At 40.6% G+C, this 121,896-nt stretch overlaps 1 protein-coding gene across 1 annotated transcript; it reads left to right on the top strand.

Moving 5' to 3' along the window:
* Positions 1–3,469: 3,469 nt before the first annotated feature.
* Positions 3,470–99,403, top strand: IGF1 (insulin like growth factor 1). The gene is made up of 4 exons (XM_044988055.1): positions 3,470–3,728; positions 7,378–7,534; positions 68,498–68,679; positions 92,772–99,403. Exons 1-4 carry the CDS (start codon positions 3,666–3,668, stop codon positions 92,829–92,831), a joined length of 462 nt encoding a protein of 153 aa, XP_044843990.1. The 5' UTR covers positions 3,470–3,665; the 3' UTR covers positions 92,832–99,403.
* The last annotated feature ends 22,493 nt before the right edge of the window (positions 99,404–121,896 follow it).

Here is a 121,896-nt window from a genome sequence, read left to right on the forward strand (position 1 = left end):
CCCTGTGGTTTATATAGTCAAGGCTATTAGAATTAGCAAGGAAAGAATTGACACTTTTCTGGTAGTTAGCCTACTTCTACATAGCAGTGAGAGTTAATAGACAGTCCTGCATGATAATAAAAAACATTCCCCAAACTGAAATCTATACAAAAATATTTTCAGGAAATTGTCTCTCACTCTTAGAAACTGCCATTTAAAGTTAGAATGTTTCAAAATGGGCATCTGATGAGGATGATTACAACTCACCAAAAAAATCAGTTTTATTTGTTTTATGTCCAATAGCTAGGATACCCATTTAAAAAATATTGTCTTCAAGATAGGGCTAGAAAGAGGTTACTGGAATGTGGCCACCAGAAAAAGGAGCTGTGACTCTGTACCTTACATGTTCAGGAACTAGCAAAACCCAAGGTAGATGTCACCTATGAAATGGTTAATTTTCTAAAGGAAGGAAGTGGGAGTCTGACAAGGGGTTCTGTAAGAGGGATAGTTTGTGGCTGATGGGAAGAGAGCTCAGGTTAGGAGTCTTACTAGCAGTAAGTGTAAATGGGCCACTGCCAGGAACTTCTTCTTAACATGGTCTGCTCTCTCTCTCTGAGGCTCCCCCGGTTGCGTCTTCAAGACCTCACTCTTAGGCCAAGAACTGGTAGAAAGAAGTGAAGTGCATGAGAAAGTTAGGCAAGGTGAGGAACGTGGAGTTGTAGTGGGTTTAGCTGTTCTCTTTCCCTCTCTGGCTAGGAGAGAGGCCACTCCACTTCACTGCGTCACTGTGGGGTTAGCCCAGTCTCAGGGGGAATTAGAGACTCAAGGGCTACGATATATGGGGCCCTGGTGCTCAAGCAGTGCAGAGCCACAAACAGTTAGGGGGCTCTGGCCCTCAAGTAGGGCAGGGCAGCAAACAGTATAGTGAGCTCTGGCCCTCAGGCAGGGAAAAGCAGCAAACAAACCGTTTGGCCTACGGTGGGGCAGCTGCCACCCCAGAAGTGGGATTGGCAGCAGGGGGTAGGGTGACCAGGGCCCACCCTACTCCACTGGGTCCCAGCCCAGGGCCTGACAGTGGCAGAGAACTGTGCCACTGGGTCAGTGGGGATCCTACCGTAACATACCGATTCCAGTACTGACAGCAAAACGGACTAAAATCTGATTTCCCTGGGACACTTCCTACCACAATCTGGGGCGGGGAGCTCCGGCGTCCATGGGTCCTCCATCTCCTTGTGGTATGAGGCTGCCAGCAATCCCAGATGCTCCTCTCTGGGCTCAGTCTCCTTTGCGGGGAGGCGGCAGCCTGGTTTGGCCACAAGGCCAGAGGCCTGCAGTAAACAAGAGGCATTTGTCTCCTTCTCTGACTCCTCTTCCACTGAGCTGTGGTCCCCGCTTCTTATACTTCCTGTCCCACCGCTCAACTTTCAGTGAGAGGGCAGAGCTCAGCCTGGCTTCACCCACCCAGGCACAGAGAGAAGCCCCTCACCCTCTGGCTCAGAGGGAAGCCACTCCACCTCACTGCAGGAGTTCAGAATGGATCCATGTACGGAGGGAGAATTAGCAGTGCTGTAAAGTGACCAGAGACCTCAAGTCTTTCCAACTACCATAGGAGCTATATTAGTGCCATCTTCCAGTATAATCGCTATCCATCTTGCTAAGAGTACAACCAAGGAAGGGCTAGTCAGGTGGGAGGGAGGAAGGAAGGACTGAGGGAGGGAGTAAAGAAGGGAGTAAGGGAGGGCTTGTGTTTGGAGTTTCTGCTGGTTAGGGGAGAGCGTGGAGGAAGGATCAAGCATACTCATTTTTGTTGCTATAAGGGTTACTCCTATAGGAGATCAGTGCTTTGATCACCTCTTTTCCAAAACAATCCTATTAAATTGATGAAGTAAGGTGATACATGCATTCTGAGTTACAGCAGGACATGTCTGATTCTCTGCATGATCATGTGATTATTCAACAGACTCTCTGAAATGTATTGACAAGGTTAAAATACACTGAAGCCACCCCGAAGAGTAAAATAATAAAATACAGTACCTGTACCACACATGAATATGAGGATCCCTTAAATGTTGGGTGTTATCTGAGCAACCAATATTTAATTTAGCTCAAAAATACAAATGATTCAGCCTTACTACCCTATGATTAGGAGAGAGAAGTCCCTACCAAGGAGTATTCAATTTGGGCAGTTGTATGCCACCTAGAACAGTATACAGAGAATTAATCAAAGGACTATTAACCAGTGAGAGAGTGTTGGAATAACCAAATGTTGTTTGATTAATCATTGTCATGTATCTTTTCTGCCTGACTGATATGATGTACTTCAAGGTGGACCTGAAAACTGGACTTGAACCATTACACATGTAATGATATGAACTAACATGTGATTTTTAATAACATCCAAGTAGGTGCTCATTATATGGAGGAGTGGAAAGAGATAAGGACAAAATGCCATGTAAATAAACAGTTTTTATAGAAATAATGCACTGTCTGTGGCATGTGTTTGGTCCCTGGCCATGCAATGTTGTTTAATAATCTTCTTGTATAGGCCACCTCTCAAGCCCAAAGGATAACAAGCACAAATTGTATCTATGAAATAGCATCACATCTTTATTCTCAATGGCAAAAATTGAAATGCAATATACATTATAAACAGAAAAACAGCTGGCTTGGATTGTGTTGCAAGCCACTAACAGTTGAGGGATTTGAATGACATCATAACCCGTGAGAGCATGTTGCTGGCCAGCTGGTGTTATTTATAATATACACATAACTGAGGAAAAATAAAAAGGCAAAAGTTATGTATTATAAAGCTAACAAAATAAAATTATCTCCTGCCTCTTGGCATTTAACTTGTTACCAAGAATAATTATGAAGAATACTAGCGAAAGGGGAAATTTCACTTTATTTTTACTGTACAAAAAAAAGCAAAGTCATGAGACAGTGCCCCATACTAGGCCAATAGCACTGCTATATTCTGACTACAGTAGGTTCTAGGAAATTATATCACTTCTCCCGTGAGGTTGTTAAAGGTATTTTGTCTTATTTAGCACAAGTAAGGGCTCACCGAGCCTCATATTTATATCAAATTGCTAACTGCTATTTCAGGGTTAACATCACTACAAGCTGGAGACTTAAATTATTACCCATTGTATAGACTACCAAATTTCCAACCCTAACAATGCAAAGGTGTATAAGCTGATAGATAGATACCCAGCTGAAAGTTAACCATAATACACTTTCTTTTCCTTAGCAGCATAAGCTTTTTCATGTGCTAACCCTTCTGTCACTAATGCACATTCTTTTAAGGGGAAAAAAATATGCTTCTGTGCTCTAGTTTTAAAATGCAAAGGTATGATGTTATTTGTCACCATGCCCAAAAAAGTCCTTACTCGGTAACTTTGCCAGAAGAGGGAGAGAGAGAGAAGGCAAATGCTCCCCCAGCTGTTTCCTGTCTACAGTGTCTGTGTAATGTAGATAAATGTGAGGATTTTCTCTAAATCCCTCTTCTGTTTGCTAAATCTCACTGTCACTGCTAAAATCAGAGCAGATAGAGTCTGCGCAATGGAATAAAGTCCTCAATATTGAAATGTGACATTGCTCTCAACATCTCACATCTCTCTGGATTTCTTTTTTCTCATTATTTCTGCTAACAAATTCATTTCCAGACTTTGCACTTTTAAGAAGCAATGGAAAACATCAACAGTCTTTCAACACAATTATTAAAGTGCTGCTTTTGTGATTTCTTGAAGGTAAATCTTTATTACTATTTGAAATCATTTTCATTTTATTTTATTGTGTATTGTCTGCTTCTGGCTAAGAGAGTGTTATGCACTTTTTAGTAACATTATTTCTGAACTGGAAATTATTTATAAATTGCTGAATATGCAGTTTTAGATGATCTGAAAAATGGCTGTATGTGATAGTTGCAATTACATACCGATAACAATTGTAAAGGTAAAACTATTGCAGGTAATTATTTAAAATTCTGCTTCTGTTAGGAAAACTTTACAATATTTCTGTTATATCAATATTAAAGCTTCCAGTTACATTATTATCTATAGTTAATTAATGTTGTTCAACATAGAATAAGAACTTCTAGATATTTTCTGCAGGTGCAGAGGTTTATATTGATATATGCATTATACATATGGTAAATGTTAAAGTACTGTACTATTATTCTATGCAATCAATATATAAAACACTCATACTTTATGGTGTTCAAACTTATAGGTGATAGTATCACTGCAGCAGTGTGTTGCCACTGTATTACATTTACTTATTTTTGTGCTTTCATATATTAAAAGTAAAAATGAAGTTCAGTTTGCCTTTTATATTAGAAACCAGTTACAACTCTTGCTGACTTTGCATATTCATATAGTTTAAACAATTGTACATAAGGAAAGTGGAAATATTCCCCATCATCTTGTCAACTTTTCCCTTTGTAGGGAGGGCTTTTCCAGGCAAAGTTTCATGTTATAATACTATCATTTCTATTCAGGAGTGTCAATTCTCTTTAGGTAAATTTGACTGCAATAGATGCACTGACCTCTGTTTCTATCAACTGGCCCCCATTCAAGTTTCCATTCTCAGCAAAATCATATCTTTCAAGAACTATGTTGGGATTTTTTTTTCCAATTTGTAAGCACCACAGTTTTAAGAAGTTGACACAACCTCCACAGCTAGAATTACCTGAGGGCCCAATTCATTAAAAAAAGTGCCTGTCACAAGCAGAATTCATCCACTTTCCTTACTATAATTCATAATAGCTTTTCTAAGTAAAATATGTGAATTGCAATTGAACAATTTTTGGTGTCCAGATAGGCACCTCATTCCAACATACCTAAAAGATGAACAAATAAAAAAATAGCTGAGCAATGCTAACAGTTAAAAGACCTAAAAATAATGGGCTAGTTCTTCAGTCGGTATAAATTGGCATAGCTTCATTGAAGTCAATGGAACGACACTGATTTACACCAGCTGAAGATCTGGTCCAAACGTATACTTTACTTACATGATAATTACTAGTGAATACTATGTTATTACATTGTAATTACATGTTTCTTCAGATACTCTGGTTTAGTAATTCGCTTCAGCAGTTTCATATGCAACCTGTACTTCAGAAGATACATATAACCCTATATTCTATTTTACACTGTAATACATGCTACTTATGTCATTACTGGTATTTATACATAGTATTTATAATGACTGCAAATGTAATTAAATGGACAACTGTCATCATGAATGTAAAGTTTATTTACATGCAATTTGTGCCAACTGATTTAAAGTTTTTGCAATGGGTGGAGTCAGAAAACATGAAAGGTGTAAAAGAGGTCTGGAGTGTTCAGCCTATGTCAGGTCATTTATGTGCCACTATTTTGCACTGCTGGAACAGGCCTGCAGTAATAGCTGGTTATGTTACTGAAGAAAGATCCATGGAATTCCAGCTGTGAAAATATGATCAATCATTTGATGCAATTAATGGAAGTGTTTACCCAGGCTCATCCTGTACCTGTATTTGGTGTCCAAATGTAATTAAATGCTTCAGTAAACCCCACCCACTAACCAGTGCATTTTTTTAAATACCTCAGTTTTCTACTCAGATTGGGTACACAATAAAGACACTAACCTGTTGTAAAAAACCTGTAACCAATTGTGTTACATTTCTGTAAGTATTTTTCTTATATTGCCCTCAGATGTAAATGGGAACTTCAATCTTATCGCTGACATCTTGAATCAACTAAGGGCACATTTAATTAAAATGATAAAGAAAATAAATATAGTTTCAGAATAAGTTTGGAGGGAACAGTACCTAACTTTAAAAAAAAAATCAGTTGAGCCCTATGACCATGGGAATCCATTTCTTTTTTCAACGTTTTAACTTGTCTGCAAGTTCTTGATTGTTTTATATTTTGGGATAAACTTCAGAAATTCTCTGTGGTTGGACTGTGCAGCTTTCTTGGCCTGCACTAAAGGAAAAACACCGGAGAATCTGTCTTGTCCTAGCTACATGCTGATATTTATCTTACCATGTAACCCAGCTGAAAACTCTTGAAAAACATAAAATTGTTAAATGCTTAGGATTTATGTTTATTGCTGTCCCAAATGTTATTCAAGAACAAACTGTTAAATACATAATGCTCTTATATATACAAAGCCTTTCAGTCTACTGAGGCTATGTGTTTAATAGCTTTCTGATTTATCTCCTCTGAAGTAAGAGCTATTTTAAATTGCAGGTGCATCACTTTTTTATTGAAATTCAAGAGTATGGAAGGGGAAAGAAGAAACTGGTGTTGTTAAAATATGGAATCCTTACAGGAAATGATGCCCTATGTTATCAGTCATGTATAATAATTATATTCCCATTTACAAGAGTCTTTAGCCAATTTTGCCATGGAAAAACCAACAAATGTTATTGCATTAAAATGACTTCAATGGTAGATGCAAGAACATTAGATTCTCATACTTTGTCTGACATATTAAGGGATTTGGATTTGTTGGTTATTTTCACAGCGGAAATGCCATCTAGAAAAAAGGAAAAGCATTCCAAATTATTGATATATTTTCTTCTTTTGAAATCTGCAACATGGTAAGCATGGGGCGTAAGTCTGCAGAATGTTTGTCTCACTCACTGCCCCTACTACTAGACATAAATGGGTTCTCCTACTATTTGACAATGGTATTTTCTAAAACTGCTATGTCATTTCTGCAGCCTAGGGGTAGTGTAGCACTACACATATTGGATTAGATCCTTGGCTGCTGTAAATCAATACAGAAATGGAGACAAATGGGGCTCTGTCAATTTACATCAGCTGAGAATTTGGACCTTTAATATTTTTTCTAGGAAAGAAAAAAGTGAGTCTATACCACAAATACAAGAGAGAGAAAGTAATTATAATCTCTTGTGTATATGGTCAAGTTCAGACATGAGCTAAATGGGTGTAACTCTAATTTCAATGAAGATATACCTGCTGGCACAGAACTGAATTTGGCCCATAAACCATGACTAATTTTCATCTTAATTTCTTGAACATTTCCTGTTTCCTGCTTTCTCTCTCCCTCCCTAGTTATTTTGGCCTCCCTGCATTCCCTTGCCTTCTTTCTACCTCTTCCACATGCAGCTGCAACAAGTCAAAGTCCATTCTTAGAAGGTTCTTTAACTCTGTGTAAACATGAACCATGACTATTCACCCGGAAGAAAAAAAACAGGTTATAAAATGCATGCAATGGAAAATGTAAAGACTTGCAGTATTATCATGAGAGCTGCTTTAATATGTGGTTACTCCTATTTAACAAATTACACTGCGTACGCATTCCCAATTCACTGGGGTGAAGTATTTCATTTTCGTTAGGACTCTACTGGGAAACTCTGACGCAGTACTTTTGCTTCTTTGGCAGGTGAAGATGCACACTGTGTCCTACATTCATCTCTTCTACCTTGGCCTGTGTTTGCTTACCTTAACCAATTCTGCCACTGCTGGCCCAGAGACACTCTGTGGTGCTGAGCTGGTTGATGCTCTCCAGTTCGTTTGTGGAGACAGAGGCTTTTATTTCAGTAAGTCAACCCCTTCTATCGTTCAGCTTCGACATTTTTCCATGTATTCCTTTGGGTTTTGCAACCACTGCAAGCATGCACTAGAATAATCAAACCCGACTGTGAAGTATGGCTACTATCCTAAATCTCGGAGTTCTCCAAATCATGAAGTTTCAATAAAGCATAGAGCACAGTCAGAGTTCAGCTTATCTGAGATTTTAATGGGTTTTCTTTTTCAACTATCAGAGGGGTAGCCGTGTTAGTCTGGTTCTGTAGAAGCAGCAAAGAATCCTGTGGCACCTTATAGACTAACAGACGTTTTGCAGCATGAGCTTTCGTGGGTGAATACCCACTTCTTCGGATGCAAGCAGAGTGCTTGCATCCGAAGAAGTGGGTATTCACCCACGAAAGCTCATGCTGCAAAACGTCTGTTAGTCTATAAGGTGCCACAGGATTCTTTGCTGCTTTTTCAACTATGTTATTCCTTTTAACCACTTCCCAGCTGCTTCTATTCCACCTGCTGTGCTGCTACCTTCTGCTGGCCTTCCACTGAAATCAATGGAATGACAGGACATGCTAGACCTGATAGGTCCATGTGGCAGCGTAGTAGGTGCAGTGGTACATGAATGTATCAATTTGTATACTATTGGATGTTCTATGTACTAAGATATCAGGCAATAGAAAACAAGTTAAGTACATATCACATCATGTTAAAAACACACTATGCTCCAACATCTGGTTTGAGAGAGGAAATCTGGAAGGCAGCAGGCAGAAAGTTACAACATCCAAATATCCATACACTACATCAATTCAGTTCAGGCGAAGACAAAATTAATTTGCATTGGGATAATAAAAAACAATAATCACAAATACAGCCAACAGTTCAACTGACTGGACTATGAGGCTGAACATAAGTTAGTACATGAGTTCCTGTTCTAAGCAAAAGCCCCAAAATTGGCCTTGATAGACCATTGCAATATTTCACTTCCTTAGCTTCTTTGGTATGAAACCAGAATAATGCAGTGGTGATTCAAACTCATTATACCTTCCTAAACAATTACAAAAACAATGAGGAGTCTGGTGGTACCTTGAAGACTAACAGATTTACTTGGGTGGTGGTACCTTGAAGACTAACAGATTTACTTGGGCATAAGCTTTCTGTTAGTCTTTAAGGTGCCACTGGACTCCTCATTGTTTTTGAGGATAGAGACTAATACTGCTAGCCCCTGATACTAAACAATTACAGGTGGTCTGCAGTTCAAAAAGAGCAAAGCTATGAAACAGAGGGAATTTCAGTGTCATTTCTTACTTGAAAGGTGGCTTATTCTAAGATTCCAGTGCATCGAGTATATTCTGATACACTTCAAAATATCAAAGTTTCCACATTTACTCATGTCGAGTGCATGTCAGTCTGGTAACTACTGAGATTGCAGCTTTTGAATCCACTGAAAGACATGTGGCCTCTAATGAAACTTTCAGTGATTTGCTAAAGAAAAGCCATTCAGCATCTGGTGAAGTTACTCTAGTTGGTGTAAGGCTCACTCTGTGCCTTTACTAGCCTTCATTTTGGGAAAACCACAAAAGATTCAGATAAAGCACCTCAATTCTGGACACTTACCTGAAGCTTATCCAAATCTTTGGAAGCTTTCTCCATCCTTTCAGTCTATTCAGATCCTTCCTTTTCTTCCCAGCCATCCCCAACTTCACTTCAAAAATGAAGTCACTTCCTCTCTTTCTTCCCCATTCTCCCCAGCACAGTCAGCTTTCTGACACGGTTATCTCTCTCTTCATGCTTTTATTGTGATCTCCAACACCAAATAACCTTCTCCCTGGTCTCCTTCAGGCTTTCCATAGCTTTGGTGATATCACACCAAGTACATTAGGTCTCTACTTATATACAAGCACTGTTCCCAAAATTCATATGTTCTAGAGCTGCACAGGTCATAAGAACAACTCCGAATGTTGTATGGAGTATGGCCCTAAGGAAACAACTACAGGTTAGAAAGGTGGAAGGTTATTACCAACCTGGACCTTCAAGCTCTGGTTCAACGTCTGGGTTGAACTTTGAGATACCTATTATTTTTTCCAAATAGTTAACCCATTCCTATTGTGACCTAGAAAGACTGTTAAAACCTCTCTCCCACTTTCAAAGGTTTTCATAAGAGGCTAAATGAATGTACTGTACATCTCTTGAATATACATCTAGCACCAACAGTAATGACTGACATCCACGCGCCTTTATCTATTGTAAACATAGTTTAAAATACATTTAGTGATCTGATGGAAGTTCATACGTAAAATACATTTATGAGGTGTAGCCTGTTCATGAGTTTTAAAATATTATATTACCAGAAATAAAAATAACCTCATCAACTTAAAATTAGGGTTCCTACAGTACAATAAAAAAGATTAAAACAAAAACCAAGAACACTACAAGTAAAAAAAATACCCTACTCATTAAAGCATACAAAATTATAATGATGTCATTGTACCTAAAGATATGAATACCTTTATAGTGATTATACTGCCTAATGAAAATCAAGTGAAAATAAACATTAGGTATTCCAATAACAACCTTAACTCTGACCCCTTTTTTCTTTTTTCTTCTTTTTAATTTCATACAGTTATTCTGTATTTTATCTAATTGCTATGGTATGGCAAAGGAAGTCAGATATATAAGTACAATGAACAGTGAAAACATGGTGTTACTTTAGATATTATATATTACCACAGTAGAAGGTATACTGTACAAAGATATGTTAAATGTATTAAATATGCAACATTCTTCTTTGCACAATGTCTGCATAGTTTGGTAATTATAAAATATTGATATTCTGATAGAAATTGTGTGTTCAAAGGACCTTAGAATGTGTTGTTTCTGTATTTTGGTGCAAGGGCTTATAGTTACTGTAGAACTGTTAGCTCTTTATCTTTCAACACCGTTATTTAAATGTTTATAACTATCTTTCTATAATTAAAAAATTGAAGTGCTATGTTTTTTTAAAGCTATGTCCTGGGGTCAGAGTTGAGGCTGTAATTGTAATGTAATATTAATTTTTACATGTTTAAATTTTTCTGGAAGTATCATAGAATCACAGAAATATAGGGCTCAAAGGGACCTCAAGAGGTCATATAGACCAGCCCCCTGCACTGAAGCAGGATTAACTATACCTAGACCATTCCTGTCAGGTGTTTGTCTAACCTGCTCTTAAAAACCTTCAATGACAGGCATTCCACAATATCCCTTTGTAACCTTTCCAGTACTTAACTATCTTTATAGTTAGAAAGCTTTTCCTACTATCTAACCTAAATCTCCCTTGCTGCAGATTAATCCCTTTGCTTCATGTCCAACCTTCAGTGGACACGGAGAACAATTAATCAGTCCTCTTTATAACAGTCCTTAACATATTTGAAGACTGTTATCACGTTCCTACTCAGTCATCTCTTCTCAAGACTAAACATGCCCAGTTTTTTAATCTTTCCGGACAAGTTTTCTAAATCTTTTACTATTTTTGTTGCTCTCCTCTGGACTCTCTCCAATTTGTTCACATCTTTCTTAAAGTATAATGCCCAAAATCAGACACAGTGCACTAGCTGAGGCCTCATCACTACTGAGTACAGTGGAACAATTACTGTCTGTGTCTTGCATATGACATTCCTAATAATACACCCCAGAATGATATCAGATTTTTTTGCATCTGCATCACATTGTTGGCTCATATTCAATTTGTGATCCACTATAACCACAGATCAGTTTCAGCTGTTCTATTGTCTACCCAGTTATTCCCCATATTGTTTTGGGCATTTGATTTTCCTCACTAAGAGCACACTTTGCACTTGTTGTTATGGCATTTTATCTTGTTGATTTTAGTCCAATTTTCCAATTAATCAAGGTAGTTTTTAATACCAATCCTGACCTGCTTACAACCTCTTCCATCTTGGTGCCATCTGTAATTTTTATACATACAATCTCCACTCCCTTATGCAACACATTAATGAAAATATTGAATAGTACTGGACACAGGACAAACCTCTGCAAAACCCTAGTAGATACATCTGCCCAGTTTGATAGTGAACCATTGATAAACACTGCTCTACAGCCAAAATGCTTCTGAAATAAATGTAGTCAAACTTTACTAATTCTGGGTCACTGAGAACGAAAATGATGCTTAAAATTGTTGGTTGGCTCTAGTTTTTCTGTTTAGCCAAAGTGAGCAGAGATGCCTCGTACTTGTGTGAACAGTGCAGATAACTTCTGCTATGTTTGTGGTGAAGTGACTTTTGCATCACAAAAGCGCAGTATAACCACTATGGTTAAGAAAGCCTATCACCTTTATTTTGGCTGCAAAATTGGAGATCAAGACAAGAGGTGGGCCCCACACATATGCTGCAACACTTGTGCAACAAATCTTCGCCAGTGGTTGAACAGGAAAAGGAAATCTATGCCTTTTACAGTGCCAATGATTTGGAGAGAGAGCCAACAGATCATACCAGCAATTGTTACTTCTGCATGGTGCCTCCAGTTGGGAAAGGTGTGTCAAAGAAGAAAAAGTGGACTGTGCATTATCCAAACATTCCATCAGCTATACGCCCAGTACCCCACGGAGAAGGACTGCCGGTTCCTGATGCACCAGAATCATTCTCACTTGAGTCAGACGAGGAAGAGGAAGAGGATGAAACTTCTGGTCCTGAACCATCAATGTCACAGGACCCACATTTTCTCCCATCCTCCTCCTCTGAACCACACCTCATAACACAAGGTGAACTGAATGACCTTGTCAGGGATTTGGAACTACCCAAGAGTAAGGCAGAGCTGTTGGGCTCCAGACTACAGCAGTGGAATCTCCTGGCAGGTGATGTTAGGGTTTCCATGTTCCGTGACCGTCAAAAGGATCTTGTCCCATTCTTCTTCATGGAAGGTGATCTTGTAGCCTGCAACAACATCGATGGTGTGATGGCAGCCCTCAACGTCATTCACGATCCAGATGAGTGGAGACTGTTCATTGATTCATCGAAGACGAGTCTTAAAGCTGTTTTACTGCATAATGGCAATGTTTTGCCATCAATTCCAGTTGGTCATGCAGTCCATATGAAGGAAACCTATGACAACATGAAACAACTTTTGAGGTGCATAAACTATGACCAACATCAGTGGCAGCTTTGTGGCGATTTGAAGGTTGTTGCTCTCTTGCTTGGTCTGCAGACTGGATACACAAAGTACTGCTGTTTTCTCTGCGAATGGGATAGTTGTGCAAGAGATTCCCACTACATCAAGAAAGATTGGCCACTCCGACAGTGATTGGAGCCTGGGAGGAAAAGTGTTCAGCATCCACCACTTGTTCAATCAAGGAAGATTTTGTTACCACCCTTACACATCAAGCTGGGTCTGATGAAGAACTTTGTCAAGGCCATTGACAAAACACAAGTAGCTTTCAAGTACCTCCATGGAAAATTTCCAAGGTTAAGTGAAGCTAAAAGGAAGGTGTCTTTGTTGGTCCTCAGATTCGTGAACTTCTTCGAGATGATGCATTTGACTATGCACTGCGTGGCAAGGAAAAGACGGCATGGAAAGCCTTCCAGTTAGTGGCAATAAATTTTCTCGGAAACAACAAGGCAGACAACTACAGGTTGTTGGTGGGAAACCTCCTCAAGGCATACAAAAGCCTTGGTTGCAACATGTCACTAAAGATACATTTTTTGCACTCTCATCTAGATTTTTTTCCACCAAACTGCGGAGCAGTGAGCGACAAGCATGGCGAGCGATTTCACCAGGACATTGCAACAATGGAGAAACGCTATCAGGGCAAATGGAGCCCATCAATGCTTGCAGACTATTGCTGGACAGTGACAAGAGATGTTCCATTTAATGAATACAAGAGACAAGCCAAGAAGCGCCGAGTAGACACTGAATAGGACTAAACTATGTACATAATAGTTTTTTGCCTTTTGTTTCATAATAAATTTTAGTTAGATAACCCTTTTGCTGATTTTTAAAGTGTTACATAAACAGGACAGGTGAAATATTATCATGTAAAGCAACCATAAACACATTGAAAGACCTAGGCTTACAATTTATGATTAAAACTCTACTATCTACACAATATACATAGACATAAAATGTAAAAACTTAAATATCTTAGAAACAGTAGCCAATCAGTTGTTTTAATTGTCATATTTGAATTCAGCACATCAAAATACATAATAAATACCACATTTTATCTCTGAAGCAGACGACTTCTCAAAAATTGTAGACCAGTGTAATTATACTCTTTGAGTAATTCAAATGGTTGAATTATATGAGTAATTAAACCTATTAATTAAATTAAAACTTTCCTTATTATTTCTAATTTTTAAGTATAACATTCTTGATATTTATTGTTCTGATGTTTATTACTTACTCTAACAACTTTTACTTTAACAATGAAGATTTTGTCTGAGATTTTTTTCCCCCTAAGGAATATTAAGAACATACTATACCTTGGGCTCCTGGAGCACTTATGAGATCTTCAAGAGCTCCTGAAAATGTTGACCCTCAGTACTTAAAACTCTATGGGTTAACACGTCCCAGTTCGCCTTTTGCTCCAAGTTACCATGCCTTTAGAGCTGGTCAGATTATTATTTTCCCCTATGGAAAAATAAAACCAAACTTTTTAGGTTTCCTGTTTTTGGTTTTTCAAGAAAAAGTTGAAATTTTCTACAGAAAGCAGGCACTTCCCATGAAAATTTTCTATTGAAAAACAGTTTAGATCATTTTTTTTATTTCAACCAGCCCAATACTGCTCTCCCCAGACTAAAATAAGTAAGGTGTCTCTTATGCACACACTATCCCTCAACACTTCCCTGCCTTTTCCACTCAGCAAACCTATTGGGGCTGGTTACAGGGGACTACTGCTGCCACAGAGGACCACAGCTATGATCCAAAGCCAATTGAAGTCAATAAAAGCATTTACATTGATTTCAATGGGCTTTGGATCAGATCCCAAAGGAAGACCTCAGTAGGTACAAGGAAGGGGTAGCTTGAGGGAAGAGCTCAGAGGTCATTCCCCTTTTCCTGTGAATCTTCATAGGTCTGTATAAGTGGAAAACCCCATGAGCCTGAGGAGGCTCAAAGCCCATAATGCACCATTTTGGCAAAAATTATCTTTTATTTCACCAAGCCTCATTTGAGAATAGGTTACATTTTAGGTCTATGTATGTAATAAAAGGGGCTAGATGCTTACTAAGTGCTGTACTAAGTTCACCAGAGCCAACATTCCATAGCAACATCTCAGCTGAAAAGTTGGTAACTTCTCAAATTGACTTTCATCATCTAAATTCTGATGCTGTGACTAGAGGTCTGGGACTGGCTAGGTGAGGAGAATGGGACTGGGATGTGGAGCCAGGGTGGGGAAGAGATAGGACTGGGATAGGGACAGGGCAGAAGCATTCAAGCTTGGGAGGAAATAGGCAGAACAGTCTGAACTCACTAGAGCACAGGGTTCCTCACAGCTGCAACGGAAGTCAATGGCAGCTCTCCTTTGAATATATAGTTCTAATGATTGTAAAGGTCCTAGGTGACTCAAACTGGGCCCCCAAAATTCATTGATATTTTTACCTCAGTCTCACTATGCCTCATTTCCCCATCTGTAAAATGGCGCTAATACCACCCCATCACCTTACTGGGATTTTGTGAAAATAAATTAATTGTTTGTGAAGTACTCAGATGGTATAGTGATGAGCGCCATAGAAAAACCCATGAGGAAATTAATAATTCTTTCTTCATAGCAAGGTTTGAATAGTGTGAAGTAAATAAGGCTTAGGCCCACCGATTGAATAATGGGGAGGAAACAAAATACTGAATAAAGGCTCACTAAGTGAGCACTGTCCATCCTATTCAATGAAAGAGGCAGGAGTCCTGTGGCAGAAGCAGTATGGTGACTATGTAATTAAACACTGTCAAATAATGCATATGCAAAGGGCATAGGTAACTTAATTCTGGCGCTTTTGAGTGCTTGATTTTGCAACCTTCATAATGTTCTTTTAAAATGGGGTGGGGGGGTTGTGTGCGTAATTATATGTAAATTTAAATTTCCATTTACTAGCACAGCCAAGCGTTTAGTTAAAGCACATGTACCTAGGCTATCTTCATTACCAGTGAGGAGAAGCAAACTTTTAACTAATGGTTAAGTATTAAACACCACGGTATTTTAAGTGAATGCAGTGCTCGTAATAGGCTTTGTATCGATAGCTTGGCAGACTGAAGTTTTCTGCTTATTCACAGAACAAATACAGCATGTGCATCAGCAACGCAAGCTTCCCCAAACCATTCTGCCATGTGCCTCAACCCTGATCCGGAGGGACCATCTCTAGGGCTGAGAGGGTAGTTCATTCCACACGCTGCATTTATCTTTGGCAATCTCTACTGAGAATGCTATCAAGAGTGCTAAATAGTACTTACTATGATGGCAGTTTTATGATGTGAGCACCTGTCTATTAGCTACTAGACTGAATCCTTCAATTCAACCACATCACCTTCTGTTGCTACCTTGTTAGAACTAGTGTACTAATTGGGGTTGGGTCTGATTGGTATTTGGATGGGAGAGCTTCAAGGAAAACAACAAGCTGCTGCAGGAGATGCATATTCAGTAAGTGATACTCTTCCCTGGGCATCAGTATTGAGCCAGTGACAAAATATTCTATTAGGAAGGTGCCATCTGTTTGATGAGACTAAGAGAAGTCCTAATCACTGAAAAGATCCTATCTCATGTTTTACAAGAGACGAAAAATTAGCCCTAGTGGCTTGTCCAAACTGAAGTTTGGGAAGTCAGTCTACCACCCTGCATGCATGTAATTGAATCCTCCTTTATTGTACTTCATATCTACCTATCACTATCTATTTATCAGAATTTCTAGAGTGCCTATCAACATGGCATCCAATTGCTGCCCATGCAAACACTGGGATCTGCCCTGAAGGGACAGTCAATTCTCCATCCTTTGACACATGTTGCTTTAAACACTAAATCCAGTAATGTTCAACAGCTGCTACATTCCATGAAGTGGTAGATTAATAAAAGACCATATTCTGGCTTCTCTTGCATGGTTTCTGACATGGGCAGAGGAAGTATAGGGAGCTTTGCATGTCCTCCTTCTGTTCCTGTGCTAACAGGCAACCAGAATCCCACACTCTGAGTTCACTAAGTAAGACTTTGAGGAGGGCCATAATGCCATTGTGGGTTGTGACCATGTGCCGTTCCCCTTCCATACTGGTTGGCAGCTGAGGACAATACTGTGAGAAGCATGTGTTGGCCCCTGTAATGGTGTGACAGTCCTGTGCATACTCACTACCAGTGTTTTCTCCACATGCAGAATTTCTGTTGCTTGTGCAAAGGACCACTGCATCTGTTTACTGCAATTGTGGCAACTAATGCCATACAATGTGACCCAGTGTATGTATAGCTCTTTAGGTTTCTTAGGGGTAAACATAAAGGTAAGGTATTAGTCAGCAGTGGTCACTCATTTCACTTTCAGCTCTAGTGATCTTGAGTTTAAGGATTCTGTTTCAAATTCTTATACTCCCTGAACCACCCTCCCTTTTGTTTAAGATATTACCATATGTAAGCAGGAAGTTAAAAGGATAATTATTGCTACACTGAGGTGGAATTCTGCAGTTTTGGTTTGCCATCAATGTAGACCTTTCCCCTTGTTTCCCTAAATATGGGTTAAGATATCTATGATTCACTCAGAGTTTCAGTAGGAATGAACACAAACAACTCAATTGACACCTTCAAGGGTCACCTGCTTTAGCTTGAAACCAAACCAGTTAAGTGACTGCCCAAGGAAACTCAGGAAGGCTGTAATGGAGTCAGGTATAGAACACAGATCTTGTCCTGATGCAGTCTTGTGTATGAACCACAAGATCATTCTTCCTTGTGATAGCTTTCTGGGCAACATAGACCTTGTATTCTCACATCCTGGTATTTCAGGTTCATACATTGTAGACTTTGTGCTTATTTCGCCTGGCAAACTGATAAATCTGTGTGTAACTTGCTGAGGAAAATCGTATTATAGGAAGATTATTCTTTCATCATTCATATTTCACTAGAGACTTCAAAGGTAAAGAATAGAAGCAGAACATGCTCCAGATAGCTACAGCACAGATTAGAGGTGGAGAATTTTGCTGTAAGTGTTCTACTCTTCTTGTAAGAGTTATCCAGTCAATTTCTCTAAAAGGAGATTGTTTCTTTATATAATTCAAAGAGAATAACAGAATACAGTTTACTCTAGCTTACATGTCTATGTTATGAATAAATTGCACTAGCTTGGGAGAGGAGAGCATGTGCAATTTGCTCTAGGAAACAAGTCACATTGTTTTCAATTCAGTTCCTTCTTCTTTAAGAAACATGCATTGCCACATTCCCAAATATGGATGATTAATTTAGTTAAAAGTGCATATAAGTGTTAAAAAATAAATGGCCTTTCAGATGGTTAGAGAATTCAATGAGCCATTCTAATTTCTCAGGCCCAATTTAGACGTAATATGTACCTGGGGCCATGTATACAAATGGAAGCTAAAGTTAGGGACCTAGCATAGTGAAGGTCTTTCGACATTCTTCAAAGAGTGAAGAATGATCTAACACATGCTTCCTTACATAGAAGAAAGAATTTCAGAACAGGAATGTATTCAGTGTTGTTGTAGCTGTGACAGTCCCAGGATATTAGAGAGACAAGGGGGTTGAGATAATATTTTTTATTAGACCAACTTCTGTTGATGAGAGAGACAAGCTTTGGAGCTACACAGACCTGAAGAAGAGCTCAAAAGCTTGTCTCTCTCACCAATCGAAATTGGTCAAATAAAAGATATTACCTCACCCACCTTGTCTCTCTAATAACTGGGATGGGCAGACTTAGGTTTTCCCAGTATCCCCCCTCCCATTGCCTTTGACAACCACTGTGTGGACTATTATGACATATTTTTACTATTGATTTTCTTCCACTGAGACAACAAAACCAATTCAGTATCCCTGGGAATGCTCAGAGATATCCCCCCTCCCTTGTACATGTCATGAGAATACTGGATAATTCTTCCAAATGGGCAGGAATCCCTATAATCAGACCTGTCATCACACCTCCCATGCTGTGTAAGAAGGAGGTATAAATGAAGGAGTCAGTATCCTGCAGAGAAGGAAATCAGTGGCCCAGTAATAGGTAGTTACGTGACCAGCACAATGCTTCTGCTTAGAACCAGGACAATGATTCCCCTCCCTGCTCAAAGTCTGCTTTTAGGATGGCTTTAGGATTTTTAGGCCTGACAGCAGAATTCATCAATGTAATTACAACAGATGGAATTGCATTGCATTCCATACCTCTCCCGTAGCTATGGGGACTATGATAACCATATAGATGCTCACGCCTCTAAATGTCCCAAGCTGAAAGCAATGATCTATTACAAGCCCTGAAAAGAAACATTGAAAAGTTGCAATTACTGTACTATGTTCAACTGTGTTAGGGAATTTTTATAGATGTTCCAAAAATATATCCTGGTGAAACAGATGAGCCTGTGTAGTAACAACATGGAAACTGTGCAGTTTTGGACTGAAATAATTGTGGAATCAAATTGGATCTGACACATACTTCTTTTGTATCTATATAACCCACCAGTGAGTGTGTGCTATGGATCCCTGCTCTGTGCCAATCCACAGAGGATATGAGTTGTTCCAAACTCCACCTATAGAGTCTTGGCTATTTAGTTCAAGATGCAGCAGCTCATGCTTTTTATCTTTGCAGTTCCCAATTCAATCCCTGGTGTGATGACCTACATTTTACTGCCATTCATAAAAAACATGGAGGAATGCCTTAAAAAGAAGCAGGGCCTATGAGAGGGTCTGCAATTTTTGCCACATTGGAAAGGGTTGGGGGTCTCGTGCCACTGTGTTCTCCTAGAGAGTCTCCCAGTCATAATAAAAATAAATTTAATTTTCATTCAGTGGCACTACACTGAGCACAGTGATCAGCTGATTGGCTGCTCTGAAGCTGAAGCAGTGGGCAAACTTTCACGCATGTACATCTTTGTGAAAGATCCAAATGAGAGTGCAGTAGGTTCCCTAAAATTTCAAATTGTGTGTGTCCTCATTAGTGGTTAGACAAAAGAGATGACAAAGCTTGTCATGATGTTTGTCTTTATCAATGTGCTAGCTCAACTTTAACACTGAGCAAAAAGCTGTTACTTAACATGTGATTCCTTAACTGCAGCTAGTTGTATGTGTATTTAATGCATTGTTTAGTCTCATGTTGGCTAAAGTCGCTTAAAGAAGAAATTGGCAAGCTCAGCGTTAATTCTTGGCATTGCTGCCCCTCTTACTTTTTCACTGAACCTTAAATACCAAGAAAAACCCTTGACTCATTTTACTTCTGGCATATTTCTATATGCAATTGGCCAAAACCTTTGCACATGGTCCTCTGCATTTGTCCTGATATTATTAATGGCTTTGCAATATTTGATCAGAGCTGCTAGAGTCACAAAGACAAATCATACAATTTTGACCAAGACCACACAGTGTCTTAATTCAAACCTTTTGCATTAAATGCTTGAGCGTCTAAGGCAAATGTGATGTTTAGATGTTACTTGTAATTATTAGAACTGGGAGCACTGGTTTTTGGGAGTCTGAAAGGACAGGAAACAGGAAGGAGGAGGGAGGAGTTGAGGAGGCAGAGTGAGGGTTACAGAGAGTCCCGCAGCAGCTTGGTAAAGAGATTTCCACTTTAAAAATAAAGTCCTGTTGAAGTTTGTTAGTATCTTGCCTGGTTGATACAACATTCTGGGGATGAGGATGGGTCTTCTGCCTCTGAACCCACCTGTACCCTTTCTGCAAAGCCCAGGTGAGCCTCCAATTGCTTTTACTGCCTGGATCCATATGTTTGAGACTTATCTGTTTGCAATCAGTGCTACAGAGATTTCTGAAGTAAGAAAGCATGCTCTGCTAATCCACTGCCTTGGAGCAGAAGGGCAGAGTATATTTTACACTTTTCCCTTTGCAGATGATAAATACGAGACTGCACTTACTGCATTAAAGAACTTTTTTGTGCCAAATGTATGATAAGACAGCAGTGACATGTACTCCTCCATTACAGCCTGTTCCTCTTCCTGAATCTGCATGGGAAAAAGTGACGATTGACATTGTAGGACCCTGTGATACTGCTCCAATTGACTGTCATTATGCCATCACTTTAATAAACTATTTCAGTAAATGGCCTGAGGTAGCGTTTACATTGCAAATCTCTCCTGCTAAAGTAATTTAAGTTCCTCTCTTCAGTTTTTAGCAGGGAAGGTAACCCCAAAGAACTGGTTTCAGATAATGGTAGTCAATTTACTTCCCTGGAGTTTGAAACTTTTCTAGCAGAGAGGAACATTTTACACAGAAGGTCATCCCTATATTACCTTCAAGCCAATGGGGAAATCAAACGGTTTAAAAGAAATTCAAAAGAGAGTTTGCAAACGGCTAAACTGGAAGGGTGATTGTGGATACCCTTCACTACTGATTTCTTGAAAGCATACTGGGCTACACGACATGCCACAATGCAAAGATCACCTGCAGAGTTACTGCATAGGAAACAGATGAATACTAAACGGAACATTGCTGGATTGTTAAAGGCACGACCTGAAGCCCCAACCGAGGATGATGTGAGAAAAACAGTTGAACAGAACCAAGCAAAGTATAAGGCTTTCACAGACAAGCGGCGAGGTGCTAAGGAACCAAAGTTTGAGTGTGGTTCCTTCGTTAGAATACAAAAACCTGGAATTTTACGCAAAGGTGACCATGAATTCACAGTTCCTCTTAAAATCATAGAGAAGAAGGGATCTTACACCTATTAACTTTCTGATGGGCGGGTATGGAATGCTTCTTATCTTGCACCTGCCTATGGAGGAGGCAGAGGAGATTATGCCAACACCCAGTCTGCATTGGATGACTTCACTGTGGTATCAACACAACAAGACATTGCATTGAAACCGGGGCTTGAGAGATGGCCTCTCAGACCCAGACGACCACCTGTCTAGACTAGAGACTATGTTATGTAGTATTTACAGTGTTTTCAGTGTAATATTTCTGCCAATAGTATAGTGTCTTGTTTCCTATTTGTTCCTGTGGTTAGAACAACAATGTTTATTTTAATTGGGAGAGTTTCTTAAGAGAGGAGGGAATGTGGTGTTTAGATGTTGCATGTAATTATTAGAACTGGGAGCACTGGCTTTTGGGAGTGTGAAAGGACAGGAAACAGGAAGGATCTGTTGAGGAGGCAGAGTGAGAGTTACAGAGGGTGCAGCAGCAGCTTGGTAAAGAGGTTTCCACTTTAAAAATAAAGTCCTGTTGAAGTTTGTTAGTACCTTGACTGATTGATACAACAGCAATCCATATTGTAAGTGTTTCAGGACAGGGAATTCATATGGCAGCCTCTCTAGGGACTCAATTCAGCAGTCTAGGTCTATTCAGCAAAGCACGTGCATAAGTCCCACTGATTTCAATGGAATTTAAATGTGTGCTTAGATGTAAGCATGGTCTTAAGTGCTTGGCAGAATAAGGATGGATTTAAGCATATGTTCTAATGCTTTTCAAAATGTCTGGGATAAGTTTCTTATTTAACTGTACCTAATGTCGACATTCCTCCTTAAAATGAGCCCATTTGTTCAAAACTATGACTACAAATGAAAGTGATTATGTGTAGCTAAGTTATATTTCAATATAACTAATAAAAAATAATAAAAATGTGGCATCAAATTCTTTCATGCTGCTCCTAGCAAAGATATTGGGCCAAATTCATCCCTGGAGTAACTCTAGGGCCCCTTGTGTCAAATGGAAAAAAATTATTAGAAATTCAAACTATTTTACAATTTGGTTTAGTGCAAATATGATAGTCACCATCTAAACTGCTGCATCAGAGATTAAAGAGCTAAAAACCAGAGCTAAAAACATACATCTCCACAGTTTGAGCTAAGGAGCCAGGTTCTCAATGGGAGAGCATTAACAGATCAATATCTTCTGTGCATCAGGCACAGAAGGGAACTTGTAACATACACTGATGAGTGGGCTGCACACAACAATAGAAAGTTTAACAGTGTCATTATAAGCACAGGTTTAGACAAGTAAATCTAGTTAAAACATCTCTCAGTGCCTTCCTGATCCAAAATAGCTCATCATAGTCATGTGTTAACCAATAATACTCAGCATAGGGTGACAAATTGCTTTACTTCTATCCAGGGAAGTAAAATTAAATGATATCCCTTCCCAAAACTTCACTGCTGATTAGAAACAATTCTAGAGATGGGTTTATTTTGTCAGTGTTATGGCAGCAATCTTTAAGTTAAAATTCTGACTTCTGTTAATTTTTATGTATCTCTGATTCTTAAATTTCCCCATCCAATGCCAACTCCTGTAGAGTTGCTTTGGAATGTCACAGTAATGATTAAACTGCTATAAAATCTGAAGCAGACAAATGAGTCTGAGATAGAATTTCATCAAGAACTACAGCATCTATGCAGAGTCAAAGACAACAGGCCTTCAAAGAGCCTACCTCAAAGCAGATTACACCTGATTTCTCTAGTCTATCCAGACAGATGTTGCTTTCAGGCCAAATCCTTAGCTAGTATAAATTGGCATAGCTCCACTGGCTTAAATAGAGCTATACCGATTTCATCTTTTCTGACCCTTCATATTTATATTTTCCCTATATTATTTTTGAAATTCAACTGAAATCCCAACTTTCCAGCATTGAAAACATAATAGAATGTCCAAATCTCCCATTGTGGCGTGCAAAATGAATCTTATGTTTGCCTGTGTGAATGCATAAATATGGGGAAGGATGTCCCGTTTTATTTGAAAATTAGACCATACACATTAATTCAAAACCATGTGATTCTTAATATAAAAATATTTGGGTTTTTTATTCTTCATGCTTTTGTATGATAAGTGAATGTTTACCCATGGTTGAGTGTGTGAAAGAAAAAGAAAAGAAAAGAAAAGATTTTTAAATCTCTATCATGTAAACTTTTTTTATGAAAAGTGAAGAGTGGAAGTGACTCATTCCAATCACCCTGGCCAAGTAATTTTATTACTGAAGATAAATAAAGGGTTGCAAAAACACCTGTTGACCAGCTCTACCTCCAAATGAGGTAAGCAACAAAATAACACTACCAGAAATATTGCAAACAACTACCCAAAATGATAAACACTACAGCAAACTATTTCATCTTAAACAATTCTCTCCAACAGTCATCCAACACTAGTTACTGAATCATGAGATAAAAATATAAACCCTACACACTTGCCATCTCTTTCAATGCAACACCAATTCTACATTCCAAACAACTGACAAACATCCATCTTTAACAACTCTACATGGTCAGATTTAAATGCTGTGTGGTTTATGTGGTGGTGGAGAGAGAAGGCGTGTATGTCGTGGATAGGGGATGTGGGTAAGATAGTGTGAAGAAGGTGAAATCATGGTTGCAGGTTGAAAAAATGAGGAAATCTTAATTTGGAATTCCCTGGTACTTTTGAAGGATGTGCTAGTGTTGTATGCACTTCAGCAACCTTTACTGGTTTATAACAGAGTTTTTGTTTGGGATGCATATACGCACACAACATACTGACATTTTCTATTTCGTGAGTCAACGCTCAATTATCAGACAAGTGCTTCTACTATTACTAAGAGCTTTTTTAAAACATCTTTTTGTAACTTTTCATCAGCCACAATAGATTTCTGAGAGTTAATTTGGACATCTATTTTAGTTTAATTTGCATGTTCACATTCTGCAATACTTCAAAACTCCTGTAGATTAGAAGATTGTAATGTCTTGCCTCTGCATCCCCTAAATTCCTGAATTACTAGCCAATAGGTCATCCAAGAAGAAGCTTAAATTTTCCTACGTATTTTGAGTTTTATGTTTCTTTCCATTAAAGTTTCCAGCCTTTCAGAGACATATTTAGTTTGGCAGAGTGACTCTGGTGACTCATGGAATGAAGAGATTTGAGAGCAAGCTACTGAAAATGTATCCAATTTCTCCTTGTGTAATTTGGGAGTAAGCTACTAATAATACATGTAGTTTTTCTTGGTTTAATCAGATGCATTATTGCCAAATATTTATCCTGTATAGAAGTCTTGTTATTCTTGAAATATATAACAAAGATCAAACGCAAATATACCTGTACATTGGTTTATAAGATATTCCTGGCTTCTTTTCTAATTGTTTTTGGCACTGTCCCTTAAATCAATGGGCACTGAACGAAAACACGGATCCTACGGATCCTACTGAAACCTTTTCTAGTATGACCCTAACTATACTTTGGAATTCAGCAAACAAACATTCCTTATTAGCGTAATTATTTACTTTCCACCAGGTTCTGATCAATTACATTGATGTTACTTTCCCATTTTTTGTATGAAGAGATGTGTTGTTAGAATAACTACGTCTCCCAAGCTATATTGAAAATTCCATTGATTCTTTTGTCAAATTAAGATAAGATGTTTTTCTCTTCACTCAGTCCTTTCTCAGACTGATGTTCAGTGACAAGCTTGTGTCATTTTGCATTTATATGAATACATGCACCTGAAAGATATAAGGCTAGAAATTGCATAATATAATAGTGCTAATGGTTCCTTGTTGCATCGCAGGAGAGCAGGAACAAAGTTCAAGCAGAAACAAGAGTGTGTGTATGCATATGCTCGTTTATTCATTCCCAGCATGCTCTTATATATCACATGGTAAGCAATCACAATTGCTAATTAATTAATTAAACCCACACAGCCGCAGCTGTAACCCATAGGGTAATCATCATTATACACACCTGTCTGCCTGTTCACAATTAACTGCCCAATGAGAACAAGCCCAAGGCCAGCCCTTCACACACAATTCCCAGCCCAGAAGCCTTCAGCACCTCACATTCAATCCCACATCTCCCCCCTCTATTTACAATCAAAAGAAGAGGGAAAAGGAAAACAAGACAAAAACATTCACCAAACATTTCCAACTCACAACAACATAACACCACAATCTATCACAAGCCAAAAACTTTTATAAAGCCAACCCATATAACCATGCAATCCTTTACATATACCCAAATAACACCAAACAAAAACAAAGTGCAAACTCTACAGGATTCCCCCCTTTCCAATAGAAACATCCCTCAGATGTCAGGTGATCAGACTGACACTGAGGGAGGGGGGGTCCTAGAGAAAATACATACCAAAAAACATCACAAAACAAAACACAAAACATAACTCTTAATAATAATTGCATGGTATACTAAATGCTATGCAGCCAACACAAATTTTCCTACAAGCACAGCAAAATTATCCCTTCTTAAATGGGGAAGTGATAGAATTGGTTTATTCGAATTAAGTCAGTAGCTAAGGGAATGTTTCTTTCTTCTTCTACTGCTTTCACAACCAGGTAAAAGCAGCTTAATCCAAAGAATTGAGTTAAGCTGAGAAGATCTTTTACTTCAAAGTCTCGCAACTTTGCAGTCATTCGAAGGCCATTATCATGAGCAGTTTCAATTAGTCTCAGGTCAAAAGCCTTTGATTGATATCTTAACTCTTATTCCAACAAAGCATTAATAATTCCTGAGCTTCAGTTGTTACAAGCATTTCAATCATCATATGATCAGGGACAAACGCCAAGTCCTACTCAGGACCGCGGGCACCTTATAAAACATTTCTTAAAAGCCCGCCACATTTAAAAAATAAACAAACCGCACACGCGACCATCCCACGCTACCCGCTCCTACTCCTGAGCCCACCACGCTGCTCCCCTCGGCGTGATACAATAGTCACTTTAAACAAACCAATCTTCCACTCCGGATTATCTTCAGATTTTCATGCCATGGAGATTATAATCCAAGATGATCAAGATCTACGCCACGCCGGGAAGGAGACAGGGAAGACGGGACGGAGGCAGGCGGCTAAGTCACAACTCCTGCTACTCCGCGATGCATATGACCATCCTTTCTTCCACTAATACAGCAGTTCCCATAATAGCTGCTCACCTCTGGATTCGAGTGTGCCTCTCTTTTTTCAGCCGACCTGCAGCTTACCGCTCAACACTGAGCTTCAGGTGCGCCCCTCCTTTTGGACGCCCTATGGCTCCCAGCCATTCAACTCTAAACTCAGGTGCGTCCTTCTTTTCGGACGCCCTGCGGCCGCCACTCCACTGAGACTCAGGTACGTCCCAGCCGCTCAACACTGAGACTCAGGTACGTCCCAGCCGCTCAACACTGAGACTCAGGTGCGCCTCCCCTTCGGACGCCCTGCGGCCACCACTCAACACTGAGACTCAGGTACGTCCCAGCCGCTCAACACTGAGACTCAGGTGCATCTCCCCTTTTTTTTTTTTTTCCTTCTTCTTCTTCTTTCAGGCCACCGATACCATCACAAGCACATCTGGTTCAGAGATTTAAAATTATAGTCTAGCTATACCTCTTGAACACAATATCTTTAAGGGAATCTATACAACGGCTTCGGAGCTCCATTTCATAGATGTCATAATAATTATAAGCATGAACCAGTGCCTTACAAGGTAACAGGTCCTCAATGCCCGCAGCTCCTCCACCATATGTTGCATCGCAGGAGAGCAGGAACAAAGTTCAAGCAGAAACAAGAGTGTGTGTATGCATATGCTCGTTTATTCATTCCCAGCATGCTCTTATATATCACATGGTAAGCAATCACAATTGCTAATTAATTAATTAAACCCACACAGCCGCAGCTGTAACCCATAGGGTAATCATCATTATACACACCTGTCTGCCTGTTCACTATTAACTGCCCAATGAGAACAAGCCCAAGGCCAGCCCTTCACACACAATTCCCAGCCCAGAAGCCTTCAGCGTCTCACATTCAATCCCACAGTTCCTCCCTGTAGTTTCCTTATATGACAGTTTACTTCTAATTTTACAAACCTCATTAAGGCCTGGATCCTCCTATCTGATCCACACAAGCTGTCTCCTGTGCCTTTCAGACCCTCACTTGACTTCAGTAGATTCCACCATGGGCATAGCTCATACAGATCAGATTGCAGACCTAAATTTGCAAACTCAAGCTTGTGTTAGTTGGGTCTGACTTCAGTGGAACTCTGCATGGACATAGGGATCTGCTCATGTGGATCATGGTAGGTGAGTCTCCTCCTGCTCTCTTACTCAAGCAGAACAGCCAATAACTTCAGTGGGAGTTTCGTAGGAGTGCAAACTTCACACTGGTACAGCAAAAGTGGAAAGAGAATACAATACATGGTGTGTGTTCCTGAGTATCATGGGAAGTCCACTGCTGTATTCGAATGCCTGTGAAAATGAGGTAGGATCAGAAGAGGCTAAAATAGGGAAAGAACAAGTTAAAAATTACTTAGACAAATTAGACGCCTTCAAGTCACCAAGGCCTGATGAAATGCATCCTAGAATACTACAAGAGCTGACTGAGGAGATAGCTGAACCTTTAACAATTATCTTTGACAAGTCATGGAAGACTGGAGAGATTCCAGAAGACTGGAAAAGGGCAAATATTGTGCCAATCTATAAAAGGGGAAATAAGGACAACCCAGGGAATTACAGAGCCCTCAGCTTAACTTCTGTACCTGGAAAGATAATGGAGCAAATAATTAAGCAATCAATTTGCAAACATCTAGAAGATAATAAGGTGATAAGTAACAGTCAGCTCGGAATTGTCAAGAACAAATAGTGTCAAACCAAGCTGATAGTTTTCTTTCACAGGGTAACAAGCCTTGTGGATGGGGGAAAGCAGTAAATGTGGTTATTTCATGACTTTAGTAAAGCTTTTGATATTGTCTCACATGACCTTCTCATAAACAAACTAGGTAAATGCAACCTAGATGGAGCTACTATAAGGTGGGTGCATAACTGGTTGGAAAACTGTTCCCAGAGAGTAGTTATCAGCGATTCACAGTCATTCTGGAAGGGCATAACAAGTGGGGTCCTTCAGGGATTAGTTCTGGGTCCAGTTCTGTTCAATATCTTCATCAACGATTTAGATAATGGCATAGAGAGTACACTTATAAAATTTGTGGACAATACCAAGCTGTGAGGGGTTGCAAGTGCTTTGGGAGATAGGATTAAAATTCAAAAAGAACTGGACAAACTGGAGAAATGGTCTGAAGTAACTAGGATGAAATTCAATAAGGACAAATATAAAGTATTCCTTTTAGGAAGGAACAAGGTACTGCAGAAAGGGATCTGGGGATCATAATGGACCACAAGCTAAATATGAGTCAACAGTATAACATTGTTGCAAAAAAAGTGATCATTCTGGGATGTATTAGCAAGAGTGTTATAAGAAAGACATGAGAAGTAATTCTTCTGCTCTACTCCACGCTGATTAGGCCTCAGCTGGAGTATTGTGTCCAGTTCTGGGCAACACATTTCAGCAAGGATGTGGACAAATTGGAGAGAGTCCAGAGAAGAGAGATAACATTTATTAAAGGTCTAGAAAAGATGACCTCCTAGGGAAGATTGAAAAAATTGGGTTTGTTTAGTCTGGAAAAGAGAAGACTGAGAGGGGACATGATAACAGTTTTCAATTATGTAAAAGGTTGTTACAAGGAGGAGGGAGAAAAATTGTTTTTCTTAACCTCTGAGGATAGGACAAGAAGCAATGGGCTTAAATTGCAGCAAGGAAGGTTAAGTTTAGACGTTAGGAAAAACTTCCTAACTGTCATGGTGGTTAAGCTCTAGAATAAATTGCCTAGGAAGGTTGTGGAATCTCCATCATTGAAGATTTTTAAAAGCAGATTAGACAAACAGCTGTCAGGAATGGTCTATAAAATACTTAGTCCTGCCATGAGTGCAGGGGACTGGACTAGATTACCTCTCGAGGTCCCTTCCAGTTCTATGATTCTATGATTTATCCATGTGCAAATACAGGGCCAGGTTCTGATAACATTTTCTCATATTTAGTGTCTTGCTCCATGAGTATACATAGAAGAAATTGACTCAATGCAATGTTCTTAGAGATGGAGGAGACAGTTTTACCAGAAGCCAAGATTGAGCTCTGAATCTGGAAAGCGATTTTGTTGTTTTTATATAAGGATTATCTCTGAACCCACTGGACCATTCAATCTGACAATTAAAGAAACAGCATCTGTACTATAATGCTGTGCCCCAAAGTACATGGGGAAAGGGACCATATTTCAATAAGCAAGTGAACACTGAATGACACTAAGCTGAACTGTTAGAAGGACCCATAGGTTCTATATGTGTTGCGTTTTAGTGCCTTTTAGGCGGGCATGGACAGAGCTTAACAATTAATGTGATTGGTAGCAAAGTTTTTTATTTTTTTTTAGCATGCTTTTATATACAATTATGGCAGGCAATTAAGCAATTGCTAATTGGTTAATAAGATACATACAGGCACAGCTATAACTTTATAGGGTAATTGTTATTTTGTATAATTTTTTGATTTATTATCCTGTTTACTGCCTACTGGCAGATGAGAACCAGCCCAAGGCCAGCATCTCACTACACAGTTCACAGCTTAATTAGCCCGTCCTTGAAGCCTAAACACTTCAGCTTCTCACATACCCATCTGCCAAGTTCCCACATATATGCATTTGGAGGGATTCAATAAAGTAACAGATATTGTAGCTCTACTTAGCTCAGCAATGGACATGTATGTGGCAGAACAATTGATGGAAGAAAACAAGACAAAACTCTGCTTGAGGTCATTACCAATTCATGTGCTGACTCAACAGTGCAAAATCCCTTTAACTCCATCCCTAATATAACTGCTCCAAGGATAACCCCATTGCCTGACCTTCTGTGAACTGGAAATTGGAAATGCTAATTGCTGTGGTTGCAATTTCCAAACCAATTGCTGGGGCCAGGACAGTACTTCAGTTATTTGGATCTTGCCAATTTTTTTTCAATAGTTACATTCTTCAAGAAGAGCCAGAGAATAGCACTAAAAAAAAAAAAAGAGGGTGATTTAGATTTGCTATGAATAGATAAATGTGCAGTTTACTTGAATGGTGTTATTTTCTTTGTCATTCTCAACCTGATCTTAATATTTTGCCTTGTACTATTTTGACTTTGTTTGGGAAAAAAAATAGTCTGTCTCAGTGTGTGAACGGAAAATTAGGTTTAAGAAACTGTAAAAATGTGTTGGGGTCAGCAATTTAAAAACTGAAGGGTGTGCTCTAGAAATAGATACTCACAACACTGACTCTTTAGAAACACTCCTAAATAGCCCTCTGGTCAAGTAATAGATGTATTAAACACAATTTTAGCTTCACAAGCTGTGGTCAAAATAATTTAGTCTCCTCAAAAGAAATAATAGTACGTTATCAGATTATGTGACTGCAAGTAACTCTTAATCATTGCACTAGGTCAATTCTTTTAATTTGATATCTGTTGCTCACACAGAATGTTTTTTAGTTTTTTTAAAGAAAATATTTTGTGGATCATGAATTACTCTTTCAGGAACTACAAAATGCAACATTTGCAGAGACAATAGCATTTGACTCTTAGCCTTTTCTTTTTTGTAAGCATTGGAGTACACCTCTGTTATTGTACCTCTGTTTTAAGTTGAACATATTTGTTGCAAAGGCATCTTATTTTATTTTTCAAAACCTACAGGGGTTGATGCTGTAAAACTAATTGTTATCACTAAGAGTAAAACTCATAAAGAGAAGATAATTGACAGTGGTGGTGGTGGTATCCTATTTTTCTATGACTCTTTTCAAATGTGAGTCATATTCTGGATCACCTCTGATTTCAAACAGACCAACGTGAATTGATTGGAAATAGATTGAAACTTTTTTAATAAATCAGATTTGATATCACCACCAAAAAGAATCAAGTAATAGATAACAGATTCTGAATTTAAAGTGATTATTTTTGAATTATTAAACAAGTAGGACTCCACCCAGTTTTAATAAATAGCTTAGCACATAACGGAAAAAATATATCTATACTTGCACAGAGCAGAAGCGAGACAGAAGTTACAGAGCTAAGACTAGTGCAGACTATACTAAAGAGGGGAGAACCAGATTGGATAAGAACCTACTCAGTTCTTTGTCCAAAATTCTAATTTTGCCAAATCTCAGCCTTCTTTAGGTTCAGAAAAATTTGATCTAAAAAACCAAAAACAAACTTAAGGAACCAATCAGCTGAATTCTTTCAGGTAATGCATAGTCTCACCAACCCAGACCACCATGCCCCATCAGATCAGGCCTGATCACAAGTCCACGGAAGTCAATGAAAAGGCTCCCATTCATCTCTGTGGCTGGTTTCTCTGGGCCTTTTCACTGCAGGTGCCATAGGCTTCAGATAGATTGTTTCTCTTGCTAGGGTTCAATCTGGTTTCTGAGTACCTCACCCACCTTGTCTCTCAGTATGTCCACTGTCATTTGGGTTCCCTGAGACCCACTACCTGCATGTCTGATACTTGTGCATCCTAGTTGTTTATAGTAGGGTGGCTGTGGGACTATTGACAGATACTATCAACACTTGGCTTGGATAGGGCAAATGAGACAAACACTCATTTGGGGGGCTTATATAAGCAACCTGTGTACTTTTTGAGGTTCACCTATCACTTGTGCACAGAGAGCAAATTTTCAAAATCCCCAAGAGTCACTTAGGAGCCTAAGTCTTATTGGCCAAAGTTATTTAGGCCATGTCTACATTAGCACTTATGCCTGCAAAAATTTTCCCGTTCAGCGGTGTAAAAAAAATACACACCCCAAGCGACATAAGTTTTGCCGGGATAAACGCTGGTGTGCACAGCACTATGTCATTGGGAGATGCTTTCCTGCCAGCACAGGTCCCACCGCTCATTGAGCTGGTTTTATTATATCAACAGAAGAGCTCTCTCCCATCAGCATAACACGGCTACATGAGCGCTTTTACAGTGGCACAGCTGTATTGGTACAGCTGTGACGCTGAAAGCTTGTAAATGTAGACGTGGCCTAAGATTAGGAGCCTAAGACTATGTCTACATAGCCTTGCAGTTCAGACTATGAGAGTGTGAACTGTAGCATGCATTAGTGTGCTGTGCTGTAAATCCCCCATGTGGAAGCTGCAGGCGTGAACTAAAAGGTATCTTGTCTGCATTAAGATACCTTGTCTGAATCCTTGTTCAGAAGGACTAAGTTAACACAAACTGGGTACCTTTTAGCTTGAGTCTGCAGTTCCACACAGGGGAGTTTCAGTGCAAAATACTAGGGCATGCTGCAATTCACTCACACACACCCCTGTGGTCCAAATTACTGTGTAGACAAGCCCGACGTTTCATTGAAAGCCAATGGAACATAGGAGCTCCTAAGTGCCTAACTTCTATAGAAATCAGTGGAAGTTAGGTGCTCAGGCACTTTTGAAAATCCCACTAGATTCTTATCTGCATCTTTAGGAGCATAAACATCTTTAAAAATCTGGTCCTAAGTCAATTTTGAAAATAGAAGATTGACTGCTAAGTCACTTGGGCATTTTTGAAAATTTTACTCACAGACTTTAATAATGGTTGTGCAGCCATGCTCTCCCACATGCCCCTGTACTCCATGGTGCAGTATGGCAATGGCTCTGCCTCTGTCTCACTCCTGATCTTCCATTGATCCACCCAGCCTCCAACACCTTCTGGGCTGAGGTGAATTAGCCCCCTGGCTAGGTCACATAGAAGTTCCACCCCATTCGGGGTGCCCAAAGTCCAAAATAAACACAAAGAAACAAACTCCTCCACTCCTCCTGGGCTCAACAGCATACCAAGAAACAAATACTTCTGCCCCGCATGGGTTCGTGCAAGTTTAAGTTGGTCACTGGCAACCAAACAAAGCAAACAGGCCAGGCCAAGTCTACTTTCCCTCAGGGAGGTCCTCAATTCCTCACCCCAGGCAGCCTTCACTCCCCACAGTGAAAGCTGAAGGCCTGCTCTCCCTCCCAGTCAGTCACCAACTGAGCTGAGCTCTCCCTTTTTACCTTCTTCCTCAAAGCCTCATATCTACTTCAGAAGTTATCAGTGGGTAGGGCTGATTGGACCCCGGGAGCTGTTTAACCCTTTCCAGATTTGTGTAGTGTTTGTAAACCCTGTCACTGCTTGTGAAAAAACATGACCATTTTTAAAAAGAGAGACATCAAAAACTCTCTAAAATAAAAATTGGCTTAGTGATTCCTCTCGGACGTGAAACATTCTAATATGCTTAGTATAAAATCTTCTAGCATAAATATGTAAAACATAAAATGAAGGGTGGTAATTTCCAGAGCAAGCTAAAAATAATGAAAGCTGAATATGAACAAATATTCTATATCAGGAGGTAGTCTGAAACAGATGGTGGTCAGTCAAGACTGCAAAACCTCAAGTTTGCAAGTTATTGCTTGCAAGACCCTACAACATGCCAAAGCCCAAACGTGGGACACAAACAATAGAGGATAAAAATTCAGTATTGGGAAAACAATAATTGATGCAGGAAGCATGAGACAATGCATGTTTTCTAATGTCTTCAATGTCTCATATGTAGAAGAGTATAAATAAAAATACCTCATAACCTCTTAAGGAGTTTTGTCCATATTATTAAAGGATTTTATTTCTGTGGGTTCTGAATAATCTGACCATAGTTTTGGTCTCCATAACAATGAGCTGCAACTAACTGTATTTAAATAATTTTAAATTCCTTGCAATTTGAAGAATATAAGGAATTGTTGGTGATTTTCAAATGTCTCTGTTGCTATAAGATACCAGTATTACTCCTTTATCTTATCTAAGTACTCACTAAGGCCTGGTCTACATTGGGGGGGGTGTCAATCTAAGTTACGCAACTTCAGCTACGTGAATAATGTAGCTGAAGTCGACGTACTTAGATCTACTTACCGTGGTGTCTTCACGGTGAGTGAGTCGACTGCTGCCACTCCCCCGTCGACTCCGCCTGTGCCTCTTGCGGCAGTGGAGTACAGGAGTTGATGGGAGAGCGCTCGGGGATCGATTTATCACATCTAGACTAGACGCGATAAATCGACCCCTGGTGGATCGATCGATGCCCGCCGATCCAGCGGGTAGTGTAGACATACCCTAAGAATGCAGGAATGTATGGGTATGTCTACAGACCTCAGAAAAACCCACGGCTGGCCCAGGCCAACTGACTCCGACTCTCAGGACTTGGCCCGTGGGGCTGTTTCATTGCTATGTAGACTTCCAGGCTTGGGACACAGTCTGGGCTCTAGGACCCTGCAAAGTGGGAGGGTCCCAGAGCTTGAGCTCCCGCCTGAGACCAGAAGTTTATTCAGCAATTGAACAGCCTCGCAGCCCCAGCCGGAGTCTGCTGGCATGGGCCAGCCACAGGTTTGGTTTTTTTTGCTGTGTAGACATACAGACAGGGTGTGATATCACCCCCATCTTTGGCCAGTATCTCAATGTGTAAACAGGCACAGAGACTTAGTTATTTTGGGAAGGGTAGGGATGTGGGAAGCCCACAGTAATGCAAATCATAAACATTTTATTTGATGTCTGATATACCAATTAATCTTAACATCCGTCAACAGAAGACACTTCACACACACACAATTGTATTACATACTAAAAATATGTTAAAAGAATGGTCTCAAGGTTATGTGGCTAAGTAATCAAAAGCTAGGAAGTAGCAGCATTAAGATTGCTTCTGCAATCTTAAAAATCAATTTGTCTGTCTTATCAGACAGAAGGTTAGAACTACCGTTGGGTGGAAACTGGTTTTCCCATCCCACAAGATCTTTTGAGATTTCTAAAAAAATGTCCTGAACCGAATCGGCACAAAAAGTCAATCTTGAAAATTTTTCCTGAATTGATAATCTGAAAAAAAAAATCAGATTGGGTAAATTATTCAAAATGTTTCATACTGATTTCCACCTTTTAACATTTTAACCTTTTTTTAGTATAAATCAACTAACATAAAAACAAAAAGTTGTTTTGAACCAAAAACCAAAACTTTTTCATTTTGAATACAGTATGTTAAAACAGAATGTTTTGAAACTTTCAAAGCCTTTTTTTCCAACATTTTTTAAACCAGGAGATTTATGAAAACCAGTCCCTTCCTGCATATAATTTCAGTTTTGATGAATCAACATTTTCAAACAAAAAAACAGTTTTGTCTGAAAATTCTCAACCAAGTCTAGTTAGGAGATGAGTTGATCATGGTCTATAAATACCTACATGGGGAGAAAATATCTAATAGTAGAGGGCTTTTTAATCAAACAGACAAAAGCATAACAAGAGCCAATGTAGACTTGAAATATGGGACAAACTTAACAGTGAGAGTAATTATCCATTGCAATCATTTATTTAGGAATGCGATGGATTCTCCATCACTTGAAATCTTTAAATCGAAAACTGGCTGTCTTTCTAAAAATGTATTCTATCATTCAAACAGAAGTTATGGGCTAAATGAAGGAATTTCTGGGAGGGTCCTATGGGCTATGCTATGCAGAAAGTCAGACCAGATGATCATAATGGTCCCTTCTGGACTGGAAATCTATGAACCTATTAACCTTAAATTTGCTCCTTTGTGCGGCTTTGGGCAAATCAGCTTCTATATTATGATAGTCTTTATTGAACAGCTGGTCCTATAAAAATAGGTGTCATGATGTAATTATTCATTTTTTCCTCATTATTCAATGCATGGCCCTATCAACGGCACACCAGCCAAAAACTGCATTGAATAAAGAATTATTAATTTTGTTACAAGCTTTCCTATGCTGCTCATCACTAATATATCTGAGCACCTCACAAAGACTAATGTGTCTAACTTTACAACTTCCCTGTGATTATCCCTATTTCACAGAACTGAGATAGAGAGAGATTAAGGCCAAAATGTGTAGGATGTTTTCTAAATGTAGATATGTTACTGATTGGGCATCCAACCAAATACATTGAGGGACCAGGCCTGATTTTTCAGAGTACTTAAAATTTTGATAGAGCTTTAGATGTTTAAGATAGTGTACACACATCAACTAATTAATCCTCATAGTACCGCTGAAATCTAAGTATTATTATCCCCATTGTGCTGATGGTGAAATTGAGACACGGCAAAACCAAATTCTATAATATGCAGCTGTAACTGTCCTGCCCACTACTCCAGTACCTCTTCAGTGGGGTCTAAAACCTGGCACTGCAGCATAGACCTCTACCACTTGAGCTAAAAGACTAACAAGAACAGAAGGCAACAGGAGTATGAAGTTATACTGTGTGAACCAGCCATTAGTGGAGCATGTATAAACACATGCACACAGTGGACTGCTTTACAGCTCACCAAATCTGAACAGAGAGAGATCCACAGGGACAGTAAAGGGCTTTTCTTGACCCAGAAGTATCACTTTGCCAAACATCCAAGTCCTGCTGCAAAGTAGGGAGTCTTTAGAACTCTCAAAAAAAAATAGTCAGAGAAACTGCACAATGGGAAGTGTTAGGCATTGTAATATAAGTAGGCTTGGAAGGATTAGATATTAGTAAATGTCAGTAAACATCAATTTCACTGTACAGCTACAAATCGATGAAAAAATATTTCCATCAACGATAACTGAAATTGACAGATAGGCAAGGTATGAAAAATACTGCTTGAGAACTTATCAGAGTTTAATTTAAAGATACTTACTTTGTATATTTTGACATGTGGTGTGTTTTAACGGTTATAAAGCTTTAACTTTTTTGAATCTCAGTGTCTGCTGTCATTAAATAATTATTGACCCCACACACACATCCATAATTTCCCACAATTGTGAACATTTAAATCTATCAAAATACAGAAAAAATACCTAAATTAAACATTGATATTATTCGTTAAAATTATTTTAAAATGTCAAAATTGAATTCTTACAAGTCTAACTATAGATTATTGCTGCTCCCGCTATAATCTGTGTACATACAGAGTAGAATAGCCCTGTGGTAAACACTGTCATAATGAAGCCTGGCTTACTAAGTGAAATTCACCCTTGTGGAAGGCCCACAGAAAGCTGTTCCACTGTGGAACCCTCAGCAGAGTAGCCCTGTACAGCGGCGTCACAAGTGCAGCAGTAAGTGTATCCCCATGCATAAAGGAGGCAATTCTAATTTACCTGAGAAAGCTTAGATACTACCATGATTCCGATTAACAATAATGCCTTAACCCTCTTTCAACCTGAGGGGAAGGTGGCTATAGTGTATGTGTGTAGTCACTCAAAACTGTTCTCTCGTGTTTTCTCCTCTCCTTTTGATTTTTACTTCCTAGCTCCTTAAAAGTTGTATCCAGCAATTAACTATGTTCACTGATTTCCTCTAAAGATGGTTTGTATTTTGCAGATCTCAGCACTATGTTTAGAACAATTTCTAGTTTTGTTTCTAAGAAGAATTGTATATTGTTTTCAGTTCATTGTTCGCTGCATTCAACCTCTTTTTCAAGCCACAAAGAAGCAAAACCTTTGCTTCTTCCCTAACTTTTATATTCTATAGAAAACTCAGTGTCTCTCTTTCAATACAATGTACAGTATTCCAGTTTTACTTACAGAAAACCCTGTAATAGCAAACCCTCTTAACAGAGTATCAATAACTTCTTAAACTCCTCACATCTCAACATCTTTTCTCTATATATTTCTCTGAGCATAGTTTAGATCAGTAAAGCCTCCAGCATTAAAAGTTGTCAGTGAAGCTCAAAAGGTTCAGAAATTTGTTTAGCTTTCTTATCCAATGTAAACCAATTTGGTCTGGAAATCTCATGAAATCTGACTCTTTCCTATGATTTCCTCTATTTCCTGGTTTTAGCTAGCTGAAAGAAAAGAAAAGAAAAGAAAAGAAAAGAAAAGAAAAGAAAAGAACTATGACAACCTTCTTTTCTCTGTCTTTTTTTTAAAAGTTAATGTAGGAGGTAGTGACAGGTAACACTGAGAAACTTAGAGACAAACTCTTTATTTGTCCACAAGTGCAGAACTTGCAGCATTTGTGTAAGCATCCCTCACAGTAAGATGTGAATGTGTTTCAGCCCTGAGCTGGATTGACTATCTCCAGACTACTAGGGGTGAAAGTATAATTCAGGCTTTCTGCTCACTCGGCCATTGCCAGTCTACTGAAACTACTAACAAGAGTGCCAGCTAGTGCCAATGGTTTTGTGATGTGAATTATTGCCCCTTAGGAACTATAACAGAGACTACTAACTCTTTTCCCAACCATTTACAGATCGTAACACATTTCACTTATTGAGTCTGATTGGAATTGAACTGATGCACTACCAAAACCCCACTAATACCTTGAACCATCCCAGTCCTCTCTATGCATCCAAGTGCCATGATACATTGCTTTCTCCCTTTGTGGCTTTTCTTCTCCCACCATTGTGTTCAACTCTCAAAAACTGATATCTACTTTGAACAATTTGAACTGACAAATCAGGCTTTTCCCAGTAAGTCCATCTTAACTGGCTTTGACCTGAATTTTTCAGAAGAATAGAGAAACTGATAGCTGTTTGTTTCTATGTTTTCAAAGCAGGTTGATTATACATGGAGTAAAGATTTCATTTTGCTGGTTGCTTATAAACTCAAGAGATGACAGGCTATCCAGGCAAAGCAGGGGCATGTGCAGGAATAAAAATGTGGCTGCTTTTGGAGGGGCATTTCCTGTGCCCCTGGTGGATGGAGATGCTCACTCTCCCTTCCCCCCAAGGCTGGAAGAGCTGAATCTCCCCACCGCGGCCCTGGGGCCGGTAGAGCTGATTCTACACCACTCCCCACACGGCAGTGGAGCTCACTGTCCCCATGGCAGCCAGAGGAGCTGGATCTTCCCCCGCGGCCCCAGGACCAGAGGAGTTGTCATCTCCTGCCCTGGCCCGGGATGGAGGAGCTCTCTCTTCCCGCTCTGGCCCCAGAGGAGTTTGATTGTGCACATCCCTGAGGTAAGATCTATTTGTATACCAGTGGAAGACTATTTCCTTGCCAAAAGGCCTACAGTTACAAAGAAACTGGAATAAACAGACTGTGCCTGAAGCTGAGAAAAGTTAGGAATCACCATCTCACAGCAGCATGACCCCAGGGCAGAGTAATAAACTACACTTTGAATCACCTACCTTTTCTTCAGACTCTAACTCCTCCTGTATACTATTTTAAAGGTATAGCCGTGAAGCTATTTTAAAGCACTGCTTTGTGTTCCATTTTAGAGGCATTTAAAATTACAGTAAGTGCACTGACGGCTGCTCAGTCTCAGTGCAGCCAGTAAGAAAGCAATCCAATGACCCCAAGTTCACTGAGATTTCTGGAGAACAATAACACATGCCGCAACACATAAAGAAATATACTGAATACTTTCAAAGATACAAATTTCTTAGAACTGTTGGACAGGCTTCAGTATGTGAACTCGCTCGTCCAAATGGTATTGCTAAATAGCGTGATTCCAGTCAGAAGACTGACACTGTGTTGTTGCGTAACTCATAACCATAGCAATATGACTTCTGTAAATGCACTATTCATTCAGCAACTTAAAATCTCAACAGTCACATATGCTGAATAAAAGCATCATTCAAGATTTTTTTTGAAATATGAGAGCTCTTTGGTTTTTTTTAAGTAAGAAAAAGAGAATGTAGAGGTTGTGAAGCCAGAATGCTAGCAGTGGAAATTGAAATCCTTTATTTATTCACAGAATTGAGGTGGCAGGGGTAGGTTTCACCACCAATAAAATACAAGAATCATGAGCATTGTTCTGGCAGTTTGCTTGAACCCTGACTTAAAGTGACCATGTCAATGAATGAGAGAAGTAGTTCATCATCTTCTGTGCATATTTAATCCATCACTTGGGCTGCCAAAAGTGACTCTAACTATGATAATAGATTGTGTAATGAGGATATATAGCAACTAAGAACCAAGAGATTGAATATTCCTTTTTGAATTTTTTTATTAACAGCTTCACATGCTGCAGAGGCTTTTCAGAGTTTCAGGAGAAGAGAGGTTGTTAGAAGGAACTAATTCTGATGTTGACTTTTAATAAGCAACAATAGTCTTAATTTTTTAAAGCCATTGGGTCAAATCCTGACAGATTTATATAACAGTAATCAGCATGGTCATCCCAGACTGCAGCATGAACTGGCTTGGGGGTGGTCAGGCTTAGTTACTAAACGGAATGAAGGGTGGTACCCAACCATGCTAGAGATTGGAAAACTCATGCAAATGAGATCCTCTCTTCTTCCCCAAACCTAAGCATACTTGCAATGGATCCTAGGCCTCTTTCTGCTTCCAGTGAAACAATGGAAGCTGCCACAGACCTATCTGCCCTTCTGGACTGTCAGTTCCATCTTAGAGTTATCAACTAGAGACAATGACTTGCATTAGGTGACCCATCCACTCATCACAATCATCAGTCAATCAAGGCATAATCCAGGCCCCAGCCACTTGTTTGTATGTTGACCTAGCTGAAATAAATGTCTGTGACATTGGGCAGAGTCACAGTCTCTGCCCCTGTGGCAATGAAAGGGGTAGGAAAGGAACCAGCTTAGGTTACTCACAGTCCAAATGTATTTTTAGCTGTGGTTACAGCTAATTTCAAAAGATTCCAGAGAGGGTGCCCCAAATACACCAGCATCTAGTTTAGGATGAATCACAACTTTTGTGGCAATGTGCAAGGGTACATGAGCTTCTCTGATGTCAAGAAACAAGATTAGGGTCTGATCCTTCAAGTACTCCACATTTGTAATTCCCACCTGAGGTCAACAGGGGTGTGCACACACAGCAATTCAAGTATCAGGGTCTTAGTCACTTGATTTCTCTATATGCAACACAGGACAGTTGTTCATGTCTCTGATCAAATTCTCATATGTACAGAACAACTTATCCATAATTTTAAATCAATAAAAGGAAAGAGTTAGCTATTGAAATGATGAAGTTCAGTAAAACACCATTAAGACTAACTTGGCCCCTATCCATACAGTCCATGAATCCACAAGTGGGAGCTGCAAAATGGAAGGAGGAACCTAGTGATCCACCTTCTCAATGTTTTTGAGATCCACTGATTAAAAGGACAATATAAATATTATTCATATTATTTGAGAGTAATGAAACTGTTTAACTAGACACAATAAGGTTCAATTGTTCTTTTTCTACCTTGTCTTTTTTGAATGTTTTCCATCTGATATAAATTCTTTTTTTTCTTTTGCTTTAGAAATTCATTCATCTATAATTGCATTGTTGGAATAAAACTAATCCAAATTTTAAGCAAAATGCAATATGAACATGCTGGGAAATTATAGATTATAATCTGCTACCAGACTGAGTCCAAGCAAATGCAATAAACACATTCCAATTGACAAATAAATAAAAATTAGCTACAGCTTTCAAAAAACTGTCATTGTATGTCATGTGGTTGCACAGAATTCTTCAAAGCTTTTAGTAAATCTCTGTACCATTATATAAAATGTCATGGAAATTAAATGTAGAGCACACTGACAAGAACATTGCCAATATAAAGAGTATGTGATTGGGTCCATGATTTGTATTAAGATTTGTTCTCCAAACAAAAGGAATTATTTTAACATTGGTTTAAAAACAGAATATGAGCCCAATTCCATCCCCATTGAAATAAACAACAAAACTCCCATGTGTTCAAACATCTCACCTTTGACTTCAGCAGAAGTAGATTTGAGCCTTCCCACATGCTTGGCTGAAAAATGTGTTGAGAATTTAGTGATGCATTTCACAGAGAGCTAAAACATTAGTTTGCTTTGTGAGTTTGCTACAGTTAACTCTTCCTTTGTCGGCTTGGGATTACCTCTATAATATTGCTGTCTACATGGGGCTATACCTGAAGATCACTGGGAAATGTCAGCTAGTGCTGAATCCAGTGTCTCATGTCTTATAGGGCAGCTTGCTAAATATGCTCCACAACCTGCTCTGCTTCCAATTTGTTTTCAGGTTAGTTTTGACCTATAAAGCCCAGCTATCTAAGAAGCCACCTTTCTCCTTTAATGGTACCCCAGCAGTTGTGACCAGTGGAGATATCAGAACTAACAAGCCCTTAGTTTAAACAGGAGGAGACTAATCCCGGGACTATACTGATCCTCTATAAACTGGCGCAGCTCTCTCCACCATGCTACTCAGCTTGCCACATACCTATCGATGATAACAGGAGGCTATTGTCAGGACAACACTGACCTTGTATGAATTGGTGTAGCTCTGTCCACCACACTGCTCAGCTTGCCACATAAAAAGAGAGGACAAGGGAGGTAGAGTACTATACTATTTGCATCTGACATAAAATGCAAGAAAAACCCTTCTGGAAACAAACTTTTTCCAATGTGCTCATCAAGTGTGTCAATCCCAAATTAAATCCAATATGGGAACTCTAATGGAGAGCAAATCAGACCACACGTACTAAAGAATTAATAGAAATGACTTCCAAACCTACTCATAATGCCCAACAGAGACTGAACTGTTGTCCTAAAGGGAGATATCAGGGGTGTTGTAATAGTGCCGATAATCTGATCTGACCACCACTTTGTCCAAGCAAATCTAAGGAGGACTTCTCTCCTTATCCTGTAGGGGGAGGAAGAGGCTCAACCATAAGCAGGTTTAAATTCCTGCAGCTGGTGCACCATGTTGTCCTGCCTCCAATATAGGACAGACTAAAAAGCAAAAAAACATCAGTACTCTGCACTTTACAAAGGCTCCACATCTAATTTTGGCATGAGTTCAAAGCGTTGATCCTGAACCTCAAAAGTTCTCAGTGGGATACGCCCATGTTATCTCTGAGCCCACTTCTCCCTTCATGCTTCATGTATCAGCTATGGTCAAACACAATACTACAATTACCAATCCCTAGAATGAAACTCTCAAGGGCAAGGTATTCTAGATGCAAGGCCTTAGGCTGTGAAACACCAGCGGACCATGATGAGCCTAAGTCTCAGAATGTATAGAGCATGATCTCCTTGAGCAGGCTTTCCCACAATAATAGTAATCTCCTGCCATGGTCTCATGGAAAACAGCCATAATTAGATAAAATAAAGGTGAGAAAGAATGTTTTAAATCTATTTTGGACAGAACAATAGTTAGGTACTTTATTTATTTAAAAGGCACCTAGGCATTATTGTGCTGGATTACATTAGAAATGTTAAGGGAAGGATAAAAATTATTCTTCCAATTCTGATACCAGGCTCTGAGACTCTTGGAGAATATTAATAAATAATAAATACTAATAATAATACTGTTGGTCACCATCTGTAGCATTAACCTTCAACCACAATTCATATCTTTTTACACAGTGGTTTGTTTCTCTTACCACATAAGCTTTTAGATTGTTGTTCTGAGCAAACTGGTGCAGTTAGGTTTTAAATACCAAGTTCCAGTCTTCAGTTTACATTTAGGTACGTTCTGACTCATCATCCTTTAGCTTTCTCTGAGCCTCCAGCTCATATTTTCCCCCTTTCTCCCTAGATGTGTCACAGCAACTACTGCTGCATCGCTCCACTTCAGTGGTGCAGCCTGGCAAGCAGCTTCTCTTCATTCTCTAAAGTACTCAGCCAATGCCACATCAGGGATGAGTCAAAAGGCTCCTAGTGACAGGGCAGCATTGCCTCTCCTTTCCCTATAAATGTTTCTACAATCAATCCTGAAAGAGTAACAAACATCATTCAGAGATTTCCCTGGAGCGGTGATAGCTTCAGTTGCCACTCTGCATGTTTCAAACTTACATTTGTGTGTGTCTGAAATGTGTTCAGTATCAGGCTGAAAGCAGTGTTTGTCAGGATTTCTGAGCAACTGCGGGAAACCAGTTGAGGATTCAAAAGTCTCTATATCTAGTTATTCCTGCTCCATTTTAGCTTCTGCATTTCCTAAGACCAAAAAACCCTCTATTGTGAACTTTTAGGAGGTTCATTCTTCATTAAAGAAGCTAATTGTCTATCCTATTTTCAAAAAAAGATAGTAATTGTGAATTAGCATTGGACTGGAAAGAAAGGAGGGAGAGCTGGTGGGAAGCAAAGAGGATAGTCAGGGATGATTGAAGAATTTATTTGGTCTGGAAGGCAGCAAGGATGGGACTTGGGAGGGTGCCAGAGAGGAGAGAGTTGCCTTCAAAAGGTTTGTCTAAGTATCTATTTAGGGGATGGAACTTATCTTACCTGAATTGAAATTCTGAATCTTTTGAGACTGAACTGCTTTTTAACATGGTTTTCAAAGACAGCTCCATTGTCTCTGCAGACTCTCGCTCTCTTAGTCCAATAGGTTCATTCATTCAGATTTTTGTGCCAGTCATAGATCAGGCACAGACTGGGCCTTTGTGACCCTTTCATTGCCTCTGCACTCTACAAATGATATTACATAAAAACAAAACAAACTTATGTGGTCAAGGCTGAAAAGTCAAGCACTCAAGAGTTAGGAAATGTCTAATGTTGCCTGTACAACAAGTGCCCTTCTGCATATGCATCCTTCTGTTCCTGTCCCTTCCCCGCTCTGGCTCCTGCTGCCATTGCTCTCCCTTTACTCCTTCCCCTCTGACCATCCATCACTCTCTGGGGACAGCACATGCAGAGTCTGGACAACATGTAGGAGATATGTTGGGCCTGATCCAAAGCTCAATACAGATGGAGTTTTCAGAGATTATAGCTTCCAAACTGTAACAAATCTCTATTCAGCATGTGCAAACTGAGATATTTCAGAGGTTTATAACTTGGCCAAACGTGGGGAAATTTTCACACACATGGCAAATTGCACATTCCTGACACCCAGGCAACCTACTTGCGAAATTTCAAGTCTCTGCTCTGCAGCATGAAAGTGCTACAGCTTCTCAACAAAACAGTTGAACATTTCTTTTTAATATGGACAAAACAATGTATTTTCCCCTAATCTCATTCTTAGAAATGGCAGAACTGTTTTAGCTGAAACATTCCAAAAAATGTAAGCCGGGGGAAGCCATCTTCCATGGAAAATTTCAACCCAAAAGGTTTAAGTTTTCTAAGCTATTAGTAACCAAAAACAGGATCTTATCATGGAAATTGTCATGCCACCTTAATTATAGTTTACTTGGTTGGTAATATTCTATGCCAGAAATTACAATTTATATTTCATGATTCTTATAATCTCAGTTCTTCCATTAGATTGATGATCATTGTACTAGGATTTTTTTGTTCATTTTAGCAGAGATATTTTGCTATCAAATTATTACATGTACCATTTGCACAATAAGAGTGTATAACTTGCTCCTTAGGGATCAGGCTGGTGCCCAGTGGTCCCCACCCTGAGCTGTGCCAGTGCCACAGGGCCACTCCTGAGCATCTAGCCCTTTAATTCTCTTCTTCCATATCTAATAGAAGAGGCTTTAGGTGTCTGTGCAACAGGCCAGAGGTAATAATTAATACATGGCCCATGGAGAACATGGAGAGGCTTTAGCAATTTCTGAAGGAAATTAGTCAAAATGAATCTCAACAAGATATGGAAGATGGCACAAGTATGTCTATATGAAAAAGCAAGTGCCCTATCACTGATACAACATCTTCAGCCAGTGCAGTGTCAGACATGAAAGTTTGCAATGTGAAATCATACATTAGAAACTCCAGTTCTATTAGAGCAGTGCTTTTCAATCTGTGATTCGCAGACTATGTCTAAGATTTCCATGGGGTCCACCTCCATCTGAAATTTTTTAGGGGTCAGCAAATGAAAAAAGGTTGAAAACCACTGTCTTAGAAAACAAATATACTCAATCATTATTGCCAGCTTCAGCACTAAAATGTTAACAATATGTTTGAACTCCTAAATGTTGAATTTACTTAGCCATTTTACAGCATATCAGTTTGGAAGATAGTCTAGATACTTGCCAGATGTGATACAGTGGATGAGGAACACTACAACACAGAGCTTAGTTGTCCTTAGATCACCCCATTCTCTCTCTCTCTCTCTCTCTGTTTTTTTCCAAATCGGAAAGAAATTATTACAGAATTCTCTAATGATCTTGCAAGATAAATATTAAGAGTTAGCAGAGCTAAAATTATTTGATTGAAATGAGTATTATATTTTTAAATGCTGGTGCTAAGAACATAAACCTTTTCTAAGTCCTGCTTATCAGCACAAGAGACCTAATGCAGTGACGTCACCTTGGAGAGGAAGCAAGGATAATCTCCTCATTGCTGCATTATTGAGGAATGGTGGTGAAACACACCTCTCAACTACACTTATATGTTCAATTAGAACCAACACGGAGTTCTCGGATACTGTAGGAAACAAGAGGTCATGGATTTTATAAGCAGCACATCTTGTTTTCAACAGTTACAGTGTCTTGTCTTTCTACTGTATGGCAGTACTTCTCAAGCATATTTTTGACACTTATCAGGACTGGGCTCTTCATCTCCACATCACCAGCTGTCAGCCCTATGACATTCCACAGCACAAAGCTGACAAGGAGTAGCATAAAGCTAAGAACTAAGTCTGTAGAGATCAGTAGCAGTAAAAAAAATTATCATCAGGTTTTAGAGACAGATTCTGATATACTTATTTACATGGAATAGTACCTCTACTCCACAAGCAGTCCCTTTGAAATCATTGGGACCCGCTATTTCGGGAGTAAAGCACTACTAAAGTAGAGTATCAGAATCTTGCCCTAAATTTGTATCATCTGCTTTCTTACCATAATTTTCCATTTAATCTGAAAAGGAAGGTAGATTAGCTGGATTGACAGTAAAATAATTCTGTATATAGCAGAAAACCACTTAAAGCAGTTCTGTTCTTCAGCATCTGTTTTTATTATTATTATTATTATTATTTTATTTAATCCACTATCAATATATCTGTAACATTTAAACAATTACCTAGACATATGTGAATACATAGCTGATAGGAATAATTTCCTGTTTTCATGGCTAACGAAAGACTGGATGTTCACAAAGCAAGGGGAAAGTGATAGACAGAAATTTTACCTCCTGAAAGCCACACACTGATCACCAATTTTTATTTATTATTATTGATTGGTCAAATCATTTTCAATTCCAACATAAACAAGACCAGAGTTGTTTATCAAAAGGGGGAGCCTTTCAGCTACAGTTAAGACTTATCCTGTCTTTGTTATCTACTGTTTGCCTGGTGTTTGAGCTACTGTATCTGTGATGTCTGGGTACACATAAAGCACCTATTACAGTTTGTAGAGCTGGTCTTAGCACACAATAACTTCTCTTCCACCAAAATATAATTAACTCTGTCGAAGAAAAACTCAGTTCTCGCTTTTATGTTTGGGTGCAGCAAAAACAAATACTTTATTATAATACTCTAGTGAACACAAGAGGGAGAGAGTGTCAGGAACTGGGTTGCCCCTTGTCCTGGACAGATCTCTCTCAATTAGTAAACAATCATAACAATCTTTATACCTTTCTAGCAGACCATGGTTAGCATACTTGCAGACAGTAAAAGTAAACATTTGCATTTGTTTATACATAAGCCTATTCGTTATCTTATTTGTCTGCAATACCAGAACAGAAAACAAGACTGCAATTCACAAGGTCGTAACGACTTTTCACACAATTCACTCTGCACCAGATACAGGGTAACAGCTTAACCTCTGCTAATTAGCTAACATACATTAAGATCCCTTCAAACCTTTATTAATTAATTCTTGGCCTCCACAACTCCTTCAGTCCACAAAGTGATCTGGACTCTCCTAACAATTGATGGACAAGTGGTCATGATTTTCAGCAGACCCCAAAATCCATCCATGGGTGGCTATAAGAAGGACCTTAAATAACCTATGGGTTTTTTTAGGGAAAATTTGGGACAAACTTTCAATCCTACTAACCAGTTTATAACGTTTTACCTTTTCAAGTTTCTCTTTACCAAGAAAAGAGCCTGAAACTTATTTATTCTTAAATCAAAGATAAGATAAGCCCCTGACATTTCTAGGTCTCCCAAACTGTGAAGGAGGAGAGGAACCAGTTGCAGGCTCCAAAAGTCAGCTCTGACAGTTTGCCACTGAACTTGAGGTCAGCCACCTCAGGTTTATGCAGAAGCAACTTTAGGAAATGGAGTCACAGAGTGCTGACTAAGGCAAGACATCTAAACAGGTACTATTAGGACAGGGACAATAGCTCTTTCCCATTTTCTCTTCCTTGTTGTCTCCAGCTCAGCTGCTTGCAGCTTACTTAGTGCAATTCCATGATGTTCCCTCACAATTTTATGTCCTGGCTCCCACAGTATCTCATTTAACCAACCACCTGGAGAAAGGGAAACTCTTTCACAGATGGAATCATGACAGATAAAGAACCAGATGAATCACTGAGCTGAATGGGAAGAAATGGGATGGGGAGACCAAATTCTTTAAACACTGAAGTCACTCACCTATACTTCTAAAGTTGTTCCTATGGCTGTTGTGTCAAGATGCAAAAATGTGTAAAAAACAAATAATATAGAACAAATACTTGAATGTGTAGGGGAAAATTTTCAAAAGTGACCAAGTTAGCAGCCTAAGTCCCACTTTCAAAATTTCCTTAAGTACCTTAAAGCCTCAGCCATAAGTGAAAGGGGATAAGCTATACCAGTATGTGGTATCTTTATACCAGTATAACTGCATACACACCAGGAGTTCTATTGATGTAACTATACACACACACAAATGTAATATGTAATTGTATAATGGATCAAAACATTTGGTTCACCCTTTGTTTTGAAATAGTTATATTAATATGGTCCTAACAGCTTCAGTTTTGATAACAAAAATATTACCATAGACCATTCTTATGGTGATTGTTCATTACTCGCAAACAATAAATTATGTCTTTTAAAATGTGAATAGCCTCCAGATTACATAATTCTTGTGCTGTTTAAATGAGGCTTCATTTAATAGTTTATTTGTCATCATCTTTTAATCTCTAAGAATTTTGAATGATCATGGCTTACTGCACAGCATTTTTATTATAATAAATAGAAGATGAAAAATAAAATTGTGAGGCTTTTTAAAGAGATTGCGTTTTATTTTTAATGACTGCTGTCTAACTGCTAGAGGGATAAACAAAAAAGCATCTTGAATGCTACTATCCAAGATCTGGGCAATTCGTTAGCAGAAAGTTAATGACTAACATTAGAGAGCCCAAAGAACAGCAGCAACAATGACCAAAAGGCAGGAGAGGCTGACATGTGAGGAAAGACCAGAAGTAGCAAACGCAAATTGCAAAAGATTTGATTTGAGTAAGCCTCCGAAAGCTCAGCAGTGAAATCCTGGCCCCACTGAAGTCAATGGGAGCTTTGCCATTGATTTCAGTCCAGAGGCTGACCTGAAGCTTTTCTGAACTCTACAAATTTGGAGGATCTGCAAAAGTAAGGTCTGGTCTGCATGGTGCTGAGCAGCCTTTATTGAGTGTCCTCTTCTTAATGGGAGTTGAAGGCACAAAGCATCTCACATGATGAAGACATAATTAATTTGGAAATCTTACATGAACTGATTCTCTTGTTAGACTTTCAGTACTTCCTTCTTCCAGCCAGGCTGAACAACCTCATTGGGTTGTTCTGGCACTTCCCATTCAGGCTGGCACTGAAATGAAAAATAACAAGAGGAAAAAAGCTAGTCCAACTTTCCCAAACCACAGAAAAGCCTCATTTGGTACACATTTTGACCAAAGGTGCAGTGAGAGGAGCAGTCATATTTTATCCAAAAATCACTCTGTATGGAAAGAACTACAGTATGTATAGCTTTGGTACAGGAGGACTAAAGGAGGGATACAATAGACATCTTCATAAACATTTGAACAGTGTAAATACATCAAGAATGTGGCAGAATTACTTGAGTTTCCCAAGAGCACATTAGTAAGAGTAGTGGAATTTAAGTAAGCCAAGGAAATGTTAATCCAAATAAGGTGTTAGGAAGCTCTTCCTAACAGTGACATCTATGGTATTAGGCCATGGAATATTCTCCCCAAGGGAACAGCACATTACTTGAGTCATTTCAAATTAGACTGGAGAAGCTACTCTGGAATATACTGTATGGACTATCCTTCACTGGCAAGAGGTAAACAAAATAATCTCATGTCTTTTGCGCCTTCATATTTCATCATCCCATATGATTTAAATTAAGCCTATTTAAAATGGATTACTTACGGTTTTAATTGAGCTGTTACTAATCATTAATATTGAGACCATGAAAGGACATGTCTCACTACAGAAATGTTTAGGAATGTAATACTGCATTCAAGGGTTTCCTCCCCATTTTCATGGTAATGAAACATTCTTTTTCAAGGTGTCAACAACTATTAACAGAGTTAATGAGATTTTATCAAATAACTTGCTGGTCATTTTTCCTTAGTTGTGTGGGGGGAAATCTTTTTAATTCAATGCATACAAGTACAATGAAACACAAACACTTTGAAGTTATTGGATCAGTTCCATCATGGGCTAGATTTTCAAAACATGGTCCCTAATTATCTGTGCACTATCATTTGTACTCACAGTTAATAGAATTTCACATACAAACTGCTTCTGGTTGAACAAAATGCATTTATATATATATATAAAATAATCAAGCATGTCCTTTCCTATGATATTAGCAAAGGACATAGCAATGCATGATGATTTTTCTAGATCTGCAAAGATTTATCTCCCCAGAATCACAGGGATTGATCCAAAGTCTACAGTTTTGTGGTGAGGATTTTTCTGTTTTCTATCTTACTTGGCTTAGCTCTTGTATTTCAATACCAGATATAACTGTAAAACTCCAGGATATTAGAGAGACAAGATGAGTGAGGTAATATATTTTATAGGACCGACTTCTGCTGGTGACAGAGACAAGCTTTTGGGCCACTGCGAGCGGCCCAGCAAATGCAAGGTGGAACAGATGGTTTAGCATAAGTAATTAGCACGTATTCCACTCTACCTTGAATGTTTCCTTAGAATGGGATATGTGCTTACTACTTATGATAAACAATCTGTTCCATCTTGCATTTAACTGTGATGCTTGGAGTATCTTTCCCAGACCTCAAGAAGAGCTCTGTGTGAATCAAAAGCTCATCTCTCTCACCAAGAGAAGTTGGTCCAATAAAAGATATTACCTCACCCACCTTGTCTCTAATATTCTGAGACTGACATGGGTACAACTACACTGCATACAAATTCAAGGATAGTCATTCAAAAATGTCTATCATCTCATTAAACCAAACTTTGGTGCCCAGGGAGCATGTTTCACATCACTTCCTTATGTGAAACTGGAACTATTAATCTAGTTTCTTGAATAATAGATTACTAATTTTAGATAAATTTAGATAGTTTAAGAAACTTCTGACTGCACTGATTAAGAACCTCAGGGCACACAACAAAAAATGTTTGAAGGAGACATCCATACAGTGGTCTATACCTTTGTAATTGCTTCAGATGCAACTTAGAACCCATGCAGGTGATACAAAGCTTCCTCCAAATTCCCCCAGGCTTTGGAGATATTAAAATTTAAAGAAATGAAAACTGAATTACAGATGTTGAACGCTAGAAAGTTAAAAGAGACTGTGCTCTCCAATAACCTACACAGGAGTAAAAGACATTTTGTAGAAACATATTTATTCCGTGAAAATTGTTCAGCCCTCCTTTACTACCACACTAATATGGCACTTGTGGCCCATAAACCTCTCAAGTATGTTACAGACAAGTATTTTTCCCTCCTGCCCCGCTACTATTTTTGCTCCAGAACACTCCTAACTTCTGTTTGACTCGGGAATGAGAGACCAGGCCCAAGCGTCAATGAAGCTGAACATAAATCCCACAAAATCTGCAATATTCCAAAAACCACACTGCTTCAGTCAACCACTTTTAGCCCACATTACTGTAAACCTCACTTTTAACCCAGTTTAAAAATTAGCAGCAAATAGTTTGACTGTTGCCTAACTGCATATTCAAAACTTGCAACATTAGTTCTGTGAACCATCCCGTCCACTGAAGGGGCTGTCATGATGTGACTAGGCAAAAACATTGTCTGGCTCTTTCTAGAAGAATGATCAACAGGAAAACACATCCATCAAAACTGACATCTAAATGGTCAATTCTAGGATTCCAAGTTAACACAGTATTAAAATAAATGAAAAAATTCACACATTTTTAGAGCTATTGTTTCATCCTGTCTCTCCACCTCATAAACTGAGCTAGATTATTGTGCATACATCCTTGTGTCTGGGTAATGCTGTGGACTCAAAAGAAGTCTGTGAGCTTCTAATATAGCATATGGAATTTAGGAGTTATACCAATCCCAGGAGGAGCTCGAGTGAAAGCTAGATTCATTTCAGATACAGACTTCAATATAACCACACCCCTCTTAAAATTTACAATGTTCCTGTTTCATCCAGAGAATGAACCTAGTGAAACAAAAAGACAGAAAGACTGCCAAATAAAAGAGAAATCTCTGAGAAACATCTTTAAATGATCCGGGCTTTCCATCATCATTCAAGTTTTTAGAAAAGTTGGAGTGGAAATAGTACAAGAAAGCAATTACTCTGGTTACTTAAGAAACTCAACTTTAAGAGGGAATTTAACATATGTATCATTGAAACGCCACTAAAAAGACTATACCAAGTTAGTGAGAACTCAAAATTCCCACTTAGAAAGGCATGTGGTCCTTTAAAAAAAAAAGTAATAAAAGCAGGAATAAGAGGGCTCTGTCAGCTCTGCAAGTTCAGGAATTTTTCCTATTTGCTACCAAACTTCACTGCCTGTAAACAGTCTTCTGTGGTCCTACAAGTAGTATACCAGAGCTGATCCCTCTAGGATCCCCTCAGCAGCAGCAAGGAGTGTTCAAACATCCAAGGAACATCTCTGGAGAAGTTTCACTTATTTCTCAAAACATGCTCTTTGTTTCTATTGCTGTCGCTGAAGCTGATTCTCTTTTCACTTACTTTAGTGTTAAATGAGAGCAAATCCATCAAAGTGAATGGAGTCACAGTAATGTAAAAGCAGTGTGAGAGAGAGGTGAATCAGGCCCACCAGTATATTTTAGCTACTTGTTGGTTTTTATCCAGGCACAACTCATTGTCCTTCTCTCACCTGTGACTTTATCCTCACTCTCTAATAACCATGTACTCTACTGGAAAGCTTCACTTTTTCTTTTAGCTCATAAAACAAGTTTGACAGGAGCATCGTGACCTTACAGGAATGTTTTTCTTTCAAGGTTACTCTTTTACAAGTCAATAGCATAAATCTAATAACTAAAAAGAGGGATGAAGGGAAGATAACGATGTGGTTCAGGCATTATACTGGTCCTTGGGAGATCTAAGTTTGGTTCCTGACACTGTCACAGAATTCCCTTAGGCAAATCACTTAAGGCTGTATTCTGCCACCACTGTTCAAGTTGAGAAGTCTCTTGCTCCGTGAGGAACCTTCTGAACTTGGAGGAAGGTACTACTTAACATAAGAAGGGATGAACTAATACAGCTATTAATCTCTTTGTGCTTTAGTTTTCCACCTGAAAAAGGGGTAAATACATCACTACCTATCAGAGGTCCTGCATGGATATCTTCACAAATACTTGGGAGGCATTGGGAACACAGTGATGACAGGGACATATGTGTACCTCAATATCCTGAAAGTGGCAGTAAACCAAAATTCAACTCCCTGGCAAATAACTCACTTTTTAAATTATGGGCATAAGAAATCTACAAACTGAAATTACATAAGCAGCCATATTTAAGTTATTTTCGTGTCACAGCTCTGGTAACCAATCACCTTTTAACTCATAAAGAACTACAAAGCTCTTAGTCAGGGCTGGTTCAAACAATGCTACTCAACCTGAAGCCACAGAATGAAACGTTAGTGGCTTATTTATGGCTCATTCTCTATTTCTGCATAGTGTAGAGCATGAAGCTGCTGCTTTGCTGACTGTAATGATAACTTGAGCCTCTATCATATTGTGCACATTGCAAACCTAAATAACTGTACAATATTATTACCGTTATCCTCATTCTCCCTCTTCCCGTCCCTCCTATTGTTTGTCATTCTCACTTGTCTTTAATGAGATTGTAAATGTTTTGAGACAGGGAGTATTGTCTACCTATGTGTTTATAAGAGGCTAACACAATGGTGGCTTAATTGTGATCGAGACCTTTGGGGACTATCATAGGATAAATGAAAATCATCATAACATGGGTTATAATGGCTGTGTGCAGTCTTACACAGTCACTGGGCTAGCACATCTTTGTAAGATATTTTGACATACCTGGAGTGTGAAAAATGCCACAGAGAAATAAATTCTATTATGTCATTATGCCAAAGCTCTTAAATCCTACTGTCCCTAACAAGATAGTGATGCTGAAATGTAGAAGAACACCACATGTGTAATTTGTTATCTTCTATCATTCCTCAGAATACAACTAAGGAAGGACATCCAAGGAGCACTACATGGTTAGAAACTTTATTATGTAGCCAGATTAGTATACTATTTTCCATTTTCACCAGCATTACCATAGGAAAATGATCATTCTGATATAGGGCATCTCACTAGCTTTTTTATTCTTGCCTCCCTCAAGGTCTCCCCAAACATCCATTGACCCCATGTCTCTTTACATGTTAGTGAGCTGATGTTTGTTCTCCATCTGGACAGACGGAAGGAAAAGCAGAGGATTACTCACTATGGACCTGATCCAAAGCCCACTAAAGACAATGGAAGTCTTTCCATGCGCTTTGGATCAGGGCCTACATAAGCAGCTTCTTGCAGGCAATGTATAAGGTGAAATCCTGACCCCACTGGAGTCAACGAGAGTTCTGAGATTGACTTCAATGGAGCTAAGATTTTACTCAAACAATGGCTTTAACATTGCTTTTCACCGACTAATCCAACTGGAAAAAGGGAGATGTTACATTGACCACAGGAAAAGATGGGTATTAAAGAGGCATAATAGTTGTTCTCAGGACCATATCTTTACTGAGTGTGGGCAAGGAAAGGATACATAGACTCACTGACTTTAAGGTCAGAAAGGACCATTGTGATCATCTAGTCTGACCTCCTGCACATCACAGGCCACTGAACCTCACCTACCCACTCCTGTAATAGGCCCATCATCTCTGGTTGAGTTACAGAAGTCCTCAAATCTTGATGTAAAGACTTCAAGTTACAGTGAATCTACCATTTACACTAATTCAAACCAGCAAATGACCCTAACCCATGCTGCAGAGGAAGGCAAAAAAACCCAAAAAACGCCAGGGTCTCTGCCAATCTGACCCAGGGGAAAATTCCTCCCTAACTCCAAATATAATGATCAGTTAGATCCTGAGTGTGTGGGCGAGACCCACCAGCCAGGCACCTGGGAAAGAATTCTCTGTGGTAACTAAAAGCACTTCTCATCTAGTGTCCCATCTCCAGCCATCAGAAATATTTGCTAATAGCAGTCACAAATGGGCCATATGCCATTGTAGGCAATTTCATCATACTATCCCCTCCATACATGTAGCAAGCTCAGTCTTGAAACAAGTTAGGTTTTTTGCCCCCACTGCTCCCCTTGGAAGGCTGTTCCAGAACGTCACTTCTCTGATGATTAGAACCCTTCATCTAATTTCAAGCCTAAACTTGTTGATGGCCAGTTTATATCCATTAATTCTTCTGCAAACATTGGCTCTTAATTTAAATAATTCCTCTCCTTCCCTGGTATTTATTCCTCTGATGTATTTATTGAGCACATTTATATCTCCCCTCAGCTCTCATTTCATTAGGCTAAACAAGCCAAGCTCCTTAAGTCTCTTCTCAAAAAATAGGTTCTCCATTCCTCTGATCATTCTAGTAGCCCTTTTCTGCACCTGTTCCAGTTTTAATTCATCTTTCTTAAACATAGAAGACAAGAACTGCACACAATATTCCAGGTGAGGTCTCACCAGTGCCTGGTATAATGGTAATAACACTTCTCTATCTCTACTGGAAATACCTCGCCCGATGCTCTAGGATTGCATTAGCCTTTTTCATTATGGTTGTTGTTGGTCCCTAAGTGCATGACCTTGCACTTTGTATTATTCAATTTCATACCATTTCTATTATTCCAGTTTTCAAGGTTGTCTTGTATGATATTCCAGATCTCCCCTGTATTGCCAATACCTCCCAACTTTGTGTCATCCACAAATTTTATTAGCACATTCACGCTATTTGTACCAAGGACATTAATGAAAATGTTAAATAAGACTGTGCCAAGACCAATCCTTGCAGAACTCCACTAGTAACCTCCCTCCAGCCTGACAGTTCACCTTTCAGTATGACCCATTATAGTCTCCCTGTTAACCAGTTTCTTACCCGCCTTTCAGTTCTCATATTAATCCCCATTTTCTCCAATTTAACTAATAATTTCCCATGTGGAACTGTATAAACTGTTTTACTGAAATCTAGGTAGACTAGATCTACTGCATTTCCTTTGGCTAGAAAATCAGTTATCTTCTTGAAGAAAGAGATCAGATTGGCTTGACACGGTCTACCTTTTGTAAAACCATGCTGCATTTTATCCCAATTACCATTTATCTCAATGCCTTTAACGACTCGCTCTTTCAAAATTTGTTCTAAGACTTTGCATACAATTGAGGTCAAACTAATCTGCCTGTAGTTTCCCGGGTCACCTTTTTTTACCCTTTCTTAAATATAGATACTATATTTGCAATTTTCCAGTCCTAGGTTACAGCCCTTTGCTATTGGGTTTGCAATTTCATGTGCCAGTTCCTTTAATATTCTTGGATGGAAATTATCTGAGCCTCACCAATTTGGTCCCATTATTGTTTGAGTTTGGCTTCCGCCTTGGAAGTGGTAATTTCTGTTTCCATATCCTTGTTTCCATTAGCCATCCTGCCACTGTCTCCAAGTTCCTCATTATTCTTATTAAAAACTGAGGCAAAGTATTTGTTTAGATTTTCGGCCATACCTAAGGCTATGTTTTAGTCATGGGTATTTTTAGTAAAAGTCATGGACAGGTCACGGGCCGTAAACAAAAATTCAGATATCCATGACCTGTCCATGACTTTTACTAAAAATATCCACCATGACTAAAACTTGGGCAGGGGTGCTCTGGGAATGGGGCGATCTGGTGGCCCCATGGGTGCTGGAGGAGGTGACCTGGGACCCCGCAGGTTCTGGGGGTGGGGAAGTTGGCAGAGCTGGCAGGGGCTCCCTACCCAGCTCTGCATCTCTGCAGCTCCTAGGCGGCAGAGGCAGGGGCCAGGGCAGGGGCTCCTTCGCTGCTCCCACCACAAGCGCCAGCTGCCGCAGCTCCCGTTAGCTGGGAACAGCAACCAATGGGAGCTGTGTGGATGGGGCCTCCGGGCACGGGCAGCGCAGAGAAACCCCTCGCCCCTTCACTGCCTAGGAGCTGGAGGGGGCACCCCAGGTAAGCACCCACTACACAACCTCCAAACCCCTGCCCCTAGCCCTGAGCCCCCTTGCACACATCCAAACTGCTGCCGTGGGCCAGCACCAACTGCTGAAGAAGTCACAGAGGTCACAGAATCCATGACTGCTGTGACCTCCGTGACAGACTCGCAGCCTTAGCCATATCTAAATTATTTTTAATCTCCACCCCATCCTCAGTGCTTAGCCATCCTACTTCTTCTTTCCTTCTTTTTATTCATACACCTTATATTATTGGTTTTAATTTCTTTGGCAAGCCCTGCTTGGCATTTCACTTTTTCCCTATACTTTCTGACCTCCAAGAGGTAGCTTTCCTTGCTGATCTATTCCTTCTGACATTCCTTGTAGGCTTCCTGCTTTCTCTTAATAGCCTGTTTGAGATGCTTATTCATCCAGTTTGGTCTGCAACCCTTTCCTACACATTTTTTCCCTTGGCTTAGGATGCAGACTCCAGATAGTCTCTCCAACTTTGACTTAGGGTAATTTCAAGCATCCTCCATATTCAGATCTTTGAGTTCATCAGTCCAGCCCACTTCCTTAAATAATTTCCTTAATTTTGTAAAGATTGCCATTTTGAAATCAAAGACCCTAGTTGCAGATCTATTTTTGTTTATCCTTCCATTTAGTTTAAACTGAATTAGCTCATAATCACTCAAACCAAGACTGTTCTCTACAACCAGTTCTTTTATGAGGTCCTTGCAACTTGCCAATACTAAGTCTAAAATAGCATCACCTGTTGTTAGTTCAGTGATTATCTGGTGAAGAAATCTGTCAGTTATCACATCCAGAAATATCTGGGCCCTACCATTATTAGTAGCACCTGTCTTCCAATATATAGCTGGGAAATTAAAGTCTCCCATAATCACACAATTCCCAATATTTATTTCATTAACAATATTAAAGAGGCCTCTAACCCCATCTAAATTGGATTTTGGGGGTCCATGTTTTACTTGGATAGCTGAGGGCAATACCATCACCACTACCACAGAAAATTCTTATGCAGTACTTCATTGTTGTGAGAACAAATACAAGAAGAAGAGGATATGGTGTAATGTTAATTTATTCTATTGTAACAAGAATAGGGAATATATTCTCATTACAGTTGGAAGAATGCAATCCCAACGTCCTCTATGGAAGCTGCACCATAGTATGCAACATTCTGTGAATTCAAATGTAACAATGATCTACTGGCTTCTGATTATCTTATCCTAGACCTTGATAAACCTGGCTATTCTCTTAGAAATGAATTTCTGTCCAGCAAAGCATTTCTCTTGCCAAAGTATAATTTTTTTTGGCAGTGTCTATTACTTTCCAGTGCTGGAATCTGATCTAGGCTTGTAAATTGTGCTGTGCTGGCAAAGTTTTCACCCCCTGGAGAATTGTATTGGTCTAAAGCAATTCATCATATTGTTTCCCAATTTTTTGTTAGTTTTTTTTTTTAAGAATTCTAAAACTATACAATTTTCACTTCATACCCCAGTGCACTATTACCCAAGCCTATAGGCCTTACTTTTCACATCAGCGCAACTGACTTTGAAAATTACCATGTGGCGACTAATGGCCTTATTACATGTTTAGTAGACTTAATGGCCTCCAAATAGCAGCTCTGTGCAGAGGGCATAGTGCAATTCAGCTATGTGTGAGGGTAAATTGTTACATCCTCTGTACTTTGGAAACAAGTTTAAGAGGGGTTGTTGGGTTTTCTTGGGGGTTGAGGAAATTAAGATTAAATATCGAATGAAAAGCAAAAAATTGTTTCTGAAAGCAGATTCCTAGGGGAAGAAAATTACCCTGTTTAATTATGTGTCAGGTTGTCTGGCAAACACTAACTAAAATTAAAAATTAACACAAACTGGAGACTAAATCCACATAGACAGAAGTAATAATTTCCTTCTAAGTGGATTTAGCCTACAGTATGTTAATCTAGGTTTTCCAGAGCTGAAATACGTTTGATTTTGTTGTCTGTGTGGATTTTTCTGTTCAAAACACAGTGACTTTTTTCTCATAAAGCCTAATCCATGAGTCTTTATATACTTAATCCTGCCACAGCACAGGGGGATGGACTAGAGACCTCTTGAGGTGCCTTCCAGCCCTAAGTCTTTATGATTATATGATTCCTCAGGCAAAACTCTCACTAAAGTCATATGACTTCATATGTTACATTGCTATGTCATCTGAGTGCTCATGCATTCCCAACAAAACTCTCTTAGGCAGGGCCGCCCAGAGAGGGGGTCAAGTGGGGCAATTTGCCCCGGGCCCCGCAGAGGCCCCCACAAGAGTTTTTTGGGGGCCCTGGAGCGGGGTCCTTCACTCGCTCCAGGGCCCCCAGAGCTTCTTCCGCTCTGGGTCTTCGGCGATGGGGGGTCCTTCCGCCCCGGGGCGGAAGGACCCCCTGCCGCCGAATTACCGCCGAAGACCCACTGCCGAAGTGCTGGGTCTTTGGCAGTAATTCAGTGGCAGGGGGGCCCCACCGTGGGTCTTCAGGGCACTTCATTGGCGGGTCCTGGAGCGGAAGGACCCCCCCGCCGCCGAACTACCACCGAAGCAGGGGCCCCCCGCCACCGAAGAAGTAGCAGCCGTGTTACTCTATATCCGCAAAAAGAACAGGAGTACTTGTGGCACCTTAGAGACTAACAAATTTATTTGAGCATAAGCTTTCGTGGGCCACAGCCCACTTCTTCAGATGCACAGAATGGAACATATAGTAAGGATATATATATTACATATAGTAAGGAGATATATATACATACAGAACAAAATTGCCACCTTTAAGTCTGTTACTGAGTGACCAGTATTTGCTTCAGGTTAGGGGGGTGTCTGCAAGCGAGGACTGATCTGTCTCCCGAGAGCTGTGAGATACTCACCAGCAACCACACACACCACACAACAAAAACACTAACCCAGGAACCTATCCTTGTAACAAAGCCCGATGCCAACTCTGTCCACATATCTATTCAAGTGACACCATCATAGGACCTAATCACATCAGCCACACCATCAGAGGCTCGTTCACCTGCACATCTACCAATGTGATATATGCCATCATGTGCCAGCAATGCCCCTCTGCCGTGTACAATGGCCAAACCGGACAGTCTCTACGCAAAAGAATAAATGGACACAAATCTGAGATCAGGAATCATAACATTCAAAAACCAGTAGGAGAACACTTCAACCTCCCTGGTCACTCAGTAACAGACTTAAAGGTGGCAATTTTGCAACAGAAAAGCTTCAAAAACAGACTCCAATGAGAAACTCCTGAACTTGAATTAATCTGCAAACTAGATACCATTAATTTAGGCTTGAATAGAGACTGGCAATGGCTGAGTCATTACACAGATTGACTCTATTTCCCCATGTTAAGTATCCTCACACCTTCTTGTCAACTGTCTAAAATGGGCTCTCTCAATTATCACTACAAAAGTTTTTTTTTCTCCTGCTGATAATAACTCATCTTGATTAATTAGCCTCTTAGAGTTAGTTTGGCTACTTCCACTTTTTCATATTCTGCATGTGTATATATATCCTTACTATATGTTCCATTCTATGCATCTGAAGAAGTGGGCTGTAGCCAACAAAAGCTTATGTTCAAATAAATGTGTTCATCTCTAAGGGGGAAGGGATAGCTCAGTGGTTTGAGCATTGGCCTGCTAAACCCAGGGTTGTGAGTTCAATCCTTGAGGAGGCCACTTAGGGATCTGGGGCAAAAATTGGTCCTGCTAGTGAAGGCAGGGGGCTGGACTCAATGACCTTTCAAGGTCCCTTCCAGTTCTAGGAGATTGGTATATCTCCAATTATTACCTTTACGGTGCCACAGGTACTCCTGTTCTTTTTGTAGTAGTAAGCTAGCTCTGTGTTTCTGCTGAACTATTTTTCATGACATTTCTCATTGTTAATATTATCAGTGCAGTTTCTAATCCTCAGAGGAGGTCTAGATGGCAGGATGGTTAAACCTTCTGTAGCTGTCTACACTAGAGCTCCCAATATTGCTACTACCAGTAGAGCTGAACTGTGGCCTCAGCAGTGAGAAATTTGCTGCGAAGAGTCTAGCATAGAGAAGGCCCTACTAAATTACTTCACGGCCACGCATTGTTTAAAGGGAAGTACAGAAGCCAGCTGTTTAACCATTGGAATTCTATAACTTGGCTCATTTTCAAGAAACAGCAGAATACTTTGCTACAGTAGATTAAATGGTAGCCAAAAATTCTATTAAGTAAACTTTGACCTACATGATATGAAACCTCTTTGGAGCTAACAGCTGACAAAAAAGGAAACAAACCTCTGAGGACATGAGTATACATCAGCAAAAAGGAATTCCTAGGACTGTTACATGTCCAAAGGCATCATTCTGAAGGTTGAGTAAATATAAGGAACTGTTTGATGGCAGCCAGAGAGCAGTTTTGAAGTTGAGTCAGAACGAAAGGGAAGAACTGTGTGGGTGAGCAGGACTGGATACGTCATACTGGCATATCAGGATCAATCAGTATTTTTAGGCAACCTTGGCTTTTAGGTAACAGATTACAATATGAGCAACGGAAGGTTAGGGAGCTCATTCCCTTGAATGAACTCCCCTTCAGACCATTTCCTTTTATTATAAAATTTCTTATGAACAGGACAACTGATGTTGCATGTGTAGGTCTTCTTGCCTTTTAAAGATATTTTCTCATGCTGTTCACTCAGGTAAGCACTCCAAGCACATGCTTAAGACTATCCCCATTTAGAAACCACTAAAGCACATGCTTAACGTTAATGGGACTTCAATGAGACTTAGGCATGTGCTTGAAGTTCAGTGCATGTTTTAGTGCTTTGCTGAATAGGAGCCAGAGGGCCTGATCCTTCAGTCCTTTTGCAGGATCAGACAAAAAGTTACCATTAAAGAAAAAGGTTAGTGTAAGAAATGTTCTGATACGTCTGCATAACAGCTAATTGGCTCTGGTAGAGAACCAGGGATACTGTTATTGTCTCAGGAAAATTCATAAGACACTGTCATTCACAGGACATGTAGTCAGTGAAGGGAACTTGTTCTATATCCAACTTGACTCATGATTTATAGGAGTATTTAACAAGTGACTTAATCTTATTGTGCCTCAATTTCCTAATCTGGAGAGAATAATATTTACCTATTTCCTAGGGTTGTTGTGTGGCTTTATTGTTTGTGATATCTTTTCATGAAAGGCACTAAAGAAGTATTAAATATTATGATTATCGCTGAAATCTCATAGCATTTAGATAGATGAAAAATGATGGTGACTTCCCCAGTGACTCAAATATTATGGTGATAAGGACCGTATAAGACTTTGTTTACTCTTGTGGCAGCATGTGAGATACATGTAGCTCCACGTCACAGTGAAAGGAAGTCTAAGGGTACGTCTACACTACCTGCCAGATCGGCGGGTAGCGATCAATCTATAGGGGATTGATTTATCGTGTGTAGTGTAGCTGCAATAAATCGATCCCCAATCGCTCTCCTGTCGACTGCTGAACTCCAGCACGGTGAGAGGCAGAAGCAAAGTCAATGGGGGAGCAGCAGCCATCAATCCCACGCTGCCAGGACGCAAAGTACGTGATTCTAAGTCGATCTAAGATACGTCAACTTCAGCTACACTACTCTCGTAGCTGCAGTTGTGCATCTTAGATCGATCCCCCACCCCAGTTTAGACCAGGCCTAAGTCCACACTGTGAAAGTCTGTGGCAAGGAGGAGGATGCAGGGAAAGGGTCCAGCAGTGGGGAGCTGCCAGAGCCTATCCCTATTGCCTTTTCAGTACCAGAGCTTATCACTGCAGCAGGGAAAGACTCCAGCAGCGGGGAGGTAGCGGCACACTACAATGATAAAAATAGCAGTGTATATATAGAAGGTGCTGCTTGGGCGTGTAGACAGCCATGTAGGGTATATACCATAGGATTCTGGTGTGTCTCTACTGCACTCATCTAAGTAGTGTCTCAGGGCTGGTCTACACTACGGAGGGAAATCGATCTAAGATACGCAACTTCAGCTACGTGAATAACGTAGCTGAAGTCGAAGCATCTTAGATCGAATTACCTACCATCCTCACGGGGCGGGATCGATGTCTGCGGCTCCCCATGTCGACTCCGCTACTGCCGTTCGGGTTGGTGGAGTTCCGGAGTCGACAGGAGCGCGTTCAGGGATCAATATATCACGTCTAGATGAGACGCGATATATCGATCCCCGAGAAATCAATTGCTACCCGCCGATACGGCGGGTAGTGAAGACGTAGCCTCACTGTCTACACTGCTATTTATACCAGTGCTAGCTGGGTGTGCTGTGTCTGTACTCTACATACCTTAAGAAGATAAACAGAATGACTGAGAACAGACTGACATTTTGATGATGATTCCCTGATCCTAAGCACCCTCTCAGAACCATGTAGTTCGGCTCCTATAAGCCCTGATGCAGCAAAGCATTCGAGCATGTGCTTAACTTTAAGTACATGTTTACATCCAACCCCATTCAGCAAAGCACATTTCAATGGGACTTTATTGTGTGTTTGAAGTTAAGCACATGCTTAATGGCTTTTCTGAATAAGAATGGACACAGGTACATGTTTAAGTGCTTTGCTAAAACAGTGCCCTACTCTGAAGACAGCAGCCATGGCTACCATGAATTGGTTCTGGTTTTTGGCAGAATGTAATTTCTCTTCTTTTCTAGACAAAAAAGGCATACGACTCAAATTGCAATTGATAAACAGTGCGTCAGTGAATATATGATTCTGATTGTTTATTAGTAATTCAGTAGCGCCCAGAGGAACCAGTCAGGATTAGTGCTTTCTAGGTACTGTAAAAACACGACAAGTGAAAAAAAAAGTTCTTGACCTCAAAATTTTACAACCTAAATTAAAACAAGACACAACAGATTTGTTAAAATCACAATCTGTGAATGGGCAACATGTACATTGAAAAAGTTAAATTTGATGAATAAACTAATTTCTATTAATAGTTTCATGATCTGTGTCAGTGAGAGTTACACAGGCACATCCAGGGACAGAGTTTAACCTGCAATTATTTAAATGTAAAATAAGTCTGAGAGAATCTGAGGGTATGTCTGTACTACCTGCCGGATCGGCGGGCAGCGATTGATCCAGCGGGGTTCAATTTATTGCGTCTAGTCTAGACATGATAAATTGACCCTCGAACACTCTCCCATCAACTCCTGTACTCCACCAGGCCAAGAGGTGCAGGCAAAGTTGACTGGGGAGCGTCAGCAGTCGATTCACCGCAGTGAAGACTCCATGGTAAGTTGATCTAAGTACGTCGACTTCAGCTACGTTATTCATGTAGCTAAAGTTGCATAACTTAGGCCTTGGCTACACTTGCAAATTTGCAGCGCTGCAGCAGGGTGTGAAAACACACCCTCTCCAGCGCTGCAAATTGCAGCGCTGCAAAGCGCCAGTGTGGTCAAAGCCCCAGCACTGGGAGTGCGGCTCCCAGCGCTGTACGTTATTCCCCACAGGGAGGTGGAGTACGGACAGCGCTGGGAGAGCTCTCTCCCAGCGCTGGCGCTTTGACTACACTTAACGCTTCAAAGTGCTGCCGCGGCAGCGCTTTGAAGTGCAAGTGTAGCCAAAGCCTCAGATCAATTCCCCTGTCCCCCAGTGTAGACCAGGGCTGAGACAGCTCCCAGTACTAGGTAAAGTAAGTGCACTCTATTTTTGATCCCTAAACACTAAGTTCTATAAAATAAGTTATGCTAAGGAGATCAAGTTAGAAAGCTTCAGGATCAAGTCTCGCATATCTCACAGGTAGTAGTGTTCCTTACTGGGTGAAAATAATCTAGAAAATCCTTTAAAAATGTCTTTATCTCTGCACATTTATAAGACATTTCAGTGGTACACACACAAACACACCAAAAAAAACAACCCTACACCATAAAATATTACTATAATCTATTACTGGCTTGCTGTCCTGTTTATCCTTATGAAACAAATAATTTAGCAGAGAATGTACAGTATAGAGGCCCTCAGTGGATTACAATGTACTAAATAAGCATGTTTTTCTTTTTCTTTAATTTATAATCCCTGGAAAAGGATGTTTAAAAAAAAACTATTGTTTAAGTTTACAAAGCTCACAGGGACAGTTAGTTCTGAGCTGACGGTATCCCTGGCTAAAAAGTTAGACATATTTTATCACTAAAAAAAATCTTTTCTTTTATGGATGTACTGTGGTCTCGGAGGCTCTTGATCAGAGATTATTTGTTTTAATCACAAAGGAGTACAAACTGTACTGTCTTTCCCAAACTGACAACTCTTTATGTCTTTATGCCTCCAGAATTTACTGTAAAAGGGAAAGAAGCAAAATTTTCCCAATGAAAAACTAAATTAATCAATTTTGTGACAGTCTCACTCTTCATCCAGGCTGAGTCCCTTGTCCCTTCCTAAAACTCAGTCTCCTGACAGTCCAACTGGATGTTGTCACTGTGTAGTAGTAAATCTACAGGCCCAAAGGGCTGCTCCATGCCCAACTCCCTGCCTGGTGTCAAAGAGTGGAGAGGAAAGCAGAAACTAGCCAAGAAATCAAAAAAAGAAAGTCAGAAAGAAGGAAGACATGTATCAGAAGGAGAGAAAAGTAGAAGTGGATGTTGTGAGGATTTTAATAACATTACTGTTGGTTAGAGCTGGATTTAATACTGCAAAACATTTTCTGTGACCATCAATTTGAGTTATTAAGTGGATTCATTTCTGCTGCATTGGTTCCCCTGTTGTATTCACATTGGGTAAACATTAATGTCATCGAGTTTTACTTTCGCAAACATTTAATGGGCAAACACTGCCTCGTTCACAGAGCACACACTTATCGCAACTGATCAGTGACCATAGGGTACAATAAGCAGCAAACAGCAATACCAGTCCTGTTTCATACATTGTTTCACAACTATACAGTGCTAGGTAGCAGTATACAGCATTCCCTCACTATGCACCTTAATGCTTAATGCTTTTACAGCACTTTACCGGTTACTGCTAACTCAATCTTACTTTCTACTGCTTACTGTTTTCTGATTAAACCACATCTTACAGTCTGTAAAAATTCACTATATTTTTCCCCTTTACACTTAATTTTAGCCTCACATGCAGGCTCAGTGAAGCCCCCTTTTGTTTAAAATGTTAGGAAATAGTATCTTAACAGCACTATCCATTATTTTAAAGAAACTTCTATACATTACCTATCTATAAAAAGAGGAATAAGGACAGCCCATGGAATTATAGACCAGTCAGCTTAGATAATGGAGCAAATAATCAAACAATCAAGGTAAGCACCTATCAATAAGGTGATAAGTAATTGTCAACATGAATTTGTCAAGTACAAATCATGTCAAACCAACCTAATCTTCTTCTTTGACCGGGTAGCAAGCCGGGATAGCGGGGAAGCAGTACATGTGATATAATTCGACTTTAGTAAGGCTTTTGATACCGTCTTACCTGACCTTCTCATAAACAACCTAGAGAAATACAATCTAGATGAACCTACTATAGTGTGGGTGCACAACTGGTTGGAAAATCATACTCAGAGTGTACCTATTAATGGTTCACAATCAAGCTGGAAGGGCATATTGAGTGGGGTCCTGCAGAGTTCTGTTCTGGGTCTGGTTCTATTCTATCTTCATAAATGATTTGGCTAAATGGCATATCAAATACACTTGTAAAATTTGTGGATGATACCAAGCTGGGAGGGTTGCAAACGCATTGGAGGACAGTATTAGAAATCAAAATGGTCTTGGCAAACTGGAGAAATGGTCTGAAATAAGTAGGATGAAAATCAATAAGAATAAATTGTTCTCCTTAACCACTGAGGACAGGACAAGAAGCAATGGTCTTAAATTGCAGCAAAAGATATTTAGATTAGACATTAGGAAGACTTCCTAACTTTAAGGGTAGTTAAGCACAAATTACATAGGGAGGCAGTGGACTCTCTGGGCTTGCACACACTAGCGCTAACTTTTCTATAACTTAAGTTGCTCAGGGAAAAGCCACCCCCGAGTGACATAAGTTACATCTGTCTAAGCGCCAGTGTGGACGGTGCTATGTGAGCAAGAGAAGCTACTGCCACTTAGGGAGGTGGAGTAATTATGCTGACAGGAGAGATCTCTCCCATTGGCACAAAGCGTCTGCTCTAGCAATGCTAGAGTGACACAGCTACATAGGTAGCCATTCTAGTGTAGACTAGCCCAAAGTCATTGGAGGTTTTTAAGAGCAGGTTGGACAAACACCTGTCAGAGCTGGTTTAGATAATACTTAGTACTGCCTCAGCGCAAGGGACTGGAATAGATGACCTATCAAGGTCCCTTCCAGTCCTACTTTTCTATGATTTTTATGAACAAACTATGATCTTTAAACACTCCTAATTTTACCAATTCAAAGTCAGTTTTCACCCAAATGATGACAGGTACATTGCCAAATGTAAGCTTCCTACCCTCAACCTCTTTAGTGCTAAAATAGTTCCAAAAAAGATTTTAACAACATTTTTATAATAAGAAAAGTTATGGTTTTGCTCAAATGTTAAAATAAAATAGCCCTTAGGCACAGACAAAGGCTGGACATTTTCAGGTGAATGATTCAGAGAGTTATGAGCAACTGAAGAAAGGGTCATATAGGCATATAGGGTCATATAGGCAGCCTTAACTACAGCTGTCACTAGTATTCCAGCTATAATAATGCAGCCTATCATAGGAGTGCTACTGAGGCTTTTGCATTTTTTCCCCAACAATAAAACTCTCCCATTTGTGTTGTGTGCAGGTAAGCCAACAGGGTATGGATCCAGCAGTAGACGTTTACACCACAAGGGAATAGTGGATGAATGCTGCTTCCAGAGCTGTGACCTGAGGAGGCTGGAAATGTACTGCGCTCCTATCAAGCCACCCAAATCTGCACGCTCTGTACGTGCTCAGCGCCACACTGATATGCCAAAAGCACAAAGGGTAGGAGATTTTACTCAAGCCTGGTCATGTAGCAAGTAGTGTGTGTTTTACCTAATAAGGAAAAGCATCATGATTGTGACTCTTATTTAAAATATCCCCTAGGTTTCAAATATAGGTATCAAAGATTTAGTGGCACTTTTGGAAAATAATGTCTGTCAAGGGAATGCCTGGTTCCTTGAATATGGAGTATTTCACCTCTAAATTATCTATAGGGTAAAACAGAAAGGAGCATAAACTCTGGCAAGCCAAGTGTAAAATTATAATTAGCCAGGAGAAAAAAGAATTTGAAGAGTAACTAGCAAAAGACTCAAAAACTAACACCAAAAAGTACATCAGAAGCAGGAAGCCTGCCAAACAATCAGTGGGGCCACTGGATGCTTGAGATGCGCAAGGGCACTCAAGGAAGATAAGGCCATTGTGGAGAAGTTAAATGAATTCTTTGCATCGGTCTTCACTGAAGAGGATGTGAGGGAGATTCCCACAGCTGAGCAATTCTTTTTAGGTGACAAATCTGAAGAAAAGTCTGAGATTGAGGTGTCAATTGAGGAGGTTAGAGAACAAGTTGATAAATTAAGCAGTAATAAGTCACCAAGACCAGATGGTATCCACCCAATAGTTCTGAAGGAACTCAAATATGAAATTGGAGAACTACTAATTATGGTATGTAACCTATCACTTAAATCAGATTCTGTACCAGATGACTGGAGGATAGCTGATGTGACATCAATTTTTAAAAAAGACTCCAGAGGCAATCCTGGCAATTACAGGCCAATAAGTCTAACTTCGTTGCCAGGCAAATTGGTTGAAACTACAGTAAAGAACAGAATTATCAGACACAGATGAACACAGGTTGCTGGGGAAGATTTAACACAGATTTTGTAAAGGGAAATCATGACTCTCCAATCTATTAGAATTCTTTGAGGGGGGTCAGAAAATCTGGACAAGGGTAATTCAGTGGCTATAGTGTACTTGGACTTTCAGAAAGCCTTTGACAAGGTCCCTCACCAAAGGCTCTTAAGCAAAGTAAGCAATCATGGGATAAGAGGGAAGGACCTCTCATGGATTAGTAACTGGTTAAAAGACAGGAAACAAAGAATAGGAATAAATAGTCAGTTTTCCAATTGGAGAGAGGTAAATAGTGATGTCCCCCCAGAAGCTGTACTGGGACCAGTGCTGTTCAACATATTCATAAATGATCTGGAAAAGGGGATAAACAATGAGGTGGCAAAATTTGCAGATGATACAAACTTACTCAAGATAGTTAAGTCCACAGCAGACTGCGAAGAGTTACAAGGGGATCTCACAAAACTGGGTGACTGGGCAACAAAATAGCAAATGAAATTCAATGTTGATAAATGCAAAGAAATGCACATTGGAAAGCATAATCCCAACTATACATAGAAAGTGATAGGATCTAAATTAGCAGTTACCAGTCAAAAAAGAGTCATTGTGGATAGCTCTCTGAAAACACCTCCTCAAAGTGCAGCAGCAGTCAAAAAAGATAACAGAATGTTAGGAACCGTTAGGAAAGGAATAGATAATAAAACAGAAAATATCATAATGATACTATATAAATCCATGGTACTCTCGGAGCTTGAATACTTTGTGCACTTCTGGTTGCCCCATCTCAAAAAAGATATATTAGAATTGAGAAGAGGTATGGAACAGCTTCTATATGAGGAGAGATTAAAGACTGGGATTTTTCAGCTTGGAAAAGAGACCACTAAGGGGAGATATGCTAGAGAAATATAAAATTATGAATGGTGCGGAAAAAGTGAATAAGGAAGTGTTCTTTACTCCTTCACAAAACACAAGAACCATCATGTTTAAAGCAAACAAAAGGAAGTACTTCTCTACACAATGTACAGTCAACCTGTGGAACTTGTTGTCAAGAGATGTTGTGAAAGTCAAAACTATAACAGGGTTCAAAAAAAATTAGATAAGTTAATGGAGGATAGGTCCATCAATGGCTATTAGCCAAGGTGGTCAGGGAAGCAATTCCATGCTCTGGGTGTCCCTACCCTCTGACTGCCAGAAGCTGGGAGTGGACAACAGGGGATGGATCACTCCATGATGGCCTGTTCTATTCATTCCCTCTGAAGCACCTGGCATTGGCCACTGTCGGAAGACAGGATACTGGGACAGGACCTGGGGTCAGACCCAGTATGGCCATTCTTATGTTCTTACTTTCTTACATTATCAATTCATCACTGTCCAAATGTAATCAGATGGCTACTGTGGATCTACTGAAAGTGAGTTTAGAACCTCACTCCGGATCCCACTGGACAAGTATTCACATCATAAAACCATCACTACTGTTGACAGTAAGTGCCATTTTCAATAGAGAAGCCAAACACTAAATGATCATGAACTGATCTCCTCAGAACTCTCTCACTATCTCAGAACAGAGGCACAATGAGGGGACATTAAGGAAGAAGGTTTCATTTCAGCTCCCCAAGTGTGCTGTGTCTACTCTGTAAATTAATAGATGACTTTAGTCTCCAAAGCTGTAATTCTGGCATTTTTCCCCAGAACCAAATTAATTTAATATTCACCACAGCTATTATATTCAGACTTAAATGATGTCCAGTGATTCCTTGTTTTGCTCTTGCTCTCCATTATTATTTCACATATACATTACACTAGCACTCTGAGTCCCCATTATTATTATTTGTATCACAGTTGTGCCTAGAGGCTCCATCTAGGATTGGGGCCCTATTGTGCTAAGTGCTGTACATGTATGTAGTAAAAGATGTCCCTGCCCTGATGAGCTTACAATCTAAATGACCCTAAGTAAGCTGCCCATGGCCACTGTCACATCTGGACACGTCTCCACCTTGGTCTCTTGTTTGGCCTCTGAGCATCTCTCCTTTATGTGTTACTTGTCTTTTACACTGTGCAGCACATTTTCTGGGGTTAGGCCTGTCTGCCCAGGCCATTTGACTGAGTACAGTGTGCAGTGGCCTGGTGTCACAACTCTATCCTGTAGGATCCTCTCTGCAAAGTTACATGAAGGATTTTTTCTCTTTAAAGACAGAATCCAAATTGGCAGCTGAATTCATGATAATACCAACTGTAGTGAGAAAAGGATTTAAATTAAATCAAATTAAATAAAAATGAATGGTCAGCATATTGAGATTTATACTTTGCAAAAGTTAAAGCTGATAAAGCATTTTCAGTGAAAGTTACAGAAGAGCAAACTAGAATTTATATAGTCCTAAAAACAACTTCTAAGGTCTTGTCAAAAATGCAACATCCTGCTTTTTTGAGAGAAAGCAAGCCCTGTCCCACCTCTTCCCCAAGGCTTTTTCAATGCTTTGAAGAAATGTCTCTGTAATACTTGCTGAGAGTCAACCACAGAGATGTACCTCCCACTATGAATGTATGAGGAGTGGAGTCTTCTCCAGGCAAAGATCAACCATAGAGCAGCAACCTATATGGTTTCTGTACGTCCCAGCACTTTAATGCTCATGGCCTTGGGGAAAAAAAAGAGAAGAACTATGGCAACTCCTCTTTGTGCTCCACACCCTTATGACCTCAGGAGATGGGGGAAAAACAATTTCACTGTTGTTGAAGGGAGAGAAGATTCCCAGCAGCTCCCTACTGGTTCCCCATGACACACCTCCTCCTGAGGGCCACAAGAACAATCAGTCACCCTCTAGACAACTCTCCACACAAACAGAAGATGGGGCCGCCCTCATCACCTTGGAACACACTTCTCCTCACAAAGGGAAGAAAGATTAGCAGAAAGGTCCTCACAGCCTCCTAGGGTGACCAGATGTCCCGATTTTATAGGGACAGTCCCGATTTTTGGGTCTTTTTCTTATATAGGCTCCTATTACCCCCCTGTCCTGATTTTTCACACTTGCTGTCTGGTCACCCTACATCCTCCCAAAACCTAAAGTATGATCCTAAGGGAGGGAGAGGTTGGAGGAGGATACTGGAAGAAGAAAAAAGTGGGAGAAGGGGAGGGATTATTGAGAGAACCAGGAGGGGGAAGTGAGCACAATGGGAGGGAAAAGGAGAGGGAGAATGAAGCCTGGGGAAGGAAAGCCAGAAAAGAGTGAGAGATAAGCAGGGGGAAATGGGGACAAGAGAAGAGGGAGAGCAGATGAAAGAGAGCACACACTCTGGGGAAGAAAGAGGAGAGGAGGGATTGATTAAGGGACCTGAAAGGAAGAGAGAGAATACATGGATAGACTGAAAGAGAACAGAAGAAGGGGGCTGAGAGAGAACTCAAGGAAACCAAAAGAAAGGGAATCACTTACCAGAACAACAGAAAAAGTTGGAGTTTGAAAAAGGGGAGAGAAAAAAAACATCTGTGCAAGAAAGAGAAAATAATTAAGGAGAAATGGGAGGGGAAGAGAGTTGAAAAGAGGCAGTCAGAAAGCTGAGAAAAAGAGGTGAAAGAAGAACAATCTGAGAGAAAAATGAACTGAAATGTTCGCTAAGCATTAAGCATGGGGAAAATCAGACAGACAAAAGAGACAGGGAAAGAGATGGAAGGAATAAAACTCAGATCTACAACAGATGAAGGGATAAAGTAGAGGGAAATGTAAAAAGAAAGCAAAAAAAAGACAAATTGAACATTTTTAGAAGAATGCTTTATGTAAAGTTGGATGAGACAAACTTTCCTCTGCCTGATGACAGCCACCAAAATTGGTGAGCTTCTTTCTCCCTTAAACCTCCATTCATCTATGTTAACTACTGCCATGAAATGAAAATAAGCATGAGAAATATTTTAACAGTGGATTCTCCTACAGCACACAGGCTAGAGAGTTCAAAATGCAATTAATATACTGCAGACTTTGGAAAAAAGGATGAATTAACTAACTCAGGAACTTGTAGAAATAATATGCATCTAGATGTTATAACTGAAAAGCAAGTTTTAAATGTATTTAAATAAAAAGGACAGTTATACTATATAATGGCTTTAATAGGTGGTGGAGTTAGTGTTTGAGAAACACCATTTTTATGAACCACTTAAACTAATGTAATATGTGTTTTTATTGTTCCTTGCATGGAATAGCTTTTCCAAAACTGTGGTACCTAGGGAAAATTTAATTGGAGCATGAATTCAAGCTCTCACAAATGCAAAGCCAGAATGCCAAAATAAATAGAGATGTAGGATATTTCAAAGCTCATGCAGCTTCCGGGACTTCAGTCTCTAGGGCTGTCAATACAGGACTTTTCATGAACATAAATTCACTTTGAAATAAAAAATTAATAAATACAAGCTTACAGACCTTCAGATTTTATACAGCATACAGATGAAACAACAAAAACATGGCAAGCAATTGATTTTTATAATAGATACATTTTCAAATTTAATAAATTTCACAGCCTTTGCAGTCAACTTTGGAAGTGTCCACTGGGGAAGGCAAGGTTAATAAACTAATGAGGTCTTTTCCTCTAATGCATGCCATATATGAATATATTTAGCTGATTGCTAATCCATGATCTGGCACTCTCATTTTAATGTATGAAATTAATTATGTTAAATGGAAAAAGATTTTTTGGGGTTGTGCACAATTTCTTTATCTACTTTAGAATATCCATTGCATAGTTCCTCAACACAAGTCTGCTCCAAAGCCCACTGAAGCCAATGGGAGTCTTTCCAATTACTGGCTTTGAAGCAGGCCCTCTGGGTCAGATCCTGAAGTTCTTGCTTATGCCCTAATCTTGCAAGCATATCCTGTGTCTGTACAGAGCCCCACTCACTTCAGTGGGCCTCTGTGTGGGCACAAAGATCCTCCTGTGCGGGCACAAAGATCCTCCTGTGCAGAATAGCTTGAAAGAATGGGACCTTAGGGCTGACAATTCTTATTCAAACATATCTCCCATTGAAGTCGAAGAGGGACTTGCCTAAATAAAAACTGAGTAAGGAATTTGAGGATTTGACCCCATATTTGCCTATCTACATAAAGACACTGTTGAAGATTTTTTGTGTAGCTGGTGCCAACATACTGACCAACGTAGGTGTATTGACCAATATAGGAGTGTACTATTAAGCAAGAAGTACTGAGGTTCGATGAGTAACGAGACTCTAAAGTCCAATAAAATATCTGAACGTCATTGAAAATCAAAGCCAGCATAAGCACTTTTTGGAAGGAGACTACTTTTCTTTCTGAGGAAGGGATCAACTTCTCTATCCCTGAATGTCTGAGCAAAGTCTGCTAATTTTGGACTATGCCTAAATGTTTCTATCATTCTATAATAGAGCTCTACAGAATGAAAAGACGGTTACTCACCGTAGTAACTGTTGTTCTTTGAGATGTGTTGCTCCTATCCATTCCAGTTAGGTGTGCGCGCCGCGCATGCACGGCTCTTCGGAACATTTTTACCCTAGCAACTCTGGCGGGCCGGCTGGGCGCCCCCTGGAGTGGCGCCGCTATGGCGCTGGATATATACCCCAGCCCGCCCATCCGCTCCTCAGTTCCTTCTTGCCGGCTACTCCGACAGTGGGGAAGGAGGGCGGGTCTGGAATGGATAGGAGCAACACATCTCGAAGAACAACAGTTACTACGGTGAGTAACCGTCTTTTCTTCTTCGAGTGATTGCTCCTATGCATTCCATGTAGGTGATTCCCAAGCCCTACCTAGGCGGTGGGGTCGGAGTGAGACGTGGCAGAGTGTAAGACTGCGGAGCCGAAGGCTGCATCGTCTCTGGATTGCTGCACCAACGCGTAGTGGGAAGCGAAGGTGTGTACAGAAGACCAGGTGGCCGCTCTACAGATGTCCTGGATGGGGACATGGGCCAGGAAGGCGGCCGACGAGGCTTGCGCTCTCGTCGAGTGAGTGGTGAGGCGGCATGGTGGCACGCGAGCAAGCTCGTAGCATGTCCGGATACATGCTGTCACCCAGGAGGAAATCCGCTGCGAGGAGACCGGCTCGCCTTTCATGCGATCGGCAACCGCTACAAACAGCTGGGTCGAACGCCGGAAGGGCTTCGTCTGCTCGATATAAAAAGCGAGGGCCCTGCGGACGTCCAGGGTGTGAAGCTGTTGCTCACGAGGTGAGGCGTGCGGCTTCGGGAAGAAGACCGGAAGGAAGATCTCCTGATTGAGGTGAAAGGCCGACACCACCTTAGGAAGGAAGGCCGGGTGTGGTCGAAGCTGCACCTTGTCTCTGTGGAAGACAGTGTATGGTGGAGTAACCGTTAGGGCACGGAGCTCAGAAACTCGTCTTGCCGATGTAATTGCGACGAGGAAGGCTGTCTTCCAGGAGAGATAGAGTAGAGAGCACGTGGCCAGGGGCTCGAAGGGTGGTCCCATAAGCTTGGCCAGAACGAGATTTAAATCCCAGGTCGGGGTAGGACGCCGCACCGGCGGGTACAAGCGGTCCAGGCCTTTAAGGAAGCGGGAAACCATCTGGTTGGAGAAGATGGACCGACCTCCCATGGATGGACGAAAGGCGGACACGGCTGCCAGGTGCACCTTCAAGGAGGAGACCGCGAGTCCTTGTTCTTTAAGGTACCAGAGGTAGTCCAGGATTGTAGGGATAGGGACTAGGAAGGGATTAAGGCCACGCTGATCGCACCAGAGCGCGAAACGCTTCCATTTCGCGCGGTAGGTGGAGCGAGTGGAAGGCTTCCTGCTTTCAAGTAGGACTTGCCGTACTGCCGCCGAACAGTCCCTCTCTGCGTCGGTCAACCACGCAGGTACCAAGCAGTAAGATGGAGGGACTGTAGGTTCGGGTGGCAGAGTCTGCCGAAGTCCTGCGTGATGAGGTCCAGCCATAACGGAAGGGGAATGGGATCCCGAACGGAGAGCTCGAGCAGCAGGGTGTACCAGTGCTGCCTCGACCAGGCCGGAGCGACGAGTATTACGTGGGCCCTGTCCCTCCAAAGCTTGAGTAGCACCCGGTGTATGAGCGGGAACGGAGGGAAGGCGTAGAGGAGGTGATCCATCCAGGAGCAGAGGAATGCGTCCGACAGGGAGCCAGGAGAGCGACCCTGGTACGAACAAAACAGGTGACACTTCCTGTTCTCCTTGGAGGCAAACAGGTCTATCTGGGGAAACCCCCACCTCCGGAAAATTGTGTGCACCACATCCGGACGAAGAGACCACTCGTGGGAGAGGAACGACCTGCTGAGATGGTCAGCCAGCGTGTTCTGCACTCCTGGAAGAAAGGACGCTTCCAGGCGAATCAAGTGGGGCACGCAGAAGTCCCACAGGAGCATCGCTTCCTTGCAGAGCAGGGAGGAGCGGGCTCCGCCCTGCTTGTTCACATAGAACATCGCCGTCGTGTTGTCCGTGAACACCGCCACGCAGCGGCCTTGCAGACGGGCGCGGAAGGCGAGACACGCCAAGCAGATCGCTCGCAGCTCCCGGTCGTTGATGTGGAGGGAGAGCTCTTGGGGCGACCAGAGATCCTGGGTGTGAAGGTCGCCCAGGTGAGCCCCCCATCCCAACGCCGAGGCATCCGTGGTCAGGGTGATGGATGGGCGAGGAGGGCGTAACGGGACTCCTGCACACACGACCTCTGGGTCCAGCCACCAGCTGAGCGAATCGAGGGTTGGCTTCGAGACCATGACCACCATGTCTATGGGGTCGCGATGCGGGCGGTACACCGATGCTAGCCAAGATTGAAATGGGCGAAGGCGCAGCCTGGCGTGCGTGGTCACGAATGTGCAGGACGCCATGTGGCCCAGGAGGCGTAGGCAGGACCGAACCGTTGTCGTGGGAAAGGAGTGTAGGTCCCGGATGATGGAGACCATTGTGTGGTGCCGAGATCGAGGGAGGCAAGCCCTGGCCAAACTGGAGTCGAGGACCGCTCCAATGAACTCCACTCGTTGCGATGGAGTTAAAGTGGACTTCTTGGCATTGATGAGAAGGCCCAGGAACCGAAATAGGGATAGTATTTCTGTCATCTGGTCCATTACCAGCTGTCGGGATGTCCCGCGAACCAGCCAGTCGTCGAGATACGGGTAGACGTGTATGCGACGACGGCGGAGGGCTGCGGCAACCACTGCCATGCACTTGGTAAAGACCCTTGGCGCGGTGGACAGGCCGAAGGGTAGCACCGCAAACTGGTAGTGCGCACTGTTGACCACGAAGCGCAGGTAGCGTCGATGGGGAGGGTAAATCGCGACATGGAAGTACGCGTCCTTCATATCGAGGGCGGCAAACCAGTCTCCCAGATCCAGGGAGGGAATGATGGTCCCCAGGGTGACCATGCGAAACTTGAGCTTGAGCAGGTACCTGTTGAGCTCCCGGAGGTCTAGTATGGGTCGGAGACCTCCTTTCGCCTTGGGGATGAGAAAATATCGGGAATAAAATCCCCTGCCCCGCATGTCGTGCGGCACCTCCTCTATGGCACCCAAGCTCAACAGAGTCTCGACCTCTTGTAGGAGGAATTGCTTGTGAGAGGGGTCCCTGAAGAGGGACGGGGAAGGTGGGTGGGAAGGAGGGGGCGAAACAAACTGAAGGTGGTAACCATACTGGATAGTATGAAGTACCCAGTTGTCCGATGTTATTTGGGACCACGCCGGAAGGAAGTGGGAAAGGCGGTTGCAAAATAATGGGGTAGGATCCGAGAAAGAGTCTGATGGGCCGTCCTCGGGCGTCCCATCAAAAGGCCTGTTTGGGCCCTTGAGGGGCCTTGGAAGGTGCCTGGGCCTGGTTGCGCCTGTTGCCCGATGGTCTACGGCGGTTCAAGTTAGCACGCTGACTATTATACGGCCGTGACCTGGCCTGAGTAAAGGGCCGGTAGGGCTGCTGCTGGAATGACCTCCTCTGGGTAGCCGGTGTGTGCATCCCCAAGGTGCGAATGGCAATCCGACCATCTTTGAGGGTCTGAATCCTGGAGTCCGTTTTCTCCGAGAAGAGACCCTGAGTGTCGAACGGGAGGTCTTGTAGGGTGTACTGCACCTCAGGCGGCAAGGTGGAGGACTGCAGCCAGGAGATATGCCTCATGGTCACACCTGAGGCCAGGGTTCTGGCTCCTGAGTCTGCCGAGTCCAGAGCGGCCTGGATGGAGGACCGAGAGGCTTTTCTGCCTTCTTCCAGGAGGGCCAAGAACTCCTGACGTGAGGCTGTTGGGATCAGCTCCGAAAATTTCGCCAGGGACACCAAGATGTCAAAGGTGTAACGAGCGAGAAGAGCCATCTGGTTGGCAATCCGGAGCTGGAGGCCACCCGCCAAATAGACCTTCCGGCCCAACAGGTCCATGCGCCGTGCGTCTTTGGATTTTGGCGCCGGAGCGGGCTGCCCATGCCTCTCCCGGTCATTTACGGACTGTACCACAAGGGAGTCCGGAGTCGGGTGCGTATAGAGGTACTCGTATCCGGTGGGCGGGACCGAGTACTTGCGCTCCACGCCACGCGCGGTGGGAGGGACGGACGCCGGTGACTGCCGGATGGTAGTGGCATTCCGCTGTATGGTGCGGATGAAGGGCAGGGCCACCCGCAGCGGGGTCTCAGCTCCATCACGTTGGTCACCGGGTCGTCATCCTCTGGGACCTCCGCCACAGGGAGGTCGATAGCCTTCGCCACCCGGCGAAGAAGGTCTTGGTGGGTCCGCAAGTCAATAGGAAGGGGGTCTGCTGTAGAAGCCCCCGCCACCGCCTCATCCGGCGAGGATGATGAGGACAGACCCTGGACCACCGCTTCTGGAGCTGGTTCTTCCAGGGGGTGTGAAGCTGCCTCGGACCCTGGATGCTCTGCGGGACCAGGTGGCGACGGGGCCTCACCCGGTGGTGATGGGGGAGGTCTGCTAACCGTGGCTTCCGACGCCCTATGTTCGGTGCCCACGTGCCTCGGGGGAAAGGGGAGTCCTTGAGGCTCGTGGTAGGCCCAGGGGACCCAAAAACCCCACTGCTGCGGTCCGTGGTCCTGGCCTCGGGGGTCGGCCCGGAGATCTCTCCCGCTGCCCGCCTGAGAGGTGACTGAGGGCTGATGAGAAGGCCAAGGCGGGGCAGAGGCGCTAAAAGATTGCGCCGTGGATGCCGGCAGTATGTCCCTGGACGGTGCCGAGGATCGGTGCCGGTCGTCGCGGTGCCGGGATGGAGAGCGGGACCATCGGCTGCCTCGGTGCCGGGAGCTCGACAGCGATATCAACCGACTGTGTCGGGAGCGGCTTCGGGAGTCGCGGTGCCGGGAATGGTACCGGGATCCGGACCTCCCTCGGTACCGACGGTCGGGTGACCGGGACCGGGAGCGTCTCCGGGAGTGCGACCGGTACCGCGATGTTGAGCGGTACCAGGACTGCGACCGGTGCCGAGATGGGGAGCGGTACCGCAGTGGTGAACGGTGCCGGGACCTGGATCGGTGTGGCGGTGACCGACTGCGGGACCGGGAGCGGGACCGGGACCGTCGCCTATCTCGTCCGTCAGGGGGAGGCGGCCACATCATCGCCGGCTTGCCCGCTGACTGGACGGCCCGCACCGGCGGTGCCGGGGGCCAGAGGCTCAGTGACTCTGTGAGCTCGATGAGCTCTCTCGCCGTCGAGAAGGTCTCGGGCGTGGACGGGAGCTGTAGCTCAACCGCAGTTGGCACCGGGGAGCAGGGTGGTACCGGACTCAACGGCTCTTGCGGCGCCGGAGTCCACGGTACCGTGCACGGTTTGTGCACCGCCACAGCCGGTACCGGAGGCGCCGGTGGTGGCTGGGCAAGCGGTCCCGAAGCATGCGGCTTAGAGGCCGTCTGTGCCGTCTTCCGTTTCCTCGCTGGAGAGAGGGAACGGTGCTGGGACGCCGGTACCGGTTGCGGAGCTCGAGCAGTCTCGGTACCGGAGTGGCTCGGGGCCACAGGTGCGCTGCGCGCCGATGACGACTTCGGTGCCGCTGGGGTCGGTGCGGGAGGTTGAAGCGTCGCCTCCATAAGGAGCTGCTTTAGGCGAGTGTCCCGCTCCTTTCTAGTTCGCGGCTTAAACGCCGTGCAGATGGGACACTTATCTGGACGATGGGTCTCCCCGAGGCAGCGCAGGCAGGAGTCGTGCGGGTCCCCGACAGGCATGTGCCGCTGGCAAGCCGCACAGGGCTTAAACCCCGGTGCCTTGGGCATGAGCCCGCCCCGGTTGTGGAAGAAGAGGGGCAAACCCCCCTAATTCCCTTACTATACTATATCTAACTAAACTTATTCAACTAATCTAACAACTAAACTAACTTAACCAACTATGTACACGTAGGAAATAGAGAAACGCTAGGGCTGTGGAGGTAAAGGAGCACTCCACTGTTCCAACTGGCCGTCACGGGCGGTAAGAAGGAACTGAGAAGCGGACGGGCCGGCTGGGGTATATATCCAGCGCCATAGCAGCGCCACTCCAGGGGGCGCCCAGCCGGCCCGCCGGAGTTGCTAGGGTAAAAATGTTCCGAAGAGCTGTGCACACGCAGCGCGCACACCTACATGGAATGCGTAGGAGCAATCACTCGAAGAAGAATTTAAGTTACTAGAAATAGGTCATCATCATCATAACATGACTTTAAGCCAATACAAATATAACAGTGATTATTCTTGCCTGTGAAAGCAGGTGTTCTGGAGGGCTTTAGAACCCCTATAATAGCCTGCTGATAAGGTCATTGGAAAGTCTTTTAAATATTCTCTGTGTTGTTTCAGTCACTCTGATGTGATGAGCCAATTCACATATATAAGTAAGATTGAATAGCATATTTATTTATGATTAAGCTATATTTCAGTCATGGCTTCCTATGATTTGATGAGTGTCTTGTGAGAAGTTTGAGTTTTTCTGTTACAGTAAAAACCATTAATAAGTCAATGAGATAAATTTTACACTCAATTACACCCATTCAGCCCCACTGACTTCAGTGGGAATTTGACCCAGTATGTTCATCAGATAGAAGGTAACAGGCTGAGACTTTACATACAGGTTTTGCATAAAAAGATGTACCATGAGGAACAACAGAAATCAAATTCAGGAGACTACAATAGTACAGCAAAAGGCAATTTGAGTTTTATAATAAAGAAATAGAATAAGTCTGAATTTGATTTCCCATTATGAGAGATTAATGCACATTTTGAGCCTGGGGAATCTTCTGAAAATAAATATTTTCTTCTCAGAAACAGAAGTTTCACATCTGTGCTTCTTCTTCCCTGGAGGAAAAACTATGTGAGAGCCACATCTCGTAGGCCTGCAGGTCCCAGAACTAAATCAATAATAATTTGCACTTCTACAATGCTTTTCTCCCAGAGCTCTCAAAGCACTTCACAGCTACAGTGTCAACAAATTTAAGCCTCACAATACCTCTGTGATATAGGGAGTTCCTGCTATGGAGACACTTTTACAGTTAGAAGTGAGTTCTAAAATGGACTTAAAACAGAGCATCATTTCTTGTTTTGCTCTAAAATTTGATGGCCAATGAGAGTGAAATTTCACACGTGGTTTGTTTTTATTCCCTTTGCATTTTCCATGTAGTTTTTAGTTGGTTTCTTTTCATAAGTTTCAAACAGGAAGACTTTGAATTTGGGTTTTGACTCAAAAAAATTTATTATTTTTTGGTAGTCCTACTTTTCATCAGTGATGGGTATCTCTTTAAAAAAAATATTGTCACAACTACGGCACACTACAGACCACACACTGCAACTGTAACTCTCCCCTCCTACGAATGCCAACCTCTCATCACCCCCTTTAACTGCTCTTCTGTGCACAAGCCTTTACCAAATGACCCTCTCCCAGTGCAGCCAACTACTACACCAAACATGCACAATTGCTGTCACTGGGGTGAAATAATCTGATAAAGTGATGTGTGCAGAAGGGCGAGCTGGTGGGGCTGCAGGCCAAACAACAAACTCCATATTGAGCAAGTGCAGTCTTACATGCCATCCTTCCAGAAAGATTTCTGGATATTGGTGGTTAGGGAGGTTGCAAACTACAGTGACACACAGCTCCTATCAGTCCTCAGTGTTGAAACCTTGGGAAGTAACCTGTTCGCAGGCAGCCACCTGAAAGGATGCCAAAGGAATCCCTGTACTCACTAGCTAACCAGGGAGTTAGATTCAGAGCCTCGGGAGTATTTAGGCACCTAACTCCCATTCATTTCAGTGGGAGTTAGGCCCAACTTAACAAGAAAGATAAGGATGTCCCCTGTCCAAAGATACTATTTTTCTGGGTCCCAGCATACAAGGGCAGCCAACTGCAGGTTGTTGTTTTTCCTCTGGGCAGAAAGGACTATTTGTGGACAGGAAATGCTTTTTATTTTATCATGAAAATTGATTTTCTCCAATACAAAACCACAATTGTTTCTAGCAGCATATCAAAAAATTTTACTTCCAAACTCAACTAGCAAAATTCACAGGCTTTGCAGAAGGTGAGAACACTGTTGCACTTCTAATGTAAAAATGCCCTAATTCTAGCATGGAACTTTCAGTCCAGTCAGCACCAAGAGTTTAAATAGTCATAATTGAAAAGGGCAATAGCTTGTCCTAGAGTCACAGCCTGAGATAACCATTGTGGCTAGACCAAAGTATTTTGACTAGTCAGAAACTAGTCAAATCTGGGCTGAAAGTTAGGTAACCCTTTATACTGTCTTGTGCTGAAAAGTATTCTTCCATTGAAAGTGATCTGTGAAAGAAAATTATCAGACTTCTGTGACATTCCTCAGGATACAATCTGGACCATGGAACAGCTCTGTCCCCTTAATTGTCTAGCCTGGGGTGCCTTTTACACTGCTTTGCAGTCAGAACATCCACTACTGGCCCGCTCACACAGCCTCCAGCATGCAAATTCACTCCCAGATAAATACATGAGCTCTCTGACCAGTCACTCATGAATTAAACTGCAGGGCAACACCCGCAAATTCTTAGTCCCAGCCTTGTCCCCCAGAAATGAGCATCTGGTACTGTCCAGCACACCACTGAACAATGCAAGCCCATAGAAAGTCTGTCATTTCATCAAAAGAAAATGAGATGTGCACCAGCCTTGTTATCCCAAATGGAGCTTTCCACACACTCTACACACTGGTTAAGATAAAACAATAAGATAATTTTATTAACTACAGAGAGAGATTTTAAGTGTTTACAAGCACTGATGCATAAAAGTCAGGATTGGTTACAAAAGAAAATTAATGCCTAACTTAACACGCTAATACCTAACTTAATAAACTAAGTGGCCTTAAAAGCAAAGGTTTTGTCTCATCATATGCTGCTGTAAATTTCATAGACTAGGTCTCCTTCCAGCCTGGGACCACTTGCACCTTAGCTCAGTTCTTTGAGCATAGATGATGTCATGAACAGGGAGATGAGAGGACGAAAGATGTAGTCAGATGTTTTCCTCCCACTTTATAACTCAATTGCTAGTGCTAGAAACATCCTTGCTGAGTCATGGTGACACACAGTCCATTGCAGATGTGAAGTTTGAATCATCCATGTGATGAAATGTAAATTTCTTGTTTACATCTCTCCTCCTGCCCCGCTGGAGGATGGCCATTTAAATAGGTGATGGCCCTCTAAACACCTGTCTGGGGTGCTAGTGTGTCTTTGTCTCTGAAAAACTGGTTTGAGCCTGCCTTTCTAACTCTGGAACATGTTACAGCAATATTATACTGTAAACTTTTATAATGTTACATACAGTGTTGATACATATATAGTTTACCAGGACAATAATGTTCAGCAGATTATAATTTTCAAATTATATCTCAATAAGGCATACATTATACAAAATTTATCATAGTCTTGTAAAAGTGGTGACCATAAGAGTATAGACCATCACACCTTCCCATAAAATAAATAATAACTTGCCTTTACCATCTACAAGCTGTCTCCATTCTCCTGTAGGGTGCTCCGATCACTCTGATCTCAGCACAGTGGAATCTGGCCTAAGCCTGAAAGAGAAATGCGAAATATTTTTAGGGGATGTAGTTGCCCTTTTTTAATTTGAGTTGTGAAGATATTGGTGAAGTTACTGGAATTTAATACTTTGCCTTTTGTAGGTCACACTAGTATTATTACAAAACAAGAGCCTTGTCATGACCCACAGGTCTCTAACCTGGGCCCAAAAGGTTCATGGGAGCATCCACTCTCCATCCCTTCACCTAGCAGCCTACTGGCAATAGCTTACCTGAGACCAATGAAGCCTGCTCCAATGTAAAGCTCCATCCATGAGGTCCAACTGGCAGAGTCCCAGAGTACCTGATTGGCTTGCTGGCCCTATTTAAGCCAGCAGCAGGAACAGGAAGCTGTATGAACAACTGGCCTCCATCCTGCTCTGGACTGCGTGCCTTGTGCTTCCTGCTACCTACTACCTGCTATTGCTTCCCTTGGTCTCCTGGCATTCCAACTTGGCTTGATTCAGGACGTCTGACTTGCGGTTCCTGACCTCCAGGCCCCAATATCCTGACTTGGCCTGACTGGTTCCCAACTCATGGTTCTGATCTTCCAGTGTCCCAACCCAGTTGACTCTTGGCTCCTGTCCTGTGTCTACAGACTCTGGTGCTGACTGCTAGGTCTGGCTGACCATGAACCAGCCATGACAATCCCAATCCTGCAAACATTTCACTTTACACATTGAAATAGTCCCATTGAATTTTATGTTTAAAGTTAAGCATGTGTGTAAGTGTGTGCAAGGTCAGAGCCAACCAAAAAATCCTCCCCAACTCCAGCTTTTCATTGAACAAGCTAATCCAGTGGTGGGCAACCTGCCATGGCCTGTCAGGGTAATCTACTGGCGGGCTGCGGGAGAGTTTGTTTACGTTGACCGTCCATAGGCCCGGCCGCCCGCAGCAACCAGTAGCCTTGGTTCACCGTTCCCGGCCAATGGGAGCTGCAGAAAGCAGCATAGGCTAATCTGTAAAATCAGTGCTGTAATATGTCCCATGTCAAAAACCATTTTCCAACCTCTCTCAATCAAGTTAGGTGTTAGCATATGGCAAAAAAAATTAATGAGTTTAATTTCAGTAACACTCAAACCCACATCTTTTTCTATGGCTTTTATGTTGTGGTGATCAACTAAATATTTATTCTAAATAAAGCATATGTAATACTGCAAACATAAAATCACACATTTACAGCTATTTTAACTTGAAATAATCAATGCAGAATAATAATAGCCACCAGTAATTTTCCTCTATTCTACCTTATTTGGTTGCATGTAAATTAGCAAGAATAATTATCAGTACTACATATATTTTTACCAGTACCAGACAGCAGCAATTTTTCCCCTTGCTACAACAGATTAGGTTACACAGACAACTGCACTGATTCCTTAGATTACTGTTAAATTGTTAAACAGTGTATGTTTCAGTGCAAAGTTTTCCAAGCCACACATGAAAAATTCCAAAGTTGGGAGTGAATTACAAAAATGCCAGTGGAGCCACACCAGATTTACACCAATGTAACTGTGAGCAGAATTTGATCCAACTGGCTGCAACTGCAATGTAAAATACACATAGGGCGATTTGATGACATACTATTGCTCAATAAATTATTTCAAGATATAAATCGTGAGCTCCCAAACATCTTTGGGCAAAGCATACTGCAGTTGCATAAGAAAAGTTATATGCTCAAATATACACTGGAATTCACTAAATTACACAGAACCTATTCTTAAAACAGTTGTATTTAAAGCAGATGTAATTATAGTAAAAATCACATGGACTTAATGGTGTCCTCTTCTGATAGGTCAGGGATTTGATGGATGTTTCAGTATCAGCCCATTTCTAGTCTATGCAGCTTTTACTCTATGTTTTTAAGACCCTAGTTTTAAGTGAATTTTTAGTCTTTGAATACAAATCATATTTTTGCAGCACATACAGTCTATTTAATATTTCAAATCTAAAGTTTTATTATGTTGTATTCTGGGAAGACTGAAAAAAATATTTTCAAAACATACTTTATATGTTTTGGATTTGCAGTAATTACATGGGCAAAATTCTGGCCCCATTGCAGTAAATAGGAATTTTGCCATTGACATCTGTGGGGCCATGATTTCACCAAACATATACAAATTCATTAAGGATGAATTGCACCCCCTGTGCGGCGGGTCAGCACACAACTTATGCACCACTTATATCCCACTTAACTCCTCAAAATAGAACTTAAAGGTGGTGAACAACCCTTGTGCTGGCACTCTGTCTCCAGGAGTGAATTTCAACCCAAGTCTTCAAACATCCACTGAGTTTAAGGGCAGTCCCACATATGGTCACAGTATATTGTTAATATGAGACAGACCTCTGATTCAATCTGTATTGTCCAATGGAGTTTTAGGTACTGATATCCCTAAACACTGCATATGTATTGTGACATAGCTGTCTAATTTTAATCATACCTAAATTTATTTGGTTTTCATTATTTTGCTCAACTATGCTTATCCAAAGTTGCTAAAAGTGCTTGTTAATTTGTATGTTATTGGAATACTCTGCAGGAAGGTATTACCTAGATTTCTTAGCAATACAATAGGATAGTTAACTGAAGTCTGTTAAAAAAATTGTTTATTTATCTAGTCAGAATCATTAAACAATAGGCATTGTCATCTAAAATTGAAAGTCCTTGTGTGATGAAAAGTCTTTATACTTAAATCCAGCTAAGGTGAATGTAGTTATCCATGTAAAGAAGCAAACAAATTACTACAGAGGACATAACCTAATCATATACTAATATGCATAATACCAAGAAAAGAAGACATCACTATATTTTTACAATTAGCAAAGAGATGTTTTAAATCCAATGTACACTGTACTTTGTAACACCTTTATACCAAAGTCTGAATTACACCAATTACCAAACTGGTTTTCAGGTAGAAATCTGATTTTTGGACAACATGTATAAAATATCTAAGATTGCAGTATAAAACTGTGGGAGCAGCTCTCCATTATTTAGGCCATGAGGTAACATTGTTGCTTTCTTCAGCTTTCCTGTGGAATTTAAGTTTATAATTCTAGATATGGTGGGCTGTACATCCCGTGTTAAGAGCGTATATTTTTATTTTTCTGATTTTTTTTCTCTTCTGCCAATAAAAACTTAGTCAATTTATCCCTAAATTGAGTTTTGGGTTTTGACAGTTATTTAGAAAATAGTACAGGCCAGCACTCTCAAAGGAAATTAATTTCAATCCAGGCAAAGAGGTAGAGAGATTACCACAACAGCCTGTATGTAAATCAAGGATGTAGGGAAGGCTATGACTTTTCCTACATAGTAGTGCTGTGGTTACCACAGTGGGCACAAAAAGGCCTGTTGACTTAAGCTTAAAAGGCACCATCACTCTTGTACATGTACGGGTTAGGCAGGCCATTTGTCTGGTTTTTAATATGGACAGTCCTGTTTTTAAATGCTTTGTCCCCTGTCTAGTTCTGAGACAAAATCAGATGCAGTTTTGTCTGGTATCACAGATTGGGGGAGGGGGAGAACGCCATTTTGAAGAGCACACTGTTCTGCCCCAGCCAGGATGCGAGGTCACACTGGTGGGGGTGGAGTACTCTCCACACAGGTATTCTCTGTGTGGCATGACCTTGCACGTGCCATGCACTGAAAGCCACACTGGCAGGGGAAGGCCCACATTGTTCCTGGAATGTCCAGTATTCTGGGAATGCATGACTGGCCACTCTTGTAAGGGTGTCACAGGCAACCTTAAGGACAAGAAAAGAATGTCCTGTTTTAGACCCCACATATTGTGTAAATTCTGGAGTTAATAGGCCAACCTTATCTCCCTAAAAGACATCAGGGCTAGAGGGGAGGACAAGGACTCACTAGCAGACAATCCCCTCACCCTCCAGCAAAAGGGCCAGAGAAGCGGACAACTCATGGTCTAATTTCCCCTTTCTTTTATTTTAGGACCTTGTTCTTGCTTAGCCCCCATGTAGTAACATCCAGATACAAGTAGCATAGGTAATCTTTAAAAAATTCAGATATTTGGTCATCTCAGAAAGAGTGTATCTATACTTTTGGCCCTAAGTAGACTTTTCAACAACAAAAAAATGTGGACGTTTCTATTTTTACACTAAGAAAACATCGTTAGCAGAGGAAAAGTGGAGACTGATTTAGTTCTCTTATTTCTGAAAGATTGGCAGCATCTCTGGTGATTGGCTCATTAACAATTCATATATATACATGCATAGGCCAAAATATGCACAATGACATGAATCCTACCTCCTCTTGCATTCATGCCACATCACTGAAGTCAATGGGAAGCAGTAGGTGTCACAGGGAGCAGAATTTCAGCTGTTTTCTTTAAGACTTTTCAGTTTAGTTATTTTGTCACTGACCACATTGCCCACAAAGCTAAAAAGCTTTTTCCAAATAGACTCTAGAGGGTTCGTAACTAAGATATAGTGGCTGTAAACTACAAACATTGGACTTTTTATTATTATTACCAGTAAAGCAGAGAGGTCTTTTTATGCCAATGTTAGGTTTGAATGTCCATCCTGAAAGCTTAAGAAAACCACTGCATGCTTCGTAATCCTCTTTGCCAGTTTCAGTTAAATGACCCTTCAGATCATGGAGATAGTCATTATCCGAGGATCGGCTGGTCTTTCTGTGCAAGAAGTCAGCGCTGAAGAAGACAAGGTCAAATTCTGTTCTCATGCCTCCGTAAGCCTGATTGTCTTCTGTAGAGTTGTACGGCTGTAAGGGAAGGATTGGCTCCAATGGGCACTCTCTGCTGGTTCTGTGCAGGTATAGCAGGCATTTGGCATTTTGCCATTGAAAGCATGGCTACTTTGCCTTGTCAGTTAAAAATTGCCTGTAGTCCTTATCTCTGTCTGTTATGGCAACCAAGGAGATGTCTATCCCAGAACCCAGCATCTGAAGAAGATCATAGCTAGTGCTTTATGTATTTAATAATTGCTAACAGAGTCTCAAATAGTTGAAAAAGAAAAGAGCCATTTTTAAAAAGAATATTTTTCTGGATTTTAATGTCAGCATAAGTGACCAAGTGCCTAATTCAAAGCCTATTAAAATCATTGGAAAGGCTCCCGTTGACTTTCAAAGCACTTTGGATCAGGACTATAGTAGAGTCTTTATTCTTCTTCACTTTGTTCATTTTTGGATGATTTGGGGATAATTTGTTGTATTATTTGTTCAGTTTAAGAATTTCATTCTTATGCATCAAAGAGTTCCAAGATCCATAAAAAAATGATAAAGCATGGCACTCTGGGCTGGATGATCAGTCCCAGTTTATTTGATATAATGTTGTATTTAATGATTACAAATTTCTCATCAAGAATACGGTGAATTCTTTTTTTAATCTATTCAGCGAGATGTGGAAATGCAAGGGGGGCTTTTTAGCTGAATTTGGGACAGAGCATCGTAGGCTTTTGGAGATCAATTAAAGTGGGGGCATACATTGCATAACTCTGCATAACGTGATTGGGATAAGTCATTCGCTGTTAAGAAAACCCTGCATGATCGAACTAAAACCAACATGTGTGAACCAGCAGATGTGAACTAGACCAAGCTCCCCACATACTTTTATTCTATTGCTGTCATTGTCTGCATGAAGCGGTCACATGTGAGACCTTGGGAGATGATCCAAACGCTAACCAGACATTCCAGTTAGTTTTGAATGGTCTCAGCTGTTCATGTTAGTAGAAAATGTGCTACTTGGGGCAGAGCCATTTTTTAAGCATGTACTGCTGCTACCACCACCGCCAATGCCTCCTCTGTCTAGCAACAGTGATGAAAATACTGAGTCCACAAGCAGAACAGCAGAGAAGCAACTCCACCTTTTCTCAGATTCAAACCTAATTCTGGGTGTTATGACAGGATAATAAGCAATGTCTCATTTGGCCATATATCATTACTGAAACATGATTTTACCCCAGCCCATCAGAATCTATATTTTGCTTTGATGACTAAGCCATCATAAATTCAAAGTACAACAATAGTGGAGAAGATATATCTGCTCATTAGGGAACTGCATGGTTCATTATTAGCCTAATAGTTTTTGGAAGCCATTTCCTCTACAATGTAATATGGCTGTAGATCAAGAACAGTCATTTGTGCTACTTTCCAGTTTACAGATAATATGCTTGGATAATTTTTGGAATACTTGACTTAAGGAAAAAAGTATTGTGTAAAATAATTTGTCCTTTCCCCATTTCTTAGTAAATTCTTCTTAGAGGCGGTACACATCCTGCAGCAACGATGATCACGCTGGTATTTTAAGCCATTGTCACAGCAGAAATTGTAAGGCTGAAGATGCAAATAATTTATCCTTTCCCAATTTGATGTTGCCATCAGGGTGGATTAGAGTAGGATCCTTGGGATTTTTAAGATATGGGGCCAGCAGCATAAGGTGGCCTGGTGCAGCAATGAATCAGTGAAAACCAAAGGGTTCATCTGGGGGTGAGTGTTTGTGAGATGAAGTCATTTGGGAAAAATTAGAAACAGGTAAGGAAAGTTATTTTGCCAAGCCTGGGAGAGGCAAATCAAGTTCAGCACATTGGGCCAGCTTGCCTTTATTATATTCACTGTTTTTGCATTATATTCTGCTTTTATTATATTCAGCAGTAATGCAAGGAACCTACAGGCCTGTATCCTGACAGACATTAGCTTCTGCAAGTTAGCATAAGACCTGAGGCCTTTGAACTTTGAACTGATATACATCAGCAGATACCTAATCACAGGAGGGCCATGGTAAGGAATTGATGTATATGATAAGTTGAGATCATTGATATACCACCCTATAGGAGAAGAAAACTCCATCATTAGTAAAGTGAGGATATACAAATAAGAAAATGGGAGGAAATCCCTCCTGAATATGCATCAGAGTGGCATCAGCACAACATATTATAAAAGTGGCATCCCGGCCTACAGACAGTAGGAGAAAGACGTAATCTTTGGGAGTTGCCAGAATAATGGCCACTGGTGATGAAGAGGAAGGTGATGGTGATGAGAAAGATGATGGCTAACATTTCAGATTGTTCTACAAGGGATGGTGAGAGTATATGGATGTGCAGATGTACATTCTGTAGTATTGCTATCTACCTTACTGAGTTGGGATGTTTGTGACTGTGCTAAAGGTATTAATAAACTATTTGTAAATATAAAAGAGTTCCTATAGTGTGAGTGTTGCAGCTATGTACATTGGGGTTTCCAACTATATAATAATTTGAATAATACTGGGCCTGATCTTGGGACAAGAACCTATCAACCCTCACGGTACGTCTTCACTACCCGCCGTATTGGCGGGTAATAATCGATTTCTCGGGGATCGATATATCGCGTCTCATCTAGACGCGATATATCGATCCCCGAATGAGCTCCTGTCGACTCCAGAACTCCACCAACCCGAACGGCGGTAGCGGAGTTGACATGAGGAGCCACGGACATCGATCCCGCACAGTAAGGATGGTAGGTAATTCGATTTAAGATACTTCGACTTCAGCTACGTTATTCACGTAGCTGAAGTTGCGTATCTTAGATCGATTTCCCCCCGTAGTGTAGACCAGCCCTCAGTGTTAACTGGTCATTCTTAAGTAATCAATATAATCAATCCATAATCTATAGATCGGGCTACACAAGGAAGCTGGAAATGTAACCTGAAGTTACAGTGGATCCAGATCATATTTAAATTTATCCACCCATGTGTTCAAGGTATATGAGGCAACTATTTATTAGTGACATTAAGAAGTAATATCTGGTAAAGGGGAGTCAGTATTTCACTGAGCTAATCATTGGAGTATCCCTTGATTGCTAACTTTTATCTGGTGAGACTGTTGAAAGGTACAGGAGTATTGGAGCAGGATTACAAATCAAATCGGATAAATAACTGGATGTAATTTTCTTTCTGCTGATGCCAGGAGCACTGGGAGTTCTGGGTGCAAAGGGACTGCAGGACCCAGTGCTGTATGTTTTGGTGTTAGAACTCTAATAATACCCACACTTAGGATATCTGATCTTCATATCTGTATTGATGGACAGAAAACATGTTTGGAAATCATCAATCTTTGAGTATGCACTGCTGCACAGGCTCTAGGGATTTACATCTTCCAATTGTTTTAGAAACATTCATTAATCACCATAAACCTCTATAAGGAAGATATTGCATGATTGACTTGCCCAAGGCCGCAGACAGCATCACTGTCAGAACCAGTGATATGAATGGAGGAGTTCATGATTCCTAATCCTAATTCCACCCACCCAAGTTATTTATATAACCATATCTCAGATAAAAAACTAATTAAAATATATTTTTAAACTTTCAGGAAGTGCATTTGAAGAATACAAGTAGAGGGAACACAGGAAACAGGAACTACAGAATGTAAGAAAATGCCATCCACAAGAATGAAGAATGAATGTGCCATCTGCAGGACACTTCACTGTAAATAAATTATTTGTTAAACATTGGAAGACTTAAAAACTATAGTTCATAAGCTTGATGAAATCTCAACCAATGGGCATTCTCCCAATAAACAATGCAAGTAAACATTCCAACATCAAGTCTTTAGAGAGCAGAATGTTATAAACCAACCCAGTACTAAAAATGTTCTGAGGTTGGTACAATGCTGCTTGATTATTAACCTGTTATAAATGTCCTGCACGAAAACTCTTAAAATCCTGTGCCCCTCAAAAGCCTGCAAATTTATGGGCCTTTGATGGATCCAATTGCACTAAATTAACCTATGAACCCTGGCCGCTGGAGTCATTCATCAGCCTTGGCTTAGAGTTGGGGTTCCGTTTTGTTTGGTCTTTTTTTTTTTTTTGCACTTCTATACAAGAACAGGCTGTTTGTTTTACAGTGTCTGATAACTTTGTTTGTCTACCCCTTTCATATTTGCACAGTCTGATATTCCCAGTAGCAGCAGCAGTAAAGTAACACAACTTTTAGACATCCATTTATTCCATCTGTGGTATTTTGACAGCATATGGGTTAAATACATTTAAGACAAAGCTTTATTTTTCCACATCTTGCTCAGATGCAAATAGTTGCAACCTGTGAGGCAAATGATTGTTAGAAGCAGTTAAAGCATATGTAGGCTATTAGACCATCAATGATTGTTTCAGGTAAATTGTTTTGCAACAGTATAAATAATGTTTTTTTCTTCCATATAATGCAGTATGTAAAATTTAGCATATCAATAATACACATATATCAAACAGTATGTAAAATTCTCTTTTATAGTACAATGGTGCTATTTTATAATCTATTATATGAAAGGGTCCGGCCAAACCCGTAAAAGGTAAAAAGCAAAGTAGAAAATTAAGCCAAAGATGAAATAAAAGAAAGTAGGTTAAAAAAACACAAGTATTTTTTTTAAAGACTCAGTGCTTTAGATTCTTATTTCAAAATTGTTTCTCACTTTCATAAGAAAATAAAGATGTGACGTTCCAGTAGTTTCCTTTTTGAGATTTGGATTCTAGTATTTATAGTAACACATGAATGCAGTTACAGTAATTCTGAACACAAACATATACACACAGGCCCACTGGAGTAAATAGAAAAACGTCGACAGTCTTCAATGAGTAGGATCAGGCCCTAAATCCTTAAGAAACATTAGTATTCTGCGCTTATAACAGGGGGTTAATCATACTCCTATTTCTTCCCACACCTCTATGCAACTAAACTGAGTGTTAATTATACTGCAGCATCCCTCTGTAAATCAGAAAGGCTAACCTGATCATCAGTTACAAACACAGGAGAAACAATCTGCAGGGAGAAGTGGACAGAGCAGTTCTTTAGACTGTAACTTTGTACCTTTTATACACTCAGATACCTTGGTGATGGAGGAATAAGATTATATGTTTCTAATCGGTGCCATTTCACAGAACCTTGATATGTGACGCTCTGATTCAAAGCTAAAACAGCTCTGTACTAAAGGGTGATGTGGAACGACCACTGTTGCCGAGGGAGCACCAGAATGACCTACTATGGGGAGGAGTACACACAACGCTACACCCCTTCAAGGTGTGCAACGTAGTTCTACTCTCTGCATCTGGACAGCTCTGCACTCTCCACTCCTTAGTAAATTTTAAAGTGTTAAATTTAAATTACTAAATTTCAGGAAATATCCTGACCTTCTAAAATTTGATACAAAATAAGACTTTCAATTACTACATAGAATTTCACTGAAGTTTAAAAGAAAAGAGAGAGCTAAACTTGACTGTTGACTAACAAGCAGTGCAAAAAGGGTTCAATCTTTCACATACTGAAGTCAATATGGTTTTCGCTATTTATTTCAATGGTAGCAAGATTTGAGCCCAGATTCAATCATAATTAGCACTAACCATTAACAGTTTTGAAAGGATAGCAGAACTAAATGCTCTGCACAGCTGTAAAATTGTACATATAGAGTGAAATTCACACCTGTGAGGAGGGTCTGAACAAGGCTTATTATTATTATTTGCATTATGGCATAAACAAGAACCACCATCAGAGAACACGGTCATATTGTGTGGTACTAGCTCACAAATGTAATAAAAAAGACAGTCCCTGCCCAAGAGACCATACAGCCTACATGTGTCTGTAAGACTTATGGTCCATAGGCCTTGCATGGGCCTTAGGCAGGAGTGAATTTCATCCATAAGCAGTAGCCATTTTCAGATTGTCCCTTCTGTTGATGATTGGTATGTATGCATGAAGCCTCTGCTATGCCAAGTACAATGGCTCAATGACCCCTCAATTTCAACAAGTAAGTGCATCACAACTCAAGTTCAGAAACGAATATGTAGCAATTTGCTTTACCTTTTACCGATTTGGCCAACAATGCCGAAGTGGTGCTATTGTTTTGTTTAAGAAAGTACTTGACTAAAATATAAAAGAAAGCATATAAATATTTTTTTAAAGTATGAAAATGACAATTATATAGATAAGCTTATTGAAATAGAAATGTCGAGCCATAACTTTTCAATTTTTTAATCACAAAAAAGTCATGAAGAAATCTGCTAAATGATCAGGATAGGGCCAGGGTAAGGGCTTTCAAACACAATACAATTATCAACATTTTATTCTAAATGGGTATTACAGATGAAGGAAAGCATTTAAAGTCATGAGACCATGAGTCTGATTCAAAGCTCACTGAAGTCAATGGAAGGTCCCATATCATTGAAATCAGTGGTGGGTTCTGCTTCTAGTCAGTGTGACATGATATAGTCCAGGTTCTAATTCAGGGGAATGATTAACACTCCCTATTTCTCCTGCTTAGCCCTCCATCCTCCACTATTAGCCCCAAGCAATACAATAAGGTTTTTGCTTGTACAGAAAGTAATGCAAAGCACTGTCTCAGATCGTGGTGGGAAATGAAGAAAAAGCAGTGCCAATGAAAAACAGGTTATCTTCTAATACTGAGTAATTCTGAGTTGTGAGAAACAGTTGAAAGATATGGCTAATAGTCTGTGAATTTTTTTTAACTTTATATGGTCACTATGGACAACTTAATGTGCATAAAATGACAGTTCATTGTTTTATTATTTTTTGAATGGAGAGTTAGTAAGTTAAACCCAAATAGAGATTCTTTGAACCTATAGGCTAGAATACTTATGTTATAATCCGTCTATTTAAAATTATTTTAAAGTTATTTTTAGTCTGAAAAGGAATTTTGATAATTTATTAGGGATTCAACCTGTGTAGCTGGTTACTCTTTTAGGAACACTTCTTCAATTCAAACAAATCTTCAAGATGCCGAAGTTTCACTCAAACAGACTTTTCTATTGTTATTTTTTCAAATGGCAAATCTAGCTAAAATGCCTTTGCATCATTGTTTTGGTTTTTTAAAGGATTTTTTTCACAAATTGACAAAATATCTAAATCTCCCTTGTCAAGACTCCTCACCAATTATCCATTTTACCTGTGGAAATACCATAAAGTAAAGCAAATGGATCAAAGTTCTGTCTTGAAAGAGAAAAAAATCATAAATGCAATTTTTTGTTCATTTTAATCCTACACTACACGTTTTGCTTGTCACAGCATTGTAATATTTTACAGGACGATCATTGTCCAACACAATATCTGATATATACACATCTTTTGTTTGATTTTTACATGAAGGAGGTTATAATATCTAAAACTTGATTACATATAGTACAGTATAGATACCAGTCTGACAGAGACAAAAACAAGGACCTCCCTGATGCTTACATTACATTAGGAAGTCCCATACTGGTTGCATAAAGGGTGTATATTGTGCTTTTTAAAAACATCTGCAGTGAAATTTGACCTACAACATATTAAATTTTTCTTCTCTGCTTCTTACACATTTTTCTCATGAATTTCTTCCATGTTTCTTCCAACTTCAGGACAAGATTTTAAAATATGAGTGGCTAAAGATAGATCTAACATCCATATTTAGGCCTCTAAATAGATGGCCAGATTTGCAAAAATGTTGTGAACTTATAGACCCTATTGAAAAAATCAAGAAAACCTATTTTGGTGCCTAAGTATGGATTTAAGACCCTAACTTTAGGCACCCAGTTTAGAAAATATTGGCCTAAGTGTTTTCTTTCATTTCATCCTTCATTACATACCATTTTTACAAAAATTGTTCAAGTCTCCTTCTTGACATAGGAACAAAGGTTGTTATAAAATGGGGAGAGTTTGGATCTCAGTCATTTATTGTCATCTGAATTATGCCTATGTCAGCTACATAAGCTTTATAAATGGACTTAATACTTCTCTAAGATTTCATACCTTCCAGTCACACAGACAAATATTCAAAAAGTGGAAAGGACTTTTTTTTTTTAGCACCAGTTTCTAATCTGTGGCTCATACATTTCATGATAATCACTAATATGATACTTCCGCTGCTACCCACTGTTTCCCGGAAGCATACACTAAATATACTTGTAAAAATCTGCATCTATGTAAAACCTCTACATAGTATTTGATTGAAAGCTTTTTCTAACAAATACACAGCATCAATCCAGTTAAGAAAGAGATTCAGATGGTTTCACACTTTGCTTTGGTTAAGAATAGTTGATAAAATACAATAAGACTCAGTGTCTTTTATTTTAATTCAATAATACAATTTCATTATCCTCCCACCCCACAATCAGCACAAAACAAATGCAGAATTGAAAGAATTTCTATATTGGTAACACTTTAAAATTAATGTCATGCTTAATATACTTCGTGAATTAAAGAAAAATTGTATCCAGAAAACTATAATTAGAGCTGATTTTTGCATCAAATTTATATTTGATAATGGGATATTACCCTGATGAGTTTTAAATGTAAATAAGTGTTTCATTACTTTAATTTATTAAGCACACTTTGCTATTATAGGATATAATTCCACCTTGTGCAAAGGCCCAGTATAGGGGCCCACGCATCACTTAAGAACTTTTTTGTGGATTTAAGTCGCACTGTAAAGCCCATGCTGGCTAAGTACACAGGGGTGAATTTTATCCTTAATGATTTGGTACTTTACTGTAATAAATTAATCCTTCAAATTAACATAGATCTAAGTATTCCACCTGAATTATGTTTTAATTGAGCATTATTTCCACTAAGTGAGGAGCTTGCATAAAATAGAAATATGCAAACTACCTAATATCGCTCAGTGAATGAAAACAGCGTATACTTTGATTTATGAAGAACTTGTACAATTGAAATATATAGGAGTGCAGCAAAAGATCCAATAATGATTGTGATGAATTTATAATAAATCACAATAGTTATCTGATTAAACTCAATGTAATCAAACAAGAGTTATAAAGTGGCCTGTTGGTATATATCAGCATTCTGAATGTGCTTTCACTGACACAGAATTCATTAGCTGTCAAATAGACTATGTTGCTTTCATCATAATGTGATGTTTCTGTTTTACATAGTTCTAGTAGTCTTTGGGGTTGTGCATTAAAGACGCTGTTAGCATAAAGCCTCATGATTTTACGAAACAAAGTTAAATTATGGAAGCAGCATCACTAGCCATCTTGCTATTGCTATTCAAATCATATGCACTCTTTCTGTCTCCCTAGCTGTCTGTAAGACCACCCAGAAGTGCTAAATGCTGAGATTAATAGCACTTAGTTCTAAGGAGGTCACTTTTTCCACAGAGAAATATTAACGGATCTGTCTTTATTCATTGTTAGACTTTAATTGATATCCTGAATAAGCCTGGGTTTACATGATGCAGGCACGAATATGGACACTTGAATTTCTGATTATCACTACTGAATAATGCTAGTTTTAACAGTACAAATCATTATAACCCAACAGTGATGAGTGTTATATGTTCACTTTCAACCCCGTAAACTTCCTACTAAACCTCTAACTGGATTCATTCCTTTTTATTATCCTGTGCTTACACACAATGTGATGTCACTACTTGATGACAAATAATATTTCATACTGTGTATGTAACATCATTGTGTTGCAGAACCCCCCAAATACCTCAACAATGTCATTTGTTGCACTATTCTCCCCATTTAGCACTGATAGGTTTCTAGTAACAAACATCAAGGCCAAGGAAAGGAGCTTTTAATATGTACAAATATAAAAGCTAATCAAGGATTCTTGCTAGTTTGCAGTTCATGTAATGCCATTTTAGCCATTTTCTTCCCCCCTCTCTCTACAAACTATCTAAATCAGTAAACATTGTTCCATAAATGATAGTGTATCCAGGCTTCTAAAGGCTTTTATATGCATTATGGTAGGTCCAAAGATTGAAAGAGCTAGCTGACTGATTTTCACTTTTATCTACTTTGATTTCAGTAAAGGGCTCTGTCATTCTGTATACATAAAGACTAATGCACCCTTTGGTTTGTAGAATGTACTGAAATATTTGCAACCCTCTTGGTATCAGGTCCAAAATGTGAAGCATTACTGTAAGAGGGTATCTTTCTAATGTATTTGTATGTATAGTTTACACCTCTGTGAGGTCTAATAAAGGATAATGGTTAACAACAACTGTGTATTGAACATCCTTCCTCTCTCTCTCACACACACACACATGTACACAAACACACACACACACTATAATGGTATATGATTTTTCTGGAAAGAAAACTAGTTTAGACTTCTATAAATGCACATTCCAGTTGGTTAGAATATATAAAAACAGGGACATCCACCAACACTGCAGAAGATTAGGTTTTAGTGCTGAGATATGGTTTGATTTAGGGAGATGATCTTGATGGTTATTGGCAGATGGCCTTGCTACCTGTTGGTGACTTATTTTGCAGTCATCCTGAAGTTTGTGGGTACTTACCTATGCTGTCCCTAATGTAATATCATTCCTTTGCACCAACTTACATTTCTATACAAATTTTCATAGAACAAAAACAATTTTAAACACTACCATGTTAACATAATACTTAGGAAATGTATGGAAATTGTTGTTTAAAAAATGTTGATCTAGGGATAAACAACACACACTCATCCTTTAACTCTGAGCACATTATGCAGATGCCAGAGACACAACCAGTTGTGTGGGTTTTGTGATCTGAACCACAATTTGTTCATAATTTGAACTGAGAAACCAAGATCACTGCATGTGTATGGTTAATGCATTAAATATTTTGCAATATGTTTCAGTTCTTATATGAACAATTGTCAATATATGTATTGTATGTCAAGCCATGTTAACAGTAAAAAAAAAAAACCCCACAGACAAAAGATTTATAAAACATGACAAAGTTACTAATAGCTCAGTTAGATCACAGGTATAGCGGCAAACTCCTTGCTTCAAGAGCTCAATATCTGGGATGCAGGTCATTGAATCATCTATAGTACTTTTTTGATGACAAAGTTTTTCTGAATGACCCAGGTCTAGATACTGACATAAGGGGAAGCAATCTTAATTCAGCCATTGCCCTAACTTCAAAATGGGTTTTGGGACACAGCTGAGGAGAAAGTCAATTCACAATAAATTGCCCCTTGAGAAGATACTTATTCAGAAAGCACTTATGTAAGAGAGAAAGAGGACAATAGGAAAGGAGGAGGTTAAGAGAGCAGAAGGTCACGGATGTTAAAAATACTTGAAAATCAAACATTATGTGAGAAATTGGACATTTATCTGTTGGGAGAAACTTTATTCATCTGTATATTTTCTTGTGTTTATTTTTTGTAGTACAATAGTTGATTAAAGAATAGCCTCGGTCACAAAATACTAAATTAAGTTCTGTTTGAGCCCTTATAATTTTAGATTCCTATTGCATCCTTTCATCTAGTGTCTATTATACATCTTGTAAATACATCCTGAATAAATATAACACAGAAGAGTGAGGATGGTTTTATGGTACTATTTCCCCCCAGCAAAAGTGATTTATCCTTTATGAACAATGTATCTCAATAAGTGAGACAAGATACAGGGAAAGTCACATCCATCCAGACAATCTGCCCAAGGACATCTGCACAACTGAAGTCCCTATTTTGCGGTTTTCAGTGGAACTGAAGTGGAGCACAGGTCTTGTGCTGGTCCTCCTCACAGGGGAGAATTTTTCCCAGGAGACTATATCTTTGAGAAGAATAGTAGTGCCTAGAGAGAATCACAAGATGGGTGAAGTAATATCTTCTATTAGCCCAACTTCTGTTGGTGAAAGAGACAGGCTTTCTAGGTCCATAGAGCTGTTCTTCAGAGAACCAGAGAGTACAGGAAAGACAAACACTGACTGGACCCAAGGGAGACAAAGGGGAGAGGATGGAGAGAGACAGACTCCCTTATCATTCATTCATGCCCGTCACCCCAGTTGGGGTATGGGCCGCCAACCACAGATCTCCAGAGTCCTCTATCCTGGGCCATTTGCTCTAACTGGTTCCAGGTATAGCCCATTTTTGTGCAATCAGCCTGAAGGTCGCGTCGCCAGGTGTTTCTTGGACGGCCTCTTTTACGCTTGCCTTGGGGGTTCCACCGCAATGCCTGTCTGGTGATGTTGGTTGGCCGCTTGTGTAGTGTGTCCCCTATCCATCCCCACCTTCTTCTTCTAATTTCTTCCTCTGCTTGAGGTTGACGAGTCCTCTCCAAGAGGTGGATGTTACTGATGGTGTCTGGCCAGCGGATCTGAAGAATCCTTCTAAGGCAGCTATTAATGAAGGTCTGGATCTTCCTAGTGGTTGTTTTAGTTGTCCTCCAGGTTTCAGCTCCATACAGTAGGACTGGTTTCACATTGGAATTGAACAGTCGAATCTTTATTGCCAAAGATAGCTCTCTGGAGCTCCAGATGTTCTTGAGCTGTAGGAAGGCTGCTCTTGCCTTACCAATCCTTGCTTTGATGTCTGCGTCTGTGCCACCCTGCTGGTTGATGATGCTGCCTAGGTAGGTGAAGGACTGCACTTCTTCCAGGGAGCTTCCATTCAGTGTGACTGGGTCGTTGCTGATGGAGTTAATCTTGAGGATCTTGGTCTTGTCCTTGTGGATGTTGAGGCCAACCCGTGATGACATGGCTGCCACTACGTTGATCTTCTCTTGCATCTGCTGTTTGCTGTGTGAAAGGAGTGCAAGGTCGTCGGCAAAGTCCAGGTCATCAAGCTGGGTCCACAACGTCCACTGAATTCCGTTCCTACGCTCATAAGTGGATGTCTTCATAATCCAATCAATGATGAGGAGAAAGAGAAATGGTGACAACAAGCATCCTTGTCTGACTCCGGTTCGTACCTGGAAGCTGTTTGTGAGCTGCCCTCCATGGATCACTCTACAATGTATGCCGTCGTATGAGTTCTTAATCAAATTGACCACCTTTGCTGGGTGGTCAAAGTTGATATACAACGAGGAGTTCCACTCCATAGACTGCTCAACTATGATGCGGAGCGTTGCTATCTGGTCCGTGCATGATCTATTCTGCCGGAAGCCTGCCTGCTCATCTCATAGCTGTGGATCGACTACATCCTTCATTTTCTCTAAGAGGACTTGATTGAAGACCTTCCCAGGCACCGACAGAAGTGTGATTCCTCTGTAGTTGGCACAGTTGCTAAGGTGTCCTTTCTTAGGGATTTTGATGAGGTATCCCTCTTTCCAGTCTGCCAGAATCGCTTCTTCTTCCCATATCTTCTCAAAAAGGGGGTACAGCATTTCCACTGAAGCATCCAGGTCTGCTTTCAGGGCCTCTGCTGGAATATCGTCAGGTCCAGACGCCTTCCTGTTCTTCATCATGGTGATGGCTTTTCTGATCTCGTCTCTGGTTGGTTTGTCGCAATTGATTGGAAGGTCCTCATTGGCTGGGTCAATGTCTGGTATATTTGGTGGTGCTGGTCTATTCAGGAGTTCCTCAAAGTGCTCCGCCCATCTATTCATCTGTTGTTCTATTCCTGTTATAGACTTTCCCTGCTTGTCTTTAACGGGATGTTCTGGCTTGCTGAACTTTCCAGACAGTTGCTTGGTGTTGTCATACAGTTGTTTCATGTTGCCGCTGTATGCTGCCTGCTCCGCTTCTGCTGTCAGTCCATCCACATAATCTCTCTTATCCTTCCTAATACTCCTCTTCACTACTCTGTGAGCTTCAGCATACTCTTTTTGAGCTTTGGCCTTTGCTGCTCTAGTCCTGCTGTTGTTAACTGCTGCCTTCTTCTTCTTTCTGTCTTCTATCTTAGTCAAGGTCTCTGCTGTAATCCACTCTTTCTGCTGGTATTTCTTAATTCCAAGAACTTCCTGGCATGCTAACCTAAGTGTCTCTCTCACTTTCTGCCATCTGTTGAGTACACTGTCTTCCTCTTCCTCAGACCGATCCTGTAGTACTGAAAACTTATTCTTTAGCGTCAGTCCAAAATCTTCCTTGATCTTGTGGTCCTTCAGAAGGCTGATGTTGTATTTTGTTCTTCTATCTGTCGCGTCTATCCAGTTCTTCTTCAGCTTCAATCTGGCCACCACTAAGTGATGGTCAGACGCTGCGTCTGCTCCTCTTCTAACTCTAACATCCTGTAAAGATCTTCTGAACTTCTTGCTAATGCAGACATGGTCGATCTGGTTTTCTGTCGTGCCTGCAGGCGATACCCAAGTACTCTTGTGGATCCGCTTGTGAGGAAAGATGCTGCCTCCTATGACCAGGTTGTTAAATGCACACAGATCCACAAATCTCTCTCCATTCTCACTCATCTCTCCCAGAGCGTGGGTCCCCATGACTTGTTCGTATCCTGTATTGTCAGGTCCAATTTTGGCACTGAAGTCTCCCATAAGAATGGTGATATCTTTGTCTGGGAGAGTCTCTAATATTTTCTGAAGTCTATTGTAAAAGTGATCATCACAGCATCCTTCAGAACTAAAATGAAGAGGATTAAGATGAAGGTTGTTCAGTGCTATGCCCCAACCAATGACAGCGAAGAGACTCCCTTAGCTCGCTGAAAAAAAGAGCTTGGATTGTTTTGGGAAATGAATCCATCATTTAAATTTCTACCCTCTTCATCTGATGTGTATTGAATTTTTTTAAATTAAATGCACATTGTCATTTTAGGAATATACATAGTCAATATTAAGCTTCTGAAGCGCTGTTTCCCAAAAAATAGCTCTTGATTTTCTTTATGAAGAGTGGACTGAAATTTTCAAAAGTGACTCTGATTTTGGGAGCCCAACCTGTGCCATGTTAAAGGAGCATGGTTTTCAGAAGGTGCTGAGGACCTACCCTTTAAAAATCAGGCCCTTTTAAAGTGTCTGAAGTTGGGTACCCAAAAACTGATGCACCCAACAATCACTAGAATCACTTTTTAAAATCTTGACCGGTAGATTTTTAAGATGTATTTAGGGAATAGAATCTAGTTTAATACTCTGCTATTTCCTTATCCTTGGTACAGGTTCTTCATTCTCAGTTGTAAGCAGGCCAAACATTCTTCTATCCTTTATCTATTGTGTACTTATTTGAAAAATCTCTTGGACCAAATTCATTTATTTCAGTGGAGTTGCATCCACTTACACCAGAACTGAAGTTGGTCCCTTATTTTTATTTGGAATATTTCCTTCAATTTGCCACTTGTCATTTCTTATTGCCCCTCCTAGCTTTAGCTACTTAGTTTTTACTTTGTACTGCTTATTTGTACTGTTCTCCCAATTTTCCTCCATCTCTTTGCATTTTTAATGCTGTTCATTTGTCTTATAATCCACTTCTTACAGAAACATTGGGGTTTTTGCCCATTTTGCATTTGGATTTTATTGAATCAACTTTGGATTGCAACCTCCATAACAATCTATATTTCCACTGTATATTTCTCATGCATTAGTGACACTTCTTCATTTCACATTCCTCCAAAACCTATTTTTGTAGAGACCAACATTTTGTGTCACTGCCTTCCATGCCAAAATCTTCATCATCTCCAACTTCACCTTTATTAAACACAACCCACTCATTCCCAATTGTTAGGGCTAGATTAGCCTGTGAGCTTGTGAACAGTGAGACATCCAAGCTAGAATTTCCCCAATCTGAATAATCATGAGTCACCATAGTTTGAGAGAGGAAAAATGGATAAACCCCTTTTAAAAAGAAGGGGTTTGAACTGAAGACCATCAAAAAACTGAGGGACAGCCTCTAAGCAGGAAGTTACCTATTAGCTTTGAACAGTTTCCCAGCGTACCAGGGATTTAACATTTCAAAGAGAACACATGCCAAGTGATTGTCCCTCCATTTCTTGATGAAGACCTCCGTTTCTAGCCTCCTTTTTAAAGGGGCTTTTTCCTTTTCTCTCTCTTCTGGTATAAGATGAGCAGCTTTCTTGACTCTAACTGAAGTCCATGGGTGTTGAGCGAGGTTAGCACCTTGCAGAACAGACCCTTAAGTCCCCAGGTTGTAATATTAGCAGATAGGATAGAGGTAACAAAGCAGGAGGAATAAATGAACGCATGCCCAGATAAAATCAGAGCTGCCATATGGGAAACAAACAATTGCCTGACACTGGTCAGCAGGTAGCTGGTCGGGCTACTGATTTGCACGCGGACACCAGACTGGGTATCAAACAAAAGCCCTGAAGGGAAGGACATCTTGCCTGCATTGTAGGGTGGGAACACATTCCTGGGGAGGGGGCATCAGCACTTCTCACCAAACCAGCTCTAAAACCAACCAGCGGCAAGTGGCCTTTGTTAAAGATAAGGACACAGACCCTTCCCTACAGAGCATTAGGAAAACAGTTTATAGCAATACCCATATGGAGGATAATAGGGGGAGGCATTTTATGAAAGATAGTAGGATATACAGAGAAGTCCCAGTGGGTAAAATCAAGGGCCCCAGAGAATCCCACAAACAATGCCGAGTGCCTAAAAAGTGCAGGGCAGTGTTACTAGGTTTGGCCCATGATTATCCATTCACTGGACATCTAGGAATACAGAGGACATTTTAAATGCATCAGAAAAAAATTCACTGGCCTGGAATAAACCTATAAGTACAGGAATTCTATAAGTCCTATGACTTGTCCCAAAAGCAGAAAGACTAAATCTCTACAAAGCCCCATTGCAACTATTATCAGTAATTGGAGAAGCATTCCAGGATGTTGCCATGGACGTTATTAGTCCATTGCCTAAGCCATCAAAAAATGGGGGAAAATATATATATTGGTGGTGGTTGACTTCGCTACAGGCAGTGGCCCTAGCTCATATAGAAACAGAAACAGTGACAACTGCTCTCCTTTCTGTATTTAATAGGGTGAGTTTCCCAAAAGAGATATTATCTGATTTGTCAGATTCCATGTCCCACATATTCTCTGAATTGTAGAAAAAGTGTGGGGTAAAACAATTCACATCTGACCCATATCACCAGGAGCAAATGATTTAGTTGAAGATTTAATGGAACATTGAAATTCATGCTAGCAATGTATGTAGACCAGGAGGCAAGGGACTGGGACATGTTACTGCAATACCTATAATTTGCTTACAGACAAGTACCCCAAGAATCAGCAAGGTTTGCCCCATTCAACTTCGTGTATGGAAGGAAGGTCAGAGGCCCCCTAGATCTGGTGAGAGACGTGTAGGAAGTTGACGTTGACTCAGAAGGGAAACCAATGACTGAATCTGTATTGAAACTGAGGGTTGCGCTAAAATCGACTATGGAGCTGGCACCGCATAATCTTGAAAAATCCAAGCTGTACGAAAAGCATGGTATGATGAAAAGGCATGTGATGGAGCCTTTGAGATAGGTGACTTGGTTCTGGTATTAGCCCTTGAAAAAAAACATAAAACACAGACCTCATGGGAGGGTCTCTTTGAGATAATAGAGAGACTAAATGAAGTGACATTCCATGCACAGAAACCATATGGAAAGGACTCACCCCAAACTGTAAATATTAACAGATTGAAAGTTTACCATAACAGAGAGGTTATAGTAAACATGGTATGCTATGCAGATGAGGACCACAAAGTATCACCCAAGTCAGGGATTTTCGCTGCCCCCACCACACATTTTGACACCTTGACTGTGAGACGTGCCTCCCTGAGGCTTTTCAATACCTTTCCCACATGTGTTTTATGTTCCTCCAAGGTATTGCTAAATATAACATCATCATCTATGTAGCTGAGAACAAAGGCCTGGAACTCAGGTAACAGCTGATTGACCAGTCTCTGGAATCTGGCTCCTGCATGAATTAATCCAAAGGGTAATACGTTAAACTCAAAAAGCCCAAACTGGTAATAATGCAGAATTTTTCTGTGATGCCGTATCCAAGGGAATCTGCCAGTACCCCTGGGCTAAATCTAAAATAGTTAAATATTTAACTCTGCTAAGCAGGACTGTTGATTAATCACAGTTAACTCACACGATTAACTCAAAAAAATTAATCGTACTTAAAAAAATTAATCGTGATTAATCGCACCATTAAATAATAGAATACCAATTGAAATTTATTAAATATTTGTGGATGTTTTTCTATATTTTCAAGTATACTGACTTCTATTACAACACAGAATACAAAGTGTACAGTGCTCACTTTCTATTATTATTCTTATTACAAATATTTGCACCGTAAAAATGATAAACAAAACAAATAGTATTTTTCAATTCACCTCATACAAGTACTGTCGTGCAATCTCTTTATCGTGAAAACATAACTTTAAAATGTAGGGTTTTTTGTTACATAATTGCACTCAAAAACAAAACAATGCAAAACTGTAGAGCTTACAAATCCATTCAGTCCTACTTCTTGTTCAGGCAATTGCTAAGACAAACAAGTTGGTTTATATTTACTGAGATACTGCTGCCTGCTTCTTATTTACAATGTTACCTGAAAGTGAGAACAGGTGTCCACATGGCACTTTTGTAGCCGGCATTGCAAGGTATCTACGTGCCAGATATGCTAAACATTTGTATGCCCCTTCATGATTTGGACACCATTCCAGAGTACATGCTTCCACGCTGATGATGCTTGTTAAAAAAAATGCATTAATTAAATTTGTGACTGAACTCCTTGGGGGAAAATTGTATGTCTTCTGTTCAGGGGCGGCTCTAGGATTTCCGTTGCCCAAAGCACGGCGGCATGCCGCAGGGGGCGCTCTGGCGGTTGCCGGTCCCGCGGCTGCAGTGAACCTCCCGCAGACGTGCCTGCGGAGGGTCCGCTGGTCCCGCAGCTGCGGTGGACCTCCCGCAGGCACGCCTGCGGATGCTCCACCGGAGCCACGGGACCAGCGGACCCTCCGCAGGCATGCCTGCGGGAGGTCCACCGGAGCCGCCTGCCGCGGGACGCCGCCCCAAGCGCACGCTTGGCGCGCTGGGGTCTGGAGCCGGCCCTGCTTCTGTTCTGTTTTACCCACATTTCATGTTATAGCAGTCTCGGATGATGATCCAGCACATGTTTGTTTTAAGAACACTTTCACAGCAGATCTGACAAAATGCAAAGAAGTTACCAATGTGAGGTTTCTAAAAATAGCTACAGGACTTGAGCCAAGGTTTAAGAATCTGAAATGCTGTCCAAAATCTGAGAGGGACAAGGTGTGGAGCATGCTTTCAGAAGTCTTAAAAGAGCAACAGTCCAATGTGGAAACTACAGAACCTGAACCACCAAAAAAAAAGAAAATTAACCTTCTGCCAGTGGCATCTGACTCAGATGATGAAAATGTACATGTGTCGGTCCACTCTGCTTTGGATCGTCATCAAGCAGAACCTGTCATCAGCATGGACGCATGTTCCTTGGAATGGTTGTTGAAGCATGAAGGGACATATAAATCTTTAGCACATATCTTGCGACGCCAGCTACAACAACACCATGTGAATGCCTGTTCTCACTTTCAGGTGACATTGTAAACAAGAAGTGGGCAGCATTATCTCCTGCAAATTGTAACCAAACTTGTTTGTCTGAGTGATTGGCTGAACAAGACGATAAGACTGAATGGACTTGTAGGCTCTAAAGTTTTACATTGTTTTATTTTTGAATGCAGTTATTTTTTGTACATAATTCTACATTTGTAAGTTAAACTTTCATGAAAAGAGATTGCACTACAGTATTCGTATTAGGTGAATTGAAATGATTATTTTTCTTTTTTACAGTGCAAATATTTGTAATAAAAAGTAAATATAAAGTGAGCACTTTACACTTTGTATTCTGTGTTAATTGAAATCAATATATTTGAACATTTAGAAAACATCCAAAAATATTTAAATAAATGGTATTTTATTATTAACAGTGTGATTGTGTTTAATTTTTTTAATTGTGCAATTAATTGCAATTAATATTTTTAATGGCTTGAGAGCCCTACTGATATGTGAGATATACTTAACATCCACATGAGGCATAGGGTAAGCTTCTGGGATTTTTAACAGCATTAAGTTTTCTATAACCCACACAAAATCTTACTGTATGATTTTTCTTTGCGACTGGGACAACTGGGAAAGCCCAGCGGCTGTCTGAGACTGTTATGATTCCCATATCTAGCATGCTTTACACATCCCCCTTGATCTGTTCCTTGGTTGTCCTGTAAGCCCTACGAGTTACTGGGTGTGCCTCATTGCAAGAACACTACATTAACACCAAATGAGTGAGATTAAGTTTGTTACAAAATACTTTTCCTTGGCTTTCAACACAACCATGACTTCTCTCTTTTCTACTGAGGTTAGCCCTTCACCTAATGTAATATTCTCTAAGGGGATCATAAGAACATAAGAACGGCCATACTGGGTCAGACCAAAGGTCCATTTAGGCCAGTATCCTGTTTACCGACAGTGGCTAATGGCAGGTGCTTCCGAAGGAATGAACAGAACATGCCTAACTTTAAGTACATGAGTAGTCTCTTTCTTTTACCAAGAATCTAGGATTAAAATGATCAGACTTCTCCCTCAACTTATATATTTCTGGTTTAATAAACTAATTACATATGCTCATGATAGTTGTATGGGATGCGATACTATGCCTTTTCTTTCCTATTTTCTTCTCTGAACCTTTTCCTATAACATTTAATAAAAAAAAATCCATTTACATCCAGAAAACCCTCCATATTATCTTATCTTATCTAAGGGTTTTAAATTACCATCACCATAGTATCTGAGCATCTTCCATATAAAACAACAATAGCAAAGTCCCTGCTGGACTTTGTTGAGTCTTTGGCTCTTCTCCCCTTCCAAGGTAAAAACTTCTTCTTGGGTTTTTTTGTTTGTTTCAGCTTGGGTATTTTCTTAAGGGGGCTGTGTGAGGTGTCAACTGTGGGAGTGTCATTCTTGCTATGGAAGAAAGGCTTTTTCAAAGAAGAGGTTTCTGTAGCATTTCCTAGAGATGGTCAGACTCTGGATTCAGCTAGCCATCTCTAGATTTTCATTCCACAGCTGGATCCCCTTGACTGAGAGTGCTTTGTCAGCTAATACTGTTCCAATTAAGCAACTGCCATTACCATGTGTTATCATTAGCCAAAGCTAGCTTTCCGAGAGATGACCTAATAATCACAGCTATTCTAATATACTCTGTCCCAGTGAAGCAGAGTACACGTAAATGTATATACTAAATTTATATGACACCTTTCATCACAGCACTTTACACATTGTATACCTATAACACTATGACACTGCTGCAAGCTCTGGGGAAAACAAAAGCCAGCCAATGCATGGAATTAGTATTTCTTATTTTTACAGCACCCAAAATGTTTTGACTGCTTTACAGTACAAATAAAAAGAGTTGGTTCAAGCACCAAAGACGTTATAATCTATAGACCACTAAAACATCCCCTCTGGCCCAGCCTAAATTTTCACTGCTACTTTGAGTACCTTCTCTCTTCCTCATTTTCTTTTTAAAGTTTCCTCTGTATAGAAGGTATCTGTGCTGAACATTTATCATCCAATCTGCAACCCTCTCTTCTAATGGCATATCCAGAGAATCCTCCATGCTTGCTGGGCTTTGTGTAAGACAATAGGTCTAGAACAGAGGAAGGGAAGCGTGCTCGGCTCCATGCAGTACTCTCTACTCCTACTTTTCCAGGGGCAGATAATAAAATAAATAAAATTATTTAAGCACAGCTGTATCTTTCCAAAGATAGTACATCTCAAAGCATTTGACAAGAGTGGGCAAGAAGGCATGATTAGCCTTATTTAGAGGCCTTAACCAAGACTTTTTTTCCTGAGAATCACAATGGTCTCTAGCAGCAGGGATCTGGGTTTATTGCTTCCAAGATCTGGATTCTGTTCCTAATTCTACCACAAACTTCCTCTGTGACTTTGGGCAACATATTTAACGTCTTTGTACCTCAGTTATTCTGATTGCAAATTGATATTTTTCTGTTAGGAAAGTGGTATGAGGCTTCACTAATGTGTAGTGAATTAAGGCCAGTGAAAGGAAGTGATGGGAACAAAACTCAGATGGTCATAACTCTCAGTCCTGTGCTCATTCTCCTACACTAAAGGGATATTTTACAAGGAGAAGTTCCATCCCTTTTACCTGACCCTGCATTTCTCTGAAACATTTGATAATGAGGCCTGATCACTTGGGAGTAATTAGGAAACTAGAGTTTGCATGAACAGTTAAGTCAGTTCACAAGCATACACAATGCAGGCATACTTAGACACACACTTTACCAGCGTAATGAAAAATCATGCTCAAAAGCTATACTACAGGTGCAAAATGCAATTGCCAAAGGCTCATAACTCAGTCAAGTAAACAACAAATTTTCAGTGGATCAAAGGCACCTCTTCTGAGTGATGGCTATTCCATGCCAAAAAACATTCTCTCTAGTTTTTTTGGCTGTAGAAAAAAAAATTCAACAGTTGGAAAAATTATAGTGGGTTCTCTCCCTTCTCTATTATCCTCACACAGAAAAGTGGTCGTGACTTCTTCAACTTTCAAATAAAATTCATTTTTAGGTTGATACCAAGTCTGGGAAATTTCAGCCTCAAAAGTTAAAGTTTCAGAAAACTGAACAACTGAGTGCAGGAGTTTATAATAAAAACTGATACACAACAGTAACTATATAGTAAGTGATGCAGTCTCACTTCCCAGTTTGGAAATATACCCTACTGTAGCTAAGGTTGATAAATCCTGAGCATATTACAAAGGTGATGTGCTACCTACAGCCCTGATGCTATTACAGGAAATCAAAAACATAGATCACGATTTATTAAGGAGCTACCTCACTCAAGCAGCTGAAGTTATAATCTTAGTGACAAGGAGTATAAATAGTAAGGATAACTGGCTTCAAGTACTTGGAATAAATCATATGCATTTTCCTTTAGACTCAATGGTGTAAAGCATGATTTAAGAGAAATATTAATCCCTAAAACATAACTTCATCTCAGTGCACAAGGAGGTAGCTGCATAAATTCACATATGTCAGTACTATATACTATGTGATTGTAACTGAATAATTTGATCACACGACAACATACACACAAGATTCTATAATAGCTAAAATAGAGGATGATGTAATGAGATTAATAAATAACAACTCTTTGTATTTAAATAGAATATCTCAGTGTGCTTCGCAGAAAGTCAGTAAGTTGTATGTGTGATGCTGGCAGACCAGGTCATGCCAGACTGTATTCAGGCCAAGTCATTTGTATATTAGTATAGATCAAAGTGATTGTTGAAGGTAGAAGAGTATATTTGGTGTTTAGACTTCATAAAACTAATAGGACATTACTGACATTGTTTTCTTTTATCTGTATTCTCTTATGATACAGCGGCAAACATTTACATTGTGTATATCCCTGTAACTAAATAACCCATCAAAGAAACCTTGTGGAATGTTAATGAAGGACTTTATCAGAAAAAGTTCTAGTTTCAAAGCAAATGGCCATTGGGCGTGATGACTGGAAGTCAATGACTCAACGTGCATTCCTCACTCACTGTCATCAAAGGAAATTCCCATGTGTGAGAGAAACTGTCACCTTGCTTTCTGTGAGAAATTATAAACATGGATTCAAGGAAAGATCCTTCATCTCTGGACTGTTTGGACTCTTACAGGGAAGTGTACCAGATGCAAAGCAGTGATCCCAAGAGACAATCTGGGTACCCTGAAAAGACTTTGAGGAAACTGGCAGCTTATTACATCACTGCCACCATTTGGAGTTACAAAGTGTGACTCAACTGTACATATATTTTACCTGCTTTCAGCTCTGAATAACTCTCATTCTTAGTCCTTAGCTAATAAATCTTTCATTAGTTTACTAGAGAATTGGCTGCCAGCATTGTCTTTGGTGAAAGATCCAGAGTACCAATTGATCTGGGGGAAGTGGCTGGTCTCTTGGGACTGGGAACAACCTGATGTGGTGTGATTTTTGCTCTAAGTGACCATTACCACAAAGTTCTGTTTGCCTGAGTGTCAAGATAGACTGGAGAGCCCAAGGGGACTGTCTGTGACTCCATGGTAAGACTGGCATAGTGATCCGGGAGTTCGCATTTGTTACTGGCTTGGTGAAATCTCATGATAGAACACACGGCCGGCTTGGGGAATCTGCCCTATTTCTGACAGTCTGCCCTGAGGTAGGCACTCACAGCTCTGAGCCACTACAGACAGTGCAACAGTATTAGCCCCCTTTTACAAACAGGGAAGCTGAGACTCAGGAGTTTTAAGTAACCTGCTCAAAACTTCAAAGCAAGTCAGTGGTAGCACTGGGAACTGTATCCAGGAGTTCCAACTCCCAGTCGCTTGATCTTAGCACTAGACCCACACTACCTCATTACACACATTTCACGTACTCTTTCTAGGATTAAAGAACAAATGGAAGATGATATAGCGCAGTATGGCCTGATCCAAAAGTCATGGAAATCAATGAAAAAGACTCCCATTGACCTCTATGACCTTTGGAATGCAGCACCTATATGAATTAACTGACTTTGACTTTTTCCTTATAAGACTTTCATTCATTAAGAGTAGCCTCATTTAAATGGAAGAAGAGTGAACAGGGTATTTAAAAGATCTTTCTGTTAAACATGCTTCCAGTTACCAAACATGATAGCATAATCAATGATAGAAGACCACCTGGATCCAACCCTATGCCTCATGGAAGGATTTCAGTTTATCTGTTTAATACATTTATCTAAGTTTGCCTTGATTGTTTCTCAGAGTTTAGAATTTCTATATTGTAGTATAACGTTCCACAGTCGCATTGTCCTTAGCCATTAAGAGGGGTTTCAACAGTAGCTATGCTAAATGAAATGCTCTGGACCAAAGTCATCCTTGACTTCAGGGAAAAATTTGGCCCATTATGTTACTTTGAAAAAATGAAATAATTTACATCTTAGTGGCTTTGCACATATCATGAATGTAGATGGAGAAAACACTTGACACTATGGAGATATTAGGGGAAAAGTTTATAACATTATGAACAAATGAGGATCATAGAAGTTAAATATGGAAAAGACTGTGAGATATTAGAGTTTATCACCTTGCAAGTTCAGAAGATGCACAATAGTAAGCTGGTAATACACTTATCTTAGCCAAAAGGCCTAGAAGTCTTCCTGAAAAACATCCCACAGTCCTTATATCTCTAGAAATAGTATGAACAGTTACATGTAGTTCGCTGCATTACAACTTGGACTTTATACATATTACTAATAGTTTTTCTTTTAGTCCAATTCCTCTGAACTATGCCCTCCCTCATCTCCTGAAGAGTTCCTTATGGGAATTCAAACTCAAAATGAGGTAGCATGGGGTTTCTGGATCTCAGTCAATTATTCTTTTCAGAGATTAGTACCCAGGTAGGAAGAAAATAAGACATTTTGCATAACTCAAGCAGCCATGTAATGCTGACATAGTAGGAATCAGGACAGTTGTAAAGGACTTTGCACTTGCTCAGTTAGTTGTGCTGCAGTACAAAAACCACCACCAGACAGAAAGGTAGAAGCAGAGAACTGGTGGATGAGAAAAACAAAGTCAAGCATGAAGATAACCAACTAATCTCTGTGGAAATGTTGCTACCCTTCTCTTTTCCCCTTTCCCCTCTTCCCCCCAGCCTTTTCCTGAACACTACATGGTGTCACCAAAAGATTTTGTATTATTAAATTCTATTTACCAAGGAAGCAAGAGAAGATTACAGTAGCCAAATAAATTGTAACAAGTGTTCACTAATTTACCAGCTGTTTCCTTCTTCAATGGAAAGTGGAAAATTTAAACCCTTTAAAACTCTCAATATGAAAATAATTCCTTCAGGCTCTGGCAAGTACAATCAAGTTCTTACAAGAGGAAAGACTAACAGGCAATTTAATAATTCCTTACCAGAATACAAATGCAGGCAACTGACATTGAATATTCATCAGCACTTCTAATGACATTCACAGAGTTATTTTTAAGCTTAATCAAATGAGTCTCAGACAGTTTTTGAATACGGAAAAGATGATACAGTAAATTTGTGTGCCAATTTATTTGTCGTGCATTTTACTCAAAAAGGGACCAAGATTTTGATCATCGTAAAGACTTGGCAAAAATGTCTCTGTTTATACAATTGTGTCAGGGAGAAAGCAGTAAAAACCGTTTAAGCATCTCATTATCGATTGAAGAAAAACATTCTTCTCATTTTGATTCCAGGAGTTCTTGAAGGTCAGATAGCTTAATAAGAAATTATGTCACCCATTTTCCTAGTTTAAAGGAATAATAGAATCATAGAACTGCAGGGTTGGAAAGGACCCCAAGAAGTCATCAAGACCAGCCCACTGCGCTGTAGCAAGAACGAGTAAACCTAGACCATCCCTGACCGTGTTTGTCCAACCTGTTTTTAAAAACAACTTCCAGTAATGGGGATTCCACAACATCCCTTGGAAACCTATTCCAGAGTTTCGCTACCCTTATCGTTGGAAAGTTTTTCCTAACATTTTACCTAAGTCTCCCTTGCTGCAGATTAAGCCCATTACTTCTTTTCCTACTGTCAGTGAACATGGAGAACAATTGATCACAGTCCTCTTTATAACAGCCCTTAATATATTTGAAAGAGTGTTATCAGATTCCCCGCCCCCACTCCTCTTTATGCATTTACATTTTAAATTTTAATTGCCATGTCATCTGACTGAACAGGAGGAATACCTCTTGCACTACTTACAGACACAAAGTTGACACACTTCATTCAAATATTCCTTGGTTGGGATTTTTAAACACACTAATTTTCTGGATTTGCCATGTCCCAGAATGCCAGATTAGCTAAAGAACACATGATAGCACAGAAGACAAAAGCATCAAGAGCCTGATTAGCTTGAACACTGCTGCCAACTACACTATTGATTTGGTTATTTTATCTTTTGTTTTCTATACAAGGCGGCTAAACTAAATTGGCTCATCTTGGCATTGAAAACTATTCACTGAAATGGAGGAGACAAGGGCCAAATTTGGCCAGGCCTAAGTAAGTGAAAGGCCTTTGAAGTTGATGGAATTGCACCTGCTTACGCCAACGCTGAATTTGTCACCAAGAATTGTTTGCTTGTTTATAGTCTCGGGGCTCAAAAGTGGCTTTCAAACGACTATGTTCTGGAGTATTCAAAGGGGCCACACTGCAATAGGCACCCTGGGAGTAATTTGGGCTAACCTAGAAGCACCTCTGAAAATCAAGCCACTTATTTAGGTGCTCAGATATGGATTTCCTAACTTCAGGCATTCAAGTTTGAAAATTTTGGCTTAGCTCCTTGTGCAATATAGTACCATAAAAGCAGCATGAACGAGTCCTTTCCGACTCCTACAAGAGTCAGGTTATGCCCCTTTAACACAAACACAAAAAAGAATTACCATTACCTTTATAGCTATTTATATTAAAGATCATGTTATCCAATTTTTATACACAAATCCAACCATAGTATTTATCTTGATAAACTCCTGTGAATTCCATAAATTGACTACATTCCACAAACTAATCTGGTACCTGTATTTACTATAATTGATTATAAATGTACAGCCTTTTAATTTAATCACATTCTTTGTTCTCATACTATGAAAAACAAATTAAAAAAGGAGAAACCATTTAGAATTCATTACACTCTTCATAATCTTGAGGTGTCAATTAACAAGTTTTGATATCTCAACCTTCCATTAGCAGGAAACCTATGGCAAAAGATTAGTACTACTCTCTTTCTACAGCTGTTAAAAACAAAATCTTAACAATCGTGTGGATGCTCATATGGAGCCAGAGTTCAAATCGCTACACTGGGGGATTTCTTACAGACTAGCCCCAAAAAGTCCTTAGTAAAAAAAAAAAAAGAAACTGTTTAAATGCTTGTATATGTAAGCAGGGGAATGGTCCCACTACTGTGGGGAACTTGCCTGGCTTCTGCACTACCCCGGTGAAATGGGCTAGCCTCCTTTACCCAGAGGCCTCCCTGCCCTCGAGGACTCCCCTTGCACTCTCCTGTCCGGCAAAGTCCTTGTAACCCCAACAAGACTGGGCCCGGGATTCCTGGGAGGCTCAACCCCCAACCCTGCTGTGGTCACTCAGGACAGGGGCTAGGGTGTCCCCACTCCGGGGTACTCTCTCTGCACTGGACACTTCCGTGACCCACTGATCATTACATATGATGTAACGCAAATACAATTTATTTAATCAGCAATTAGTTTAAAAAGGAATAAGGAAAAATGGGAAAGGTTGAAGGAAACACATCACCCCACTCTGTGGCAGGGAACATCACAAACAGTGTCTCTGGAATGTCAAGGCAGTTCAGTCTGTTTCTTGTAGGTTCCAGGCCTTCTTCTCAGGCCCTGGCTGTGCTGCAGGGATGCTGCAGGTCAGACACTTGTTCTAGTGGTAGCCACACGCTCTCAGGCACTAGGTGGCAGGACCATTCTTCCCAGCGTCGCCCCCACCTTGTCGGGGTTACAATCCCCCTCCAAGTCTGGCATCTCCCTGTGCTGGGCCCACTGCCCAGGGTCCCCCTCGCACTTCCCAGCTGCTCACCACACCCAGCTCCGGACTGCCCCACTCTGCCTCAGCACAGCTGCTGCTGCTGCTCTGCCTCCAGCTACCTGGGCTGCTTCTCTGGCCCCTCTAGATCTGGCACAGCTCTGCTCCCCAGCTCAGCTTGGACCCCTGCTCTCTCCTTAGCTCAGCCCCACTCTGTCTGACCCAGGCAATTCCAGCTCACACGGAGGATGGGACCCACCCTGGCCTCCTGACTCCTTGATTAGCCTGCCCGCCCTGTCAATCAGGCTGACCTGGAGCATTGGCCTCTCCCCATTGCCCCTAGGGACTGTTAGTCTTAGGGTCCTGATTTCTCATTGACCCTTCCCCTTTCTTTTAGTACTGGGAGCTAGCCTACCAAAACACCCGCACTGAATGTTAGTAAGGGGACCCCTTACATATATAGACCAACCCTAGTGATGCTACCAGCAATACCCTTTCAATTTAACTACTCATATTGCTGATTACATAGCACCAATAGCACCTCCTCCTGTAGAATTAAGTATATGCAGCACTTCCTTTTACAGAAGTAGGTCACTGGAATTCTTGGGTCTGTACAGAGACGTATGAGAGCCTCTAATAGCATTACAATTGTGTTTCTGTACTAAGCTAAGGAGTTCCTTTTAAGTGAGGGTACATGTGGCCTGCTTGGCAACAAAGGATTGGTAGAAAGATGTTTACATGACAATAAGAACTACCCATATACCTTATTTAACTCTGCATAAAGGCCTGGTCTACACTGGGGGAGGGGGGGAATCGATCTAAGATACGCAACTTCAGCTACGAGAATAGCATAGCTGAAGTCAATGTATCTTAGATCGACTTAGGCTGACTTACTTTGTGTCCTCATGGCGTGGGATCGACAGCCACCGCTCCCCCGTCGACTCCGCTTCCGCCTCTCGCCCTGGTGGAGTTCCAGAGTTGACGGAGAGCGCGTTCAGGGATCGATGTATCGCATCTAGATGAGATGCGATACATCGATCCCCGATAGATCAATCACTACCTGCCGATCCGGCGGGTAGTGTAGACATACCCAAAGATACATTAACTTTTTTAGTCTATTAAAGGCAGTATATATTCTTGAGATTTTTTTGTGGTTATTACTATGTTATGGAAGAAGCGCAGCTCTGTTGCTGACCAAACATCCTTAAATTAAAGGGCAAAACAGAAGATCCAGCAGAAGAAATAAAGATTGGAAGACAGAAGCAGGGGTATCGTCTAAAATCAACATGACTTTTTTTGTAATAATCAAAAATGGTGGAAAAATTGCAGATGTGGAAAGTTTGTAGATTTTAGCTTTTTCCTACAAACGCCAAGATTTATTTTTAAAGAACTTGAAGTTTATAAACTTTTCTTCACAAAAGCAGCCTGTCTTATGTCAAAGTATAATTGCCCTGCCTAGCCAGTCTTCCAGACAACTGTCTCCAGCTCAACAATTTCAGAAGCAAGAGGTTTGAATTCTGCCCGTACCACATCTCTCCTCTATCTATACTCTAAAAGATGTCAACTACAAGCCAACGTGCAATTTGGGACTAATATTACCATTACATACATTTCAGTGTCTGGGCATTCTTATTAAGTACATTTAGCATTAAGAAAAACATTGTCTATATGCTTACCCTCGCCTCTAATTTACTCAACAATGAGTCTAGTTATGTCAAATTATTTTGCCAGCATTAGCTCTGTGGCATGCTTTATATAAGCTCAGAGAACAAGGGCAACTGGCAACTAAAATTGCCCAATAATGGGTACTATGGAATGGCCTCTCCATAAAGAATAATCAAATACTTGTTATAAGCTATTACTGAGCTTGAGATCAGGACTGCAGTTCTGGTTCCATTGAAGTGAATTGCAAAATTCCCATTGACCTCAGTGGAGCCAGGATTGCACCCAAGAAAACAAACCCCAGCTTTGAACATAGTTCTTCTAATTTGTTTCATGATATTGCATCATTTGAATTAGTTTAGAAATGTCTAGTCTAAGTACAGCTGCTAACTGTCATTGATCTGTACAGTGGGCCCCATAATAGTAAACATTTAGCAGTGCACCATCTAAATCTCTCACTTATTAAAAATAAACCTGGAGAATGTGCATTGAACTAGGACCCATGTAGACTTGGTAAAATTCTTGGGTATAACATTAATTTTTGTTTTTAATTCTTGGCTGTACTCAGACTAGGTTGTCATAAGTATGACTACCTCAACTATTTATAATAACTAATAACCTAACAATAGTGTGACTCAACTGATCTTGAAAACTTGGATGCAAAAAAGAACATTTGATTCTATGAACCTGTCATTCATGTTACATTATAGTGGTGTGGCAGCACCGCTATTGTTAAGATTACGTCACAACTTCTGTTTAAAGGTTAACATTTCTAAGCCCTCTCAAATCAAGTCAGATTCCTTTGAAATACAGTGTGCCTCATGGGGGGTTCAGGCTAGGGTTGGTGACCCAAACTTGGAGTCATCTGAGCTAGAGGTTGCAGAAATATAGGCTCTTAAAAATAGCCATTTTTTCAAAAAGTTACCAGGGGGAGGAGGATTTTTTGCATAGAGCTAGATATCAAACTATTGAAGTGATATAGATCAAGATCGTCTCACTCTCTTGAGTTTTACCAAGGTAGGGCATGGCACCCATTACATCTTTGGGGGACCAAAACTGAGAATGGTGTTTGAGAAAATGTACTCTTTTACAGTGTGCATGTGCCAATACAGAGAAACAGCTAGAATGTTAGTTCCCCACTGGTACTGGAACTAGGGGTGCTGCCACACCCCCTGGCTTGAAGTGGTTTCCATCATATAGAGCATTTACGATTTGATTCAATGGCTCTCAGCACCCCCACTATAAAAATTGTTCCAGCACCCATGCCGTTCCCATCTTTCTGTATGCTTTAAAACTTGACACTTGTAACTGCTCTAAAATGAAAATGGTTACTTGAATTGCTTTGAAATTTGGTGTGACTCATGGGGTATGGTGTAGCATCAGTGATCTAAATGTGGGGTCCTTTGGGGACAGGTGCAGGGGGGGGAGCTCAGTGGTTTAAGGATTGGTCTGCTAAACCCAGGGTTGTGAGTTCAATCCTTGATGGGGCCATTTAGGGATCTAGGGCAAAAATCTGTCTGGGGATTTGTCCTGCTTTGAGCAGGGGATTGGACTAGATGACCTCCTGAGATACCTTCCAACCCTAATATTCTATGAAATGAGGATGAGTGGTAGGTAAACCTTGGCTTGATTGTTTGGGGAAAATCTATATTATACTAGCCCATGGAGGAGGAGTGGAGGGGGGCAGGGAGTGGTAACTTCCTGATCTCAGAGCAGATTAATGTGGTCTTTCCACAGATATATACAGAGGTTTGGAACTGACAGCACAGGTACCTTGACTGCTAAGAGAAAAGAAACATCTGCACTGTGAGGATTGCCAACATATGGATTTTGGGTAATTCCTAGATCATAATGTTGCAGAAATCTGCAGGAGAGAAAGGAATACACCATGACACAGGGATTTTGCTGACTACATGCTGATTGGGTGGAGAGAGATGGACTGCCTTGGTATTATGTTTCTGCCCACTCTGCTGCATCTAACCAACAACTTAAGAGGCTGTGATCTACCAGACATTGAAGTGATTCAAACAGGTGGAAATGACCTGGGCCTTGTTCTTGGTGTGCACCTCATACAAACTGATGAGGTCCAAATCTGATCTCATACAAGATTTGTGTTCAGGAGTTGTGATAGTTTTCTGTGATTTGGCTGAGCGTCTGAATACAGCGAGTATGAAAGCTATTAATAAGTGTTAGAAGAACATTAATCGGGAAATGGGAGGGAGTCATGACAGAAAATGTGTGTGTGAAATTGTATGTCACAGAAGCATTACAAGCTCTGACACCTCACTATTTCTCAGAGATGGGGTACATCTATTGGACGGGGTCAGAGAATCTTTCTCTCAAACATAAAACGGTCAGTATTTTGGAACAGAAAGCCTGTCTGTGATTCTCTCACCAGCCCTGCCACAAACTTCACCCTCCAACTATTCTGAAACACGACCAGGAACACCATTCCACTGTAATACAGTTGTCCATCATTAAAGGCACTGCATGTGAGTCAGGTCACAGGAGGGAGACAAGCAATGGCAATAGAAATATTTATATACTGGAGAGTGAGGACTTCAGGGAGATATGTTCCCTGCTTGCAGGGAGGGGGTAGGTAGA

The sequence above is a fragment of the Mauremys mutica genome, chromosome 1 (genome assembly GCF_020497125.1).
Source record: "Mauremys mutica isolate MM-2020 ecotype Southern chromosome 1, ASM2049712v1, whole genome shotgun sequence".
Taxonomy (NCBI): domain Eukaryota; kingdom Metazoa; phylum Chordata; order Testudines; family Geoemydidae; genus Mauremys; species Mauremys mutica.

Coding starts and splice junctions, on each gene's coding strand:
- IGF1 (XM_044988055.1), top strand. CDS start 3,666: ATGGAAAACATCAACAGTCTTTCAACACAATTATTAAAGTGCTGCTTT. Junction 3,729..7,377: donor GCTTTTGTGATTTCTTGAAG/GTAAATCTTTAT, acceptor CTTCTTTGGCAG/GTGAAGATGCACACTGTGTC. Junction 7,535..68,497: donor AGACAGAGGCTTTTATTTCA/GTAAGTCAACCC, acceptor TGTTGTGTGCAG/GTAAGCCAACAGGGTATGGA.